The sequence below is a fragment of the Hermetia illucens genome, chromosome 1, assembly GCF_905115235.1.
Source record: "Hermetia illucens chromosome 1, iHerIll2.2.curated.20191125, whole genome shotgun sequence".
Taxonomy (NCBI): Eukaryota; Metazoa; Arthropoda; class Insecta; order Diptera; family Stratiomyidae; genus Hermetia; species Hermetia illucens.
The window spans coordinates 211,335,609-211,444,426 of record NC_051849.1 but is presented as its reverse complement, the minus strand read 5'-3'; the positions used below and the strand labels follow the sequence as shown (position 1 = coordinate 211,444,426).

General features: G+C 43.3%; 1 protein-coding gene across 1 annotated transcript; it reads right to left on the bottom strand.

Moving 5' to 3' along the window:
• Positions 1 to 4,523: 4,523 nt before the first annotated feature.
• On the bottom strand, positions 4,524 to 90,524 carry LOC119647110 (protein peste-like). The gene is made up of 6 exons (XM_038047888.1): positions 89,867 to 90,524; positions 27,857 to 28,025; positions 22,024 to 22,329; positions 21,718 to 21,933; positions 8,742 to 9,322; positions 4,524 to 8,686 (listed from the first exon to the last, which is right to left on the bottom strand). Exons 2-6 carry the CDS (start codon positions 27,977 to 27,979, stop codon positions 8,320 to 8,322), a joined length of 1,593 nt encoding a protein of 530 aa, XP_037903816.1. The 5' UTR covers positions 27,980 to 28,025; positions 89,867 to 90,524; the 3' UTR covers positions 4,524 to 8,319.
• Positions 90,525 to 108,818: the final 18,294 nt, after the last annotated feature.

The following is a 108,818-nucleotide window of genomic DNA, read 5'->3' as shown; positions in this document are numbered from 1 at the left end:
ATCTAATGCCGACCTAGATCGAGTCGGTGCAGCTAAAAGAATGTCGGTTGAAATGAAGATCAACGTGGTAGTGGGATGGTCCACGGAAAACTTCCTTCGGAAAACTTTGCGAGTTTTAATCACGTAGGAAAATATCCACATCACCTTAATACGGTAAACTTACATACATTGGGGGCAATTTGACAAAAAAGGGTCCCAGGACAAGCAGTGAAACATATTCTACAACCAAGGAGATGTCGATCGGTACAGTGCAGCACAAGCTACCCTGGCGAAGCCTCAACTAATTAATCGTTTCTACCATTTACGGCGCAGCTTCAAATTACGAAGCCATTTTCGCAATCAACAATAACAAGCCAACAGCGGGAGTTTTTTTATTCAACGCCTCGTTGGCAATAGCTACAACAACAATCTGTAGGCAACGACAACCCCAAGAAACGGAAGAGTTTACGCGTTCGATACATTTTTGATTTTGTGTCCAAAAACCTTAAAATAGGAACTTATATTAATAAAAGTAAAAAACGTTAGGCCGAAAGAGCCGGCGCGAAGTTTTTAAGTGTAAGGCTGGGCAGGCTGTAGCCTCTCGCGCTCCGATGGTTCTCCCGGTTCCTCATCTTGGTATAGGCATTGGGGTTCGAGTGATTCCGCTTCTATCATTGTATTGTTGGATTTTCTGCTCCGGTCACGTTTTCCGCTTGTTGTGGGGCTCGGGGGATTCCTCGCTTTCTTCTCGTAAAGCTCGCCCAATGTCATACGACAACAGCGCTGTAGGTGTCTCCGGAGGCCTGATTCCGCCAGTTCGCGCTCGCATGCATCACTATTGATGCCACGCGATTTAATCGCACGCTCTTCGGTCTAGACGGGGAGTCGATTAGGCTCATCGCCGACGTACTCCAAGAGTGTTCTTACTGAAAGTTAAAGTGCACCTTTATCAAGGGAATGTCGTCGTGTGATGCAACAGTTACTGTCGGGGTCACCAATTTTTATAACACTTTTAAAATCTCGCACAGCATATAGACATTGTCACCGTGGTGGATCGAAGATCTGTCCAATCTCACCTGACCACGGAGGTCTTCAACATCTGCTACAGGCACGTCATACAAGGGCTAAATGAGAGGATACAAGTCAGCAATCAAGACTGCTAGGAAACGGTCCTGCCTGCATTATTGTCAGAAAACTGAAAGAAAGAACCTGCAAGACTCAGTAAGATTCTTTCTAAGGAACCCACCCTTCCTTGAAAAACCGAGGAAACTTTAAACGAATTCTTCTGGTGAAAACTTGCGGCTGCTAGGCCATATGCACTTCTCGTCAGCAAGGAGGACGGTGAGTCAGAACTTCGCTTGGAGGGTATGCAACCCCAGTCATGTAGGATGATCGGATCGCGATTATCTACGATCAAATCAGTGCGATTATAAACAGCTTATCTATATAAAAACCACCGGGCTAAGACTGCTTTACGCTTGTCATGTTCCAGCATGAAAGAACTGCGCCCTGGTTTGGAGAAAGTGGGGCTCCTGGCCGTCGATATCCAGCTACCGCAGTATCTCAGTAGTAGGAAACTTGGCTACTTTGGCCTCTAATGCTATAAGAGATCTTAGTGTAGTGGAAATGAGATCTACATTGTATCCTTTTCGCAAAAGCTCAAAATTTGGGAGGGCAACATTGCACCTAGGCAGTCGAGATTCGTCGCAGGACTGAGGTAATGGTGGTAGAGAAAAACGCCCCAGCGTTATGTGGCTAAGTCATGCGGGAGACGCAGGTGACGCCTCTTCAACATATGGTAGGTGAGAACGCGGGTAAATGGAATAGGGACGGAATAACTGAGCCTGTTGTTGCCCAGCAAGCAGCTAAGGTGGGCGACGAAAGGCGGCAGAGGGAAAAAAGAAATTTCGTCCGGAAGTAATCATTATTTCTATGAAAGGAAATATGTTTTATGTCGATATCCTTTGGAAAATCATAGCCGATCCGGGTGGCAGTATGAATCGTATCAAACGTACACAGAAGGAGGATCTGATGCTGGAATTAACCAAATCCAGTGAGAAGACAGCGGATAGTTTTAGCGGCCAGGTGGAGAAGGTGCTAGGTGAGCAAGCTGAAGTGAAAACTCGAAAGCAACAAATAGTAATCAAGTGCAAAGACCTAGACGAGGTTACATCACGGGCGGGTGATATACAACAGGGCGCTTCCGTTCGTGGAGCTAGCGGGGGAGCACGGTCCACGGTCGATGCAATAGAAACGGTCGTGTATCTGGCTCGGGAGGCATTGACCGCTGAATATTGCTATGTAGTCTGGTCCCCCTACCGCATCCGTGACGGCCGCGCTCTTGAAGCTGTACAACGCAAATTCACCCGGACCCTCTTTTACAAAAAGAACCTTCCACGGGTTGATTATCCGTCACGACTCCGCACCCTCAATCTCCCCTCCCTACAGCAACACCGTATCTTCCTTGATATGTGTACTCTTTTCAAACTCTGCAATGGTCTGATGGACTGCTCCGCCAACTCGGATATTACTATCCGTATCGCCTCGTCTCATAACACACGTAATGCGGACAGTTTTGATGTACCCTTCGCCGAGCTCGAGATTTACTTTCACTCTCCGATCCCGAGGTTTTGCCGGTCCTACAATGCCCTACAGCTTGGTTCCTTTGACTCTATGTCCCTCTCTAGCTTTAAGCGCAAAATATGCCATTTACTTGCTCCTCCCTCTGAGGACAATATGTAATAAGAAATTTGCTTTCTGTGTATTGTCCTCATTAAATAAATAAATAAATCGAAAGTTCCCTCTCGGAGAAACTTCTTTGGTACGAGAGGAATGACGGGTCGAAGGAATATGTTGTGACAGCAGGTGTTCCCTAAGGATCCGTGTTGGATCCCCTCCTGTGGAACATGATGTATGATGCAGTGCTCGGCCTTTGCGTGCCAAAGGAAGCACCATTGATTGGTTTTGCATACGACCTGTTGGTAGTAGTTGACGACGTGGAACTGTATGGAAGTGAAACCATTCATGCCATCAAAGTATGGCTCCAAATGGTGAAACTGACCTTGGCGGAAAACACGACGGAGGCGGTCCGAATCACAAGGTCATTTCAAAATCGATCATTCGATATCTGGGGGTAATGATCGATGCCAAGTTGAGCTTCAAAGGGCACCTTGATTATGCGCACGAAATGGCAGCGAAGGCTAGCTCATCTCTAGTAGTCGCCGGCTGTTTATCACAGGGGTGGTGAAATCCATTCTGCTATACGCGGCTCCTGTTTGGGCATGCGCATTGGATAACACAGTAGAACAGGAAAAGGTAAGTTCGGCAGACAGGCCAATCGCGCTGAGGGTATGCAGTGCATATAGGACGGTATCTGGTCAGGCAGTGTGTGTCATCACGGGGATGATTCCATCTTCTAGCGAATGAGGCGCACTGTCTTCTCCGGGGAAGGAGGGGCGAATCCGACCGAAGTTACTACGAGCTTCCGGAAAGCCACTAGGAAGGAGTTGCGCAAGAGATGGAAGCAACTGTGGGATAATGTCGAAAAAGGCCACTGGACCCATACACTGATTCTGTGTATTGAGAGATGGGTCGAACGGAGGCAGTGGATGCAGGAAGTACTTGCATCGTTTCGAATTGGATGAGTCCCAAGATTCTCCTGAATGTGCCGTCACACCCGAGGACCCAGAACATGTTATGTTCCGTTCTCTGAAATTCACGATTGAAAGAGGAAGGTTAAACGATGCCTTCAACGCAGTTATTGGACCCCACGATTTCGTGGAGGAGATGCTGAGGTCAGAAGGAAATTGAAGTGTGATAAACGCAACACAAACTACGATACAGGGAAGGCTGGATTGACCCGGGAAGCCACGACAGACGCGTGACTTAGTCGTATTACACATGCGTATTACGTTAGTAATAAAGTCATCCAGGAAACTCTAACCAGAATAGGAGTGCAGGGGTGTCTTATGCATTGGATAGTATCTATATTAAAAACCAAGATAATCCAATCTGATCTGGGAAGTAGCCACTTGACCAAAGCTATGAGCAGAGGGACGGCCCACTGGTGGTGCTCTGGTGGTCTCTGGTGTTGGATGGAATTCTACCCATATTGGAGAGGAGCGGTGTGAGGGTGGTGACGTATGCCGACGAGGTGGTGATATTGGTGTCAGGGATATTTCCCACCGTTATGAGTGAAATTATTATTAAATTCAATCAGAAAGGAGCTGATGTTATTTACCGCCAAGACAAGAGTACTCGAATCGCACCTCCAGCGGTTAAATGGATAAAAATTGGTAGATAAGCACCAGGATCCTTATTTAAATTGCAGAGTAAACACTGACGGATCAAAAATGGTCTATGGAATCGATGTGGGAGTTTTTTTTTTGGATACGCAGTGTAGCCGAGTTGTAGTCCCCTGGGATTCATCAGTATATTCTAAGCAGAGGTATTAGCGATATTGGAAGCCGATCCAAGCCTTTTTCTAAATACATAGTGTAGTCCTAACGTGACAATATGCATATTTGACAATTAAAATTTCATCATTTTAGTGTTTTTATTTATTTTTTATTTACTTTTTCAAGATCAGTTATATTTTATTAAATACATATATGATCAAAAAGCTCGAATAACGTTATAAAAGTATGATTTCCTTACAGTCTAACTTACAAAAAATCTTCTCAGTAAAATGTTAACAATGCCTCCTTTTCGTTGCTAATAGCAGATAGTGCAGTTCTCAGTGAAATTCTTGTAAATATTAAATTCGTTTTTCAAAAATAACATCTTTCCATAATACATTCTATACATTTGAAAACTTAGTAGCGTTAGAGATACATCATTTGGTCCCAGTTGATATGTTAAACAAAGTACCATACGTAAAAAATTGTCATCTCTCTTATTATATACATTTATCATATTTTATCTTTGGAATGATTCATGTCTTCTGATTTTAACAATAAAACATTTAGTGACTTTTCTATTTAGTTACAGGAGTGAAAGTTAGATGAATCTTCATTTAATGTTGTTCACAGCACCACTTTAGTTATTATCTGATATTTATTATAAAAAGTGGAAAATATGTAACAATCAATGTATATTTCTTAGGCCACGGATTTCGTTATTTTTTTCGAAGACAGAGTCATTGATTTTTTGAGTGAGGGGCGACTGAAGGGATCATCCCACTTTACCAACTTCATAAAATCAAATTTTTATGGTTTTCGAAAGTAAACCATTTTAGAAATGTGTGAAAATTTCATAGCGATAAGAGCACTCTAGCGCCGAAACTAGTAACACTGCGCACGGCGAGTACCTATCCATACCTCACTTCCGTCAGACTTTCAGGTTCCGAAGGTCAGTAGCGTGTGAACGACAACACGATGAAGTTCGGTAACTACGAAAAAAGAATCGCGATTATTGCGTTGTACCAATGTGGGAATACGCCGAAAAAGATTCATAGTTTGTTAAAATTGAAAATAAAAAAATACTACGAAACAGCTGATGTGGTTGACAGGCCGCGGGAGAGGCGTCCGCACTCTGAACGTCGCCCGAATGAATCACAATTGCTATGAAGCCAAAGAAAATGCTCCGCGAGTCCAACATCGTCACCATCCGACTTCTGTCATGGTATGGTGGCGTCTCATATCCCGGAGTCACTGATATTCATTTCTGCAAGGCCGGCGTCAAAACCAATACGAGCGTGTACGAAAAGATGTTAGAGGATGTTGTCGAGCCATTGAGTGAATCTCTATTCTCTGGAAAGCCGTGGTGCTTCCAACAGGACTCGGCCCGCGCTCACAAAGCCAAGATAATTCAGCAGTGGTTAGCGGCACATGTTCCTGACTTCATAACGGCGGATGAATAGGCCTCAGGTAGCCCAGGTTTGAATCCTCTGGACTACAGCCTTTGGATTGGATTGAAGTTAGAGGACACTGCCTGCGTTCGGACTTACACCGATTTGAAGAGTTTGAAGGCCAGCATCGTGCGTGCAACAACGAAACTCGAGAACACTGCAGTATGACACTCAGCGAGACGAGGATCGGATATAAACAGCGAACCGTCGTAGCTCGTTTGCATCTCAGCAAGACAGAGCTAGCCGAAGGGATGCCAGACTGGACGAAAATGAGTTGGCCGAAGGTCTCCTGTATGGGGCTGGAATCGCAGAATAAATATAAGGATGATTTTTCTAGCGTTTTTCAATAAACAAAACTTTGAACGTGTAACCAATTTTTTTTGTTGCGGCGTTGAGGGATTCTCCGAAATTATTGGAACGATCCTTACCAAATTTTTACAAAATAGTTGTCATATTAATATGTACGACGCGATCTAGACTTACATCAAAATTATGATTTTAACTACTTTTTTAAACGTAAGTATCGTGAATAAATACCATTTTTCGCATATTTTTTCTTTAAACAACCGCCACTTTGTTATTTTTGCAAGAAAATTATTTATTCTAGTTTGGGCCAGAGCCACTACTACACTTTTTCTTTTTCTTCAGCCTTTGTCCCGTTCACAAGCGGGGTCGGCTCGTCGTGATCGGTTTCGCCACTGAACATAAATATTTGAAAATTTTCTGTTTCTAATGGATTTTCACCAAAATGTCATCAACGCAGAGGGCATCGCCATTTTTGGAGTGGTTCCATTGATTCCGTTGTAATTATTATACCCACGCAATAAAATCAATAGAATTTCTTTTGTATACACTAAAGGGTCATATTTATTGGTACGAAAAGGATTCAAAAGAAAATTCGCAAAAATTGCTCATTTCCAGGTCGGTTAAAGTGGGATGATCCCTAAAGAGTAAAATCACACGGTAGAACAGTAGAAAGTATAAATCAAACATGTGAAATCAGTTGGTATTAAACATTAAGATACGATGGACTTCAATAGAAGTTCACCTGTTTTAATTTGAAGATGCAGGCATGGGCCCATGTGTATTCAGTCGCCTCTCAAACTCCTATTCTAAGAGCTAAAGTTAAAAATCTAACAACAATAATTTTAGTTTTCAACAAGTTTTCAGGAACGCTTCTTGTTGGATTTGTGATCTACTGAAAGTCTTTTTATCATTTCCTAACAAGCATCTTTTAAATAAGCTTCATAAGTTTGGTAACTATTTCGCTGAAGAATTTATACCTCGTCCTTGATATGTATGCATTGGTACGAAAACCGAATTGAAGAGTCCATTCACGTGCCTCGTGCACACTTCTCAACAATAAAGAAATTTAACCTTTTCTGGCCTCAATTAAATTCAAATAGCAATACCTCGCATTCCTGGTATCTTAGTATCTTGTACAGCTATTTAAGCGGAATATACATAGTATAGCCATAAGTTCAGTCAGTCGATGCGTATAGCGAGAAATGTTAGGCCGCCGAAGCTGGTAACACTGCGCACGGACTATACCACACTTCACACGTCAACACAATGAAGTTTGTTAACTACGAAAAGCGAATCGCGATTATTACGTTGCATGAGGATGGAGTCGAGCCATTGAGTGAATCTCTATTCGCTGGAAAGCCGTCGTGCTTCCAGCAGGACCCGGACCCCGCTCACAAAGCCAAGATAATTCAGCAGTGGTTAGCGGCCCATGCTCCTGACTTCATAACCGCGGATGAATGCGCCTCAGGCAGCCTAGATTTGAATCCTCTCGACTAAAGCCTTTGGGCTAAGATAGAAGAGACTGCCTGCGATCGAACTTACACCCATTTGGAGAGTTTGAAGGCCAGCATCATACGTGCAGCTCGAGAAATTCCGCTGCATACCGTGCGTGAAACGATCAATGCATGGCCTCACAGACTTCGGACCTGTATAGCTGTTAGAGGCGGCCATTTTGAATAAATTTTTTTTTCGTTTGGAAGTTCTATGTTTCCCTTTTCTGATGGTGTACTTTTCGATTGATTTGGTTTATTACTTCGTGGGAAATAAAGATTTGTTTGACTGATAGAACTTATGGCTATACTATGTGCATAGTCTCAAACGTTCCTACTGCGAGATTGGGCTGGACTCTCGGACTGGTGCAAGTCTTACACACTTATTGTACAGAGATACATTTATAGAATAATTACAATCGGCTTTATGCTTTCGTTGGGCAACAAACTTATTTTTTGCTCTAGTTAGAAAACCGTAATACTATGTTTAGTAAGCAAAACAATTTTTGCTTCAACTTTTGCATATTTTTACAAATTCCACATGATGTGATGTTTCCTACTTTTAATTTAGTCGTTATAGTAATGAAAGTAATTACAAAAAAAAAATTCTGACTATGCTAAAACTTACATTGATATTAAAGAATTAGAAATGGCTGGTAGTTGAGTATTCACCTAAAAATGGAATTTTGATAACATTCAGTTCTTCTTCTCATTTGTATCACTGTTTGCACCATTCGATTTGAATGTTACTGTCCCTAGGAAGCCATTTTTTTTCTCTAGGAGCGGACTAATTTCTGGGCCCTTTTCAACTGCTACGCCATTATCTAATTTTGCTTTCACTTTCTCTGTAGTATCCACCTTGTACTTTTGTCGGTACATTCGTCTAATTGGGAGTATAACTAGCATAACTAGGCCAATTATGAATATCACACTGGCACATATTTGTCCTGTCGTTGGTATCGCCACAACCATTCGAAGTTCATTGGCCATCGCCTCAGGAATTGTTACTTTCTGCTCGAACCACAGCAATGGCATGAACACATATGGAGCATCTTCATATAGCCTGAAATTTCAGAATTGTTAAGAAAAGCCAAGATTTAATGTCACCCATAACTTACTTAATATTTTTGACGGGCTGGACAAGCATGTTGATCTGAAAGCGACCAGAAGCCTCTAAAACTACTCCAGTCAAAGGCTCAAGAACCATATAGAATTCGTGTTTGTCTTTATTCGGAGTCAGCCCTTCTACCTGGTTCACATAGTAAGGATCGGCATTGTAGTAATGCGGGAAGGACATGTAAACCGGCGTTCCAAACCGACACGCAGAAACATCTATTACCCCCGATGGAACACATTTTCCAGAACAGAAACATTGGTTTTCAGGATATTTAGTTCCATTGTCAACTGTTTTCGTTGTTCCACTGAATTTGTAGCCTTCCAACCCGTGAATCGTTACAGTTTCTGTGTAGTCCAATGTGATATATCTACAGAGTTCGGCAGTGAATAGCATAATCGATCCGCTTGGTTGGGGACGTGGTGGGTAGAATTCACCGGCCGATCCTTGAACTTTTCCACATGAACCTCCGAAGAAATTTGTGGTGCTGTTAAAGTTCCATGAATACATTTGACCAAGCTTGTTTATATCATCAACTCCTGTGTACATGTTGAAGTAGCCAGTTAACTCAGCGCTATTGTTTCGCTGTAAAAGAAAATGCGGACTTTATAGGTCAGCTTACACTATTTGTTATTCTAATTATTATATTTCTCTTATAATTTATTTTGATTGTTTACATTTAGCCAATTTCGTTAACTTCCCTTTCTAAAACCCAATTCAATCTCCAAAAACTTTCTCTTTAAAATCAATTCAATTTCTATTTAAAATTATTGCCACAGTTAACTTTTCATGTGTGAGCTACGTGCTCGTTCAAAAGACTGAGCGAGTCCCGTTTCTTCTCCAATCGACTTGGTTTCCGGGCATGGCCACGCGGTCTAGCGAGTTCAGTGGCATCCGACGACGTGGCATCTGCTGTGCAGTAGCTGCACTTTCGCACAGGAAATTCAAATTCAAGCTGTCTCGCCACAAAATTATGTTTTACCAGATGGTACATAATAAATAAATCATTTAAGGGATTTTTAAAATAATATTAATCACGCTGAAACCAACTCAACAATTTTTAGTTGTCAAACAAAAATTGGTTGCTGGATGTAAACTACCAAAGCTTCTTCTTTTTCCTCAATGTCAAGTTTAATAGCAAGGTTGGTCCGTCTCGATTGATTGTCCAATTTTTGTCAGCCAGCCAGTCAGAGAAGCCATCAAATCACCATTGAGCGTATCAAGCCATGGTTCTTTGGATGGCCCTTTTGGTTGTTTCCCATTGACTTCGGTGCTCAAATTTAGCAAGTGGGATCTCATTCGTGCAAATCATGCCCATACTATCGAAAACATTTTTTCAACGATCGCTGAAACTCCAATTCAATTGCAGATGTCCTCATTTCGGATGTGATCTATGATCACCGTGGTATATCCCTAGTCTAGTAGAACATCGTTGTTTCCATTATTACGAGGCGCCGTTCATTCTCTTTGATAGTCGTCCAACAATCAGGACAATAGAGAGAGGCAGAGCGGACGACTCTGTCGTAAATTTTGAACTTGAGATGTTTCTTCATGCACCGATCACAAAGAACGTCGATTGCGGAACGTCACTTCATCCAAGTTGCACTGACGCATGATGAAATTTCAAAGCGTAGTTCACCATTAGCTGATAGCGTTGATCTAAGACATTTAGATTGTCCACTTCTTAACAGGTCGGCGGCCTGATCTGATTATGCTTCAGATTGAAGTTGCATGTTTCGTCAAATTTTCATACGACCTCCTCTCGGTCGCCGTTGCAAACTGTCTTCGGACGGGCAACGAGGGTGTAGGGCCGGGCTGGGAGTAGGCTCATTCAACTGATGAGGACCTGCTTGTCTGCTGGTCATGTCTTAGGGGCAAGTGGATCTGGCTTGGGAATGAGGCGAAGCAACAGTTCGTGGATCGTCCTCTCTGCGCTGGAGAAGGTGCTAATGGGACCCCAAGCCAAGGTGTAACAGCATACGTCGAAGGCTGCGTGGCCAATAGGGAGCTTGGTCTTTAGTATGCGAACTTTGAATACATTGGGCACCTTCACTTTCAAATAAGGCCCTTACACCCTGGGGACTAGCCAGGGTGGACATTTTTCCCAGATTACTCGTGGGACCAAGACATGGACTCAATTATTAAAAAAACAAACCGAAAGTAGAACAAGAGGAGGTGACACCAGGCGCATCATCGGAGGACGAGCTGCTGGGATCCAGCCAGGAGACAGTAGCCATCGAGAGCAGCATCGAGTATGCTTGGCAGCCGTAGCACTGCTGCGCTGAAATTAACCGCAGGGACCTCACGGAAGGAGACAGAAGACAGCTTCTAGCCTGGAATCCACTGCCATTAAGCTGGGTGTAGCGAGTATCAGGCGTAGTACTCCTAACCTGAAACCCTCGACGTCGAGTGATTCCTCAAAAATAAAGACCAACAAAAACGTCGGTCACCAAAGACCGACTAAGAAGCGAAAGTCCTCTAGTGTCCTTCTCAAGAGCCAGTACCAGAAAGCCATGCATACCCTCAGCAATATTGCTAAGAATTAGGAGGCCGGTACTGTAGACGAGCAGGATGAAAAGGACCTCGCTAATTACCAGGCGATTGTTGAGGAATATAACAGCAAACGCCTGGCATACGAGCAAAAAGCGAAGCCAACCGCTCTGAAACGCATTCAATTAAAGACGGGGTCGAACAAAAGCACCAGCGGAGCAGAGTGGGCAAGAGCTCGGATGTTCAGCAACCTCTGGAGAAAAGTGAGCAGCAACAGCCAGCCGATGAGCCACGAACTGCGAAACCTTTCTGTGACGTGGCCAGGAGCCAGCTAGCAGATGGCAATTCCGCTAGCGGCAAACTAGTCCTGGAACTGTGGACCAATGTTGAGGACAGGCTCTCGGAGATGGTCATTGATCATCTCTTGGATGCCAAAAACGAACATATCCTGCTTTGAGTCCTCTTAGGTGGTCCGTGGATTCCACGTTATAGCTTGCGAGGACCAATTTTCCATGGACTTTCTCGGTTCGTGCGTCGCTAAGTTCAGCGATGCCTGGGAGGATGTAAAGCTCAACACCATCCCCGAAGACGAAATTCCCAGCAGGCCGGTCGTTCGCATCTGAGGGCAACGCAGATAAATCTACAACACTCGAAGTGTACCTCGGCTAATCTGCTTGTCTTCCTCCTAGAGGAAGACATCGACATCGCACTAATACAGGAGCCTTGGATCGGAGGCGACCGTATCATCAAAGGGCTTCAAAGCAAATGTTACAATTTATTTCACAGTACAGGAGACGCTCATCAGGACAGACCTAGAGCATGCATCCTCGCGAGGAAGAGTCTCGAAGCTTTTTTGTGCCCGGACATGAATTCCAGTGACCTAGTCGTAGTCAAACTGGAGCAGGGGAGGGGGGCGGGCAGAGAATGTGTCTATTTCCTCGGCTTATATGGCTCACGACCGATCAGCTCCACCAGAAGAACCACAACATTTGACGACCACCATAGCAACAAAGAAAGTCAACCTGTTGGTGGGCAGCGACACCAATCCAAGGCATACGTTTTGAGACAGCTTGGAAATTAAAGAGAGAGGTGAGTTATTCTTTGATTTTATTATTACTACAAATCTATCGGTGTAAAACGAGGGCGATACGCCAGCCTTCCATTTCCCCAGCTCGGAGAACTCTGATGGTTGGGAATAGACCCTTGATATCGCCCTACTAACCGACAATAGGATTCTTAGGGGGGAAAACTGGAGAGTGTCTGAACATAAATCCTTCTCAGCTCACAGTTGGATACTTTTCACTCTAGATCTCGCAGCAAAAGTCTCCAAACTCTTCAGAGACCCCAGGAGGATCGACTGGAGAAAGTTTGCTTATTAAGAACAAACTCTCCGGTGCGCAAATTGGCAAGATTGGCACGACAGACGAACTGGTGTCAAAGATCGGGGCTCTGGAAGAGGCATTCAATACCGCCTTTAAAGTCGCGTGCTCTGCTAAATACAGCAAGAAGACACTGCCGCCCTGGTGAAATGAAGATCTCTCCCGCCTCAGGAAGGTGACCAAGGAAATCTTCAACATCTGCGACAGGCATAAATATTGGCAGACAAACAAGGACCGCGTGTGCAGGTGCTACTGAGGCTCTGCAGTCCTGCCCGGCAGATGCTCTCAATGTACTCCTGCATTTCCTCCCCCTAGACCTCCACATTAAATACGTTGCACCGTGCAGTGCCGTCAGATGGATTTTATTTGTAGCAACAAAGAAAGTCAACTTGTTGATGGGCAGCGACACCAATCCAAGGCATACGTTTTGAGGCAGCTTGGAAATTAAAGAGAGAGGTGAGTTATTCTTTGATTTTAATATTACTACAAATCTATCGGTGTAAAACGAGGGCGATACACCAGCCTTCCATTTCCCCAGCTTGGAGAACTGTGATGGTTGGGAAGAGATCCTTGATATCGCCCTACTAACCGACAATAGGATTCTTAGGGGGGAAAACTGGAGAGTGTCTGAACATAAATCCTTCTCAGCTCACAGTTGGATACTTTTCACTCTAGATCTCGCAGCAAAAGTCTCCAAACTCTTCAGAGACCCCAGGAGGATCGACTGGAGAAAGTTTGCTTATTAAGAACAAACTCTCCGGTGCGCAAATTGGCAAGATTGGCTCGACAGACGAACTGGTGTCAAAGATCGGGGCTCTGGAAGATGCATTCGATACCGCCCTTAAAGTCGCGTGCTCTGCTAAATACAGCAAGAAGACACTGCCGCCCTGGTGAAATGAAGATCTCTCCCGCCTCAGGAAGGTGACCAAGGAAATCTTCAACATCTGCGACAGGCATAGATATTGGCAGACAAACAAGGACCGCGTGTGCAGGTGCTACTGAGGCTCTGCAGTCCTGCCCGGCAGATGCTCTCAATGTACTCCTGCATTTCCTCCCCCTAGACCTCCACATTAAATACGTTGCACCGTGCAGTGCCGTCAGATGGATTTTATACCGAGTCGTCAGCTTATTTCTTTTACACGCGGTGCCAATGTGGGTATTAGCGGTAAAAATCGTAGAAAATCGCAGACGACTTCAACCTGCATATCAGCTAAGGATTTTCGAACATGGTCCACCTATTGGACAATGTCGTATGAGGCAACATGTGTAATTGCGGAGATGATTCCAGTGGCCGATAAAGCAAGCCACTTGTACGAGAAACAGGAAGTGAGCCTTAGTAAACAAACTGAGATAAAGAGGTCGTAAGCTGCATTGTAAATAGCATGGGATGAGGTTAACGGTCGGTGGACATGCAGGCTAGTCCTGGACATAAATAAGCGGATTACGCGAAACTATGGCAAGACGAATTACGATTAGATCAATTCTTAAGCGGACACAGTGGGTACAGAACGTATCTCTATAGGTTCGGTTTGTACGAATCGCCAGGTTGTCCTACATGTTAAGGTGCAGTATAAGACGCAAGACACGTTTTCTTCGTCTGCCCAAGATTTGAATACCCAAGGAGAAACCTCGAGAATGAGCTGGGATCTCCAAGAGCAAAAATAAGAAGAAACACACTGACGACCAAAAATTGTTCAGAATCCACCATTGGAAAGATATCGTTAAAGAGTCGAAAAAGGACAAAAACTTCCTTTACAACATTGTTACTGGTGACGAAACCTGGTGTTATGATCCGGAAATACAGCGTTGAAGTACTGAATGGAAACCACAAAACGAGCCAGCAACCAAAAAAACTCGTTTTCAGAAGTCAAAAGTGAAAATAATGCTCATTTATTTTTGCGATTGTTCATCATGAGTTCGTTCTACCAGCCCAAACGGATTACTTCGCCATGTTCTTTTGGTGTCTTGAGACGGATGTTACATTGTATTGGCGTAGTTGGCGTTTGTTGCACGATAATCGTGCCGTCTTGCCGATCGATGCTCATCACCAATTTTTTGAGCAAAAATCGCATTTTATCGGTTAATCATTTCCCGTATTCGCCTGATCTGGCAATCTGTGACTTTTATCTATTCGGAAAACTTCATTTGCCGATGAAAGGCATGCGCTATGCTGACATTCCGCCCATTCAAAAGGCGTGCACCGACATCCTCCGAGCCATGCAGGTAAACGACCTAAAATTGTCATTCGAAAAGTTGCTAAGTCGCGCATATCAGTACATCGAAACGGAAGGAGACTATTTTGAATAAAATAAAACAGTTTTGCCGAAAAAAACATTTTTTGTTCTTATTTTGAAAAATTTCTGTTTATTTTGAGACAGGCTATGTATGTCTGTTTGGGGTTTGAGGCAGACCCAGTTAATATCTTGCAAATACACCAGAAAATATTCTGTCGTATCTTTTCCAGTGGGTCAGATACTAAGGCTGAGTCGATGCGGACCACCTGGGTTTACCGTTCTGTTTACTAACATGACCTTATTCTCATTTTCATTTTAATCAGAAACGAATGACAAAAGGTCGGTTACGTATTCTTTATTGTCAACAAATGACCCTAGGGTCAAGTGATTTTCTGCTTCACATTTGCACAGTTCCTTACCGATGTGAGTCAATCAAACTCTTTACATCGCAATTAAATATACAAAACAATTAAGCGGTTTTGTATTGAATAAAAACGGAGATAATATTATCATCAACAGCAAATTTAAAGGAAACATATTTCACGTTTTTCAGCCACATGTCATCTGAATGAAGATTATAAGACAACATTGTTGGATTTTTTCAAGTCTTGAATCAATTTTGCGTTAACACTTAATGAAATAATTAGAGCGCCAATTGAAGAAATTATAAATGATTCACTTCTTCTGTAGTTGTAACCTGCATGATGGCCTGTCGCGTAGCTGCATTCAAACGAAATGAAGCAAGTCAGAGGCCACTGAATAAAGTGAATAATTGTTGATAAAGCTCACATCGTTGAACCCAATATTAATCTATTTACATTATTTTTTCCTTCTAAGCCAATTCGTCATTTTTATTTATTCGCATTTATAGCAAAATTTCCAGTTTATGCCATGTTTGTATGCACGGAGACACGTTCAGTGTCAATAACACTTCATTTGACTAAGGAATTGATGAATCTGATTAACCGATCTTACTTGCTTATCCAGGTACCAAGAAGCTTTGGCAAATGGTCGCCAAAGTGCGGAAACTATGCAATTGACCGACACCATTGTCTCCAGGGAACAAATTTGAAAGCATTTACATTTGATCTAGAATCCTTCCGGTGTTCGGTGATACTGTCATGGACGCCTTCCTTCAAGAGAAGCATAAATAACCAGACCTTGTTGGAGGCCAAGGTTAAATAATGAAAATGAAATTCACCAGATTATTTCGATCGTCTGAAATCTCTTTAAAATTTCGTCACTATTTGAATTATTTTTTCCAGTATAAGCGTATGTAGTAAACTTTCAAGGAAATAAAACACCAATTCCGCTAAGATAATCTTCTCCCATAGCTTATCTCAAATAGTTTATCTCAGAGATAGCCATTTGAAGTACAGTCAAGGTGTCATACCTAAAATCACTGGAATAGGTTTACAGTGTCTCCTATTCGCTCCCAAGTGGAGGCATCCAATAGTCTTTTATTTATTGATATTATTATTTCATTACCGATAAGAGCACTCGTATGTTTGCCCTTTGTTACTTGTACAATAAACGCCATGGAAGTGATAAGCTCAGAGCAGCGGGACAAAAACAAAGGCACGCCCTTGACCTATTTAAATTTCATATAGATAGGCAAGCAGGATTCAGTCGGGAATGTATATATGGAATACTATCTAGACGAGTCAGAGAGATAAAAGTCTCTAGATTCTTCTTAAAAGCTGTTACGAAGAGAGAAGGGCGACAAATGCAATCCCGGAATCATCCCCTTGGGAAGGAACTATGCCTGGTGATTCAGATGGACTACGGACATGACAACTCGGTGAATTAGTTGGTAAAATCTCTCCTATCCTCCTTACTCGTAGCAAAATACCTTACGGGGCGCCCGATTCCGATCCTAGCGGCCAGGCTCTCGACAATTCCAGCACAGTTTTTTTGGGGGTGGGGTAGGTGAATGCATTTACCCACACAGTGTTGGATTTCCGGTTCGGTACGTCGTCGAACTACCAACTAAGCACCTCCCCATCGTTAGTGAGCTAGCTTGGAATCGTTCGTCATATTACTTCGGGCTAATCGCCAAACTCTCCCGGAGCCTTCAAATCAGGGAATTCCTTTCACCAATGGGAGGGGAGTGGAGGAGGGAACTGTCAGTTCAAGGGGCCCCCTGCCAGCCGGGTTCTTCACCTGTGGAGCTCTATCTTCTTATCAACGAGAAGGACCCGTACTTAATAGGCAGCACGACTCCACCTGTCAGCACTCTTCAGCATCTCTTCGACAATGTTGTCTGGAGAGAGATCCCTGTGTTTAAATAGAGCTCCTGACGAGCCCCATCCCACCTTCCAGAAAAAAAAGTGTGATGGGCATCGTCCACAACTCCATTGCAAAACACACAATCCGGAGATCGCGCCTTTTCAATCTTGTACAGGTAAAACTCAAAACCTCCATACCCACTTAAAAATTGGGTAAGAAAATAGTCAGTTTCACCATGCTTCCGATTCAGTCACGCACCTTAGTTGCCGATGAACCGCGCAGTCCATCTGCCTCTAGTTTCATTTTGCCAGAGAATTACCACTTGTCTAGGGTGCGTTGCCGTTCGTCACGAACTACAACCTCGCTTGGCTAATCTCCCTTGCGCTTGTATATGGCTTGACGCTCCTTAGCAAGAAGGGCAACGGGGATCACTCCTGAGATCACATCACAACCAGTTCAGAGACAGTGCAGTACGCGGACGCCATCGACAAAGCTCCCCGCCTCTGTACTTGCGTGAGACGTTTACGATATACCTCCTTGCCAAGAACGTCAGCCTATACCTCTGCGTCGTAGAGCAGGACAGACTGCGTTGAACTCATCAGCAGATGTCGCTTGCTAGATGTAGGACCCCCAATGTTTGCCATTAGCCTGCTTAACGCCGACAGTCTCCAGCCGCAGCCTTGCTCGCTGCTGCTTTGATTTGCTCAAAAAAAGCTCATCTTTGAGTCAAGAGTCAATCTGAGGTACTTTACCGCTGGTTTTAACTCGATTATCGACTCGCCCAAAGATATGGGACGCAGGGTCGGAATTCTCTTTTTAGTCAGGATAACTACTTCGGTTTTTTCCAGTGCAAGCTTGAAACCATGAGTAGTCATCCATCCGCTTAACCGTTGCATCAATATGCCGAGTCTGCTTTGCGCCTGTTCGGCAGTGCGTCCAGCAACAAGCGCCGTATAACTGACCAGGCGCGACTCTTCTGGCATGTCGAGTTTAAGTAAACTATTATAAGTAGAGTTCCAGAGGTCCGGCCCTAGGGTGGATCCCTGTGCTTCCCCCGATGTGACCTCCATCCTCCTCTGATTCTTTAGTATTTCATAGAGCAGGGAGCGATTCCTCAGATAGTCGCTCAATATCCGTAAGAGATTGTTCCGCACGTGCAAAGTATTGTCTAGTGTGCCTAGAATGTCGTTTCATCTTACGGAATTAAAGGCGTTTCTGACATCAAGCTTTGCGAGGAGCACCACCCGTCGAGTTCGGCGGCTATGTGTCCCCGCTCGTTGAACGGCATCCACGATTTGCATGAAAGCATCAACCAAACTGCCGGGGAGACTAATCTCCGGCAGCGCGTATCGCTTCAGCAAGTCTAATTCTGATGAGCTTTTCGAGAACTTCTTCAGCAGTGTCAAGTATACATAGTGGGCGGTATGAAAACGGCAACTTACCTGTTCTAACTCTTTTATAGAGAAAAGTGGACAGTCCTCTGCGCTCTCCGCCGACGTCATCATCCCGTACGGGATGCGCAGGGAATAGTCCCTTTACAATGCGGTCCATATGTTCGGCCTTAAGTGAACAGGGTTTCCGCAGAGCCCCGATTTTTCGGGTTACCAGTTTGTAATCGAGTCCCCACGCGTCCCCATTCACCTCGTCGACCAGATCCTGCCAGCAGCTAGCTTTGCTCTTGTTTATTGCGCTGCGGAGTCTCCTTTTGATTTGTACTCCGTCACTATGGTACATGCTACCTCCCGGTCGCTTAGACGTTGTGTTAAGCGGCGGAGCCTGTGACACTCCTTCCGGAGCTCTACACTGTCCACCAATACATAGAAGGTTTGCCACGTCTCGATGCCCTTCTGGGCATGGAGGCTCCGCAGGCCGTCGTTATCAGGTTCATAAGTGAATTTACGACAGTGTTGGCTGCTGCGCCACCGCTCCCCAGGAGTACCCTCCAGCGCGGGACCGCTGCATCCCTCGCAGTCCTGTTCTGGCCGCCATTTCCAGAATTCTTTTCCCTCTGGAGTCTGAGTGAGGCATGCTCCATTCAAGTGCCCTAGTATTGAAGTCACCTCCGACCAGGATCCGCCCATCTGAGCCGTCCCCTCGACCTTGGGTAAGAACCCTAAGGAGGGTGCCGTCCCGAACTCAGATGGGAGCGGTACCTGATATGTCAGGGTGCCATGAAACTGGGTCCTTGTTTTGGTACTGCTCACTGATGAATACCAAATCAGCTTTGGTCTCCGCAACGAACTGCGCTAGCAACTCGTGAGCGATTGCACTCCGGTGTATATTGATTTGTAGCATGCGAATCATGTTGACTGTGTCTTAGCTCTTTCTTATTCTGCTCTGAAAACTGGACAGCATTTCTCATCAGTCGCGCCACAGTCCCTGCATTGGACGCAGTTTTATGGCCTACCTGACTGCATTTACGGTATGTTGCCCTTCCGACAGGTTGCAGATGTGTGCCCATAATCCAAACATCTGTAACATTTCGTTGGTGCGGTCCGGATTCGTATCCTACGCACTACTCAACCAATTCTTATTTACTCGCTGTTTAGAAGTTTGCCTCGGGAGTTCGCAGAGGTGATACCAATCCGGACATTGGTTACCTCCGGACATTCGCGTTTGATGGCTTCTGCTACCTCGTTCTTTTCTGTGAGGCAGTCAAGGTCTCGGAATTCCAGAGGATACGTGGGTTCCAGGCTGGAAACCAAAGCCTTTTCTCCCAGAAGCCCCTTGACTGCTTCACAGAACGTAACTTTATTTATTGTCTTTGGGCCTAGTTTGGCTAGGACTCCACCACCCTTCATTTTACGAATGGAAGACACTTCTGCTCCGTTATCTTCGGGTCTAATCGTGTAACGGATTTCACTGAGGACTTCCACAAAAGTCTTGCCTTCCGTCGGCTTAATAAGCAGAGCTGGTAGTCTAGTCCCCCTTCGTCTCCTCAACTTTTCTTTTGCTGGTCCGTCCTTCGTGTCCGCCTCAATTTTAGGCAGAGGTTTTTCTGATGGCGCGACGTCTTGTTGTTTCTTGTTCCTCTTCGCCTTCTTCTTTTGAGCCCTGGAAAGTACTTGAGTGAAGTCTCCTTCAGATGTCGCTTCCTCCTTTATTTTTTTCCCCATTTTAACCATTAGCAGCGAGAAACTTTCTCGAAACTACTACCTAGGGCGCAGGTATTATGCCAGCTAGGGGCCAGAACTACCTGCGGACGCACCGGGGACGCCACTCCCCATATCGTAAGCGTCAACAATCGTTGACGACCCCCCCCCCCCCCACTCCCAGCACAGTGGAGCAGGCAAAATCACTTGCAGCTGGTTATTAACCTCTTCGACGGTCGAAGGTGGAAATTCCGAATCACTAGAGACCTCGCTCCCAAAGGGGTTTGAGAGCTGGACGAGAGGAAGGATGGAGAGAAGGGTTTTGTCTCCGAGAACTCAACTTAAACGCTCCTCCCTATTTAGGAACTCCCGCTGCGCTACGGTGTTAAGACGTTATCTGAACAGAGCTTTTCTAAACAGAATGCTCATCCCTGCTCGCAGCACAAAGAGCAGTTCGTAGTTGGCTAGGGGCGTGGGTAGGCAATCTTCCAGCTGTAGAATGTTCTGGAGATACTCGTCGAAAGGCTCGCCCCCTCCTTGAAATAGGTGGTTCATGAGCCTCCGGATATTTCCATTGGAGGCAGGCTGACGAAACCGCCCTTTTAGTTCGCCACACAGAATATTCCAGGGCAGAGGACCAACCTGCCGCCGAAGCATTCCAGTGGAGGGCCTGTTAACAATGAGACTGCCCTCCCAGGGTATCTTCCGGTTCAATCCTCCCCCAACGCTCCGGTGAGAACCTAAATTCTCGGATCTCGACCCGCAACGCTCAATCTGCTGGACGAGCGCCTGATTTGCTTTTTGATTAATCATTAATTTGAGGTGACTCCTCGGCAAACATTCAAAACGTGTAGTTCGAGAGCTTCGGATGGATAAGTGAATGAACAAGGTCCATTTTACTTCTTTCTTCGGACCGATCTAATTAGGGAGGAACTTTTCCTCTCTGTTTTTGCCCCATGGATCCTTCTGTTTTGTGCTAGCACACCATATTCAAAAACGCAGATGTTTTTCGGTTTCGATTGGAAAAATAATTCAATAGTGAATGCTCAGTTGGCCCCCTCCGGCTCCTCCTGGTATACCAACGAAGACTATTAAGAGAAACTGGGTCGTAGTAGCCAACTTCCCGCTTACATCACACCGATTTTGATTTCTTCCTCGTCTTTAACACTCTCGAGCCTTTTCTCTGCTGGACGTTGTGTTTTAATAACGCCTCTTAATTCCGTGGATGTCTGATATGAATTTATACACTCGCCATATACATATGTTGAAATTAGAAAATGAGCTCTTTTCCACGGCACTCTCCGCACATAGCGGAGTTGACTTAGACGCTCATTCAGTTGCCCACAGTGACAGCAATAGCTCAACAGAAACAGCAAGTGAGCGAATACTACAGGTTCCTCCTTTAAATTTTGTCTGTTTTTTAGTCTGAGTCAGACTTTAATAGAGCTTCAACTACCCATCCATCTATGCATTTGCACGTAATTTTAATGATGATAAAATTGTAGAATTAACCGTAGAAAAATATTGAAAATACAAAATTGAAACAAATTTCTTACTGTGTAAAACCATCCGAATTTATCAAATAGAACGGGAACATCAGCACCAAACAATGGAAACTCCCTTGCAACGTCTATCATATCATCACTGTATCCCTCGAAGAGCAGTTCGTCCACAGTTCTCGTCACTGCCATAGGTTGTTCGTACATATTGAGTCCAATTGACACACTCTTCTGTCTTACGTAATCCCAGTTTATCGCTCGTCCGGCAGCTGACTTAAAACAACAAGAAATCACAATTTAATGAACTATCATCATCAAAGATAGGAAAGTGATTAATCCCATTTTAATTTCAATAATACTTACTAGTGCTATTATATTCAAAGCGGTGATATTATCATGAAGATATCCTGAACTTCCTTCTTGATCGAAGAAGAAGATACTTTTTTTCCTGAACGATATCGAAGCATTTTCTGGATGCCATACTATGTCCACTTTTTCCGGCTTTTCCGTAAACCGGTAAGGACCAAGCTCTTGCAAGACGGGCTTTATTGTTTTGTTCATAAAGTCTTCAGAATTTGTCCAATTGAAGAAGTAAACATCTAGACTCATAGGAATCGGTGGTACCCGCCACGTCTCAAAACTTTTCGATCCTGGTCGTATCGCCATTTCCTGAGAAAATGAAAAAGATACATATTGTAGTAAATTGTTGTTATATTGTGAAGGAAGGAAGGGCCTAAGAACTAAGAACTAGACTTGTCAGGGTAATTGTTGATTCGAGTCCCAGTCGTCATGGATGTTTGCGTTCGCCTTTGTTCCCGTCTGGCCGCTGTGAATTTATCTCTTGTACAACCTGTTTCAACCTTGCATCCGATATCACATAAGTACTCCACCCACCCTTGCACAAGTGTCCGTAAATATCACTAGCTTCTCTAGGTGAAAATTTAGCCTTCAGTGGCCAATGAGATTCCTACAAAGACCCGGAGGCTCTTCTTGGTGAGGTTTAGGCAATCTTTCGAGGGTTTCGGTTCGTAACCCTCCATGAGCACCCTCGGCTGTCCCATTCCTAATAAGTCCACTTGAAACCCAGAATATCCAGACCTTATTGAGCAAGCTGAGCTTGTTCAGTCTTTCAAGGCATTCCCATGCCAGTTTGGAATTCACCTGGTAGGATCTGAGTGCCTCAAAGTCGGTTAGAATATAGAATGGGAAACGGTGCTCACCTAAAAAACTTTTTTTCCTTGGATCTCGGCACCTGAACCCTCTGCTTTGAGGAATACGGAATAAGGGGAAAACCATTGCTGTGCGTTGGATACGTTAAATGTTGAAGTAGCCGGCGTGATTGCCACAAATGCTCTAAAGTTGAAGCATCCTTCAAAAAAAAAGGTCAAAATAAAGGAGCTACCGAGTTTGGCACTTCAGGTTCGATATTGTCTGCCCAAAAAGCAGGATCCAAAAATCACTGAGACAGCAAGGCAATGTCAACCCGTGCAAACGTGAGATGTTCACGGGGGGAGTACAATTAAATGAGAGTAGAGGTTGCGACAAGTGAACCTTACCGAATTCCTAGCAACACTTTATGGGCCAAGGATATAGAAGACATGCTGGCAATTTGCGCGCTGATGATAGACAAACTACACAGGAGGTAATGAAAAGAAGGATAAGTGACAAATTCAACAGATTCCCTCATTACAGTTGATACGTCCTCTCAGTGCAATAATGACAGTTTGGACATATGCTAAACAAGTACCTATAGATGCGAGAGATCGGGAGTCATAGCCAGAAATTTTAGTGCCCGGATTGTAGGATGCTCCAGCAGGTTCACTTTCACCCGGTGGCGGTCTCGGACCAAGGCATAATGTTAGTAAATGTAGAAAATATGTCTGCACTTCCCGGAAAAAAGGTCTGTATCTGGTCGTCGACATGACACATTCGAGCGTAGCCTTGCTAGCGACTGTCACTCGTCTCTCTTACGAATTGAAAAAGAAGTGGAGCGCTGTGGGTTTGCTAATATCATAACAAGATATTAAGAATCTATGGCTAAACTAAGAGGTCTTTCGAAGAGGGTGTTTGTTGAGACGTTTTTAGCTGGGTAGACCTGGGAGGTTCCAGCGTCTACACGGAAATGAGAATCGTACTTCCATGCAACGCAAACTGCTGGTCGAATGGAGGTGTTGTTCAAATTTAATCTGCATGTGAGTGCCCTGCCTCTGTTACCGAAAGGTAATGAAATACCAAAAGCACCACCTTCATATCGTGCGATATGCCTCTTCGATACGATCCTAGGGAAAATGATCAGGAAGGCTTCTTCCCATCACTGAAAATAGAAGATAGACTCTCAGTGAAATAGTATGAGTTTTGTCGAGTCCAATTCCCAGCCGATATGATGGATAGTATTATGCCGCATAATGAATGCTGGTCATTGTTATGGTTGGATATAGAGAATGAATGCAATCCCGCCAAGTGGAAGAAGATTAAGGATGCGCTGGGTGGATTTGGGGTCTACAGAAATTTGGATAAACTCGTGGAGAACTACCTTTCGAAGAGGATTCAGCGTTATGACTTATATGATGACTCGAGGAGCGCGAAATTACGGTAAGAGTGCCATAGGGCTCTTTGCTAGGGCCCCTCTTGTGTAATGTCATGCATAATAGTGGACTTGATCTACCTGTTGCTATCATTATAATAGGTTTTATCGATGATCTGGACTTGCTTGTAACAACAGAAAAACAAGATTCAGGACTGGAAATAAAATGAACCAGAGCCTCTACTTAAAGAGCTGTTGAAACATAAGCAGAATAAGACCCACACCAAAGTATAACCGGATAAAGTTTCTACTTCAAGAGCTATAGGAACTTCGCAAAAATAAGATGCACGATTTTGAGCTTCCACTTCAAGAGCTGCCGAAACATCTCAAGAACATAGTGTACGACTTTGAGGAAAAGCAGCCATTCTCAGAGCCGCAGCCATCGAAAATACTTTCGTCCCATCCGCTTTGTTTTAGCTCTCCACTGATCTACACATTCACCCGATTACCAGTTTTTAAAATACAGGCTCAGATTCGCTCCGTTTCCAGTCGCAAGTTTTCTTCTTCAGATATTTGAGCAGCTCTACTAGCTGACAGTTGCCCAGTATGCCTGGTTGATCTACCAATGTTCGATTTTTTGGGTAGCATTTGTAATCATTTTCAGAGGGTCAGCCCCATTCCTGAAGACGGAGCGACGGAGGGGGAGGGGCCCCTCTTCAAACCTGGTGAAAATTCTTGGCGGTCGAAAAATCGCAGCGGTCAAATATAATAGTATATTATTATTAACTATATTTAATGGAGGAGTACAGTGTAGAGGGTAAAAAAAATCGATTTTTTTGGTCTTAAAAAATCTTAATTTCTTTCCGAGTAAAACGCAGGCACTCCGAGCGCTGATTTCAAAAAATTCCCGCCACTACAGTCGTTTGTTTGCAATCACACGTCGTCTGCTTTGATCTTTCTGCTTGTCAGTTGGTCCGTTGCGGGTTGGCTGGCGCGCACTAGCTTCACTTGTGTAGGGGAGCGAAAGACGGGAACTTTCCTGCATGGTGGGGTTTCTACGCCAAAGCAAAACTGTTCGTGCTATTTATTAAAAGGCTGCTGTTATTGTTTATTGACAACTGTTTGGTTAGATTGTTTACGTTTGTAAAGTACCTTCGTTTTGGAAAATTCTTATTATTCCGTAAATAATAAAAATGTCCGAAGTTCGTCTGATTGATCGGAAAGGAACTATAACAAGCAACCAATGCCCTGGAGGCTTAAAAAAAAGCATTCTAAGGGAATTAGCATTCCAACGACGACAAGGAGGAAGCTAACCAAACTCAAACTTCAATGTTTGCAAGAAAACTTCCTACAAGCAACGAATTTGTTCCTTTCACATCACAAAACTTTGTGTATGTCATTATGGAGTTCTTCTCGGTTCTTCCCGGTATTTAGCTTTCTTTCGGAGACAGTTAGTTGTGGAAAGTATCATCAAAAAATGCAGTTCGCGATCTCTCAAGAACGTGGATTAGGATTTAAAATGAACGTTCAGTGCAATTGATGAATACTGGATGAAGAGAGGATTTTCTTCTTTATTTGATGTTGTAAAAAATCATAAAGTAATCTCTGAGGCTAAAGTATATGAAGGAGAGCATCCTGTTAAAAAAAGAATGTGTTTACCATGTTAGCGAAAGAATAGGTTCAAGACTTAAGAATTTAGTAAAGTTTCGACCTTTCTTTGAAAGGGTAAGGCAAGTTGACTGGAGCGCAGATAGATAAGTTGTCCAAATATTATGGAAATGCAATTAGAAGCAACCCTTTTCAGGTAGAAGAAATGCGGAAGGCCATAATGGCCACCTATTACTGCCATGCTCCAACTGACAATAACCCTCAACACTTTTGGCCACCCTTTTGGCAAAGGGCTATGGCAAAAATTAAGGATGTTTTTCTCTATGAAGTTGTAGCTGCAATGGAACTAATCTGTAAGGACCTAACAAGAGAAGAGTTGCTGACAAGATGTGTAGGAGCTTCTAATCAAAGTACAAATGAAAGTTTAAACAGCATGATTTGGAAAATTGCACCAAAGACACTGTTCAATGGCAAAGTGATAGTTGAATCTGCTTGCAAGATTGCTGTATGCCTGTTCAATGAAGGGCACTTCGCGCTCATGAAGATCATTGAAGACTTAGGCGACTACAGAAAGTCAATGTTTCAGGGCAGTGGAAAAAAAAAATGCCGAAAGGATTGCAAAGTCAGAAGCCCAAGCAGTAGCTGCAACAAAAGAAGCGAGGACTTCCCTTAGAGAAGAGCCCAGGAGGAAGCCATCAAGGAGGATGGAGTAATTGGTTCAGACTGGCAAGAATCGTTTTATCCAAGTTTTCAAAAAGAGTCTTCTCTTTTTTTTTAATCGATTTTTCTCAAAACGCCGTTTTTTGAAGCGGCGTATGCGTTTTTTTACACGCCAAATGGTGGAAACGTCTCACCATAGGGTCAAAGCTCTTACTGTACAAGACAATGATCTTGCTAGTCCTCATGTATTCCTCGGAGACTTGGGTTCTTAGCAAGAAGAATTGCGAACTCTTGGTCGCGTTCGAGAGAAGAATCCTCCGAAGAATTTTTGGACCCCTACATGAGGATGGACGTTTCCGTAGCCTACACAATGACGAAATCTATGAGCGATACCATGACCGTCCGGTTGGGCATAAAATCCGGCTCAATAGGTTACGGTGGACGTGTCACTTAATCCGTATGGATGAGGATGATCCAGCCCGGAAAGTGTATAAGGGCAATATCTATGGTAGAAAAAGGAGACGAGGCAGACCCTGCCTAAGATGGAGCGATGGCGTAGGTCAGGACGCCAGACAGCTTTTAGGGATATCGAATTGGTGGACCTCGGTGCAAAACCGGGATGTCTGGAGTTCCTTATTAAGGCAAGCCTAGACCGGATACCGGTTGTTGCGCCGTTGATGATGATGATGAAATAATTTTGTGACGTAGAAGGGGGAAAGATTTTTTTTTTAAGTGAACCCAAAGATGGCCAATAATTTTAATTTATTTAAACAATAAATAGATAATTTGCCCATTTTAGCCTTGAATTACTTCCGAAAATAGACCTCATGTAGACCCTTCTACATTCTACTCCCTTTGGCATGTATGAGGAATGCGCACGGCTTCTACTAAACAGCCAAGGTACCTCCGTATATTGGATAATTTTTGAGTGACACCTTTTCTTTGATTTGGTATGAAAATGGGAAGTAGCCATTTATATACATCATTCCCTGTAAAACCTCATAGAAATGTTACGTGTTACGATAATTACGACATACTTATTGTCAAGTAGCCAAGGTAATATAATTATTAGTTCAAATTTGAAAGAGCAATCATTAAATTCCATTAGCTTCGCCATAAATATTATGTTACTGAGCTCCTGGTTACTATCAGCTTAGACTTGAATTATTGTATTATTATTTAAGATTCAATGGCGTTTCCAAAGGAAATCTGCTACTAAAACGTTTAATTATATTTTAATTAAAATAAATTCCCGTGAATTGTGCATTTGAGCGACATGAAAGGGAGGAATTCAAGATATCAGGGAGGGCTTTGGAAATATAATGACAGCATCATATTTTTCATAATATTTGCGTAATAAATGATATGGATATTATGGAAGCAATGGAAAACAAATATTCTTACCTTCGCCATCATCGAGTCGAATATGTCTGACCAGAATATAACGCATATTAGTCCCGATATCGATAGTATTATTCCGACAGTCGCAAGGGCACATGGTTTGCTGCATATGTCTCTGATATGCATTTCACTGTCAATATCCTACTGAATTTTTATAATTTGGAATATTGCCCTGAAATTAAAGAAACAATAGAATTATTATTATGAACAATTATTCGATGAACTTCTATGAAATTCTAAATTATTCATACATTACAAAACGAAACCTTTTGCATCAACATAGGTTACAAGATCGCTTAAAGCTAATCCATTCCTTTGATACATGTGTAAATAGGAAGACTTCTACTTGAATTGGAACTCCCAAATTATCTAAAATTGCAAAGAAGAAAGCTGGGCCAGGAACCAGTGTCTCCAAAATCAAAGAAGTTTGGTGCCTGCAGAATTTAGTTATACCAAATTTCGCATAATATTGTTAGCTACACGTTTTTATGCCTTAAGGGGGTCATCCCGTATTTGGGTCCGAGGAATCGGTTTTTTGCATTAATCAATGTATCTAGATAAAATGTATTTGGGCAAAGTGATTTTTCGATATTCCGTAAATTGTTTATATCTTCGTCTAGTTCTTCGCAAAAAAATTCAAAAAAAAGGGAAAGAAAAATGGCCTTCACACGGGATCATCCCCTTAAGCCTTTACAGTTTCAGACTACTCTATGCGGTCTGGTTTAAAGTACATATGTAGAAACACACAATTCTGCATATGCATTCTATATTGCCGGGGATTCCTAACGAGTTTTTTTGTTATCTAGTCCACACCCCCACACTATCAAAACTCTTTTGTTTCGTTTTAATTAGACAGAATCATCCCAGTGATTGCATTAACTCGCAAAATTATTAAATTACTAATAATGATAAGATAATTGTAAAATAATAATGACAGGAATAAAACTACTAACAATAAAGATAAAAATGGAAAATAATAAAATGACAATAATGATAGTCTGCCGCAACCGCTAATTCAGACAAAATATGATAAAATAGCAGTAAAATAATAATACGGAAGCTAAATTAATAATAGTAAAGATAAAAAAATAAACGGGGCATCGTAAATCTGAATGTGGTTTTGTTGATCACTTCTCGTGGAGGCAGCCATGACGCAACAACCGGTATCCGGTCTAGGCCTGTCTTAATAAGGAACTCCAGACATCTCGGTTTTGCGCCGAGGTCCATCAATTCAATATCCCTAAAAGCTGTCTGGCATCCTGACCTACGCCACCGCTCCATCTTAGGCATGGTCTGCCTCGTCTTCTTTTTCTACTATTGATATTGCCCTTATAGACTTTCCGGGCCGGATCATCATCATCCATACGGATTAAGTGACTCGCCCACCGTAACCTATTGAACCGAATTTTATCCACAACCTGACGGTCATGGTGTCGCTCATAGATTTCGTCGTTATGTAAGCTACGGAATCGCCCATCCTCATGTAGGGTGCCAACAATTCTTCGGAGGGTTTTTCTCTCGAACGCGACCAAGAGTTCGCAATTCTTCTTGCTAAGAACCCAAGTCTCCGAGGAATACATGAGGACTGGCAAGATCATTGTCTTGTACACTAAGAGCTTTGACCCTATGGTGAGACGTTTCGAGCGGAACAGTTTTTGTAAGCTGAAATAGGCTCTGTTAGCTGACAACAATCAAAAGTAGTATTCTCCTATCGTTATTCTTCCCGTTTGACCAGTGGGATTCGATGTTGTCGGTTGGTTGGTTTTCGGTTCTGATGTTGCCACCATATACTTTGTCTTGCCTTCATTGATGTGCAGCCCAAGATCTCGCGCCGCCGGCTCGATCTGGATGAAGGCAGTTTGTACATTTTGGGTGGTTCTTCCCATGATGTCGATATCATCAGCATAGGCCAGTAGTTGGGTGGACTTAAAGAGGATCGTACCCGTCGCATTTACCTCAGCATCACGGATCACTTTCTCGAAGTCCAGGTTAAAGAGGACGCATGATAGGGCATCCCCTTGTCGTAGACCGTTGTTGATGTCGAATGGTCTTGAGAGTGATCCTGCTGCTTTTATCTGGCCTCGCACATTGGTCAGGGTCAGCCTAGTCAGTCTTATTAATTTCGTCGGGATACCGAATTCTCTCATGGCTGTGTACAGTTTTACCCTGGCTATGCTATCATAGGCGGCTTTAAATTCGATGAATAGATGGTGCAACTGTTGTCCATATTCCAACAGTTTTTCAATCGCTTGCCGCACAGAGAAAATCTGATCTGTTGCTGATTTGCCTGGAGTGAAGCCTCTTTAGTATGAGCCAATGATGTTCTGGGCGTATGGGGCTATCCAGCCTAGCAAGATAGCGGAGAATATTTTATAGATGGTACTCAGCAACGTGATACCTTTATAATTGCTGCACTGTGTGATATCTCCCTTTTTATGTATGAGACAGATAATGACTCGTTTCCAATCGTCAGGCATTGGATCGCGATCCCATACCTTGAGCACAAGTTGATGAACAACTTGGTGTAACTGGTCGCCTTCATATCTAAAAAAATGCAAGACCATATAATGAGGAGAGAAAAAATCTGCAGCACGGGTATAACTACCGGAGGCGTCTAACTTGCTGATAAGCTCGGGGTCCGGCAATCGAAAGCGCGGTGTCGAAATCACTAAATGTAAGATAGTCCTTCGTCTAGCCGCTGCGATGATCTGTAACGTTGCTCGTGTTCAATCCTTAAACAAAATTTAATTCTGCTGGCTTAGGCCTGAATCAGTCAATTTTCGTCTCTAATATAATTTATATTCGTATCATATTTACTCTTAGAGCACTTGATTCACCTTCCCCCTCCCCCCAAATTAGGGCGAAAGGTCTAACGGTGATCCTTCGTCATAATTTGGTCACATTCGAATCCTCTTTCACCGAGAAGCAAATTCCGGGTATATACGTAGAGATAATTCAACGCACCATGGTGCAACTAACTGTCACTTAATCTACCGCTGTCAATTGTTACTGGAAGTGAATGCTTTAAAAGAGCGAAACTGTCTAAACTGGGGAGACATACACATATATATGGTTGCCATTTACCTCTTGGTGGAGTATAGTAAAAGTGAACATCCTTCCAAACCACTTATTTCCCCACCGATTGCATTACTCCCATCCCCAACAAGAACCTTGACCCCCTTAATCTTGATAGTTACAGGTCTATCTCCATCTTATCTTCTTTCGCCAAGAATTTTCGAGCGAACCTTTAAATCCTCCATTGACGAGCACTATGACTCCAACAACACTCTTCCCGAATCTTAATTCGCCAACCTAACTAAACACCGTGTTGAACCCACACTTCTTATCCTCAAGAGTGATAGCGTTCTCGTTATCAATCGCTGGACACCCAGTCTGTCTCCCAAGCCTAAGGAAAGCTTTGGACTCCATATGGCAATACGGACTCACTTTCAAGTTTTCGGAGATCCTCAATTTCCATCCGCACCCCTGTATGCTAATTCTTAGCTTAGTAGATGGGTGGAAATCCCTAGCTAATATCCAACACCATGTTTCCCTGGCGGTTCCCCTGGTTTCTACCAGGATTAAGTCCTGTATCCTATTCTAAAATACAAAATCCATACTCCTAAAAAATTAAGCTGTTTTGATATAAACAGGATTTTCTAGTCCGGTAGCTCCCCAACCTAAATAGAAAGACTCCACCTAAAAGAGAGCAGAGTCCTTCACCACTGCGCCAACATTTTCAAAAACGAAAACCACTCCAAATACATCTCCAACCTGATCCTTTACGAACCCTGCCAAACCCCATGCATTGGCGCCTTTCTTGCACGTCATTTTCTCACCTCTCTGATCAAATATTAATTCGAACCCAATCCACTTTTTTTCAAGGCCATGCAATTACTTCGACTCCCAATTTTTTAAGCCTTCCCATCATTAGCGTCCATCTTAGATTCTAATCCCCATTCCTCTTCCGCATGCTACCCATCCTACCCCCTTCCTATTTCTTTTCCCGTGCCATCTTTTTAATGCTTTATTGTCACACGCAGTTTTCCCAGAAATGGGTATACCTACTGAACCCCTATCCATGCGGTGAATAACATTAGTGCACGTTGAAGTTTAGGGGGTCCGAATACACCTAAAAAGGGGCTGCACAATTTTTTTCATCATATATAGTCACGTAGGGTATGGGTAGGTATGGGATAGGTCTCGTTTAGTACTTTCCAAAGCAGGTATTATAATAGTTTTGACATTGGTTCCAATAGGAAGAAGTACAGGGGTCGAAAATGAGTCAATTACTTCAAGGACACGTTTTCAGAAACTACCCAACCGAAAAAATCTAAAAAAAAGTTGTGGTGTCAACATCACATTGAATTTATTATCGGGTATATTCATTTTATATCCAAACCTTTAATACTTGAAGCGCCGAGCTTCCGCTTTCGGACTTGTCTAAAGATGCTCAACGCATCTGGAGATGTGCCTGTATTCGTAGGCCAAGTAGGTGGGAACAAAAACCTCCACCCGTGGATAAAAATTGGCTATGGGAGGGATACCCAGAAATAAAGCCAAACATGGAAAAGAAGAAAAAAAATTAAAATTTGGAAAACCAGCACCGGCGGTTTTTGGGAGTGGGCAAACGGAATCCAGGCCGTTGATATCCAACGACTGCAGTGGCCCAGTAGTGGGAACCTTGGCTACTCTGGCATCAAATGCTACAAGCCCATTGGAGGGGGGTAGAACTAGTTCCATTGGTGGGCTCGTTCAGAAGAGGGTCAATTTTTCACAGGTCACACCCAAAGGCACCTGAAAATCAAAATGATACTCTCAAGGGGGAGAGTGCAGCGGAACAGATGAAGGAGGAAACAATGCTGATTAACTACCTTAGCGACACAAGGTGCAGCGACCAATCGGGGGCACTAGGTAATATAATCTTGGAACTTTGCATTCATAAAGAAACGCAGGAATATCTCCCAAAATATAAAGGTCATGATGAAAGGGGTGTGAAGGCATCGGGGGAAAAAGTAAACCAGGCAACATAAATGGCGCCCACCCAAAACTCGGGAGCCGAAAAACCGGGGAAGACGCTGTGCGAATGGTTGAGCAAGTTAACTGGCCAGCAAACTTCTAAGAGGAAGAGGGTACAACTCCCAAAAAACTGGAGCAGTGAAGGAGGACAATTCAAGCTGCTGGCGACACTCATGTACCCGCAATTCCGGGGAGAGGATGTGGGCCCCCCAAGGAGGATGTGGAAGCATGGACAAAGGTGGTGGCTCGGGAAAAGAGAATTAAGAGGAGAATACGACCGGAGATTATTATGACTTCCAAACGAGGTGAAGGGTCATACGCTGACATTCTCAAGAGAGTGAAAGCAGACCCAGTACTTGGCAGTTTGGGGGATAATGTTAGCCGTATTGGACGATCTCAGAAAGAAGACCTTATGTTGAAACTCAAGAAGTCAAGTTGAAAAGTCCTTGGGACAGGAAGAAAAAATCAGGGCAAGCACACGGAGATCACTATAGTCTGCAAGGATATAGTGGGGTCACCACCAAGAAGGAGTTTCGCGAGGCTTTGGAAAAGGAGCTCGACCTTATTGGACTTCAAGGGTCAGCAGCAAATATATTACGAAAAGCTTAGGGTGTAACACAAACCGTCATTATCAGTTTACCAGTGGAGGGAGGTAGGATCGTCCGAGCCTAAATGCTTGGCACTTAGTGCTAGTATTAGGTAAAATCCGGCATCTTTTGAGTTTACGACAACTCAAGAATACAAATAGTCGTTGTCGCGACAATCCAATTGAATCAGGGCACATTAGACCACTTCCTTCAAGATAGTAAGGCTTGTTTCACACATATCTGGATCCATTCGACTCAGTTTATTTTCGGTCGCAACCTAAAAGAAACCAAACTGAATGAAACCCTTTCCCCTTTCGGGGGATTCATTTTTATTAATTCATTCATTAATATTCACCCACTGTGAGGTCAAAACCTAAACTGAACCATGCGTGTGTGAAAGCCTTGATTGCTTTTTGTTCTCTGCACACGAATTCGAACTGTATTAAAACCTGATAAAACCTATTCGTGTCGTGGAAGCAGTCAGTTCTATACGGTTTCGATTAGGTGCCGAATAGATGCTGTTCCGCACTTGTCTGTGGGGTGAGCCTAACCGTGCACTACAGGACCACGGTATCCAATAGGAGGCAACATGGTCAACATCACGCTTGCCTGTGATTATTACCCTGACTTGACACCAGTGAGAGTTGAACCGTGCCCTTGTGCTACGAAGGCCTAGTGCTCTAATCATTAAGCCATCTGGGCGCCTTTCTTCCACCCTGATGAAAACTCGTGGCGGTCACTTCCGCTTAAAAATTTTTGGTCTCTCAATGTGGGTTTTTTTGGTATCACCATGGTCAAGTTTGAATTTTCAATCCAGCGAAAACTTCCGGTTGGTTTCCTAACTTGTTTCAAATAATTTTCTAGACGAAGAATATCCAAAATTTTCCAGAGTCCGAGAAAGTCTGCTGATTCCTAAAATTGTTTTCCAATTCTAGTAAATCTGCCATTCCTTTGAATAATATTTACATCCACATGTACCTATGCAATGCAGATTTGAGCAAATATATGTAATGATTCCAAAAACTCCACCAAAAACCATTCGGAACAATGCAAATTGGGAAGTAAATATACGAGTACACACTCTTATGGGCGCCGACGACCCCATTTTAATCCAAATCTGAATGTATTAAAATCTGTTTGTTCCAAAGTCGGAGGCTAATGTAATTCAATCTTGTTTTGACTGCTTACTGTTCCCAAGTGAAAAGTTCAGCAAACATGGGCATAATCAAAAGATAGAGTAACTGATTATAAAACACAAAACCTAATTAGAAATCTTATCTTCCTGGATTAGTCTGCAGCGGCTAGCGCGATACAAAGGCAAGGTTTCCGCTTTTAATATCAAGCATTTCTTTTCTCCCTTCCCATTCAATACTTTTGTACTTCTGTTCTATACATTTACAATTTCATGCCATATCAAAAACTACTTGAACTTTGGCTCCTTCCTACGGAAAATATTGATAATTTTAGAAAAGGGTATGTGAAAATCCACGAATCTTATTTTCCACTGATAAGATACTGATAAGCACTGAGTGCACAGTTTAATTCATAAGAAATTTGAGTGCATAAATGAGGAGTGTTTGGAATTTACGAAAAATATATTTGGGTTAACCTTACGACTTCTGTAATTTACATAAATTAATATTTTAGCCAAATACTGAGACGACCCCTAATTTGAGTTGAAGATGGAACGCCTTATCTAATAGCGAATGAATGTACATAGATAAGTAATGCCTCTGATTGTGTTTTAAAAATTGTGGTTAATATATGATGTTGCTTTTCGCATTCAAGTACTCTGTTAATCATATGCTCTGCGACTACCATAAATAAGTATAAAACTTCAAAATCCACTTAGTTAGATTCCGTTATCACATTGAAATCTACAAACTTTGATTCATATCTAACGAGACATACTTCATCAAATTTATCTTTTGTAGCGTGTAGAAATCATCAGATTCAACTCCCAGCACGTTCTCTGAAATTGTTTGGAGACGGAAAAGTCTTGCACACGATCGACCACGACGAGAGTTGCGCGAGCCAAATTCCGCGCATAAGGGCTAGTGTTAGTGCCGTGTATGGCAACTGTCTTCTCACTTTCCAGCAGAAACTAAAGGCAGAACTTCCTTAAAGATTCATTTCGGATTAATGGTAATGAATCATAATGGAACCACTGAGCGAATGATGCTTCAAAATTACTCTATGGGAAATTTGGTGAAAGCAAACACGTGCAAAATTTTCGGCAATAGATCCATGTTTGCTTTGGTAGGAAGTGAGGGGCAAATGAGCAGATGCATCCAAGAGCAATCTTTAGAATGCATCCGTTCTCTGCTGGTATAAGATAAAGAAACATATAAAGGAAAAACCACAGTTAGATACTAGACAGCTACCTCACCACTCCCCCTTGCCCCTCAAGGGGGGAAATCAGTGCGAGTACACACGATTTCAAATTGTTTTGCCCTTGAGCATGAGGGAGATGTACCGAAAACCCGATCAGCTGTGTTTGACATACCGCCCGGACTTGCCAATGTATTGGTGAGATTGGCAAGTTTTTGCTTATGTATAAGTGAATACGTGAAACAACTTTTTGCTATATGGGTGAACACGCCGTAGTACCAGAATAGCAGAAGCTCACCGATCTCTCTCTTACCAATACGATTTGACGAAGACTATGCCTTTTCCTTGTTTAGCGTCTCTGATGTGTGCAGATAAGCTTCTGCAAGCACATTTGCAAGTGGGGTCATTTTTGTAAGGGTACTGCCTATAGTAGATCTACTGTGGGAAAAACCATCTAGGCGACATCGATATACCGACACACTAACACCATTTTCCTCGTCCCTACCCAAAAGGTGCACAATACGATTCCGTGCCCTTTTGCCACCAAAGTTTCTCCTCCTGTGTATAGTCTTCTTGACCTGCACCTAAGTTTAGTTCTCCACCATAATTTTGCTGTTACTATGTTTTTATGTATTACGAGGGTCATTTGAAAAGTCCGTGCAAAACCAGAGAGATGGTACGACTGGCACGTATCGAAGCCACATTTAGTTAATCGCACATCTTGAAAGAACACACACGTCTTTCTGTCAGATCGGTCTATTTCTTTATGTTTGGCATTCGTTTGAATCGAGGAAGTCGAGTGATTTTCAAAAAATGGACGAAACAGATGTTCGTGTGGTGATAAAACATTACTTTGTGAAAGGCAAGACACCTCAGAAGACTAACGAGAGGCCAGATAAACATTATGGCGACTCTGCACCTTCGACTAGAACAGTTTATAAGTGGTTTCAACATTTTTGGAGCGACCATATGGGCACAAGTGACACTGAACGTTCTGAACGTCCTATTGAGGTTATTACTGAAGAAATCATTGATAAAATCTGTGATATGTTGATGGATGGCAGAGCACTCACTGAAAGTGCATGAGATTGCTAGTGTTATGAGCATCTCCAATGAACGGGTACATAATATTTTTTATAAACATTTGGACATGAGCCGCAAGATGGGTGCTGCGATTGCTCACGATTGACCAAAAACGAAGTCGTGTAAAGTGTTGCAAGGACGGCTTAAGCGTTGTTTCGTCACTGTGAAGGAAATTTGGAGCCGCCAGTACATTACCGAGACCAAGGAACAATCTAAACAATGGGTTAACAAGTTGGAATCTGCGCCAGAAGAGGGTTCCTTCCTTCGGCCGGAAAGATTATGGCGACTGTCTTTTGGTATTCGCAAGGAATAATCCTCATCGACTATCTGGAAAAGGATGCAACTATTAGAGGTGCATATTATTCATTGTTATTGCATCGTTTGAAAACCGATCTTCAAGAAAAACGCCCACCATTGGCCCACGAATAAAGTCTGAGCAGTCTTGGTCGCAAAATTAATGGAAATAAGGTTCCAACTTGTTACAGTGCGTTGGACAAAGTGTATAAGCCTAAAAGGAGACTATGTCGGAAACTAAAAAGAAAGTTTACCCCAAGTAATTAAGTAGCTTTTAAATTTTCTGCGGTGTGGAAGCAGCCAAAGTTAGCACTACTGCTTAAGGCTGCTAAACCTCCAGGTGAGCCAACCTCCTATAAACCTATATGTCTTCTGGACACTGTGTGGAAAATGTTAGAGCGAATAATCTACAATAGATTATTCCGGGTTGTTGAGAGCGAAGGATGCCTCTCATATAGGCAGTATACGTTCCATAAAGCCAGATTAACCATTGATGCCATCAAATTGGTTACTGACTTGGCCAAGGATGGAATTCACGGAAGGGATAGCACCAGCAAAATATTGCGTGGTGGTGACCCTTGACGTCGAGAAATGCATTGAAGTCAGACAATTAGAAACTAATGTGGGAATCTCTGGCGAAGATTGGTATTTTCACCTATCTCGTAGCTATCAGCAACAGCGGAAGGAGTACTTTATCTTCGCGGATATCCGACAGGGCTCTGTACTGGGCCCACTGTTGTGGAACGTCATGTACAACGATGTTCTTAATCTTCCGGTTCTGGAGGAAACCACGATGGTGGGTTACGCCGACAACATAGCACTGGTTGTAGTCGGAACGGATTTCGAATATACTGAGTTATAATCATGCGAAGTGATCATTGCTATTATGGGTTGGCTAGAGAGTTCTGGTCTAAAGCTTGCGGAGGAAAAGACTGGAATGGTTTTCATCACCAAGGATAGTAAAAGAAATTAGGCCGGTATTCAGATTGGAAATCATATCATCATTTGTAAGCCTGCCATCAAATACTTAGAAGCGATGATAGACGCAAAGCTTAGTTATAATCAACACGTGCATTATGTTTGCGAAAGAACATGCACTGACAAAGATGATGCCGAGTGAGGAAGGGCCGCGGTGTGCATGTAACCAGGGTGGTGAGCGGCGTTGGTTATCTCGGGAATGATGCCAATGGATATCCTGGCAAATGAGATGACGAACATATAAAACATCAGGTCCATCTCCCCTTTATCACAAATGAAGAGCGCGGAAGGGAGAGATTTGCAAATAGATGGCAGGAGTGTTGAGAACATTTGGGAGAGAATTGATAGACATACATCAACGAGTGGTTGGAGGGACAACATGGTGGGATTAATTCTAATCTTGCCGAGTTTACTCACGGGGCATGAAGGATATCGTGCACATCTGTACAGGTGTAAAGTGGATACCTCACCCGGTTGCTCAAATTGTGATGGAGCCCCAGAGAACCCAGAGCACATTAGCGCTGGCGTGTCCAGGCCAATATGTTTTGAAGATTTCCACCTCCTCAAAAAAAAGACAGACAGTAAACCGATTTTATCAAGGTTTTGTTTTACACAAAATCTTATAAAGCAAGTACAGAAGTCACGTCTTATGCTTTACAGACGAGGCATCTTGACGTCGTTGTTGTTTTTAAATTACGTGAAGTGTTTAGAGTGAGCTAAGCCTAAATTTCATAGGTAGTTATTATTCTGTTTTTTAGGAGTTTTCTTTTGGCTAGTATTTAAGGCATGTCCGTTGTTAAGTCTATGCATTTTAGCCGTTTACTCCTCTTCATTACAGTAAATAGTTTCCATATACCTAGCCAATTTGAGGCCTGAGAAATGGGGGAGGGGGCAAGTTGGAGGAGAATACAGACACAGGATGAAAAAGCTAAAGCAGAAGTGAAGCAGCATCTAATGGGTTGCTTCTATAGGGCCTACAAATAAGTTCTGTCGGTTTTTTCTTTAAATTTGAAGCTTTATTGTGAAAAATTGGTTATACATTCATTATTCAAAGTATTGCCCATCGCTAGCCACAACTTTCTTCCATCTTTCAGACAATTCATAGATACCATCGCGCCAAAAATTGGCCTGTTTGGCCGCTATCCACTCATCGAGCCATTTTTTGAGTTCGTCGTAATTGGAGAAGTGCTGGTCAGCCAAGCCATGCTGCATCGACCGGAACAAATGGTAATCAGAAGGAGCAATGTCTGGAGAGTACAGCGGGTGGGGTAGGACTTCCCATTTCAACGTTTCTAGAGCATTGTCATGTTGCAAAATAACTTTATCATGCCTTTGCTGGTATTGCGGCCGTCTTTTCTTGAGTTCGAGGCTCAAACGCATCATTTGACGTCGGTAGAGTTTGCCCGTGACCGTTTCGTTTGGTTTTGGCAGCTCATAGTATACCACACCCAGCTGGTCCCACCATATACACGGCATGATCTTCTCACCATGAATATTCGTTTTGGCCGTCGATGATGAGGCATGGCCGGGGTATCCCCACGTTGCCCGACGCTTGGGATTATCGTAATGGATCCACTTTTCATCGCCAGTAACTATTCGATGCAGAAAACCCTTCCTTTCTTGTCGTTGGAGCAGATGTTCGCACGTGAAAAAACGGCGTTCGACGTCTCTTGGCTTCAGTTCATACGGAACCCAACTTCCGACCTTTCGGATCATTCCCGTTGCTTCCCGGCTTGCTGAGTGACTCCCAAGTGTTTTTTCAAGTTCTTCTTCCGTTTGCGATAGATCTTGGTCGAGCAATGCCTCTAATTCTTCATCTTCAAAAATTGTTGGCCGTCCGGCGCGCTCTTCGTCTTCCAAGTCAAAATTGCCACTTTTAAACCGTCCAAACCACCTCTGACACATTCGTTCAGATAGAGCATGGTCACCATAAACTTCCACCAAAATGCGATGACTTTCGGTTGCTTTTTTCTTCATATTGAAATAATGAAGTAGAACTCCCCGCAAAAACACATTATTTGGTACAAAATTGGCCATTTTCGTTGATGAAAAAAGTATTGTTGTTTACACTTCAATTAAATAATTTATACTGACGTTTGTGCCTATTGACAGTAGCTTTCCGATGAATGTTTGGAAATGTGGATCAATGGAATAAAAAACAAGCTACGCCATCTATTGTGAAAACCGACAGAACTTATTTGTAGGCCTAATACCTTGGACGAAACCATTTGCTATCTTTTTTGAATACTTGGATACTAAACCTAAAACGAGGGTTCTGTCGACCAAAAACAGACTGAGGTTAGTAGCCCTCCTTTTAATCCCCTCCGATATTAAGTTGGTGTGGACTTAGGATTCCTCATATCCCAAAAAAAGAAAAACTTATTCGGAGGAGCAGTCCGTATTCGTACCTTTCCATATCCCCATTTCCTGAAAGCCTTGTGATGATACAATGCTTCTGCTTCCCTGGCAACCGCAGTGGTGCAATTTTTTTTGCCATGGCGAGCACCCTTTCTCGATCTTTTTCCCAGTAACGAACGTCGCGCTAATTACCATTCATAGTAATCAAGAGATTTTTCGGCTCCTTGCATTCATCGATTCAAGTTTCAGTATTTAGTCAAGTGTTACGGCATCTCGGCCAGAGTTTAGTATAGTTGTCCTTCGTAAATATCCTTCTCCTCTCTAGCGGAAATCTTCATTGGTATGTGATGTTTCTCAATCAGGAGCGGAATTTCGCAACTAAAATTCTGTCAAAAACCGACTGGTAGATCATAAGAGTGCATCTTGCTGTAGTTATCAGCCATAATCCGACACTGGATCCGCGTCTGCTACTTCTAGACTTTCCAGAGGAACAAAACCAAGATACCATAATAGGGAAAGAAGTACCCTTCAGAGTGCAACCATCTTACTGCTTAGGCTCAAAATGTGCAGTGTATATCGTATGGGTATGGAGGATGAAGGGGGAAGTATACCGATGAAAACTAGTTTCGGTTATGCCTATAAAAAGCTATGAAACTTCAAAGTGGGGATGTTTTCCGATTATTAATAAACTTATTGGTACAGAAATTGTCTACGTGATTTGGGAGGCGATGAACATGAAGGGAGAATTGCTAATAATATGAAAATAGCTCCATTTTGAGCTGCCACGAGTTAGAGAGGAAGGAACCTTCCTCTTCCCTTGGATACCCTCTCCACCTTTCCTCCTCCAGTGATGGTGATGAAAAATCAGACTTTACCATGATGATATCAAAATACTCCCCCTTGAAGGCTACCCGATTTTCGACGTTGGAAAGAGGGAACTTATAACTACTCTCTTCATAGCATTTTAATCTTCTCGGAGAGGTTTGTTAAAAATTAAACCCTGCATAATGCAGAAACATAAAAATAGTTCCATTTTGAAACGCCGCAACTTTTAAACGGAGGAGGGAGAGGCTTCGAATTCCTTCAATGGGATTAGAGAGAGGGACTTCCTCTTTTTCCAACATATCCTTCCCGGGTCCCCGAGATCACTCGGAATTTAAACTTTGCCATGATGAAAATATTTGTTTACTTCTTTTTCTTTACCTCTTGTTCCGTTAACAAGCAGGGTCGGCTCGTCCTGATCGGTTGCACCATTTTGTTCCATCAAAGGCCTGATTTAGATGCAGTTGGCCCAATGTGCCAATCCACGGTTGTTTCGCCCGGCCTTTTGGTCGCTAATCATCGACTTCAATGCGCAGACCAATCTGGACGATTAGTGCGAACTACGTGACCATACCATCGAGGAAGCCCCTCTCTCAATTTTTCCACAATCGGTGCAAAAGTTTAAACAATCATTTGGCATTTTTAAGGAACCAACCTAAGGGGATGAACTCTAAAGCCCAAAAATTCAACGATACACGTGGAGTCGAAAATCTCACAACATAAATACAGCGCCTGAGACAAGGGATCCCACAGAGGGTGGCAATCTTGTTCGGAATTTCCTTCCTCAGCTGATAACGGGACGGGATCTTTGGGTTCTCATTATGCCTTAGAACTGATTCATATATCAATAAATATAAATATTGTTTGTTAAGAATAGAGGAAGCCATGAGTCCGCATTCAACTTGATCGCGGAGTCGACCAATTAGGAAGAGACTTTCTCTGGCGGACTCAGGGCTATTTTTAACAAAAAGGACTTCATCTTGAGCCGATTTAGGCCAAAACTTGTATGCGATTTTTAAGTTGAATATAATTCGTACCCATGGCGTGTTGACGAATTAATATAAGCGAGCAAACAGCTCTGAACCACTTCAGTTACGCTGCTCCCAGGGCAGAGGTGAGGCCGTGTCTGATGAGTCGCCTGAATTTAAATATTGCAAAAGTACATCTTTTATGTGTCCTTCTCACTCATTTGTCGAGTGTAGGCCATCCACATAGTCCCTTCTTTCTCATTTTAATGTATACATGGTGTATGGATGTTCCAGGGAACAATTCCCATAAAATTGATATATTTTTGAATCCGTCACGCAACACGTAATAGATACCATCCGCGTGTGACAATAAACCAGAAAGTATCGAATAAACAAGATTCCAACAAAGGTATTTGAGCATCCGGTGAGGCTGTTGATGCCTCTTCATAAATGAAGGCTTGAAATGCACAATGCGGCCAACGAGCAGAGATGGAAATGAAGCCCGCACTACCCCCGATGCAAACTTCCTACATTCATATCTATCTGGCTAATGTTAATGAAATAATTGAGTTCAGTGGTGAAGTGTAATCTTGACTTGTACGGGGGCAAAAGAACACGCCGATGAAAAGGAACAAAGCAGATGAAGAGGCTGCGAGCCATTCTTCCTACATTTCTGATTCAGATACTTCAATTGACCTCTTGTTAAGATGATTTTCGCATTTAATTGAGTGGACGACAGGCTCGAGATGTCTTCGTTGTGAATGGCTGCAGCAAATGAGGTTGATAGCGACCAATTATATATATCTGAGCATAAAGACTGCAATGATTTGTTCGGAATTTTGAAATTTATATCACATATCATCAATATTTGATGCTGATGCAACTGGGCGATCTTCGTTTTGATCTTTAAATTGTGTTAGGAGACTTGAGCAGCCTCGAAATTCGATGAATTCTCACCATAAATCACAGGTCAAATTATTAAAATTTATTCATAATGAATAAAAATCACCTTAAACTTTGGGAAATGAGTTCATATTTTTTAAATGATCCTTTTTCACCTGGTGCCGGAAAAATCAAAATATTTTATCGTTCACACTAAATTCAAGCCAATTAATACGCTCCAAAAAAGAGAAAAGGGATAATAGGGGAGCCAGATAATTTTTACTCTGAGCCCGGCATTTCTCTCTATGGGCTCCGAAACAAATAATCTGGTATGAGCTCCTGATGCGATTTTACCCCTCATGGCTCATCATCATCAACGGCACAAGAACCGGTATCCGGTCTAAGCTTGCCTGAATAAGGAACTCCAGACATCCCGGTTTTGCGCCGAGGTCCACCAATTCGATATCTCTAAAATCTGTCTGGCGTCCCGACCTACGCCATCGTTCCATCTCAGGTAGGGTCTGTCTCGTCTTCTTTTTCTACCATAGATATTGCCCTTCTAGACTTTTCGGGTACCACTCATGGGAGGTGTGAAAAATTCAGGGGTTGCAACAGGATCTGGCATGAGCACCTTTCGTAAAGGGAAGTCCCTTTTCGTAATCGACCCTCATCCCTTGACGTTGGAAGGCCGTATCGGTGAATCTCGCGTTCTTAGTTGGTGGCACTGTCGGTAATATGTTTTGGACTTAGGTTTTGAAGTATTTCTTACTCTTTGTACCAAGCATATTTTACAAGGCCTTCTGAGTGCATATTCAACCATTTCTTCAAGTCTGACGCTCAAATTACTGACATCTTCTCTTTAAGTGTCTTATCTCGTCCAAATAAACAGCTACGAGGGATGACCCAAAAAAAAACGGGAATTTCGTCATAACTTCTTTATTTCTCAATATTTTTACACCAAATTTTGATCACCTTCAAAGTATTTGCCTTCGACTACAACGCTTAAGCCTTCTAGCGATTTTTGTGTCACCTTCGCCACAGTGGCAAAACGCTTTCCTTTCATATTCCTTTTGAGTCGTATCCATAGCATCACGATTCATCACCAGTAATCACCTTGGAAAAAAATTCAGGGTCCCCTTCGAGCTGATTTTCATACTCAAAACATGCCTCCCTTTGCTCATCTGTAAGAAGGAGCGGGACGAATCTGGTTGCAATCCTTCTCATGTGCAAATCTTCGGATAAAATTCTCTGAATTCAACTCCATGACATTCCCGACATCTCACAGAGTTGATCAATGGTTCGGCAACGGTTTTCACGAAAAAGAACATTGTTTTTGTTCACATTTTCATCAGTTCTTAACGTTTGGGGGGCGTCCTGAACAAAGTCGGTCTTCAATAGACATTTCTCCATTTTTAAATCGTGAAAACCAATTGTAAACTCTGATTTTACTTAAGGCAGCATCCCCATAAGCAGTCTTAAGCATTACAATAGCTTCCGCGGCCGATTTCCCCAACAGGAAACAAAATCTTACAGCCGTGCGTTGTTCTCGACATTACGTTTTCGCCGAAATGTAAAAAGTTGTTTTACAAAAAAAAATCTCACAGGCGAACCGATGCACTCACAGCGACACAACTTCGCACACTGACGCAAGTGGCGTAACACTAACGGTTCCCCCATTCTCCCTGCCCACACCAGCGTAATTCCCGAAACTTATGGGTCCCCCTCGTATAATCTCTTTACGTTGATTCGAAATGGGAAGCGTTGGTTTAAAATGGGAAGGAAGGGAGACTCGCCAATAGAAGGATAGTATCGCTTTATCTAATTCACGGTCGGTTTTGAGCGAGGCAGCTATTTCATCCATTTTGCGACTTGCACTGTCAACATTCTGGGTTTGTGGGATAACTGTGCTCTCGTGATTGACATTAGTCAATACGGATGCTTTTTGGAACTTCACCCTCTCTTGATTGAACATAGTCAATTCAAATGTTCACTTAGAGTATCCCCTTCATATATTTGCATTACTTATGGCGCCCAACGTGGGGTCAGTCTAAGAAAACTATACACAGGAGGAGCAACTTCAGCGGCAAAGGAGAACGAGATCTTATTGTGCACCTTTTGAGTAGGGACGAAGTAGGTAAGTGGTATTGGTGTGCCGATGTGTCTATGATGGTTTTCTTGTGTGTATTTCTTCATCTTACCCTGGCAGGAAACGGATGCATCCAAAAAACTGATCTTGGATGCAACTACTTATTTCCTCCTCACTTCTTAGGAGAGCAAACATGGATCTATTACCGAGAACCACCGAACTTACCATAGAGACATTTTGAAGTATCATCTATTTGGGTATTCCATTAAGATCCATTACCATTAATCCGAAATGAATCTTGAAGCAAGCGCTGCCTATTGTTATGACAGATACTGCCACATGCTCGTAGTAATCCGAAGCCATGTGCTTGCAACGACGTGGGTGCACATCAATGTACTGCTTCATATACACGGCACTAACAGTGGCCGCGGAATTTGCCTTAAGCAACTCTCGGCGCAGTCAAACGAGTGCAATACTTTTCCGTCTCCATAAAATTTCTAAGAATATGCTGGGAGTTGAATCTCTTGTGTATAGTGTTCTTGGGTCAGATCTTCATTAAGTTGTAAAATAAGGAACCTATGAAAGACAACTTATTTCATTATAAGCTTCATTGTTGTTTTGCTAGATAGAAGTGTCGTTATTGTCTAAACTTTATTCCTGGCTAGGCTGCACTTGTCTTCATCATCTTCTAAGTTTTGGATTACATGCCTTGTCTTTTCCCTATGAAGCAAACGCTCCTCTTCTCTATTCCCATACCTTTTTGTAGGCTAGAGTTCTCCTTCTCTTTTCTTGTCTTGGCTTGGGGCTTGTATAGTGTTTAAGGCTACATAATGAAAGGTATTGTCATTCAAGCTTCCTCTTCCTATGTACAAAATCACAATCTTGTGTTTCAGTCATTTGAGAAGCTTATACATTTCTTCTTCATCGCCAGAAAGAAGAGAAGAATAAATTTAAGCTGTTGATGGGAACATGGATTCAGTTATCTTATGCTGTGCTTATTCTGCCCCCAATGGTTCATATTCATTCTATTCTCTTAGTCCAAACGGGGAAGATTGAATCTTATCTCTTTATCTTGTAAGGTATTTACCTCCAGGCTAAAGGGGATTAGTGGGTAAACAAAACATTTTTGTGTGGATTTGCGATTGTATGAATAATGAAGCACAAAATTTGCGAAATTAATTCACTCACCTTGGGATTTTTCGCTACGAAGACACTAATAGCCACACTGTAAGTATTTTTTGTAAAGGTGTACTTTTCAGGAAGGGAAATGTGTTTAAGGATTGCAGTTGATCTAGTAGTCTACCAAACAAGGGACCAGTTTTTATGAGATTTTATGTACTAGGGTTCAATTCTATATTAAATCTTCATTGGTAGAAGCAGTTGATCATATCCATCCAGGATGTGAATTATATTGTTGAAAGCCCCCAGCTGGCAGTATACCTGTGTCCTAATTAGTAGACTTCAGAAAGCCTCTCAGTGAAGAGCGAACCGCGAATGACCACTACACGTCGGGACACACTGGGAGTCCCCGGAGCCGCCGACAGTTCTCTGTCGACGTCGATGGGGTGATGTGAACCTAGCTCTGCCAAGGTGGTAGCTGTGAAGTGGAGCACGAGCCAGCACCTTCGGGACCCTGGTTGGGTAGTGTATATTGAACCGTTGTTTGTAGACCGCATTATACGGAACGTGAGTTCCGGGATCAACTAAGCGTAGGTTTGGCCTGAGGGAACTGGGGTAGGGGTGGTATCCCCGCGGGTACACTCTTTTCTGACAATTGCAGCTGGCTTCCCTGCACATTGGTGAAATTTCCATGGACAATAATCATAATAGGGCAAAAAATCGACAAAATATCAGGGGAGGAAATGCTGACTGCATTTGGGCGCAGCACAAAAATACCTCGCTAACCGCAGAAACCAGCAAAAGAGGCAGTGAGGGCTGAAATCCCCGATGTGATACCGGAACGCCCAAATAAAGGGAAGCCTTACCAAGTTACGCGACTGACAGTGCGGGGACGGCAACTCCAATACCCGGTAGTGCCCCTGTTCCGAAAAAAAAACGCTAGTTCTGAGCAGGTGGACTTGGACACGAATCGATTGCAAGTGCAGTCGACCGTCCTAGCTAGAACCGAGGAGGGAAGGCTCATCAGGAAATGCGGGGTAGTAGTGAAGCGTATGCGGTCGGCAACGTTCCTGAAGAAGAACGTCAACAAAGGTGTCGAAAACGGGCTAATGGAACTGGAAGAACTACTGGACCGCATTTCCTTTTACGGCGAACGTAGAGTATAGCGGAAGAGGCGTGGAAAGCAGAAACAGCTGCACTTCTCGCTGAAAACACTGTAAGCGCCAATCGGATCGCAGATAGATGATAGAGCAACTTCCTTCAAACTATAATACAATTTTTATTTTTCAAAGCTTTTGGTAGCTTGAAGGTACTGATGAAGGGGGTGAGTTGCTCTCGAAATATATATCATATCTACATTGAAAAATAAAAATTGTAGTTTGGAGGAAGCTACTGGTCTATCAACTTTAGGCTAGACTACAAATAGCAGACAATATCTAATCCCTCATTGCAAAGCAACTGGAGAGAAAGCGAAAAGAGGAAGACGTGCCTGAAGAAGCCTCCTTCCGAATAGTTTCCAGGGTCCAAAAAAGAAAGGCAAAGATAAAAGGAAACAACTGGCTACGCCGCCAGAGACCTATCTGTCCAAAGACAAGGAGGCTACAAACCAAAAGCCAGTAGTAGAAAAGACGAGGAAACGAAGAAGGACTAGGTCGTCGGCTCTGCTTTCTTAGTGAAATCCGAATGGGAGCAGAAGTGTCTTCCATACGAAACACGAAAGGTGGTGAAGTCCTCATCAAACGAGGCCCGAAGACAACTAGCAAGAGTACGTTCTGCGGAGCGGTCAAGAGGTTACTTAGGAAGCAGGCTGTCGTTCCTAATCTAGAGTCTACGTGCTCTCTAGAAGCCTGAGGTCTTGACTGCCTCACATGAAAGGTCGAAGTGAAGAAGGCCATAAAACGTGAATATCCAGAGGTAACCAAAGCCCAAATAGGTATCACCTCTGTTAATGTTCGAGGCCAAAAACGAAGTAGAAGTCCCCGAGCAATATGTGAGGAAATTCCTTAGCAACGGGAAAATCAAAACTGGATGGGTAGTACTCAGGGTACGAATGCGGATAATCCCCATCAAGCACTACAACTGACTGGATTATGGACACACGTCTGCAACTTGTAAGAAACCGGATAGGTGGTGCGTCTGATGAGAGCGTCGTATACACTGTGGGTTCAGGACGGTATCCAATCTGTAGGGCGGAACAAGAAAGGGCTAAGGCACGACTAGCATGATCCCCATCCTACAAATTAACATGCACCGTAGTGCAACCGCTCACCAGCTGCTACCGCAGTTCGCTGCGGAGGTAAATGCAGATCTAGTGTTAATCAGCGAGCAATACCGAAACAAGGACCCGGCTTCACGGCATCTCGTCCTATCGGGCACTGCTGCGATCTGGGCTCGGGAAGACTTTCGACTTCGTGGGTTTGTCTGGATTCGGTGTTTAATGATAACGTTTTTTAGGGTTTACCTCATGCCGAATGAGACACCGCCGTTTCGAGCACGGAGGGGTGAATCTTGGTAGGCAGTGATTTTAATGCTAGGGCGCTTGAATGGGACATGCCTCTCACCCGTGACGAGCCTTCTATGCACTGGGGGATGGGAGAAATCGCCGACCTATGAAGGGAGGTATGCGCCATAAAGGCAGAGTATAGATCAGCAAAAGGGAGACTCCCGAGTGCGATAAATAAAAACAAAGTTCGCAGTTGGCAAAACCTGGTCAACGAAGTGAATGAGGACCCGTGGGGAGTTGGCTATAAGCTTATCATCCGGAAAATCGGGACTCTACGGAAGCCCTGCATCCTAAGTACTGACCAGATGGACCGCTTTTGACGGATATTATTCATCAGGCATCCTGTACAGGTTGATGTCAATAGCGTGGAAAGCGAAGAGAATTGCCCCTTTTCACAAAAAGAAAGCTCGAAGAAGCGATTCTAACCATGAAAAACAAGAAAGCGGTAGGTTCTAATGGCATCCCGGTGTAAGTTTACAAACCGGTGTTACGTCAATGGCCAGCTTTGCTGAAGGAGGGCACTTTTTCTTGTCGCTGGAAGGTAACGAGACTCGCGCTGATCAGCAAGGGAAAAGGAGACCCGGAGATGCCGTCTGCATACCGACGGGAAAGCGCTCGAAAAGCTAATCAGGAGTAGACTCACTCAGATATGTCTTTAATTCTGTATGATGGACAGATATGCTAGGCACATTAGAAAACTCTTTCTGGGTGCCAAGCTATCTCTTGCGGATATTGAGGGATTATCTGAAAGACCGCTTCCTGCTCTATGAAATGCTAGAGTGCCAGAGGAGGAGATCCTAGAGGCAGACTTCTGGAATGCTTCCTACGAAAATCTACTAAGACTCGATATGCCAGAAGAGTCGCGCCTGGTCGGTTATACAGTTGTTGCCGGACGCAGAGTTGAACAAGCGCAAAGCAGACTTGGACATATTGATGCAACGGGCAAATGGATGGCAGACTGCTCATGGTTTCAGTTTTGCCCTGAAAAAACCGAAGTAGTCATCTTGACCAGAAAGAGAATCCCGACCTTGTGTTTCATATCGATAGGCGAGTTGACTATAGAATCAAAACCAGCTGTTCAAGGCCTTGGTTTATTGCTCGACTCGAAGATGAGCTTCTTCTAGCAAATCAAAGCAGCAGCGAACAGAACTGCCACTGGGGTTTCACCTTGAGTCGGCTAATGGTGAATGTTGAGGGCCATATATCTACTAGGAGACGTCTTTTTATGGAAGTAACGTAGTCCGTTCTGCTCTTTGGTGCGGAGGTACGGGCTAATGCCCTTGACATGGAGGTGCATCGTATACGCCTTGTTCAAGCGCAGAGACGGGGAGCTTTGCGGATGGCGTCTGCTTATCACACTGTCTCAGAACCGACCGTGATAGTGAGATTGATTACTTCCTTACCCAACTTCTAAGTTCTTCTAAGGTTTTCAGTCTTACCTCCACAATATTAGGAAGGTTCGATCTCCTGACTGTGTGTTCTGCAATGGACTGGCGGACGACGCTGAATACACCTTTTCCTCTTGTGAATGGTCGGATGGCTGTCGCCATCAGCTTTATGCAGACACAGGGGCGCTCTCTGCAAACAACATTGTCAGAGAGATGCTGAGGAGCGCTGGCAGCCCGAAGTAATGTGTCAAACGGTTCCAGGCTAGTTCTCTGATGATAGGGAGATATTTAGTTGGTACTCCGACTCCGTATGGATGAAGGAGAGAAAACCTTCAACAAAATTTGGATGGAAAATATTTTATTGATTTTAATTGTAATTATTACTATTTTCTCACAACTTTGCAAATATATTTATTGCAGTTATTTTCAGAATAGCCGGTTGACATAATTGGAAGCATAAGTAAGTCAGGGTTTTTTGAATGTTTATCGTTATAAGATATTCTCCACTATCTTGCTAGGCCGGATAGCCCCATACGCCCAGAACATCATTGGCCCATACCAAAGAGGCTTCACTCCAGGCAAATCAGCAACAGATCAGATTTTCTCTCTGCGGCAGGCGATGGAAAAACTGTAGGAATATGGACAACAGTTGCTCCATCTATTCATCGACTTTAAAGCCGCCTATGATAGCATAGCCAGGGTAAAACTGTACACGGCCATGAGAGAATTCGGTATCCCGACGAAATTAATAAGACTGACTAGGCTGACCCTGACCAATGTGCGAGGCCAGATAAAAGCAGCAGGATCACTCTCAAGACCATTCGACATCAACAACGGTCTACGACAAGGGGATGCGCTATCGTGCGTCCTCTTTAACCTGGCCCTCGAGAAGGTGATCCGTGATGCTGAAGTGAATGCAAGAGGTACGATCCTCTTCAAGTCCACCCAACTACTGGCCTATGCTGACGATATCGACATCATGGGAAGAACCACCCGAGACGTTCAAACTGCCTTCATCCAGATCGAGCAGGCGGCGCGAGATCTTGGGCTGCACATCAATGAAGGCAAGACAAAATACATGGTGGCAACGTCAGCACCGAAGACGAATCAACCAACAACATCAAACCGCACTGGTCAAACACAAGCACGAACAAGAATAAGGATAGGAGAATACAACTTTGAGACCGTTGACAATTTCTCCTATCTAGGGTCGAAAATCACAACCGATAACAACTACGATGATGAAATCCGCGCACGGTTGTTGTCAGCCAACAGAGCCTACTTCAGCTTACAAAGACTGTTCCGCTCGAAACGTCTCACCATAGGGTCAAAGCTCTTACTGTACAAGACTATGATCTTGCCAGTCCTCATGTATTCCTCGGAAACTTGGGTTCTTAGCAAGAAAAATTGCGAACTCTTGGCCGCGTTCGAGAGAAGAATCCTCCGAAGAATTTTTGGCCACCTACATGAGGATGGACGATTCCGTAGCCTACACAATGACGAAATCTATGAGCGATACCATGACCGTCCGGTTGTGGATAAAATCCGGCTCAATAGGTTACGGTGGGCGGGTCACTTAATCCGTATGGATGAAGATGATCCCACCCGGAAAGTCTATAAGGGCAATATCTATGGTAGGAAAAGAAGACGAGGCAGACCCTGCCTAAGATGGAGCGATGGCGTGGGCCAGGACGCCAGACAGCTTTTAGGGATATCGAATTGGTGGAACTCGGCGCAAAACCGGGATGTCTGGAGTTCCTTATTAAGGCAGGCCTAGACCGGATACCGGTTGTTGCGCCGTTGATGATGATGATCGTTACAAACTAGGCGTGTTAGAAACGACATTACAGTGCTATTTAAAAATGCATGAGGTGCATGCATTTGGGTGGACAATATCCCTCCAAAGCGTGAAAAGTAAGCAACCATGACAATATATGCCAATATTTACCATTTTTAGAGTTCACGCACTGTTGATCAGAAACACTGAGTACCCATAGAACGTTGATTTTGCGTTCTCCTCCATAATTAGCATAGCATATTTCCGATGTTGACCATATGCGTGCTAATTTAGTAGTTCCCGGTGGTACTAACCCAAGCGCCTTCGTATCGGATAGTACGACACAACGTGGTTCGTATTCAATTCACACTGTTTCTACTATTTGCCATTCTTATGAGTCTTATTAATATTCATTTGAAAATCGCTTGGATTAGAAGAGCTATCAAAAGCTCCCACCAGCTGAGGTGAACAAACGCCTCAAATGCTATGGTTCAATGTCAGAAGCATAATAGTTTGTAAGCTGGCTCATATGGCTGAGTATCTTTGATACGGTTTGGGAGCAGTTATGAAATGAAATCGAATGTTTGTTTGGGTTTTGGATTCCAGCATTGAATAATAATCCGCCATCAACAGTATGCTTGATAGAGAATTGTAAGTGTTAAAAAAATGATGTTTGGAAACGCGTGTCTTAAGATTAGATAGCGCTCTCAGCGCTTGCAACGTAATATAATTTTCCATATTTGAAGTTTGATGGCGACGGAAATTTCTTAAGTTACTTCATTCCAACAAATGTTGAAATTATACCTAACTTAACCCTTCAAAACAGATCACCTACACTCAATTGCATTTCTAAATACACCCAATGACTACCCATTCGTCTTTCTCAATTGATCTAATCTGAAAAGCCTTGAACTCTCTTAGATATTGGTACAATAAAATGGTCAAAAATGCAACCAGCTTTTTTCGACACTCTTCAGACATCATGTTGCATGAATATATTATTTCCCCTTCAATTGGGATAACCAAACACTCAGATTGCAATTAATGATTTTTCACAGATAGAATATCTATAAAGAGAACCGAAACCGATGCAGACACTAATATTCGATGGCATTCAACTTCACGAAAGGACTCTTCACTTGATTGTCTCGAGTATCTTTTCAGATGAATCTGCCTTGAAATCACACTCAAGAACAGGAGTTAACGCCCAATTAAACTACTTGTTTATTTACCATTGAATGCAATTTTCATCAAAATTACCATTAGAAGACTGAGGTCATCATAACAACTTTTTCTAACTTTGTGATGTTACCCCACGGTAGAGATTTTGGCTCCGAGAGTCATTCAATAATTGTAGAGGCAAAATGGTATAAAAAGAATACACATCTTTTTTTACGAATTGAATCTTTTCCACTTTACAATAAAATCCCCATCAATATTGAGGTATTTGCCCCCATTAGCGCCAGGTGCCGTTCATTGCCTTTATTAGCCGGATAATGCTCAGAACCATAGAGTGCAAAAGGGCAGACGACATTGCGATAAATTTTGGATTTGAGACGTCCATCGATAGTTCGATCACAAAGAATGCCAGTTGTGGAAAGCCACTTTATCCGAGTTTCACTGACGCACAAAACATTTCATAGCCCAGTTCTCCATTGCCAGATAGTATTGATCCGAGATAAGTCGGTCAGTTCTGGACAGGGTGCTGCTACTGATATTATAGTAAAAGTGCCTGTTTTGTTTATTTTATTATGAACCTCGGACCGTGTTGCATGAGGCGATCATTCCTCCATTCCTTTGCCATGAAACGCCAGGAAAACATCATCTGCATAGAGCAGTGTGCAGAGCGCTGGACGTTGGATGTTTCGTGTGACAGTGTCCATAACGAGAACAAAGAGGAGTGGCGAACGCTTAGACGCTAAGCAACCTATGCGAATAGCGAAAAAGCCGCGACGGGGAATCGAAACACTTATAGCGAAACCAGACGTCGCCGGAGCCACTTACGGGGGGGGGCCGCTGGCGGATGGTTATTCGGCTACCGACTAACTGGCGCCGATGGTGTCTGTCCTGTACGGCAAGGGGGAGCAGGACGATATATCCTGTGCTTTGATTTATCTTAAGTGGTTATTGGGTACCACATCATAGCATGCGAAGACCAATTCTTCAAGAAGTTTCTCGGTTTATTACCCAGGCGCCCGATGGTTTGCATTTGGTTGCCGGAGATCTACGTTGATAAGGGCAAGCCTGTACAATCCCACCTCGCCTTCAAAACCCCCAGAATCCTCATGGGCGTGTATGGCAGGTAGTAACCGAGGAGGAGCCAATCTTTTCTACTTAGCACATATGGAATGTGCCTAAAAAGGCGGATTATAAAGTGCGGTTCGGAGTCAGGAACGCAAAGGTGAAAGTGTTTCGCTCTGCGAAATCAGACAACCACATGAACCGAGTAAACGCCGTCAACGAATTCGAGGAGGATATGAAAATTGACGGTACCATAGGGACTGTCGATTCCTATGCACAAGCAAATCATACTGAGGATAGCATAGATAAATTTGCAGCACTTGAAGTACACCCTAGGTGAAATGGGAACGACCTATCTGCATGTAACAGGGCCAGTACACCAACATCTCATTTCCTCCTCTCGGAGAACTTTGATGGTTGCGAGGAGATTCTTGATATCACTCTAATGATGGGTCTCTTAAAGTAGAGAACTGGAGAGTACCGAATCAGAGATCTTTCTTAGATCACAGTTGGATACTAAATCCCGCTTAGAGGCTTTCTTCTTCCTCGTATATCCCAAGCGACTAGAGGAATCTTGGGTAGGTTATCTAATTTACCGGTGCTCCCATTTGTAACATTGGAATGACAGATGAATTAGATTCAAAGGCCGATTCTTTGGAAAAGACGTTTGAAACCGCGTTTAAAATATCGTTCCCAAAGCTCCAAGGACGAAGACTCGTGCTTTGCGAAATACAGCAAACTACACTGCCACCGTAGTGGAATGAAGATCTGTCCAACCTCGGAAAGCTGACTAGGAAGGTTCTCAAAATCTGCCAAAAGTACAAATACTCCTGACTGGACTATTGTCAGAACATTAAAACCACCAGCGGGTCTGCGAGACTCAATAACACTCTGAAACAGGAACATAGGGAGTACATCCTCGTCGTACCCGCATGGAATTTTCCGGTGAAACTCTCCAGCTGGTAAACCATATGCACTTTACTGCCAGCGAGGAGGACTGTGAGCCAGAATCTGGCTTAGAGGTTATGCAACCCCAGTCGCGTGATTCCTTCAATACCCTCCACTGTTTTACCACTAACACTAAGGTCATAGTAAAGATCACATCAGGGAAGTGCCCTCATAACCAGGGGATTGGAATGTCGAAATCCTGACAATATTTAGGGTAATGAGTCCCGCCCTGGAGGTAAACTCTACAATTTAAGACAGGCTCAAGCGTTAAAGCCTTTTCCAGCTGGAACCTTCCCTTCCTTGTTTCGAATCTCGTCCTTCAGCGTGCCGAGCATATTCCAAAAAAATTGGCATAGATTCGCACGGTGTAGGCCAAATGCTGCAAAAGTTACCTCCGCACAACTTCTCGGCCCGGTGCCCGCAAGTTGCACTCATCGAGATGGTAGCAGTGACAAATATATTGGTGTATCATAATGGAGAACTCCTATCGCGTCATTACTCGCTGAGGAACAATAAGCCAGCTCTTCTTTGTTGTACAACTGTTCCATCTGATCGTGATAATATGCACTCCCATATTTATTTATTTTTTTATTTATTTAATGAGGACAATACACAGAAAACAAATTCCTTATTACATATTGTCCTCCCAGGGAGGAGCAAATGAATGGCTTACGCTTAAAACTAGAAAAGAAAATAGATTCAAAGGACCCAAGCTGTAGGGCGTTGTAGGACCGGCATAGTCCCGGGATCGGCGAGTGGAAGTAAATCTCGAGTTCCGCGAAGGGTACATCAAAAATGTCCGCACTACGTGTGTTATAAGACGAGGCGATACGAAAAGTAATATCCGAGTTGGCAGAGCAACAAGGAAGATACGGCGTTGCTGTAGGGGGGGGGGGAGTTTGAGGGTGAGGAGTCGTGACGGATAATCAACCCGTGGAAGGTTCTTTTTGTAAAAGAGCGTCCGGGTGAATGTACGTTGTACAACTTCAAGAGCGCAGCAGTCACGAATGCGGAAGGGGCACCAGACTACACAGCATTATTCAAGGATGTTTCTGACAAGGGAATTAAAGAGTGTTAAAGAGGGCTGGATTGAAGTAAAGTCGGAGGAGGAATGTAGGATAAGACCAGACATTTTGGAAGCTCTATTGATGATATCAATGAAGTGGGAACTGAAACGAAGTTTGTTGTCGAATATTACACCCAAGTCTTTGAAGGAGATCAATAGTGAAAGGGGTTGTCCACTGAGAGAATAAGAAAAGGATGTTAGGGAGGGTTTAAGCGAATAACACATCCAGTGGCATTTGTTGACATTCAGTATTAGCTTGTTGACCGAACATCAACTGACTAAATTATCAAGGTTGCATTGTAAGAGAGGATAGTCCAACGGAGACGAAACAGAGGCAAACAGTTTAAAGTCGTCTGCGTAAAGAAAATACGGGCAGGTGAGGATGGAAGCAAAGCCATTGATAAAAAACAACAGGCCAAGTATAGAGCCTTGGGGCACACCAGAGGAAGGAGAGAAAGAAGAAAGGTCATTGATAAAAAACAACAGGCCAAGTATAGAGCCTTGGGGAACACCAGAGGAAGAAGAGAAAGAAACTTTGCAGGACGGTAGGAGAGATAGGAGGAAAACCAGGAGATGACTGAGGGAGGGAAGTCTAGTAATGAAAGTTTAGAGAGGAGAATGTTATGGTCAACGGTATCAAAGGCTTTAGAGAAATCGGTATAAATAGCATGCACCTTCTGTCGTGCATTCAAGCATTTAGCAACAAAGTTGGTAAAGACCAGGAGGTTTGAAGCCGTAGATCTATGTTTCACGAAACCATGCTGCTCTCTGACAATGAGGTGACCGAAGTGCGCGGTCAACCAGTCGTTGGGGTTTTAAGTTACTGCTGGCAAGGGCGGCTTCGACGCTCAATAAGTACCTTCTACGCGCTTTTCTAATCATTGGCTTCACAGTAGAGCGGATAGCCTTAAAGTGAGCAAGGTCGGCGTCATTCTTAGAAGCCCGAAACTACTTCCGCAGTGTATGTTTCAAGCGAATGTTACTAAGAATTTCTGTTGTGAACTAAGTTGGGTACGAACGTAAGCACGGAGGGGAAGAAGGGACATACCAGGAGAGGAGTTCGAAGAGAATATTGTAAAAGGTGTTTAGAGCTTGATCACACGATGAGTTGCGTATTATATGTACCCAGTTGAAAGACGCTAAAGCTGAGTTCAGACCGTCAAAATTGGCTTTGCGGAAGTTGAACTTAGTGGTTTTACGCTTGGTTTTGTGTTTTGAACGAGGGACCTCCGTTTCAAATTCAACTGCGGGGTGGTGAGCGTCAGTTGTGACGGGGATATACGAGGACATACGGGGATGTGCAAGGAAATAAAGAGAGGTGGCACTCGGGGAGGTTAGAAAGGAAGAGATCGCGAGTGCGAGCCAAGGAGTTTTTGGTGGTATTGAAATTCAGGGCAGAGCAGGTGTTCATAAAAGAAGAAAGTGGAAGGGAAGAATGAAAGAAGTTGTTGGAAGGAATTGGAAGGGTAGGATGATTAGGCCAGTGGAGCAGAGAGGTTAAAATCTCCGCAAAGGAAGAAAGGGAGGGAAGGGAATCTGAGAGTAAGGAGTTCAGACTAACTATCAAACAATTCTACATACAGGTGAGAAGGGCAAGCACAGGGGACATATACACAAGATACAATGAACGGGAGGAAGTTGGGCGGGGAGGCACGAAGAGCAACACAAAAGGAAAGTCAGAGGAGGAGAAGATGAGTTTTGCGGGGAGTGAACCTTTTATTGCAATTAGGACCCCACCGCCGGTGGACTTACGAGATGCATCCCGGTCCCTGTCACAGCGGAAAGTGGAGTACCCTTCGGGGAGCTCCAAGTTTAATATGGCATCGTCCAGCCAGGTTTCGGAGATACAGATGTCATGGTGTTGCTGAGCCAGCGCGGATATTTTGAAGACCCCCAGCTTGGTTCTTAAACCTCTAACGTTCTGATAAAACAGACGGACAGAAAACATGGATTCAGTTATACAGCTCGGCGAGGCAGGCGGGTTGCCTGTTCGATTGAAGGATGTGGGCATGGTGCTTAACTTTTTGTAACTCTTCTTTGGAGATCTAACATCTTTCTTTTCTTTCTGAAGATTATGATCCTTGGAATGAACATAGCATTTTTTCCGTGCGCAAACCTTCGCTTTGTGCCCACGTTCGCCGGACTTGTGACTCAAAGCGCTTCTATCCAGCCCCTCGTGAACCACGGCTATGCATTCGCAAGCCCAGCATTTAAAGGAGCGGGTCGGAATCGTCTTTCGCTGCATCCTGCAAGTGATATATTCGATTTTAAAGCCAATTTTAGTTCTCTGTAGGTGAGAGATATAACTCCCACCCCCAGGGTGCTAACATTTTAGTAAACCTTTTCTCCCACCTCTTTTTTATTCGGGATAATTTGTGTTCAATTCTTGTAAGCGATCCACGTCTCCTCAACCGTTGTCAATCTTTTCAAGAAAAGATAATTTTCCTGATGGCCCTTCACTGTAACCTCTGAGTTATCAATCGTTTTAAGAAAAGACAGTTTTCCTCAGGTTTCAGTAGCATATCGGCGATGTTAATATGCACCGTCAAATGAACTTCTTTGAATTTAACAGCAAAAGTACAATACAACTTAGCTGAGTTCTATGAAACACAAAGTTCCCATTTATAATTGCAAAAGATATTTAGGATAATTTATTTTCACAATTATCTCTTATTTATTGTTAGAGCACTTAAGAAAATTCCAACTGCAACAGACGATTACTATGGCTAATTACAATAAATGATAAAATTGCCTTAAAAGATCCGGCAAAATATTCAAATAAATCCAAACACTTAATTCAAGATCTTAATTAGATTTTTTCAATGTTCACCTAACAAATTATATTGGCGACTTACTAATAATAATTCATTTATGTGAGAAGCATCTTGTATCTGTGCGGTCCGTCTGACAATCTAATTTTCACAGTGGGACTGAACTTTACTTGAGGTCACTCCAAGTAGGGGTGACCTGCACTTATTTACCCAATTGATCTTTGAATTCATTTGAATATCTTTTTTTCTGCTCTTTGTACTACTTGAAATGAATATTGTATGGGTTTATTAACTTTTTGTCAGGCGGACAAATGTATATTAATTCGCACTCAAATTCAATTATTATTCATTATCAGGCATGGATTAGATTCATGATGTGGGCATATGGACCATAAAAATGCATTGTTTGAAAGTAATTGAGAAATTTTATGATGTAATTTGGACTTTTATCTATTGACTGTTATGAGATTAAGGGCAATATTAGGGCTGCTTGTTTACGATTTAAAAACATCAAAATGAACTGGTTCAAAATAATAACATGAGAAACTACATACAAAAAGGTTCTCCAAAAGCGACGCTTAATAACTTTGGAGAGTGCGTTTGCACCTACAGATGACCCTAAGGGTAATTTCTGTGAAATATGCTAAGATGGCGGCCTGGTCTGATTATGCTTCAGGTTAAAGTTGCATAATTCGGCAAGTCCTCACACGGCCGAAACCGTCCTCGGGCGGGCCAAGAGTGTGTTGGGCCGGGCTGGGAGTAGGCTCATCCAACTGACGAGGATCTGCTTGTCTGCTGGTCATGTGTTAGGGGCAAGTAGATCTGGCGGGGGGATGGACCGAAGCAACAGCCCGGAGATCGTCCTCCCTGCGCCGGAGAAGGGTGGAACAGCATATGCCGAGGGCTGCGTGACCAATGGGGAGCTTGTTGGCCGGGCCAGCCAGGGTGGATATTCTTCCCGGACTACTCGTGGGACCAAGACATGGACTCAATTCTCAAAAAACAAAAGCAAAAAACGACTATAGAATAAGAGGGGGTGATGCCAGGCGCATCATCGGAGGACGAACTGCTGGCCTCCAGCCAGGAGATAGTAGCCGTCGAGAGCAGCACACTCGGTGCCAGCCGTAGCACCGATGTGCTGATACCAACCGCAGGGACCCCCCGGAGTGAGGCAGCAGACGGACCGCTAAGCAACATCCGAAGGAAATTGCGCAGCAACCGTCAGCCGACGGGCCACGAACTGCGAAGCCCTTCAGCGACGTGGCCAGAAGCCACTTACGTGTGGCACTGGCGGGTGGTAATTCTGTTAGCGGCAATCTAGCGTCAGAGGTGTGCACCAGTATTGAAGCCAGGCTGTCGAGACACCGAAGGCAAAGACGCGAGACTCATCCACCACTTTGATTCCTCTCAGGTGGTCCGTGGATTCCACGTAATAGCTTGCATGGACCAGTTCTCTAAGGACTTTCTCGGTTCATCCGTCGCTAAGATCAGCGACGCCTGGGAGGGCGTAAAGCTTAAAGTCATCCCTTACGACGAGATTCCCAGGAGACCGGTCGCTCGCATTTGATTGCCGAAGATCTGCATGGATAAGGACTGACAAACCCTCCACGCAAGCAGATCATGCTGAGGGTAACGTAGATAAATCTGCAGCACTCGAAGTGCGTCTCGGCTAACCTGCTTGTCTTCCTCTTAGAGGAAGGCATCGACATTGCACTAATACAGGAGCCCTGGGTCCGAGGCGACCGAACCATCAAAGGGTTCCAAAGCAAATATTTTAATTTATTCCACAGCACAGGAGACGCGGATCAGGATAGACCTAGAGCGTGTATTCTCGCGAGGAACCGAACCATCAAAGGGCTCCAAAGCAAATATTTTAATTTATTCCACAGCACAGGAGACGCGGATCAGGATAGACCTAGAGCGTGTATTCTCGCGAGGAACCGAACCATCAAAGGGCTCCAAAGCAAATATTTCCATTTATTCCACAGCACAGGAGACGCTGATCAGGATAGACCTAGAGCATGTATTCTCGCGAGGAAGAGTTCCAGCGACGTGGTCAAGTTGGGGCAGGCGGAGGCAGAGAACGTGTATATTTCCTCGGTTACATGGCTCACGACCGATCAACTCCGCCAGAAGAACTAAAACATCTGACGAACACCATAGCAACAAAGAAAGCCAACCTGCTGGTAGGCTGCGACGCTAATGCAAGGCATACGGTTTGGAACAGCTCCGAAATCAACGAAAGAGGTGAGTCATTCTTTAATTTTATTATTACTTCAAACTTATCGGTGTGTAACATGGGCAGTACACCAACCTTCCATTTCCCCTGCTCGGAGAACTGTGACGGTTGGGTAGGGGTCCTTGATATCACCCTAATAACCGACAATGGGATTCTTAGGGTGGAGGACTGGAGAATGTCTGACCAGAGATTCTCCTCTGATCACAGTTGGATACTTTTCAGTTTAGATCTCGCCGCAGAGGTCTCCAAACCCTTTAGAGACCCCAGGAGGATCGACTGGAGAAAGTTTGGTCAAGTAATTAAGAACAAATTCTCCGATGCGCAAATTGGTAAGATTGGCACGACCGACGAACTGGAGGCTTAGGTCGGGGCTCTGGGAAAAGCATTCGATACTGCCTTTAAAGTCTCGTGCCCTAATAAGCACAGCAAAAAGACCCTGCCACCGTGGTGGAATGAATATCTCTCTAACCTCAGGAAGCTGAGCAGAGAAATCTTCAACAACTGCATCAGGCAAAAATACTGGTAGCCATACAAGGACTGCCTGAAGAAGTGCAAGTCGACCATCAGAACCCCAAAGGGGCGGTTTTGGTTGGGCTATTGTCAGAACATCGAAAGCACCACTGAATCCCCGAGGATCAGTAAGATTCTGTTCAAGGAACATAAGAGCCCAACCTTTCTTCAAAATTCGGAAGGCTCCTGGACGGAATCTTTTAACGAAACCCTGGAGCTGCTGGTTCAAATGCACTTTCCCGCCAGCGAGGAGGACTGTGAGTCAGAACCTTGCTTGGAGGGTTTGCGGCAACCCCAGTTGTGCGAGACTATCAAATCGGTAATTACCGAGGATAAGATCGGCTGGGCTATAAACAGCTTCTCCGCATACAAACCTCCAGGCCCAGATGGCACAATGCCAGTCAATGCGAAGGACTTTCGAAGTCCTGAATATTCACTTAAGGAGGATTATGGAGAGAACGCCTTTCTCTAAGTCCCAGCATGTTTACCTCAAAGGAAAATCCCCTGAAACCGCCCTTCACGAGCTAATTGGCACGGTTGAGCGATCGCTGCAGTGCAAGCAATATACCCTAGCTGCCGTCTTAGATATAAAGGGAGGTTTTAACAACGTCAGTACCAACGCCATCAAAGAAGCCTTGATCGGTATTGGATTGGATGGGTATCTCACGCATTGGATTATATCCATGCTAAGTACCAGGATAATCCAGTCGGATCTGGCAGGCAACCACTTGACCAGAGCTATGAACAGTGACATGCCCCAGGGTGGCGCCATCTCACCGATGCTCTGATTATTAGTAATGGACAAAATTTTACATACATTGAACAGCAGCGGGGTGAGGGTGGTTGCGTATGCCGACGACTTAGTGATATTAGTATCAGGGATGTTTCTGTCCATAATGTGGGCCGCAAGATGTAGACACGGCATAAACCCAACCAAAACGGAACTGATGCTATTTACCACCAAGGCGAGAGTGAATTCCACATATTACGCCTGAATGAAAAAAGATTGGTTCTTTCCTTCAATGTAAAGTGTCTGGGTGTAATCCTGGATCCAAAGCTAAATTGAAGATTGAACATAGAACTGAGGGTTAAGAAGGCCTGTATAACCTTCTATGCCTGCAAGACAACCTTTGCAAAGAAATGGGGTCTCCGGCCGAGGATGGTTCTCTGGATGTACACCGCTGTAGTGCGTCCGATCCTAACGTACGGTTCTATTTTATGGTGGGAAGCTTTGAAGAAAAAATACAATAGGATGAAGCTTAATATGATTCAAAGAACCGCGTATGCAGGTGCTACTGGGGCTCTCAATGTACTCCTGCATCGCCTCCCCCTAGAACTCCACATTAAATATGTTTCAGCGTGCAGTGCCGTCAGACTACGTGAGTCCGGATGCTGAGCAGCGAAGTCCTACGGCCACAGCAACATCCTAGATGAATCTCGGGAAATCTGGGCATCTCCCACGGACTATGTCACACGCAAGCTAAACTTCACGAGAAACTTTGCTGTGGACCTTCCAACCAGGGCAAAGTGGAAGACCGGCGGCGTGTTGCAAGATTATGACACAGTATTATTTACGGACGGATCAAAGATGGCCTGTGGGGTCAGCACGGGGGTTGTCTCGAATACACACAGTGTATCCAAGTCGTATGGTTTCGCCAGTGTATTCCAGACGGAAGTACTGGCGATATTGGAAGTCTGTCGATGACTGGAGCAAGATTCGAGCCCCAAGCGTAACATAGCCATTCGGACCGAGAGCCAAGCGGTCATCAAGGCCTTGTACTCAGCGACGACATCTTCCAGGCTGGTGGGGCAGTGCAGAGACGTGCTGAACCGTCGGGGCGGCACGCTCAAGGTCATTCTCCTCTGGATTCCCGGGCATAGGACCATAGAGGGGAATGAGCGGACTAACGGATTGGCTAGGTAAGGCTCTGCTCTTGACAGTCCTCCGGCGAATACAGTCGGTGTTCCGCTGGCGGCTGTCGGGGGCCGAGTCTACTCGCACTACCTAGCAGTCGCGGGCCTAAGATGCTGAAGGCTTACGAGTAATTTCTACGACCTTAGAGAAATTTCTAGCTGTAGGGTAGGAGAGCTGCTGCCTGCTCCCATAACAACAGTCACGGTCTTAGAAGTTTTTGACATCAAAACGGCGCACCAAAGCGCTAATTGGGCTCCTCGGAGCGGCCACTGATACCTACCTACCTACCATGCTCAGATAGTAGTATTTGTACAATTAGATGTTTGCTATGTATAGCCCCCAAAATTTTACCATTCAGATTTCATTCAAGCGATGATAGTAAAGATAACCGAATACTCGGTTGCCCTTTTGCCAGCAATAGCAATGTTCTACCCCTGCTTCAAATATCAGCAAGGTCAGCTATATGACAATAAAGTGTCACGATATTTGAGGCGAGATAGATTCCGTGATATTTTGGGCATTTCCGAAAAGTACAAGACAATTTGAAGAAAGTCATTCCACAAGGATCACTGGTATCAGGGTGCGACTAAAACCGAAATTCCTATTAAATTAGTCAAGGTAAATTCTGGATGAGTGTATTGTTACATAAAAGTGACTCAGCTCTTAGTAACGCGCGAAATAATGGGTACTCATACGTCAATGGTAACAAATTGTCTATATCAGTAAATCAACATATGTACATGCATTTCCCTGCCACCTGATATGGTAACCACCTGTCGGCGCTCGATTTTGGCAACAAATATTTACTTCCCGCAAATTTCGAGCAGGTGTTCGCAAATATTATCTAGAACCTTATCTTGAGGATTAGTGGTCAATTTGCTTTATCACTTGTGATAAAAGATGTCAAGTAGTTCACATATGAGTAAATCAGCTCCATACATTACTTTCGGCTGCACACCATGTGTGAACATATGCATACAACGAAAGGTTCTAATGATCTGATAATTGGTATATAGTGAACACAACGTGAGCAAAGAGAATTAATTTCTGAGATCCAGACAGCCCCAGAGGAGATAATTTTTTTTACTTGCACCCCAGCATAATTCTGTAAATAAAACCCTCAGTGCACTTCGTGAATGTACTCAATATGATAAGTGTGTGTATAAATTCATACAGTCCGTAGCTGGTTTGAAAAAACAGAATGTCAATTTGTGGGAGCATGCAATGAACGATAGCTAATGGAACAGAATAAAAACAAAAACAAATTTGATAACCTTTTTAGAAAATATAATCTGGAGTCCAATAGTTCGCCATTTGAGGCGGAAACTCGGGTATTCTTCGTTCGTACATTATACTATCATGTTTACTTCTCTTCCAATCTAATTCCAGAATTATTCGGATTTTCATTAAAAAATATTGTACAATGTTAGTGTTAAATTTGTATACTCGTATGTGATGAATAATGAATTTCATTCGATTGTCATTTGAGAGGTCTTTGCTCCTACCTCTGTGCCAATTTGATTTATTTCAATGGCCTCTATATTTAGTACTGAGTGTCTACTTAGCATTTTGAGACAACAAGATGTTTTCTGCCGCTAGGAGAACTAGGGTTATTCGCCCCAAATTAAAAGCACGATAGCATTTCAAATGGGGTTACATATTTACAGGTAATGTAAGCATAAATAGATGGATTAAAACAAAAGTGTTTATTGATTTGAAGTAAAATAGTCTATTCGCCTTGTCCAGTGACAATGTGACGGGGGAGTGCATTTACTAATATGCATGAGGTCCTGGTCACACGTCTCAAGATTCCTGGAGGTGTTGATCACCGATGTCGCGTTTCGGAGTCGGTCCCATCTTCGAAACCCCGTCCCTGAGCAGACGCAGCATTCTGGAGTCGCTTAACCCTGGTCGGATGTCCAATACAGGGTCGGTGGAGAGGCGTAGATTCTCCCCGTAAACCACCTTCGCGAGGCTGGTTGCGAACTCCTCTCCCTGGACTGTGCGCAGGCCGAGGAGGATGAAAGGCAAAAACCGCGACCACGACGGATCGTCGCGGGCCATTAGAGCGGCTTTCACCGTCCGGTGCCACCGCTCCAGCATACCAATGGGCTGCAGATGATATGCAGTAGTACTATGCCGTTTGAAGCCAAGGAGCTTTCCTAACTCTGCGAAAAAATTGGATTCGGATTGCATTCCATGGTCCGTGATGATAACGGATGAAACACCAAAGCGCGAAATCCACTCTCGACAGAGGGACTCGGCACATGATTGCGTCGTAATGTCAGACAGAGGTATTGCTTTAGGCCACCGCGTCAACCAATTCTTGAACCCGTGCGAGTCTCGAAAAGGACCGATTATGTCAAGTTAGATGATGTGAAAAGGCTTGGTTAACCCAGGGAAAACATCTAGTTCCTTTCGTACGTGCTTGTTGATTTTACACTTCTAGCACGCGATACACTATCTGGGCCAAGAGTTTACGTCGTTGTTCATGGGCGGCCAGAAATATTTATCAGTGACTAACCGGTTCGTCGTCCTGATGCCTGGGTGCGCCAGATCGTGAATCGCGTAGAATACTTCCCTGCCAAAACCAGTCGGAATGAATGGCCAGGGACCCTTATTTGAAGTTTCGTAGAGTAAATGAGAGTTTGAGCAGAAATTTGAATTTGTATCTGAAATTTGCCATCAGGCTCTGAAGCTCTGCGTCGTCTCCTTATGCCTCGGCGATTGACGAAAAATAGATTACGACGGGAACTGTGACCTGAAACGAAACTATAATACTTAATTGCAAGGTAAGCGGTGAGTAGTTCACGATCGTAGGTGCTGTAATTGCGTTGAGCCAGATATGATTCACTCGTTGGTTTTCAACGTTGAGTACTAGCCCGGCTTCAAGGAGACGTTGAAAAATGTACTCGAGATGTTCTAAGTGCTCAGATTGTGAAGAGGAAGCGACCAAAACATCATCCATGTAAACGAAACAAAGGTTCAAGTTTCATAAGACTAAGTGGATGAATTTTTGGAGTGTGTGTGTGCAGCGTTGCACAAGCCGTCATTCTAGTGAACTCGGAAGAAAGGTATGCAGATAGCCGTTTTCGGAATGTCTTCGGGAACGACAGGGATTTGATGGTATGTCTTGGCTAGATCCAAGGTGGTAAAAACACGGCAGCTCATAAGCGATTGCGCAAAATCATGGTTGAGTGGAATGGGATATGGGTCTTGAACTGTCTGAGCATTCAGACGCCTATAATTTCCACATGGCCGCTATTTGCCGTTTGGCTTAGGGTCCAAATGAAGTGGAGAGGACCAACAGTATTGGAAGGTCTGCAAATACCTTGTTTCATTAAGTCTTTAAACTCTTTCTTCGTAACAGCAAACTGCTGGGGTAAAAGTGGACGCACCTATGAGAAGATTGCAGAGCCGGTAGTGTTGACGTAGTGCTGCACATCATGCTTAATCGGCTTAGAGAAACTACTTTTAATAGTGATGTTACTGTACTTTCGGAGGAGTGTGTGAATGCGGTGGTCGGCAACGCCCTCGAGAATAATAGAAAGAGTGTCATTTGGGCAAGTAGAAATTTTCCCTGACGTACGTAACGAGGTTGTGACACGGGAAGTCTGCGCCTAATATGGGGATGCTAATGTCACCAGAATTAAACGCCACGAAAACGTTTGGCGCAGTCCAAGACTCACGTCCACCTGCCTATGGGAGATGGGTTCGGGGCCCCCAGTCGTACATTTTGCAGAAATAGGGTGTTTGGACGGGGTACAGGGAAAACCGACACTGCAGCGCCTGTGTCGACTAGGAAACAACGTCTGCTTAGGGGTAGAAGATTGTAAGGCGGCATGGTAGTGCGTTTCGGGTTGCCGTCGCCGAGGCACCAAGCGAGTCTAGTTTTTTGTTGCATTAAAAGAGAATCCGGTGGTACATTTAGTCGCTGAAGCGCCGTATTTACAATGGTACCAGCAAATTGTCCAGGCCGATGAGGGTTCCGGCGTACGACTACCCGAACACCCATTTCGGGAAGTAAACCTCGACCGTGATTGCGATCGAGACCTACCCCCCGAACACAAAGTACCAGTGACCAGTGCAAGCTTTGCGAACATGTCGGCTAATAGTCACCATCGACTTAAACTCGTCGATTTCCCGAGTTGTGTCTCTGGAAACTTCCGCGACCATGGGGCGCGTATACACCTCATGTATTCTGTCCACGCAGGCCAAGATGGCGCAGTTGTTCTCCGGGACACGTTTGCAACCAAATTTAGTTTTCATTTGCATTTGTACTTTTCTCCAAAACTCTAAACCCTATTTTGATTGAAATATGTGTTTCCAAATTTTACCATAGCAATTCTTTAATATTGCAATCGTGTTTTTGTTTGCAAACAGGCTTGCCTATGTTGCATATTACTAGTTGCAATCTTAGTGTTTTTTGCTGGATAGACGAGATGCAAGCAAATGATGCCTGTTTTTGGCGTACAAGCTGGGGAAAATTCGAGATAGTTTTGCTACTGCGACATTGAATTAGAAGTTCAAGATCGGGGTTAACAATGGCAAAATTAGCGAGGTCTGGATCAGTTAATGAAAGTGGGCCGGATCAGACCGGGAGATTGTTGGAGAGCTGTCACCGGTATAGGACGAATTCTGGAATTGAAGTCTTTGGGAAGTGGAATTTCGGACGCAGGACAGTGAAGAAGAAAACAAGTCGGGACACCGGAAGCTAGACGCTTCAGGTATGGAAAGTTTTGTGTATTTCTTTTATAAATAGATTTGAATATCCATTGGTCCCATTAGCATGTAGCACGTAAAATATGCATATATTATGTGAAAATAGCCACTTTCAAGTGATATTGACATTCATAGTCTTGAATTTGCAGAGGTGCGACAGCTTTGACCTAGTATAACTTTGTTAGTAATAGTGCGATTTTCACCAAATTTGGCAGGATCATGCTCTATATTGTACATTGCTGCAAAATTTTTTGATTCTAGGGTGAACTTAAAGGGGTTTTTTCTGTCAATTACTAAAAATTATAGTAATAAACTATTATTAACTTTATTTGAACAGGTATCGGTATGGAGGGTATTTCGGAGCCTAGGCACTATATAGTAGCAGCCCCCTGATTTTTTCAGATTTTTCAGTTTGGTAGTTCCTGAGAATGGGTTCGTTAAAAAAATGACCACTTTCAACCCCCCGCACTCCCCACCTTTTCAACGAAAGTCAAAACTAAGACCGGCTTCGAAAAGTACTAACCGAGACCTTTAAAAAAATTTACACCCCCCTTTTGCATGTATGGGGACCCCCCTCCCCTTAAATTCGTCGTAAAAGGATGTAACTTACTATATGCGTGAGCGTTTACAGTTCCCACCTTTCTACCAAATTTGGTGTCAATCGCTATAACCGTCTCCGAGAAAAATGCGTGTGACGGACAGACAGACAGATAGACGGACAGACAGTAAACCGATTTTAATAAAAAGAAAGAAATCGTAATCGGTCGCCAGTTTTTGTGATTAATAACTCGATTTGACATAGAAATTAAAGAAATAAGATAGTACCTCAGTGCAATGTGCTAGGAGTAAATTGAATGAAGATGACGAGCGTAATTTAATAGCTTAAAGGAAGATAGGATCGGAATTTTTGGCTGACGTGCTCTCATGTGGATTTGCACGAAAGAAGTTGCCAATTGGGATGACTTTCAGTTCTTCGCAGTCGTGTATGGCTGAGGCTTGTTTAGCCATCAGATGGGCGATGAGAAAGACAAGGACTAGCGACTCAAATATATCTCTTACTCTTTTTTTCAGATTTGTGTTTTTTTATTTGATATTTCGAATTCAATATATATAGGAAGCCATCGAGTATCGTCAGGACATCTAACCACTCACACCAGCATAAAGTGGCCGCCATAATGTGATCCATAATGCACAGACCTTTGTCTATACCTATTACTAGGGAAAGGTTTGAAAAAAGAAAAGTCATATATTGTGGATACAGCAACAAAAATAGATTTCGGCCAACTCTAATCCATAGCATAATCAGGAAGATGCAAGGTACGAAGGAACGAAATCGCCTAACAACTTTGTTCGAACAAGAGAGGAGGAAGATGGAGCCACCACAGTATACCCAACGGAAATGTTCCCAGCTTTGCGACGAATCTTGGCCAAAGAAAGCACCGAAATATTAGGATCAACCAGGATTTAAACATACGTAAGGCAAACCAAACGGCTGGTCAACACTCGGGTCAAGGAATATTCAAAAGAAGTTGAGCTAATAAAACGGGGCAGGAAAACACATATCAATTTTGTAGTCGTACGACATATTGTAAAAAATGACCATAAAATGGAGAGAGTAACGATGCTGAAAGAGGTCGAGCGCAACAAATTGGACGCCTACGAGAGTTTTTTCATTTCCCTTTCCCTTTTCCTCTTTAACCAGCAGCTCTTACACTAACCATCATATCACCACTCTATGCCCATCATCATGCTCTCGAGTTCGATGTTCAGATATTCCGACTCCACTCTCCTGTCGCTCGCAAGCCTACCAAGTTCAACTTTCGTAAGGCGAACTTCGAAGGTCTGAACTCAGCCCTGGCGTCAATCAACTGGGTCCCCCTGCTCTCTCCATTTACATGTGACCAAGCACACAACACGTTCTATACCATTTTATCTGATCTTCTTCCTTATTACGGTCCCTCCTCTCCTAAGTGCTTACGCTCTTACCCCGTCTAGTTCACCACTGAAATTCACAAAAAACTACGTCAAAAGCAGACTGCGAGAAAGAAGTTCCTGTCTTCTAGAAACGTTGCTGACTTAGTTTTTTTCAAATCCCTTCGTTCCTCGGTCAAATCTTTAATACGTAAGTCCGGACACGAATATTTGTCCAGCGTGGAAGACTCACTAAAGCGCGGAAATCTGAAACCTTTCTGGTCCCACATTCGCAACTCCCGCTGCCCTGCCCAGTTATCCCCTACGTCCATTAAATTCTCTGGCTTCTCAGCTAACTCCCCCCAACGATCTTGTGATTTACTCTGCCGCTACTTTTCATCAGTCTATGTTCCTCCCCCTTCCTCCGAATCCCTCCCGATAGTAGATGTAGCCTGCCCCGCATCGCCTACCATTCCCCTTCTTACTCCTATCCTTGTCGAATACCTCATTGGCGAACTTGATGCCAAGGTCGGACCTGGCTACGATGGTTTTCCAAACCTCTTTTTGCTCAAAACTGGTAAGTCCATCTCCCTTCTCCTATCTCTTATTTTCAACAAAAGCCTTGAAGAGAATCATTTTCCCAGCTTGTGGAAAGAGGCTCTCATTATTCCCATTCACAAAAGTGGCGATCCTTCGCTTGCCGAGAATTACCGTCCCATTTCCCTCCTCTCCTCCTGTTCCAAAATCCTGGAAAGATATGTCAGCGACTGGTTGTCCGCCCACTTTGGCCAACACATAGTGAAAGAACAACACAGCTTCGTTAAACGTAGGTCCACTGCCTCCAACCTGCTTGACTTTATCAACTTTGTCGCCAAATGTCTAAATTCACGGCAAGAAGTGCATACTATTTACACTCACTTCGCGAAAGCCTTCGACACTGTAAATCACAAGATATTTCTATCCAAACTCTCGTCCCTAAACGTTCCCATACCACTTGTTTTATGGCTTGCCTCTTACCTTTCCAACCGATCCTGCCGCGTCTCTTTTGACGGCTGTACTTCCCGCTCCTTCTCCCCCTCTTCTGGCGTCCCACAGGGGTCTATTCTGGGTCCTTTGCTATTTTTATTTTTTATTAACGACCTTCCCCTCCTCCTTACTTGTCCCTGTTTGCTCTATGCAGACGACCTTAAGCTGTTTTCCCCTATATTGTCGCCTGGGGACTGTGTTTCCCTTCAATCTAACCTGAACACTCTGGCTCGTTGGTGCTCGACTAATGGTTTAGCGCTAAACGCCAGAAAGTATCACTCTATGTGCTACTCCCTAAAATCCTCACCCACTTCTTTCTCCTACTCGCTTGACGGACATTCCTTATCCTGCTTAAATTCCATTCAAGACCTCGGAGTCACTTTCGACGCTTTGACACCCATTGCCTCGATGTCATCAATCGAGCAGCAAAATTGTCAGGCTTTATTCTTCGCTCCTCCTCTGATTTTGACTCCATCCAACCCTCCTTAGCTCTCTTCAATTTCCTTGTGAGGAATACCCTCGAGTATTTCTCCGTGATCTGGTCACCCACTCGTAACTGTGATTGTCTTGCCCTTGAAAAAGTGCAACGTAAATTCTCCCATTCCCTCTTCTTTAAGAAAAGCTTCCCTCGTGTGGATTACCCCTCCCGCCTCCGCTTTCTAGACCTTCCCTTCCTACAACAGCGTAGATCCTATCTGGATCTATGCACATTCTTTAAACTTTCCTCGGGCCTGATGGACTGCTCCGCCGCTGACGAGATCACCTGCCGTTCTGCGTCTTATAACACACGTAACGCAGATATTTTCAACGTGCCCTTCGCGGAGCTCGAAGTCTATTTTCATTCCCCGATTCCCAGGCTTTGCCGAAATTATAATGCAAAACAGCTTGGTCCTTTTAACTTCCCTACTTTAAGTAGTTTTAAACGTAGGATAAGTTTTTTACTTTCTCCTCCTCCTCCTGAGGACAATAATTTGTTTGTTTGTTGTCCGTTAATTAAATAAATAAATAACCTAAGGGATATACTCCAATATAATGGCCTGAGGATGCAATGACATAGCGGGGACTTCAAACACTGCGCCTCAGGGCACATCTGAGGCAGGAGAAGCCTCGATTTAGGATGCGGTCCGCTGTGGATCTCCCCCTCTCTATAGCGTTGCTAGGGTCCGGAGTATTACAGCTCCATGTGCGCTGTCATGCTCTTATTTTTTCATTTTCCCTTTCCAGGTTTATTATTCGATAGGCGCACGCGATATCCCGTATTTGTTTAATTCTAAGGTTCTGATACGGACCCACGTATAGATCGAAATTTTTTAAAGACCCGACGAAACACTTCAATGGGGCTTCAGTATTTGCGGGCGGACTTTTATGGTCAATTTCGACATCGTTCTTTTTCTAAAATTTTTATGATAGCCCTTCCCTCTCGGTCGTCTCCAGCTACTCAGGATAGTTTTTTTCCCATCTCATATCAGATTTTGGTCATTACCTAAATGTAGTTAGCGAACTCAACTTTACAATAATACAAGGCCAGGAGGATTGACCGACACGATTTCTCAAAGGGAAAGGACCTTCCACTTCTTCCTTCTAGGGGTAGGGTTCAAAATTAAACCCTATTGTTATGGCATGAAAATGAATGAAAGCAAGATTAGCAGGATCTGGACCGGCTGATAAGGGTGGACCGATAATCTGCTGAACCTAGGAGGTATTGAAGGGTTCTTGTTCGTTCCAATGATGATGAAAAAGTTTAGAGAAATCAGAAACAGAAGAGGGGTCTTTGTTTGGTCTCTGCTGCGAGTTTAGATGAATTTATTTTGGATTTTATCTAATGTTTTAAAATTTGAGAAACGAAGGAAGTGAAGTGATTGAATGCGACTTAAAGAGAAAGCGACGTTTCACTATTTTATTTATTTTCTCCTGAAAACTTTTCAAATAAGAATTATTCGAGTGTTTTCGTGCATCATGGTATCCACGAAGTGGCAATTTCAGTTTGGGGAACAGCCAGAAGTCAGATGGAGCTAAATCAGGCGAATAGGCTGGCTGCGGTACGGTATGCCTTAAATTTTTGATGAAAAGTCACGGAAAGGTAATGCTATGTGCAAAGGTGTCTTATCGTTTTTTGGTATCAAACGTCTGAGGCCTAATTGATCCTTTAAAATCGATTGAATTGAGCCAAATGATACGTTGGTGATGTCAACAAGGACTCTAATTGACAAGTAACGATTTTTGAGCACTGAATCCTTGATCTGGTTGACGTGGAAGGACGACCAAGACGCTCATCGTCTCTCTCTTCTTTGAAGAACTTGCACCAAGCAAAAACACTGGCTCTTGACAAATCATTATACCAAATGCCTTTTTCAGCATATCCAGTGTTTCGGTAGCCGAAAAACCAATTTTAAAGCAAAATTTTATGAAAATTCCTTTTCCTCAGTACTGGGTGTTTACTTTGGTTTACTTGATTTTTAGGTCTCCACGCGGACTCACGTATCAATTAAGAACAATAAGGACACGTGAGGTTTTGAACAATAACACGGTCTTAAGTGTACAAAAGGCCGCTTCCACATTCCCTACCCAAGGAAGGCCGTACCGAGTTTTAATATTCGCGGGCGGAACTTTACCGTTAATTTCGTCATATTTTTAGATGTTTAGGATAACTACTTTGAGGATGGACGATTCCGCAGCCCCTATAACAATGAAATCTATGAGCGATACCACGACCGTCTGGTTGGAGATAAAATCGGGCTCAACAGGTTACGGTGAGCGGGTCACCTAATCCGTATGGATGAAGACGATCCTACCCGGAAAGTCTATAAGGGCAACATCTATAGAAGAAAAAGAAGACGTGGCAGACCCTGCTTCAGACGGAGCGATGGCGTAGCTAAGGACGGCAGACAGCTTTTAGGGATATCGAATTGGTGGTCCTTGGCGCAAAACCAGGATGTCCGAAGTTCCCGCCTAAGGTAGGCCTAGGCTGGATGGTGGCTGTTGCGTCGTTGATGATGATGATGAAATTAATTCTGATGACATTGAACTGTGGTTAACTTGAATGCAACATGATCATCTTAGAACAATGCGACCTCATTCAAAGGCAGGAGCAACGGGCTTTAGAAAAACTCTCCTTGGAACAGCAGGGAATAGATCATAAAGGATATAAGCAAAGGTCTTTTCTGAGACAGTGTTTCATTCTCAGCATAGAATTTGATTTTCCCATTTTAGCAGTTTTACACAGCAGCAGAAAGAATTTTTTTCACTCTTATCCAGAAAATGTCCAGAAATAGGCTCTTAGATGTTTCCTAGTTATTTTGACCTCATCGCTGACGGCATTGTCATTGAAGATAGTTTCGGGATGTTTGCATGTCCATTTATTCTATGACATACCTCATTTACGTAAAACTTTCATTGCATCGAATTCTTCTGCCAGTGATAGGAATGCCTTGAAGTTATTGGGGTGCATTTGGGAATTTTAAAACATTATATGGGCTGCAGCCTACAAAATTTCAAATTCTATTGTAAAATGTGTGCATTTCGCATCGGCTGGCTACACTTTTGAACGAAGTAATCCAATCACCAGGGGTTTTCCCAATGCAAAAAACTTCCTGTTTTATTTTTACAGAGTGCATTGTTTTATTTTAACGCAATTATACATCGCAGCGCGGTAGGATCGGACGGAGATTATGGAGGGGGCTCTGTCTTTTCAAATACGCCTTGCCTCAGATTGCTCTGAGCAGTAGGAGTATTAGGACGCGTCTTTGCGCAAAGTCTATTTTTCGATTGTGTCACTTTAAGGAGGGATACATTTCGAGATCCTAGTGCGGAAGGTGGTACCAGGTCTTCAAGGATGGCCGGAAGGAGGTCACTGACGGGCCTCATTCTGGACGCCCAACAACAGCCCTAACTGATGAAAATGTCCAGCGTGTGCAGGAACAGTCAAGCTCAAGTTATAAGGTTCCTGAGATGCATTCCAGTCGAGGAGTTTCAGGATGCTTTCCAGGCGTGGCAGAATCGTCTCTATAGGTATATTGATGCAAGAGGAGACTATTTTGAAGGATTTTAACCGCCTGCACCAACCAGATGAATAAATCTATTTTCCCCGGTAAATGCTCATTACTTTTATAATGCACCATGTATTCTTCACATTTCTAATCTAAACTAAGGGAAAAAACTGCCCGAACTAACAATTCGGAAGCCTGAGGCAAATGTTGTCGAAAGAAAGTCTATTAAGATAAAAAACGCTCCACAGAATGAACCGGAAGTTCACTGATATTAATTACATTCACATTACGTCGCGATTACATAAATTCGTGTTCGTTCGCTAGTGGTATCCTCTCAGAATTTCTCAGTAATTCTATCTTTTTCAAGAAACATGTGTAAATGGAACTAAGTAATTCTTCCACGTTAAAATAATCGATGACCTCAGCACTTTTTACAGGGAGCGAAAACACCGTAGCAATTTGTGTATCTTGAAACTACCGAAGTAGGTGATCCAGGAATTGAGGACTTTCTTATGTAAAGATACACCTGTTGGCAATAATCTTGAATTGTATCTTATGAAACGCATTGTTTAATTTGCAAACATTTAAAAGTAAACTAACACTATCAACTTGTTATCATTGGTAGCAATGTTGTTTAAATGATTCATTAAAATTTGCATAATCAACAATAGAACTCATAAACGATTAGTTTGTTGACCTTCAACAGGCAAAAGCCACTCTAATAAACCTAATCTATCTAATTCGCTTATGAACGAACTTAATCAATTGCATAATCATCAATTTAATCTCGAATGAATAACGACCTGTGGGTAGGAGAATTCCCTTTGGATAAAGGCGTTCAAGCTAATGCAGTCTCGACCCTCGGGTCTTGTACGTATCCCCGACGTATCATTCATATTTGTGCATATTCTGCACTGATAACCATGTAAATCCGCTTTGTATCTTCAGCAAATGAATTTTGTTATAATGAAAAAAGTTGAGCTTATCTGTCCTCCACAAAACGTCATCCTTTCATTGCATATTGCAAATATAACAAATCTAAAACCGCTTGACACTTCTGATATGAAAGGTTTTGTGTATTTCTTGAGTATATTTGAGTGCAGAACTCTCATTTGTACGTAATGTGATACTGATGTTTAGTATCTTGTGTTGCAGTAAATTTACATCCAAGAGACAACTTTGAGCTACTCTAACTTTATCAGCAATAGTACGATTTTGACCAAACTTGGGGAAGTCATACTTCATGAGTATCCGAATAGCTCAGTGAGAGTACCAGGCTGTTGTGCGACTCAGCTATGGATGAATATCTGAGTCAAATCAGAGTAATAATCTCGGGCGAGAGCAATGTTGACCACATTTGACCGTATTTGTTTAAATGAGACACTTTTAGCCAATAAAACGGAAAAATATCTTTCAAGGCAATCTTTTATTTTAAGAGATCCGCTAACAAATAACCTCCTAATTCAAATCATGGCTATAAACTTCTTTATTTTGGTAGCTCCATATGGTGTTGGCATTGCCATCTCAGAGGGTTTCCGGGATGCCATTAAAGAAATCGAACAATTTGATGATCGGCTGATGAAACTCACCATTATATCAGCTGATCGCACTATTCACTTCTTCACCGTGTACACACCACAGACAGGTCCACATGATGCCGAGGAAGATGCCTTTTGGCAACTTCGCGATGAAAAGACTTGTTACGTGCCTGCTGACGACTATATCGTTATTGCCGCGTCTTTAATGGTTACGTAGGTGAAAAGGCAGACGGTAGCAGGTGCCATGGCGAGAAGGGTTCGCAGCTCGTAATGAGGGTGGCGAACGTATAATCGATTTTGCGGATACCCATGACCTTGTTGTCTCATATTCCTACATTTTATAGTGAGAACAGTAGAACGCAAATCGACTATATGCTCATAAGACGCCGATATTTTACCACTGTTACTGATTGCAAAACCGTTCTCTATAAGACCATCGCACCTTAACATCGGCCGTTGATTGCCGTCCTGCAAATTAAGCCACCGATAAAACAGCGTGAGGAACGCGCTGGAGCATTAAATGGTGGCGATTTCGTGAGAAGAAAGAAGAAATGATTTCACTCACACGATTAGCGACCATTACGAATGTGGAAGAATCGTGGAACTAAATAAAAGGCACGATTCACAAAGCGGCCTCTGCTACCCTCGGGGTCACAAGCCGGGTAAGCAGTACATCAACCGAGATACTTGGTTTTGGAATGATGATGTTGAAATAAAGGTCCGTGAAAAGAAACGCCTCTACCACAAATTTCTCGTCGATAAGACACTGGCCAATTGGCAAATTTAGAAGAATGCCAACCGGGAAGCAAAGAAAGCAGCCGCTGTCACCCGAGCGGACCATTACAAAAATCTTTACGAGAAATTGGAAACTCGTGATGGCGCGAGAGATCTGTATCGATTTGATAAAAGCCGAAACGAACGCACACAGGATATCGAACACTTCTATTGCGTTAATGACAAGAATGGTAAGACCAGTAAGCAAAGTACTAATCGTCGAGCCGCAACGGATAGATGCCGAAAATACTTCGAGAAGATTTCGACTGAAGAATTTGATCATCCTCCACTACCACAATCATTGCTGACATTTGGACCAGTTCCACCTGTCAGCGCAACTGAAGTCGAGGAGGCAATTAAACGAATGAAAGCTACAGGACCTGACGACATCGCATCTGAGTTCTGGAAAGCTAAGAGCTGGGACTCAAACTGTGGCTCAGTGAATTCTTTAATCAAGTTATTCAGGAAGAAAGAACACTATCTGACTGGCAAGAAAGTACCACAGTTCCAATATGGAAAAAGAAAGGTAGTCGAGCGGAATGTTCAAATTACCGTCCGTACGATCCAATTACTTTCCCATACTATGAAGATTTTTGAACGCATTCTTGACAACCGTATTCGCGAAATCGTTGAAATAACTATGAATCAAGCCGGATTTGTCAAAAACTGCGGAACTACTGACACAATACACTCTGCACGGTTACTCATGGGGAAACACCATGAGAAGCATCGCCCTCTTTACATTGCATTTCTGGATCTAGAGAAAGCGTTTGACCATGTGCCACACGAACTCATCTGGTATGCTTTACGACAACACTTAGTGCCAGAAGAACTCGTGCACTGGGTTCAATTGCTCTACCACGATCCGAAAAGTAAAGTTCGAAGTATGGCGGGTGTTTCAAAATCGCTTCCTGTCTCTGTTGGTATTCATCAAGGAAGCCCTATCACCACTTCTTTTTATTCTTGTTATGGACACCGTCACACGGGATATCCAACGTCCAGTGCCCTACACACTGCTTTATGCAGATGATGTTTTCCTAGCATCACATAGCAAAAATGATCTCAAGCAACTTGTCAAAAAATGGAATGATCGCCTCATGCAACGCGGTCTCAGATTGAGTCTAAACAAAAGTGAATTTTTGACGACCGATCCCCATGAAACAGGCATAATTACTGTCAGCGGAGGTGGTTTGCCCAGAACTGAGCAATTTAAATACCTCGGATCAACGCTATCAACCAATGGAGAACTGCGTTATGAAATTGCTGCACGCATTAACGCAACGTGGATGAAGCGCCCTTCTACAGCCGGTGTTCTTTGTTTTCGTCGTATCAACGAACGTCTCAAATTTAAAATTTACCCCAATGTCGTCCGGTCTGTCACCCTCTATGGTTCTGAGTGTTGGCCGTCTATTAAAGATAATGAACGGCGTCTTGCGGTAATGGAGACGAAGAGTTACGTTGGACTAGTGGAGTCACACGTTTTGATCACATCCGAAATGAGGGTATCCACGATCGTTATGGGGTTACACCGAGGCGTCTTCGATGGTATGATCTCGCAATTCGTGCTAATGAGAATTCACACTCAAGATTGGTCTGAACATCGAATCGATGGTAAACAACCAAGAAGAAGAAATGAATACTTTTATCAACTTTATTTGTGCAGATATCGGAGCGGGATATATTTTGAAGCCTAAATTTCGTTGTGTATCTACACCTCTCAATTTTTCAGATTTTTCGGCTTTTTGAGGATCATTTAGTATTTTGCGCCCTCAAATATGGGACCAGTTTCGCCAAGCACCAATTGAGCCCTTTCATTTGACGCACCCCACATGGCCACATTCTGTGAAAAAAAATTTTTGCACCCTCCATTCACATGTATGGGAAGCCGTTTTCAACACAAAGTGGCGCCACACACTCTCACCAATTTTCGTGACAATCGGTCCAGCCGTTTCCGAATAAATCGGGTGTGACAGACAAACAGACGTACAGGCAGACATCTACTTGATTCTAATAAGGTTTTTCCATGCTGTTTTAGAGTACAATAAATTCACACGAAATAGATAACTTTGATAATAATAGCACGATTTCCTTCAAACTTTCTAATATCATGCTCTATATTGTATTTTGTAGTCCAAATTTAAGGGGGCGTTCCAATGAAATTGGAATACTGCAATTAGCTCTTACCGAACTAAGGTCGTTATCAGAAGTATTTTTAAGCACAGATTTTATCTAGGCGTACCAATATGATTTTTTTTTCAGATTTTTCGGTTGGGTAGCTTCAACAAATAAGTCATGTCTAGCTTCAAATTTATACTTTTCAACGCCTTACTCCCTTGCTTTAAATGGGGGGGGGGGGGGGTAAGGTATTTAATTTTTTTTTCATTTTTTTTTTATTTTCGAAATTCAATCCGTAATATCTGAAGAATATTGTGTTAAATTTTCAAGTCAATTGGAGCAAAATTGACGAAGTTATGAGTATTTTTATACCTGCCGGATTTTTGTACCTATACCCGAACCAACCCCAACGCCCCGACCCGAGCGCGCTATTGTTACCCGGCAGATGTTTCACTCTCTATTAATGTAGTACCTTACCTCCCAGTTCCATCTATCGAAATTTCAAGGCAAGGACAAACGGGTTTATACCTGATCTGTATACTTTGTCAGTGTGGTGTACAAAATTCAGTTAGCAGAAAATATCCTATCGAGTAGACGTATCCACGTGTTCTTATTTTCGCATAATTTCACCTCCGTTTTCATTCATTTTTGTTGCTAAATTATTACAAAAATGCCCAAAAAAATTGGAAGATCTGATAGACAATCAACTGGTTCGAGATTATATCGACCCAAAAAAATTTTACCTCCCCACAAACGGAAAAGCGAAGACATTACGACAAGAAGCGCGTCAGCTAAAAAAATAAAAATGACCGTTGAAGATCAAATTAGGGAGGATCTTGAACGACATTATAGGGTAATTGATTTTTTATTGGTCTTTGCAACAATTGCTACGCTAGTGAAGTGTGTGAAGTGTGATGAAAAAGTAAATTTTCATTCGACTAAGAAAGAAGGTCTTGGATTTCACATCAAAGTGTCGTGCGAAAGTTGTAAACAAATTACAAACGTTCCGTCTAGTGCTCGAATAAACTCTGGTATTTACGAAGTGAATTATCGGTTTGTCTTCGTGATGAGGATATTAGGCCTTGGATTAGTTGGCTGTGATAAGTTCTGCGGCTTGATGGATTTGTCTAGTTCATTTTTATCAAGACCGACTTACAATAATTACGTGACGAAAATGTGCTCGACTATAAGAGAAGTAGCGAATCGGTTTTTTTCATCTGCTACAAAAGAAGAAAGAGCAGCAACAGCCGACGAAAAAAAAACTGAAGATGCCGACGAACTCAGTGTATCAGGCGACGGAACATGGAAAAAAAGAGGCTACTCATCTTTATTCGGCGTCACCTCGCTAATCGGTTACTTTACTGGTAAAGTGCTTGACATTCTCGTCAAAAGTTCATACTGCCACGAATGTAAAATTTGGGAACACAAATTGAACTCTGCCGAATACGAAGAATGGCATGAAGCTCATGTAGATACTGGAAACTGTCAGGCAAATCATACTGGTGCATCTGGAAATATGGAGGTCGAAGCGATAAAAACAATGTTTCAACGCTCGGTAAATAATGGTGTACGATATCGCAACTATATCGGCGACGGTGACTCCAAAGCTTACTCCGGATTAGTGAATTCTAAACCTTATGGTGATGTTTTTCAATAGTAAAAAAAGAATGTGTAGGGCATGTTCAAAAAAGAATGGGCACTCGTCTACGTGAAATAGTCAAAAAGACCGTTGTAGATACCGAAACTAAGGCTGGAAAGAAAATCAAAAGAAAGAGTCTGTCTGGTAAAGGGAAGCTTACGGCCAAAATTATCGATAAATTGACGGTATACTACGGATTGGCTATCAGACGTCACTCTGATTCCGTAGAAAATATGAAGAACGCTATCTGGGCAACGTTCTTTCACTACAGTTCGACGGACGAGAATCCACAGCACGAAAAATGCCCGAGCGGCGCGGACTCCTGGTGCGAATGGCAAAAAGCTGCAGCTGCTAATGCATTGGATTCGTTCAAACACACGTATTGTGCTCTTCCCAAGGATGTTTTGGATGCAATCAAGCCTATCTACGAAGATCTGAGCAAAGATGCCCTCCTGGAACGATGTGTCGGAGGCTGCACGCAGAACACCAATGAGAGTTTGAACCAACTTATTTGGAAAATCTCACCGAAGCACTTGAGTGGAACCTCTGTCGTCGTTGAAATTGCAGCTTATGTGGCAGCCAGTGTCTTCAATGAAGGTTCGTTTGCTTTACTCACCTTCATGCAAGACATGGAAATCAGTTGTGGATCAAGCGCTCATGACTGGGCGCGATCCACTGACTCCATACGCATAAGCCGAGCAGAGCAGGAAGCTGAACGACAAACCAAAAAAGGCAGGATTCTTCGTAGGCAGGAGCAAAAAGATGCATTAGACATCATCGATGATAGCAACATCCTCTATGGACCTGGCATTGATGACTCAGTGTGAGGTATGTCGATAAAATTCGCTTATAAACGTTTTAACTAGATTTTTTTGTGATTAAAACTTTAAAGCGTTTTTCCCACAACTCACGTTTTCAAAGTCGGTGCCCCTGATAACTCCAAAACTACTGCACCGATCCTTTTGAAATTTTAAACACTATTTCTGTACATCATTTACGAGGTAACGCTGTCGAGTTTTTTTTTTTTTATTCATAATTTTGATTTTGCAATAACAAATTAGCCGATTTTTTTCTACAAAATTGTGTTTTTCACTTTAAAGTGTTCGAAAAAATGAAAAAAATTTGGGAAAAAAAAAAATCCACAGCGTTACCTGGGGAAAACTATTATCTAACGAATGAACTTTGATTTTTTGATTTCAGATGATCCAGCACCAAGTTATGAGGGGCACCGCAATTCAACTTTTTTTCGAGACACGTCCGAACAATTGCTGCCATTGCCGTATTTTTTAATATTTCTTTGTAAAAATTTGATGAAACATTCTTCGAATGTCATACTTTAATGTACCATTGGTTGAGTAAATAAATTTTAACTGTGTCGTTAGAAAAAAAATCACAAAAACATGGCTTTTTTTGTACGATTTGACCTTACCGCCCCCCCCCCCCCCCTTAAATCTAAGACCTAAAATAAAGTACTAACTGAGACCTTTCGATTGATACCCCACACGACTATATTCAGATAAAAAAAAATGCACTGCCCGTTCGTCCGCTAAGGCACCGATTTTTTTTTAAATACATAGTGACATATTACAATATACCTATATATATATATATATATAACTTAACAATAAAACAGGTTATATTTTTAGATATTTCAAGGAATAAAATATGCATTTTATGAATATATCGAAAATTATAAAATCTGACCTTCAATATCTTGAAAACTAAGCGAGATATTGAATAATTTTATTTATTATTTTCGTGTTTTTTGGGTCATTTTAACGGAATCTATTATTAAATCGCGGTTGTAAATAAACGATAACCGTGCAACAGACAGACAGCGAATCGATTTTAATAAGGTTTCGTTTCTACACCCAAGCTTAAAAAATACTTTTCAACCCCAATAAAAATTAAAGTTCATGGTTGTTTATCCATTTCTGATACTGATTGTATATATTATATGTATGTGCTTGCGCCATATACGCCTCGTGTTTAATGTGTTCTAATACCTTCGTGTCAGCAGTTCATGCAAATTACCCATTTAAAAAAAATCGTTAATGCATATCCTGGCAATGCAACTACTTAACGGGGGAATCCCCAAACAAGCTGCAGTTGAGGGGTTTGGTTTATGCATATTTATGTGTTCAGTCATAAATAGCCCCTTTATGTTTTCTATTTAATGTTCTCAGTCATTTGCAAATGATCATTTTTAAGGTTTTGTGTAAAACAAAACCTTATTAAAATCGATTCAATATCTGTCTGTCTGTCTGTCATACGCACTTTTTTCCAAAACCGATCCGAATGAAATTTGGTGGACAGATTGGAACTATGAAATCCCACGCATACAGCGAGTGGCATAAATTTAGGGGAGTTTAAAGGGGGGCTCCCCATACATGCAAAGGGGGGATTCAAATTTTTTCACCGGATATAATCGTGTAGGGTATCAAATGAAAGGTCTCGATTTGCACTTTCCGAAACTGATAATTTTAGATTAGTTTTAGCATGAATTGCGAAGTGCGTGAGTAAGGAGTCAAAATGTACGCACTTAAAGTGAGACAGGACTCATTTTCCGAAACTACCCAACCTAAAAATCCGAAAAAAAATCAGAGTGATGCGCTTAGATGAAATCTAGACCTCAAAATATGTCCCATTCCGATATCTGCTCAAATAAACTTACTAATAGTATATTACTACTTTTAGAAATTTACTGAACACCCCCCTTAAATTCATCCTAGGACTTCCGAAATAGAGGACAATATTTCGTATTTACGTGCTAAATTTTGTGGAAATCTGGCCGTTAACGCCAAAGTTATAGCAGTTCAAACTTAGCAATTTCGCCTGAATTTACTGCTTCAAAAGCCAAGCAAATAAGATGCTGACGTCATAATTAACCGAAATAATTAACATTCGCGTGAAATATTAAAGTCGTATTTATGAAGAATCTATTTATCTGCAGGTCTGCAGGTGAAATCTAATCTTCGAGAGATGTCCCATTCCGGTATCTGCTCAAATAAATTTACTAATAGTATATTATCAACTTTTAGAAATTGACTAAAATCTTCCCTTAAGTTCATCCACCGACATAGAGGACAGTCTCGTGCATACACGTGCCAACTTCCATGAAAATCCCACTATTAGTGTCAAAGTTATAGCCGTTCAAACTTATCAATTTCGGGCGAATTAACAGCATCCTAAGCCATACAAATAAGATGCTGACGTCATAATTAACAAGAATAATTGACATTCGAGTGAAATATTAAAATTCCATTCAAGTAGAATCTAATTTTCCCTAACCCTTTTTAAGGTTTTGTGTGTAAAACAAAATCTTATTAAAATCGGTTCAATGTCTGTCTGTCTTTTTTTTTTTGAGGAGGCTCTGGCCTGGGCACGCCAGAGTGTGGGATTTTTACCCACTAAAACCACTTCCGACTCCCCCCCTTACCCCGTGGAACCACCTTTAGGTATTACATCACGGGGCGGAGTTAGCTTACTTTAACTAGGTCTCCTTTCGTCTACCCGCATGGTTCGTAACCGCGTCTTCCTCACTTCTTCTGCTTTTCGCAATTTATCTTGGATTACAGCCATCATGGAATTGATCGCATCCCTGTCTTCTTGACAGGCTACCATTCTCCGGACAAAATTTTCCGGTGATAACACTTCACCTAGGGCTTCCTCTAGGTTTCTCCTTTCTTCCACGAACCTAGGACACTGGAAGAAAACGTGCGCTGGGTCCTCTGGGTCCCTGCAGTTTGGACAATTAAGCGAAGTGTCCAATTTAAACCTGTACAGGTATTGACGGTATCCTCTATGGCCGGTGCGAAACTGGGTGAGATTATAATAGATCTCCCCATGCTTTCTCTCCAGCCACTCCTCGATGGAAGGGATCAACCTGTAAGTCCAACGACCCTTTTCTAACTGGTCCCATCGCTGTTACCATCTGCTTATGGATCTCTCCCTTTCGGCTTTTTTCACCTGCGATAAAGGAGAGATGGACCTGATGTTATAAAAGTTCACCATTTCGGTTGTCAGGATGTCAATCGGCATCATTCCCGGTATGACGAACGCTGCATCGTCTGAGACGGTCCTGAAGGCAGAACACACCCTTAAGGATGTTCTTCTGTAAACCGTACTCAGTTTATGTGTATTGCCGAAAACCTGCAGTGCTTTTCCCCAAACTGGGACTGCATAGAGCATGACAGAGCACACCACCCTGGCTATCAGCAGCCTGCAAGTATACCGCAGGCCTCCTACGTTCGGCATCATCCTTGCGAGAGCCATATTTGTGGTGGATGTTTTTTTACAAGTGTGCTCTATGTGCTGCTTAAAATTGAGTTTTCCGTCTATCATCACTCCCAAGTATTTGATGGCCGGCTTGGAAGTGATGATCCGATTCCCGATTCTAATGCAGGCGTAATTTCTTTTGCGGCGCTTAGTGATAAGGACCGCTTCCGTCTTTTCCTCCGCGAGTGCCAGTCCAGCACTGTCTAGCCAAGCCTTGACAACACTGATTGCTTCGCTTGAGTACAACTCAGCATCCTCGAGATGCTTTACGACCACAACCAGTGATATGTCATCGGCGTAACCCACCAGCGTGGCTTCCTCCGGAACGGGAAGGTTGAGTACATCATTATACATGATGTTCCACAGTAGTGGGCCCAGATATGCCGTCCAGACCTGGGGCTTTGCTATCGCCTATTCGACTGCAGATCTCCAGCAGCTCGTCCCTGGTGACTGGTGGAATCGGCGTCACATTCACGGGACGCTGGAAACTGTTAGTACCCTGCTCTTGCTAGGGAAAAAACCCTTGGATTATTTTCAACAAGAGCCTAGGGCACGTAATCTGCGGAGATGATCGGCCTCTAAATCGCCCTGTCAGATTTTATAGGCGCTACCCCACGGATTTATGTCCGCTTCCAAACGGAGCTCCTTGAAACATTCCCCCTTACTCCGCTGGATGGCGAGCTTGAGGTTCTTGCGAGCTTCCCTATAGGCATGCTCCTTTTGCCTTTGATCGATCCTACCTATTGCTCTCTGAGCCGGTAGTTTGGCTCTGTGGCAAATTGATCGAAGGCTGGCAAGTTCACTATTGCACCAATAATTGGGCCTTCTAGTGGAGAATGAGCATCTCCTAGGCATCGACGCATCACATGCCTTAGAGAGGCTTTGTGTAGCATGGAGAGCTCTATCCGTGGAAGTGCCTGATTTGCTAGGCAGGCCTAGCCACACCTCCATGAATGTTTGCTCATCCATCGCTTTTGCAGACCATCCTGGTGTTCTTCTGGATTTCGGCTTCCGGGGCGCGGATATCCTGCCTTGTGGCTCCATCCTTAGTTCAAAGGTGGTTGCCTGGTGGTCGCTGTACGTGAAGTCCTCGCTAACTTGCCAGGACATGTCACGTGCCAGCGTAGGGTTGACAAAAGTCAGATCTACAATTGAACCAGTTCCCCTTTCTGATAAGTGTTGATATCGCCTTCGTTGGCCAGAACTACATCTAACTGGACAAATGCTTCTAATAAGCACCGCCCCCATGCGTTAGTCACCGGCTATCACCTTTAGACCTCGTCCCCCTGCGTCGTGAACAAGATCATCTAACAGTTCTTCAAACTCAGGAAGTGTGAGGCTCGGTGGAGAGTAGCAGCTGTATACGAATAAACCGCTTATTTTCCACACACACCCACTAGCCGCCTGACGCATGCTATATTGTATGGCTTGCCGACCGCACGCCCATATCGCCGCTCCACCAGTCAAATCTGTGATCCATACACCACCGTAGAGATTTCTGTACGGTTCACTAATGATAGCAACCTCCATCGCGGATTCGTAAGTGGTCTGCGCAAGCAAATCTTGTGCGACCCTGCAATGATTAAAGTTTATTAGTATTAACCTCATTTTTTCACAGCAGTTATCGCCTTCCTAAATTCCGGACATTTACAACTTCCGGAGATACGTCGGTTATCCCGTCCCTCCTTTTCTTCGCACTGCTTGGCAATATGTCCTTTCTCCCCACACCTCCGACATCGATCGGATCGATCGATGCCACTAGTGCATGCCTTCGCGAAGTGTCCAAACATTTGGCATTTGAAGCACCTCTTTAAAGAGATCTGTTCCCTTAGCCGGCAAACAACCCATCCAATTCCAACCTTCCCCACGGCCAACAATTTCTGTGCTGACTACACTGGCAGTGCTTCGGATTTTGCTGACATTTCCGCCTAGGTCTTTTAGGTCAGGGTCAGATTTCACCTTCTTCGCATACGTTAGATGTCCTCTGCGGAAAATTACAATTGCCTCTGGACGAATTCGCATCTTTGGCTTCTTGTCTCTTTTCTTGTTCACGACCGTGGTCCAACCACCGCTCTTATTTTCTTTCGGTTTCGCTTCGCTAGCCGACGTTCCTACTTTGGACACTTTGGGCCCTTCTGAACTTCTAGTTCCATTTGTTGGACTGGTCGAGACTCCTTTTTTCCATTTTGGAGCCTGTTGATTCCCCAAAGCTTCGGCCTCCTTGTATCGTATTCACTTACCTGATTGAAGATCGATGATCTTGTGCTTTAGTGTCATTTTTCCGAGAGTAAATGATCATTTTTAAGGTTTTGTGCAAAACAAAACCTTATTAAAATCGTTTCAATGTCTGTCTGTCTGTCTGTCTGTCACACACACTTTTCTCCAAAACGGCTAAACCGATCCGAATGAAATTTGGTGGACAGATTGGAACTATGAAATCCCACGCATACAGCGAGTGGCATAAATTTAGGGAAGTTAAAAGGGGGGCTCCCCATACATGCAAAGGGGGGATTCAAATTTTTTCACCGGACATAGTCGTGTAGGGTATCAAATGAAAGGTCTCGATTTGTACTTTCCGAAACTGACATTAGTTTTAGCATGAATTGCAAGTACGTGGAAACTACCCAACCTAAAATCCGTAAAAAATCAGAGTGATGCGCTTAGATGAAATCTAGGCCTCAAAATATGTCCCATTCCGATATCTGCTCAAATAAACTCACTAATAGTATATTACTACTTTTTAGAAATTTACTGAAAAATCCCCTTTAAATTCATCCTAGGATTTCCGAATTTTGTACCAACATAGAGGACAATATTTCGTATATACGTGCTTTCGTGGAAATCTAGCCATTAACGCCAAAGTTATAGCAGTTCAAACTTAGCAATTTCGCGCAAATTTACTGCTTCCAAAGCCATGTAAATAAGATGCTGACGTCATAATTAACGAGAATAATTGAAATATTAAAATTCCATTCAAGAAGAATCTAATTCTCCCTAATCCTTTTTTATATTGGATGTTGGTTAAATTCTTGGCATTTGCTAATAATATTAAACTCAGTGTGAAGCGTTTGAGGTTGACTATTATCAATACAGGGCTTTCCATCAAATGATTTATTTAAATCGCTTTCTAGAAAATAGAGGACAATGGAATTTTTAGCTATATTACACGGAGCTATCGTGCACTCGTCGCTCCTCACACCTTTTTCTTTTCCTTCAGCCTTCAGTTCACAAGCGGGGTCGGTTCGTCGTGATCGGTTTCGCCATTTTATTTTATTAAATGCCTGATCAGGATGTAATCGCGAGACCTTTAAATCCCCATCCAGTGTATTATTTTGGCCGACTTTTTGGTTGTTTACCATTGACTTCGATGTTCTGACCAATACTGGTTGTTGAATTCTCGTACGCGTGAATTACGTGACCACACCATCGAAAACACCTCCTCGCAGTTTTTCCACGATCGGTGCAAACCCATATCGATCGCGGATATTCTCATTTCAGACTTGATCAAAACGTGCGACGCCACCAGTGCAATTCAACATCTTCGTCCCCATTACCGCAAGACGCCGTTCATTGTCCTTTATAGTCGACCAACACTCAGAACTATAGAGAGCGGCAGACGGAAGACATTGCAGTAAATTTTAGATTTGGGGAGTGCGCTGATACGTTGATCACAAAGAACACCAGTTGGGGAATGCCACTTCATCCATTTTGCGTTACTTCGTGAAACAATTTCGTTACGCAGTTCTCCATTGGATTATAGCATTGACTCGAAATATTTAAATCGCTGAGTTTCAGCAATGGCGGTAACGTGCCCAGAACTGACCGATTTCAATATCTCGGGTCAATGCTATAAGCCAATGGAGAACTACGTTATGCTCCTCACATAGGGAAACACAAAACCTTTTATACCTGAAGCGTGAAGCTTCCGGTTTCCCGTCTTGTTTCGAGTTAGGAGTATTTTCCGTTTGCAAATATCAACTTTCTGATTTATGCGCCCCATGTGGGCACCATACTTGTACGAGTACTTGGTTAGAATCTGAGAAAATTTCATTTTACACAATTTTAAAGTAGAAAATTTCCTGTAAAATACTTCAACCACGTTTGGTTCATAGTATTCAAAAAAAAAGTTAATATCTTACCGAATGATTTTATTCACCGACTGTATCTCAATCAGCACCAGACTTGTTCCTCCGATTATGAAACCTTCCCCTGGGATATTTCCAAGCTGCCCCCTGCCAGGACACAACACACAAATCACTCTACGTCGTAACTAGTTGCACTCAAAGGATATGTCTTTGTATCCTTTCAACAAAGCGCAATTCTCCGCGACGTAACGTTAACACTGCGACCATGAATACTTGAGGAAAAATGATAATATATTGACGCCAGAATTAGTCACACTATGGCCTTATTTCTAGAGATTAGCTTAATTCACTTCACGAGAACACTACGCGCGATCTTTGTATCTTGAGTGAATTTAGATAAGAAGATTCGAACCATATGCATGCGCACTTGAGGAAGTATCTAAAAGTGGGTTCCCGCGAGCAGAGCAGCAAAATCAACAACCTGCAACGGCGACGTACTATCAAGAACTGATAGCTTTACTTGGCCCTAGACAAGCGTTTGTCCACATTCCACGACTACGCAGCATTCAAGGTGTTAATCTGTACTGTACTATCGCTCACGCTTTATATACCACGAGGCTTCGAGTCTGATACGCGAGCGCGGTCTAAGAAATATTATTAACAGAAAATATTGTATCTGAGACAAAGTCGAGTGTGTCTACGTCTCTCCAGTCCACCCAACTAACAACAAAAGTATATTTACTATCTAAACTCGTACATGGGCGACATAAGCTACAAACTTTGATTTTATTATTCTACAGTCTTGGATGTACGAATAAAATCATTAAATTAATTGGGAAATTATAGCGACGAAACTATAAAAAGAATGAAAGATTGTCTTGGAAGATATTTTCCTTTTTATTGGCTAAAAGTATCTAATCTGTGCAAATACGTATTTCGGGGACCAACTGTCTCCTTCTTCAGTGTGAAGGACAAGATAAAACACTGAAGAAAGGAACAGTTGATTTCCAAAATATATTTGTATAGATTAGATACCTTTAGTCAATAAAAAGGAAAAATATCTTCCAAGGCAATCTTTCATTTTAAGACTTCGACTAGCAAACTACCTTTCAATTGAAACCATCTAAAAAGAAGTTTTAATCCGACGAATTTATATTAACTCGGCAAAAATGTAAGAAAAGGGAAGCATTCCTCTACTTGATTATTCATACATGCTGCCTACAGCCGTACACTAGTAGTCTTTTCCGGACACGCATTTATTTGGGGACCTCAATCATAGTACAGCCATGACTGGCACGCGGTGTGTGTGTATGTGTATGGTGAGGGAGAAGCTACAGCTTCTGAGCACTCAGGCCGTGTTGGCCCATTGTACTTGCCTCCCCCGTCTAACGGAATATTCCGGATTCGTTAACGTATCGCAAGATTTCCGTTAGTGGATGTGATGCTACCCGTCGCAATTGGAGGACATCGGTACCAAAGATCTGATGCCTGATGCGTCCATAGGCGGGGCATTCACATAGGAAATGCTCCGTGGATTCCGCTTCCTCATTACAGGAGGGACACGTATCATCTTCGGTGATTCCTATTCTGAACATATGCCCAGCTAGTGAATTATGGCCTGTCAGAATGCCCACAATACACCTGCAAGTCCTCCTGCTTTTCGACAGGATAAACTTTGCGGTACGTATGTTGGGTTCTGGCAGGAAAAGTTTGGTGTGTCGAGCAGCATTTAAGCTCTGCCACCTATCGTTACGGGAAACTTGTTCCCAATTTTTGAAAACAGATTTAGCCAATGCTACTGATACCCCAATTGCTGGCCCCGGTCCCGGCATAAGGGAGATTGACCCCTCTTTCGCTAAAGCGTCCGAGATTTCATTTCCCTCTATGCCACAGTGACCAAGTACCCAGAGTAGTTCCACCGTATTGAACCTAGACATAGAGTTCAAACGGTTTCTGCATTCCTGAACGATTTTCGAGGTGATCAAAGGACTGCTCAATGCCCTCAGTGCAGCTTGACTGTCACTGCAGATTGCGATGCGCTTGCCCTTCAACCGCTCGTCAATCACCCAGTTTGCCACCCTTAGACTCGCATAAACTTCGGCTTGAAAAACCGTTGCATATTGTCCCAAAGGAAAAGCCCACTTCTCGTTTTTATTCGAGAGGTAGACTCCGGCTCCAGAACCCTCTTCTGTTTTTGAGCCATCGGTGTAGAAGACTTCCGTATTTCTCTGGGTCTTCCCAGTCCTTTCTACGCTTCAGGGTAACTACATATCTTCTACCAAACAGATGTATGGGGACACGAGAATCGGAAGGCATTGTAAGAACTGGATTTAGTCCTCCCAGTAACTCTTCCAATGCTCTGTGCCCCCCACATTCGTTGTTTTCCCATAGATCTAATCGAATTAGCTTATGAGCTGCTCTCATTGCAGTGCTTTGAATAAATATATCCAGGGGCTGCAAATTGAGTAGTGCATTCAGAGCTGCGCCGGATGTCGTGCTCATGGTACCAGTGATACCCAGACAAACAGTTCTTTGCAGTGCGTCTAGTTTACGGTGAAAACTTTTTGTCTCACCTTAACCCACCACACTATGGATGCATATACGAACATCGGCCTAATGATAGCAACGTATATCCACATTACCACATGAGGCCTGAGTCCCCATGTCGAGGCAAAGGTCCGTCTGCACAGCCCATAAGCTGTGAGAGCTCGTTTCATCTTTACCTCTACATGTTTCTTCCAAAGAAGTTTTTTATCTAGAAAGACCCCCAGATATTTCACTTCTTCGGAGAGTTGAAGGGTAGTACCCCTCAACTCAGGGAGACAAAGTCCATCCAGTTTTCTCCTTTTTGTGAATAAAACCATTGTGGTTTTATTTGGATTAACTGACAAACCATGTCTAAGGCACCAGCTGTCTATCAAATCAACGGCACGCTGTATATTCCTACACACCGTTCCAAGATCCCGATCAACAGCAAGTACAGCCACGTCATCAGCATAAGCTTGAGCGTGTATTGGCAAATTTTGCAGTTCGCATAGCAGTGAGTCGATCAGCATATTCCACAGAAGCGGCGAAAGCACACCTCCTTGGGGGCAGCCCTTCGTTGCTTCTGTAGTCAAGTAGCGATTGACCCCTACCTCAGCGCACAACAATCTTTGCGTTAGCATAGCATGGATCCACTTAATTAAAGCATCATCAAAACCATGCGCTCTGGCGGCATCACAAAGTTTTTGAAAAGGCGTACAGTCAAAAGCCCCTTCAATGTCCACGAACACTCCAATCGCGTACTCACCATTCAAAGTTGCATCCTCTATCTTTGTGACCAAAGAATGAAGAGCAGACTCACAGGACTTTCCACGTTGGTAAGCATGTTGGTTTTCACTAAGTGGGTGTGACCTAAGTACGTTTCCACGAATGTGACGCTCCACCAGTATCTCCAAACCTTTCAGCAAGAATGAAGTCAAGCTGATCTGTCTGAAGTTCTTTGGATTAGAACAGTCATCTTTCCCAGGTTTCGGTATGAAAACTACCTTAACCTGTTGCCAAGAAGAAGGCACGTAGCCCAGAGCAAGACATCCTCGAAAAATATTTCTTAGAGGTCGTTCTAAATGCTCCATACCCTCCTTTAGCATTGCCGGATAGATGCCATCCATGCCAGGTGCTTTGAAATGTTCAAAGGACAGTATGGCAGCTCTCACCTTTTCATGAGTAACAACCGCTTTCGCAGTGTTCCAGTTCCCCTTGCAACGCTTGCGTGTTAAAGGGGTTGCAAGAACCGTCAACTCTCCCCCTACCACTTTTCTCACCCGATCTCCCGGGTGGTGTACTTCCAGGGGGGTCTGTACTGAGTCCAGTCTGGAGCTCGTCAAAGTACCGTCGGGTTTTCTAAGAGAATCCAACTTGGCCGACTCATCCCTTTTGAGGACTCTGCACAGCCTTGAAGTCTCCCTTTCGCCTTCCAGTTCGTCACGGTACGCTCTAAAGGAGTCTTGTTTCGAGCACCTGACGAGCCTCTTATATTCACGTTGTGAGTTCCTGAAATTTAACCAGTCTTCGTCCTTGTTACTTTTGCAAACACGATTTAGAAGTCGCCTGGTTGATTTCCTGAGTTTTTGCAGTTCTCGGTTCCACTAAGGAACCGTTTTACCGCTTTGGCCTCGGGAAATAGGACAAGCCTCTTCATAGCACTCTAAAAGTGTGCAGTTCAGAGTTTTCAATTCATCTTCCAACACCAAAGGAGTCCTTAGTCGCCTAGGGAACTGTACTTTATTGCCAAGAAGTTGATTGAACTTTGCCCAATCCGTTTTCCTAGGGTTGCGTCTTTGTACTGCAGACTGTTCGCCCGCAATAGTCAGTCACAGCGGTACTCGTTTATACTAAGGATAGGTTCAGCATTCATTCCTGTGCCACAATTAAGGAGTACATCGTACGGTTGTAAAGCGCAACAATATGGGGACAACCACCATCAAACTACCACAAGAAGGCCAACCACAAGAAACCGGGATGAAAAGATATCCCCTTAGGAATTCTCCTGGAACATATACTCTCAGAGGGACACTCCGGCTCCAATAATACCAGATAATCTCTTATGAGGCATCGGGGCAAGAGCCGCTTTAGATAAGTTCCTTACAGACTTGGATTTGATCGCCCTCCTCGAGTACATGGGGGCCTGGGCTGCCTGGAATCAACTCGGTGACAGTTAGAGGCTACAGGAAATTTTAACGAAATATACTGGCCTAAGAGAGATTGCTAAGGAACTGATTACGATGAGAGCCCAGCGTTGCATCACCTCGTCACCAACACGGTCATCAAGGCTGTCAACCAACCAAAGTCCCCTAACAGGTTTGCCAGTCATGGACACCGACTGCGTGAAATAATATATGGTAGCAAACGGCACGTGTTGGAGCTAACACGAATGCTAGCGTCACAATTGTCCGGCTTCAATGATTCCACAAATATGTTATTTATATACGTCGTAACCGGATCGGGTTCAATAATCCTTAAGTGCTCTAGTACAAAAGAGTATAACGTGAATGATTTCATGACGATTCGTTAAATGGGCGCCATTAAGGGTTAGTAGATTTGGATAATAACGGACGATAGTAACAAGATTTTCGGATGAGATAGATGGCTATTTTTGAACATCGATACCAAACCTAATATTCCACCGAAGGCGGGAAGATTTTTGAAAAGTAAGTGCACCCGTTCAAATTAATTACTTCCAAAGTAAGAAGTTTTGAGCGGGCGTGGATGATCTCGCTCCAGACCGCAGCACAGCGAGTCAGAGTTGAAAAAATGTTAAATCTCGTTTGAAACAGCATCCGCCTGTGGGAACGCTCCAGTCAATTGTGGCGTGCCTTGAATGCGCGAGCCTTGTGATGCGTGGCTGCTTGATAGAAGTAATATGAATTCAAAGATTGATTATCACCGTGTCCATGGGATGAATAAAAAGGTTCAAAGCGCGGCATTGAGAACTCTACATTTTTCACCACTTTCTTTTTCAAACATCTCCTTTTCTTTTCTTTTCACTCCACCATCTACTTTTCCTATCCGCTCGCGCAAACGTGTCTCATGTCACTCCCTTTCCTCTTCTTCTTCTTGTTTTCGACTCTTTCGAAAACCAATTCCCCAGCCATGTAGCGCGGTAAAGCAGAGTAGGATGCCACATGGACAAATTTCGCTTCCGTGGCCAAAGTCCGAAAAATCAAATTTGAAGTTTAATTTCAAACTTCAAAAGCGGCCAGGAAAATTATATCGGCGTAACAGGGTGAAGGAATGTTTAAAAGCGGTAATCTGACCAAAACTCACAGAAAACAGAATCCTACTCCGGATGAACTAGCTTTCATACCGCTTGGAGCAAAAATAGTGAAGCTATCCGAGTTTATCAAAAAGTGAAAATCTCAAAGAAAAGCTGACACCTGCCGTTGAATTACAACCGACCTAACAGACATCTAACCGAACTATCATCGACTTACTGCCAAACAAAAAAGTACGGGAAAATGCGGAGCTCCTTTAGGAAATCGGCGAAAAACATAACTAAAGTTCCGCATGGGAAAAAGCATGTACCTCCAGTGCAAGCCCCGGTAAGTTGGAACAAAATGCAAGGCGAGCGAGGATGACATCCACAAAACCTGAGACAATAATTGTTTTCAGCAAAGGCAATCTATTGCACGCGGAAATTTCCAAAAAATATAACCTGATCCCAAAAACATGAGGTCAATATACATTGCAAAAATCTCCACAAAGTAGAGTAAAAATCCTTGCATCTCCTGAATCTGGGTCGCCTCCCCTTTCGAACGAGACATCCCCCACAGAAATCCGACGATTTTCAATTTTTGCCCTTTTTTGCGACCCGGGGTTCGTGCAAATTTTCAATTTTCTTCGGTTTTCACCAAGCCCTCCGGCGGTGGATTTTCCGTTATATCTCGCGTTTCTGGCGTCGTAGAGTAAAAATTCTGGGATCTCCTGAATCTGGGTCGCCTCCCCTTTCGAAAGAGACATCGCCCACAGAAATCCGACGATTTTCAATTTTTGCCCATTTTTCCGACCCGGGGTTCGTGCAAATTTTCAATTTTCTTCGGTTTTTACCAGGCCCTCCGGCGGTGGATTTTCCGTTATATCTCGCGTTTCTGGCGTCGTAGAGTAAAAATTCTGGGATCTCCTGAATCTGGGTCGCCTCCCCTTTCGAACGAGACATCGCCCACAGAAATCCGACGATTTTCAATTTTTGCCCATTTTTCCGACCCGGGGTTCGTGCAAATTTTCAATTTTCTTCGGTTTTTACCAGGCCCTCCGGCGGTGGATTTTCCGTGATATCTCGCGTTTCTGGCATCGTAGAGTAAAAATTCTTGCATCTCCTGAATCTGGGTCGCCTCCTCTGTCGAACGAGATGTCGCCCACAGAAATCCGACGATTTTCAATTTTTGCCCATTTTTGCGACCCGGGGTTCCTGGAAACTTTCGATTTTCTTCAGTTTTCACCATTCCTGCTGACGTTGCTGACGTCGTGGAGTAAAAATTATTGCAAATTAAACTTTTTTTAAGAGGAACAACGACGACTAACGGTTTTGTCGAGAGCAGTAACGCCGACGGAATTCATATTTACATACATTTAGCCTTTTCAGTACACATTTGAGCCAGACGGGAAAGATAGTCCTTTGGGCAATTCTGACTTTTTAATTCATTTCACACTTAACTATACAATATTATTGCATAATTAATTATAGAAAAATTGATTTAATTCGAGGCCTATTTATGACCGACGCATTTATTTTCGAATCTCGAACTTGACTGACTCCGAAGGCAGACCCCATACGAATGCTTTGCTAGAAAACTACTTTGACATTTTGACAGAATCATTTTGTGCAGTGTACACAGGATAGTCTAGTGTACACTGCACTTTGTGGACATTCGAGTCATCTGTTAAAAAGTGTTCTAACTAAATATTCGCCCTTCTGTCATTCAATCTAATTTGACGTCATACATATTTTTCCAAAGTGATTTTCATCAGAATGCGCTATAAAGTGTAACAATATTTACCAGAATCTACATACGTTTATGTGATTGAAATATATCACAGATGGAACCAATTATATTCCTAAGACTGTAGAACTAGAAGACTCAAATAAATCATGTTTTATAAGAGCATACACAGTGTGAGACTGCTTGTAATACAATATATACATATGTAGAAATGTATGGAAAGAGCTAGAGCTTTATTTCTTTTATCTCATAGACAGACAGTAATATTGGCGGTTAAACTATGCTTCGAGAGTAAGACTAGCCGCGAAAAGCTTAGAATAGACGACAGAATTGTTAATTTAAATAAATTCACTCTAAGCATGTGAGTTGCTAAAAATAGAGACACCCACTATTGCTGATTATACTGTGTATGCAATAGTGCAGCACTCATGCGCTCGAGTGTAATTTATCTGTTAATTCTCGTCTCCCCTTTCCAGGCAACAGTTCAAAATCGCTCATGCATCACATTTGCCTGATATGCATAGTGCTCGTGCCAACAGGTGGGATCTCTCAAGAGGTTGCTTGTCGCCTCTGTTTAGTTCCCCCCCCCCCTTCCCCTGCCCGGTGTCTACTACCGCCCTCAAAGTAGTTCCCATAGACGCATGCACCTTAGATACACCTAGCTCTTCCATGTACCTGAATGTATGCGTTATCTAGCATTTATTTGAGGTTTCCGAATCCAGTTCTGTACCTTGACCCGTGGTTTAATGCACCTTCGCTACCATTGAGACTGCATAGTTCTGAATCGAAGGGATTGGGAGTGCAACACTTTAGGTGGGTGTATTTCACGACTATTGTGTCATATGTGACCTTAATCGCTACTATTTATCTACTATAAATATCTTCATTCATTTATTGTGGCACGCAAATGGTGGATTAAAGCAATGCATGTACGGACTACTCATTGTGCTCAAGGAGCAGTCGTGCATAGTATGCATCGCACTATTATGAGAAGTCTAATTGAAATCCGTACATAGAGGTGGGCATATCAACCTCAGCATGGTTTTAAGCCATTTAAAGATCCTTTGAGGTTAAACTTTAACTTCCGCTAGTCCACTTTATAAAGTGTACATACACAATCAGAAAAACGTGTGTTTAGAGGTAGAAATAAGTCAATGAAAATACCTATCAGTATCTGTTGGGTGATGGTGTTGTGCACGAGATGGTTGAGTGTCAGCCTCTCGGTCCTCATGTCCGGGATTCCGATTACGATTCTGGTTTTAGATGTTTATGTTTGTCCCGCTGCTGTAAGCTTATCGCCGTCCCAGCATTATCTACATATATTCAATACATTCTTCTCTTCTGTATGATTGGCTGAAACCATTAACCATTAACCCAGCTCATTTTGCAAAACTTTAAGAGTGATGATAATGAAACTGAAATATAATATCATTAAAAATGAAAAAGAAAATAATAAAGAAGAAGAGACATGGATGGCCTTTGCTCTACAAAAGAATGATAGAAGGCTTACGTCTCTTGATGAGTGAAGACTTATTCTTTCTGACTACCATGAATCCAATTAAATTAATTGATTCTATATGAAAACAGGTCATATCATGAACAAACGAAGTAGCAAGCCGAATACTTTAGATATGAAAGAATATGTGGTTTTGTATGCAAGAAATATCGGACATAATTGTATCATATGCATATTACAAGAAACTCAAAAACTTAATAATTGTATATTAGCTGCGGAACTAACTTCTCACTGTTTCAATAGACGGGTCCAGCTGCAAGTGCTGGTCGATTTTGACATATCTAAAACGTCAGGAACCAAGCTGAGATACATGGTAAACAAACCGCTTTGACACGTTAGTGATTTTATTGTGGCATCATATACTTTTAGTTGTATGAAAATGTCTGATTTTATGCCAAATAATCGTCATTTGCGAAAAGTGTTACTTTTCTCATTTCATTCAAAGAAAACAGCGACCGAGGGTTTAAAAAAGTTTACGGAAATGCTGCTCTAAGTGAAACAATGTGCCATGATTGGTTCCGTCGCTTTAAAGACGATGATTACGATGTCGATGCCTGCCCATGTGAAGGAAAGCCAAAAACCTTCGAAGACGCCAATGTGGGCGAATTGCTCAACGAGTATCCGTACCAAACGCAGGGACAGCTTGCTTCTGTATTAGGAGTTACCCGCCAAGTCATTTGCAAATGGTTGCTAATGTTGGGAATGGACCAAAAGCAAGGAACTTGGGTTCTTTATGATTTGAAGCAAAGGGACGTTGAGCGTCTTTTTCTACCTGTGAATAACTACACCAGAGGCAAAAAAGGAAGGCTTTTCTTTATCGCATCGTAAAGGGTGGTGAAAATGGATTCATTACAGCAAGACAATTATGGGGACTGCCCTGCCATGCTTCTACGTGGTCAGCTCGGCCGAATATACACGCTGCAAAGGTTATGCTGTGTATCCGGTGGGACCAGGTCGACGTTATTTATTATGAGCTGTAGAATCTGAGCGAAACCATTATTAGGGAATGGTGTCAACTTCAATTGAATCTTGATGATATTTAAGAATACACTCAAAATAATCCCTACTTGTGGTAAGAGTAAAAATTTTAGGATTGGCGACCTTCTAAATTCTATTGCTCCAAGCTTTATGAAAATTAGTTCCTGCGGGTCAGGGCTCTGTTCTCTATCAGCCTTGGTAACCGAGTTACTCCTTCTGAACGCACCTTCACTCATTGCATCTAACTTGCTTTCCTGGGCTTTACTTTTTGCCGCCTTTGGCAATGGTGGAGGTCGAAGAATTGAGGAACTTCTCCTGAATGAGTCTATTTTTTGGTGTCGGAGCACCTCCATGGGTGTCGAAAACGACTTAGTCGGGCAGGGATCTCCTTTCAACCCATCATTTTCCGTCTTCATTATTAGTGTTTTTGGCAAGGTCTTGCTTCACTTGAACGCCTATCTCTCCCACTCTAAATCATTTGTAGCATTAGATGCCACAATGACCAAGTTGTCCAACACCGAGGCATTGCCGTCGAGGTATATCGACGGCCGGCAGCCCACTTACCCACTTCCAAAGGCCGCCGGTTTTTTTATTTTCTGGGTATCGTTCCCGTAGCCAATTTAGTCCCCGCACCAGAGATGAGCAAACACTAGCCTTTGCACAATCAGAAAAGGAAAGTATTTGAACACATATTTACACATCAAAAGGTGTGCCCCTTTCCGCCATCTAGGGATGCGCCTCATTAGAGATCCGGCAAATCCTCACAGGCCCGACTGTCTGTCTATCTGTCTGTTACACCTTATATCTCAGAAATGGTTACCCCTTTTGATATGAAATTTGGTTAAAAAGTGGGACCAGTGAATCCCACATTCCCATAGTTCCAAGTTGAGAGGCAATCCCATACATATAAAGTAAGCATCACAAAGTTTTTATAAAGGCCTACAATCAAAAGCCCCTTCAATGTCCACGAACACTCCCATCGCGTACCCACCATTCAAAGTTGCAGCTTCTATCTTTGTAACCAAAGGATGAAGAGCAGACTTACAGGACTTTCCACGCTGGTAAGCATGTTAGTTTTCATTAAGTGGGTGCGACCTAAGTGCGTTTCCGCGACGTCGACGACACGCTTCCAAGCCTTTCAGCAAAAATGAAGTCAAGCTGATCTGTCTGAAGTTCCTTGAATTAGAATAGCCATCTTTCCCAGGTTTCGATATGAAAACTACCTTAACCTTTTACCAAGTGGACCAGAGCAAAACATCCTCGAAAAATATTTCTTAGAGGTTGTTCTAAGTGCTTCATACCCTCCCCTAGCATTGCCGGATAGATGCCATCCATGCCAGGTGCTTTGAAATGTTCAAAGGACAGTATGGCAACTCTCAGCTTTTCATGGGTAACAACCACTTTCGCAGTATTCCAGTTTCCCTTGCAGCATTTGCATGTTGAAGGAGTTGCAAGAACCGTCAACTCTTCCCCTGCAATTTCTCTCACCCGTTCTCCCGGGCAGTGAACTTCCATGAGGGTCTGTACTGACTCCAGTCTGGAGCTCGTGAAAATGCCGTCGGGTTTTCTAAGAGAATCCAACCTAGCCAACTCATCCCTTTTAAGGACTCTGCACAACCTTGAACTCTCTCTTTAGTCTTCCAGTTCCTCACATGATCATCATCAATGGCGAAACAACCGGTATCCGGTCTAGGCCTGCCTTAATAAGGAACTCCAGACATTCCGGTTTTGCGCCAGGGTCCACCAATTCGATATCCATGAAAGCTGTCTGGCGTCCTGACCTATCTTCTACCATAGATATTACCCTTATAGACTTTCCGGGTGGGATCATCCTCATTCATACGAATAAGTGACCCGCCCACCGTAACCTATTGAGTCGGATTTTACTACGGCTACGGAATCGTCCATCATCATGTAGGGGGCCAAAAATTCTTCGGAGGATTCTTCTCTCGAACGCGGCCAAGAGTTCGCAATTCTTCTTGCTAAGAACCCAAGTTTCCGAGGAATACATGAGGACTGGCAAGATCATTGTCTTCTACAGTAAGAGCTTTGACCCTATGGTGAGACGTTTCGAGTGGAACAGTCTTTGTAAGCTGAAATAGGCTCTGTTGGGTGACAACAACCGTGCGCGGATTTCATCATCGTAGCTGTTATCGGTTGTGATCGTCGACCCTAGATAGGAGAAATTATCAATGGTCTCAAAGTTGTATTCTCCTATCTTTACTCTTCTCGTCTGACCAGTGCGGCTTGATGTTGCTGGTTGATTGGTTTTTGGTGCTGACGTTGCCACCATATATTTTGTCTTGCCTACATTTATGTGCAGCCCAAGATCTCGCGCCAATCGCCGCCTGCTGGATCTGGATGAAGGCAGTTTGTACGTCTCGGATCCGTCTTCCCATGATGCCGATATCGTCAGCATAGGCCAGTAGTTGGGTAGACTTAAAGAGGATCGTACCTCTTGCATTTACATCAGCATCACAGATCACTTTCTCCAGGGCCAGGTTAAAGAGGACGCATGGTAGGGCCTCCCTTTGTTGTAGACCGTTGTTGATGTCGAATGGTCTTGAGAGTGATCCTGCTGCTTTTATCTGACCTCGCACATTGGCCAGGGTCAGCCTAGTCAGTCTTATAAGTTTCGTCGGGATACAGTTTTACCCTGGTGGCTATGCTATCATAGGAGGCGTTAAAGTCGATGAATTGATGGTGCAACTGGTGTCCATATTCCAACAGTTTTTCCATCGCTTGCCGCAGAGAGAAAATCTGATCTATTGCTGATTTGCCTGGAGTGAAGCCTCTTTGGTATGATGCCAATGATGTTCTGGGCGTATGGGGTTATCCGGCCTAGCAAGATAGCGGAGGATATCTTATAGATGGTAATCAGCAACGTGATACCTCTATAATTATTGCGCTGTGTGATATCTCCTTTTTTATGTATCAGACAGATAATGCCTCGTTTCCAATCGTCAGGCATTGATTCGCTGTCCCATACCTTGAGCATCAGTTGATGAACCACTTAGTGTAACTGGTCGCCTCCATATTTAACCAATTCGGCTGTAATTCCATCGGCTCCTGGCGACTTATGATTTTTAAGCCGATGAATTGCACGGACTGTTTCTCCTATACTTGGTGGTGGCAGTATTTGTCCGTCGTCTTCAGTTGGCGAGACCTTCAACTCGCCGATGCTCTGGTTATTCAGTAGCTCATCAAAGTACTCAACCCATCGCTCCAATATGCCCACTCTGTCGGAAATCAGATTTCCCTCTTTGTCTCTGCAGGATGAGCATCGTGGTGTATAAGGCTTCATCCTGCTGACTTTTTGGTAAAACTCCCTGTACTTTTAAAGTTCACAGACCTGTTGGTTCTCCCAGGCTTCCTTTTTCCGTCTGTGAAGTCATTTCTCCGCTCGACGGAGTTCGTGATAAGCCTCTGCGTGTGCCCGCATTTTTTGAGAATGCAAGGTTACTCGGTATGCGGCATTCTTCCGTTCCGTAGCTAGCTTACATTCATTGTCAAACCAGCCGTTCCGACTCTTTTTGCGGCTGGGGTCTAGTATGTTTGTGGCCGTATCAATAATAACGTTCTTCAGGTGGTTGTGAAGATCATTTGTTGATGCTTCATCTCCAGGATCTCTGTTGACTGTGGTTATTGCGGCATCCATTTCCCTCTAATAGGTGTTGCGGAGGGCTGTGTTGTGGATGGCCTCAGTGTTAACTCTCCCCTGATTGTCAGAAGGGATTCTGGGTGGTGTTGTTATTCGAGCTCGGAGCACCATGCCAACGAGATAGTGATCCGAGTCTATATTGGCCCCCCTATATGTTCTGACATTCATCAGATCGAACGGTGGCGGCGTTCAACCAACACGTGGTTAATTTGGTTGAAAGTGGTCCTGTCTGGAGAGGCCCATGTCTGTTTGTGGACCGCTTTCCGCGCAAACCAGGTACTTCCAACAACCATTTCGTGTGACCATGTTAATTGAATAATCCTCAGTCCGTTATCATTTGTATTTTGGTGTAAGCTATGGGAGCCAACGTATCGTCTGAATACGGGCTACCTACCTACTTGGCTGTTAAAATCCCCAAGTATGATTTTGATATCATATCTGGGACAGGCTTCGAGGGTTCGTTCTACTGCCTCGTAGAAGGTATCTTTCTCCTACTCTGCAGTCCCCTCTGTAGGGGCGTGAACGTTAATGAGGCTTATATTTCTAAATTTGCCTCGCAAGCGCAGAGTGCACAGCCGTTCGCTTATGTTTTCAAAGCGGATAACAGCAGGTTTCATTTTTTGGCTGACTAAGAAACCTACTCCGAGCACATGGTTCACTGGATGGCCACTATAATATATGGTGTGGTGGCTCTTCTCCAGGAAACCGGTCCCTGTCCAACGCATCTCCTGTAACGCTGTTACATCAGCCCTATATTGGGACAGGGTATCAGCTAGCTACTCAGCAGCATTGGGTCTGTACAGGGAGCAAACGTTCCATGAGAAAATGTGCAAATCGTTCTTACTTTGTTGTTGCCGGGTTCGTCGTTGTGTAATCCGTCCAGTCCAAGGTTCCTGTTATGGCTTCGTAACAAGCTGTTTTCCGTGTAGGGTTATCAGCCCTACCCAACCCCCAACCTGGAGGACCAGTTGGTACAATTTGTTGCGTTTTTAGGCGCGGGAGATTCGCCTACGTTCTTCTCCGTCTGAAGCTTTTGGTTAAGAAAGGGCTCCCAGCGGCCACCACGTGGAGGTGGAGATAGGGTTTGGTAGTTTAGTTTTAGTTTTTAGAATCATTTTTATTTTTAAGAAGTAGTGGGCTCTCAAAATTTTTGTAAAACGATTTACAGACAGAGAAGAGAAACAGTAAGAAATAAAAATTTAATTTTACAATAAGTTGTCGGGAAATGGTAAAAAGCCCGACAGAATTCACTTGGCCTTAGTGGCAAATAAAGAAATATAAAAGTAATAATAAAATAATGTTGACGGATAAGATCCCGCGCGATCTTAAGAAGTAATTTGAACTCAACCAATATGGGATGATGATGGGATCCCCATATCTCCAATAGATTTTGTTGACGCGAGTGAGCAGAAGGCTTTTCACTTTTTTCAACCGTTTTATGGCTGCAGTTTCATATCCTTCCATATTATTGCGAGGTTTAATCTTAGGGACGACTTGTTCAATTGTATCCAGCGTCAAGTTCTCCCGCTTGAGAAGATACTGAAGTATTTCCTCGTTGCTCAAGTTCCTGTCACCTCGATATCCCCAAATAAACCTCTCTTGGAATTTCTTCCAATTTGTTTGTTTAAAGTTCAGCCTGTGGACGCCACTGTCCATCGGCAGAAGCGAACTATTCGTCCATCAAACAGAGCTTCAATAAGAATAGCGTTATGGTCGCTATCGTAAGGAAGAGTCTGTAGTTTACGTTGAGGATTCCTAAAATTAAAGTTCAAGCGCGCGTCAGCAATGCACAAATCCAGATAGGAATTTGCCCTGGGCCTGGTTGGACTCTCTGACCCATATAATTCGCATTTATACTCTATCTGGTATTGCTCTATCCAAGATTTGAGGAATACCCCTTTGGGATTGTTTGTGACGTTTAGCCACGAGGCATACTTAGCATTCAAGTCGCCGGCTATAATATAATAATTATGCAGCCTGTTCAGTTCGAGTATCGTAAACAGAGAATGGAATTCCTCCTTGAACTTGGCTCTATTTTTTTCCGACTGCATAGACTGACAGAATGTATAAATTCCCTCCTCTAGGCAGTGAAAACAAAATACAGGAGACTTCGATAAATTCAAAGGTTTCAAATTCGGGCCTATTAATATGCCTGAAACGATAATGGCGACCCACAATTATTCCGGTGCCACCTCCCCCATCACAATTTCGTCTATCGTTCCTCACGAATTCAAAATCCTTGAATGTTATCGAATGCCTCGGACTGAGGTGGGTTTCTGAAATCAAGACTATGTCAGGCTGTTGCCTGGCAGCGAAATCAAGGAGCTCCGCTCTTCGATGGATTCCTACGATGGAATTCACATTAATCGCGATGATCCGGAGACCATCCAGTGGTATCGCTGTGACTGTAGACCTAGCAGCGGGCATGCTGTTTTTGTAAGTATTCTGTTATGCTGTTTATTTTTGTATTGTGTACGTGTAGCGTATCCTGCATATTTTCACACATGGTTAGTATTTTATTGAGGATGGTATTCATCCCCCCCCTTTTCGAACTACCTCTGCAAATGGGATCCCCGACACGATTGGTGCCGGAGAGACGATACCGTTCAACGCCGCTGACACCTTCGTCCTTTGGGCCGATCTCGGTGACTGCTGCCTTGTGACCTTAACATTGCGGTATGCAGGACATCCACGGTACGAAGCCGGATGCCCTCCGCTTCTGCAGTTGACACAAAAATTTTTTTCCTTGCCATCTGCTTCAGTCAGCGAACATTCGGCTGCGGTATGGTCTTTCCCACACTTTACACATCGTAAGGTCATTTGACAGTTCAGTGCCGAGTGACCATAGTGCTGGCATCTTCGACACTGGACTATTTCGCCCCTTAGCAGGCGCTCAAAACGAATGGCCTGGTAATTAAGCGACCTGATGCCGATCAGATCGCTTCCCTGGCTCTCCGGGCTTATCTGCACGAGGAAGTGCGGCAGGACTCGTTTCTCCAAAACGGATCTTCTCGTACTAAAGCGTGACACTGAGAGGAACTTGACCTCAGTTCCCGTCTCCCGGAGCATTTTGAGCACCTCATCGGGCTCTTCCTCCGCATCCAAGCCTTTCAGAAGGAAGGTTTGCACCTTCTCTTCCTTTGGAGTGCAGGTGAAGTGAGGAGCCTTCACTCGCTCGAGGACCTCCCGTGCTTTTTTGTAATGTGCAAGTTTGTTACATTTGACTTGGACTCTTTCGGCCCCCGTCTTTTTAATAATAAAATTCGAGAGCCCCGCGCTCCCATTAAGTAGAGTGGCTAAGTCTCTACCACCTAATTCATAAACATTAATGGGGGCACCCTTTCCCTCTTTTCTTTATTTCGGGTGCTAATTGCATCCCCAGTCGGACCATTTTTTAAACTTTTACTCGAACTTGCATTATTTTTTACATTAGTTAACATTTTTTCTTCAATTTTGTTTTTCTTCTTTAATTTTTTAGAAACATAGAGCAAAAACTCACCCAGTTTTCCCTCTTCACTACTACAACTTGCCTGGTTAGCACCCTCTTCTAGGACATTTCCATCGCCACCGTTGTCGCTGTCTCTCGTATCGTCAGCTTTATTGTCTTCTATGTCCTCCATACGGACAGATTCGCTACCGAAAACTTGTTCGCCCTCAAGGCAGCCCGGTTCCTCCATGGCTGCAGAAGTAGTCGAAGAAAGCTTCACTTTTTTCCTGGCTACCTTTGGGTTTGGTAGTAGAGCTGTTGGTGTTGGTTCAGCAAACATTTCTCAGGTTATATGCTCCATCGTGGGTACTAATCCACGTTTCGCCCTGGGACCTATACTACCCTTTGACCACCCGTAAAGAATTTAGTTTCCTAAATGAATGGCTACTGTAAAATGTAAATGCCTGAGTTATTTGTAACAAAATTTGAAAATTGATGGGTGGAATCGACATCTTTCATTTCTAGGAAACGCGAAAAGCTTTTATGCAATAATCATCGCACCAGAATTAGTTGCATTCGCCAATTAGCAGATTTGAAACCCATTGTGTCCCATGCATGGAGCTGCATCATTCATTGCAAGCAAAATGCATAAATAATAATTAATACTTTTGTTTTGAAGTCGAATAGAAACGAATTAAAAAGTTCAAACATGTGAATGCCCTATCTGCCACGTGGGGGTGGAATATGTGGATCTTAGACGCATTAGCCCATGATTCACAGCCCGTAAGTGACTAATTCCTGCGTTTTACTATGCGCAGATAAAACGTTATATATTCTTCGTAGAAAGCTATGGTGAATATTCATTTGTTGCAATAAAGATTGACAACGTCGTAATAGTGCATTTTGCATATGGATTTGCGTATGGTCAGAAGAAAACTTTTGAATTGATTGCATAAATTGTGTTTGAAATGTTTAGGAGTGGCCGTGGCGAAAAAAGGAAAAAAAGATGGGGTCGTGCTCTCTGGAAAGGTTAAGATGTAAAACAAGAGTTTGGTGATAAATGTGAGCAAAATGGTATACAATGACAAGGACACACTATTTTTGAATGTTAACGATTAATCTGGATTGATTTGCATATTATTATATAACAATGCGATAATGTCATGGCGCGAAGTGAAGGAATACAACTGCTTTCGGTTTCAAATATATTTCTTGGAATGAATGTCTTCATTATACTTCTATTAACTGACTCTCATAAATGCGTGTCTATTTAAATCGCAAATTTTCATCGGAATGACTGCATAAGCCAAATATTTGGTAAGAATGTTGTGTGACCCAAATCCAAACATTCATATGTGAAACCGAAAGGATTTCTTTCCGCAAAATCACAGTGACCAGTGAGAATTCCCACTATGCCGCGGAGGTTCTCCTTAAACAGTCCTTTGTGCGCTTGGGTTCGTATCCCCAAATAAGCACCCTGACCGGCTCTATTCCTGGTAGGCTCACCCAATATAGTTCCCTCAGCCGTTCCTCTTCACTTTTTAATGTCGTAGTCATGAACTCGTTTCCAATTGCACAGAAAGGTTCTGGGCTGTGCAAAGGCGTCCCTGTTCCCTTCTCGGTCAGTTAGTATGCCGCCTCATTGCCTTCCAACCCAACAAAGGCTTGGAATCCAGAGTATCCAGACCTTATTAAGCAAGCCGAAGGTATTCAGTCTCTCAAAACAATCCCATACCAGTTTAGAGTTCACCTGGTTGCACCTAAGTGCCTTGGTCGCCGCTTGGCTGGGGAGGTACATCTGTCTATGGCGTATATTTCCACCTGAAATATGCTAGCGTGCTTTTTTCTGGGAGTAGGGTAGGGTTAATGCGATTATACACAGGGTGTTGGACTCTCGCAACAGTACCCTGTCGGACTACCAACTAAATACCTCCCTGTCATCA

Bases quoted from the DNA above. Each gene is read 5' to 3' on its own strand.
- LOC119647110 (XM_038047888.1), bottom strand. From the start codon at position 27,979: ATGCATATCAGAGACATATGCAGCAAACCATGTGCCCTTGCGACTGTC. The intron at 22,330-27,856 runs GTAAGAATATTT...TCATTTTCTCAG, and splicing joins TCGACTCGATGATGGCGAAG to GAAATGGCGATACGACCAGG. The intron at 9,323-21,717 runs GTAAGAAATTTG...TTTCTTTTACAG, and splicing joins AATTCGGATGGTTTTACACA to CGAAACAATAGCGCTGAGTT.